Genomic DNA, 142,148 nt, shown 5'->3' with positions numbered 1-142,148 from the left:
GTTGGGCCTTGAGCTCTGTGCTGTTACAAGAGAGACCAGATGCCACAGTGAGACCAAGGGGAGTGACAGTAACTTGTTGGACTGGCAGTTGACTCAGTTGTCACCTTAGAGATGATGGTTTCAGGGTACACCACCTCCCCCCTCTGTTAATGCACCCATCGAGTGGTGTGAACCCCTCCCTGCTACATGCAGCCTATACTGCTCAGTCCACCACCTTTAGTATTTCACGTCCCTCCTAGAAATTGAGTGCTGGTCTCAATCATGGCAAAAAGCAGTGATCCTGTTGGGAAACCTATTGGGGCACTCCTCAGACAAGCTAACATTGGCCTGGCTGGATTGAGTAAATTCTTTAACTTGTGGCCAACGTATGAGAAGTTCTGTCACTTCCCAGACACGTTTAAGAAGCGAGTCAGCAAGAACACTTTCTTCGTGCTGGTGAGAGTGGTGGACGAGCTGTGGTGAGCGTCCCTCCTGCTTTGTTTGGGGGCCTGGGTGGGAGGTAATAAAAATGTAAACCATATCTGTGGGGGAGACCTGAAACTTCCTTCCCCAGATCAGAGAGACTGCTGCAGGGCTGGACGCTTGGGGTCTTGGCTGGGAAATGCAGGTTTTCAGGGTGCCTTCTCGGGGTCTTCCTTATGACTTCAAAAATAAACAATCTGAGGGGGGATCTTTGAAAGAGAGGAAAAGTTGGCCAGAGAGTGAACTGGAATGGCCTGGATTCAGTTATGCTTGTGGGAAAAGGAATTGGATTGTGTGCTGAGCTAACTCTCCTAGATCCGAGTCTGAGGCAGAACACTAAATGCATTGATTTCTAGGGACATCCCTAATGACAAGTCACTGCAGTTATCTCGGCTGCCTTAGTGTCTCAGCTGGGGCCTTGTTGTGCTTCCATGCAAGAGTCCCTGGTTTGAGAGTGACTCAGGACTTTGGTCCCTTAGGGAGGTGGGGGAGGCGGGAAAGATTACTGAGGTGACCCACAGTGTACTCCAGGGAGGAGTGCAGCATGAGATGCTATTGAGCAGTCCCCAGTAGCCAGCTGTAGGTGCTTCAGTCTCCCCAGAGAGGCTGGTTGTCATAGCAGCAGCTGCAGCCAAGTGAGTGTGTAGATGAGAAGGCTAGCCCATTATGCCAAGAGCTGTTGAGATAGCACATCAGGAATAGCTACCCAGAACTGCCAGATTGGGGAAGTTTAGGGTGCTGTGTTGAGAGGCCAGGCCATTCTAATTGAGGGATGATGTCCTTTTGTGGACACGGGGGTGAAGATAACCTTACACAGGTGCCTGGAAGTCAGAGCTGCAAAATAAATTTTTTCACTGCTCAGTTCCATGGGGGAAGCTCACCCTAATTTTGATTTCTGAATTTTGTCCTAATTTTTCATGATAAAAGAGGGGAAGTCCTTAATACAGGCTCTAGGTAAATGGGGAATGTCATCTTTAATGTCTCGTCTCTGACATGTGCTCTGGGTTTTCCGTTCATGTCTCAGCTTAGTGGAGTTGACGGATGAGATTCTAAAGCTGTTGATGGACCTGGTGTTCCGGCTAGTCTGCAATGGAGAGCTCAGCCTCGCTAGAGTGCTACGCAAAAATATTCTGGATAAAGTGGATCAGAAGAAAATGCTGAGATACGCCAACTCAATCAAACCTCTAGCAGCCCGAGGGGTGGCAGCCAGGTGAGGCAGCCTGCACCTAATCAAACTTTCGTCCTGTTTGTGGGACGTGCATCTGCCTGTTAATGCACGCTGAGCAGTGCAGTGTCAGAGAGTTTGCTTTGTGCTCTGGTTTTGCAGGGAAATGCTTTTCCTGACCCTTCTTTATTTATCTGTCCCTACCCATCACACGAGGGCTCTTCTCTGTCAAGTCTTGCTTTCTAAGGCACGTGTTTCATACAGCTCCACGAGTTACCCCTGTATGCTGCTGAGGCATATACACAGTGGCTATGCCCCATGGGCAAAGCAGTAACCTCTGCAGAGCTCCTCATCTCCAGGAGCCCTGTGAATGCTCCTGCACAGCGCTGACATACACTGAGACTTCAGCCAACGACATCCATCCCTTAGTTATGCAAAGGAAGAGACACAAGGGGAAGTCACTGGCAAACTCGTGGAATGAAGCATGAGAAACCGATTTTAAAAATCCTTGTAGCAAAGGCTATGAGGCAAAACATAGAATTTGGCTGTCTCAGGCATAGGACACTCCAAGCACCCATCCTGAGCCTGATGACACTCTGGTAAGCTTCTCAGGGCAGAGATCTGTCATTCTGACTTTGATCCCCTATCGTCTTGTATAAATGATCTCCCAGCACAAAATGCTGGAGAGCAGCACACGTCACTTCTAGATCAGGAGAGGAGAAAGTGGCATGTTGTTTAGACTGAGAGTTGGCGTGCAGAGCTCCCCCAATTGATATTTTTATCAAGATCATTACATATGCAAGATAAAGAAAAATCGAGAGGAAAAAGTCAAGCGGTTGACATGGGAGCCTGCTATCGAAATGGTGCTAATGCCACAAGTGATTTGAGCATGGAGTGTTTTCTTTTCCTCTGCCGGCAAAGTCTTATTTTAAAAAAATGCTGGTGCTGATTCTCCTCTCTATTATACTCGTTTGATGGTAGTGTGACTCCAGTCGAGTTATGGTGCAGCACAGCTGATGTAGAGGTGAAGAATTGGGCCTCTAGTTCTCTCTTCCATTGATATTCATGAGATAAAATGAGAGTACCTATTTTAATCCCTCATTCCTCTTCCCACAGTCAATGTTCTAAAGGAAAAAAAGTCAGTCATGGTTTCATTAGCCTTTTCCTTTCCCTCCTTGTCTCTCACAGGCCGGGGACCTTGCATGATTTCCATAGTCATGAAATAGCTGAGCAGCTGACCCTCTTAGATGCCGAGCTCTTCTATAAGATAGAGGTACAGACACAAGATCAGGGGCTGGGGCAGTGGGGGGGAGAGGTTTTAACAAATGCTCTGATGCTGTTCTCTAACAGCTCTCAGGCATACACCTATTGTCGTTGTAGAAGAAAGCCAGGTTTGTGTCGGGGGAGGGCTATAAATCATGGGGATGACAGGGAGTCCAAAGACAGATGTTTTATTTTAGCTCATGATTTGTTCTTCTCTTCCCCGCCAGATCCCAGAAGTTTTGCTTTGGGCAAAAGAGCAAAATGAGGAGAAGAGTCCCAACCTGACGCAGTTCACTGAGCACTTTAATAACATGTCCTACTGGTAAGGAGATTAGAGCAACAGCCACTGTACAGAACTTAACCTCTAATGTCCCTGGAGCCCAGGAAAGCTCTCCTTGAGCTGTGCTACCAGGCTGGGGCTGCTTGTTTCGATGGTTTTGTCTTGTGGCGTATTGCTGGGCAGTTTCACTTCCTCCTGGGACTAGACCCAGGGCATTCTGCAAAGAATCCCAAGTGACAGAAAAATGAAACCTTGTGGTCTTCTGGAGACAGCTGCATCTCCAGGCTTTATCGCAAATAACACCAAGACCCTTCAGACAACCACCTTGATACATCTGTGCACATGTGCATCTTCCCTGCCTCAAACCAAAGTCAGTACAGAGATGAGGGTGCCATTTCAAATAAACAATCTGATAAAGGATGAAAACTGCAGCTGAAAACCACCCTCTTGAGTAAATTGATCCCTTAGTTGTTCACATGTCCTGTGTAACAAACCAAAAGAGAATGGAGCCCCCTTTAAGTGCAGTTAAATCCATTAGGATTTTAAGCAGATCCACTTTGCATCCAGGAACGATGGAATTCTTCCACACCTGTCCATTTCAACAGCAACAGGAGAGATGCCAGCCCAATAACATTCACTATGGGAACTAACCTCTCTCTCTCTCTCTCTCTCTCTCTGCATGAGAGCTTCCTTCTAGTTTGGGTAACTTCAAACTCTGGCGTTTTTGTGAATTTAAGTACACCTCTACCCCGATATAACGCGATCCGATATAACACGAATTCGGATATAACGCGGTAAAGCAGCGCTCCGGCGGATCAAAGCAAGTTCGATATAATGCGGTTTCACCTATAACACAGTAAGATTTTTTGGCTCCCGAGGACAGCGTTATATCGGGGTAGAGGTGTATTTCCTTATGCTCTGTAGAGAAGAAACAGGACAGGAAAGCGTGAACTTTTCAGACTCATTGATCGGTCCCTGATAGATAGTAGCCACTCAAGTGAAGCAGCAGGTATTGCCAGATCAGAATCCAGCTCAAGGGTTCAGTCACTCTTCCTGTTTTTTTGTCCATCTTCACAGGGTCCGTTCGATAATTATGCTACAAGAGAAACCTCAAGACAGAGAGAGGCTGCTCCTTAAATTTATAAAGATTATGAAGGTAACAGCTCATTGCTTGCAATTCTCACACATGCTGTTCAGTGAGCTTACGTGTTGGAATGTGGGACATTCCATTAGGAGCAACACTGTTGGTTTCCAGAGTGTCTTCCACATCTCTAGAGTCACTGGTTTTCTCCCTCTTTACAGCACTTACGGAAGCTGAATAATTTTAACTCCTATCTGGCCATTCTTTCTGCACTGGATTCAGCACCCATCCGAAGGCTGGAGTGGCAGAAACAGACATCGGAGGTGAGGAAAGCAAGAGATTGAGCCCTAGCTCTGGTCTGTTATGGTCTGGTCTGTTTGGGGATGCGATTTCTTTTAAGTCCATGCACCCTATTACAGAGATGGCTTGTTTGCACCAGGAACTCCATGTCTGTGTTTGATGTCCCACTAGGGCCTGGCAGAGTACTGCACACTCATCGACAGCTCCTCGTCCTTCCGGGCTTACCGAGCAGCTCTGGCAGAGGTGGAGCCTCCCTGCATACCTTACCTGTGAGTAGCTGTCCTCTTGGGGGTCACTGGTTTGTCTCCTCTCGCTTGGGGGGTCTCTTCACGCAGATCCCCGGCAGCCTACACTCAGCTATGCATTCACTTTTCACCCTAGCGTGTGGGACAACCTGACATGAAGGGTGCAGGATACGACCCTTGTTGCAAGCCTTCCATGTTCTAAAACTTGAGGAGGAAAATGCTTCCCATTCCTAGGCGTCCAATAACTTGGGTTCAAGCCACACTGCTGGGAGCCAGAGTGATTATGTACCAGTTCCCTGTGACGTTCCCTGCTTTGCAGTCCCACAGCTTTCTCAAATGTGCGTCACTTTGTACCTGGGCACTTCAGGCTCTGGATTTCTGTTGGGACTGCAGTGCCAGTACTGGAGCAGTTCATCGCTTTGTTGGAAATGGCAAGGATGCCTTGTCCTAGTACAGTTTTCCCGCCGGCCCTGTGCCTGTGCACTCCCAATGTACCATGGCTTTGGATTTCCTTAGCCACTGTTATCTGAAGATCCCAAAGTACTTTACAAACGTTAATTAACAAAATCTCTCAACTCCCTGCGCTTTCGGCAAATGGGGAAAGTGAGGCACAAAGGCAAATCAGAGAAGGCAAGTGGAAATCAAGGAGTTTGAACTCTCAGAACAGACCACTAGACTAGACTTCCCTTCAAGGTTGTGTGTAGAAAAAGAGGAGTTTCTCCATGAGATGTTAGAAGTTCATGCAATTCCCATCTCATGAGGCTAAGCTGATTCAGAGCTGCCCATGTGCCAGACCTGTCACTGCATCCTGGAAGTGTTGGTAAATTAGAAATCCTCTTTAAACATGCATGTCTTTTTTTCAAAGGTGGGATTCAAGTTCTCACCTTTCACTGCAGGGATCCTGTAGTCTGGGTGCCAGATTCACCAGGGGTTTATATAGGCTTTACCAGCATAAGCTCAGCCTGCCTAGGTCCCCAGTGGTGAAAAGCTTGTTGGAGAAGAGAGTGCGGAGGCACAAAGTAGCCAATCTGTTCAGGACCGTTGGAGAATGAGACAGCCACAAAAGGTGGATGGAAAACGTGATTCAGTGCCTTCCCCTGGGTGGCTCTTGCCCGCAGGGCACCCAGCGAAATGGAAAGCTCTCATCCTTTGCAGAAAACTTGAGGGAGTCTGAAACCGCTACGCTCTGTCCCCTCTTCCAGGGATGATGCCAGCCAACGCTTCTTGTGCCAACTTTATCTAGTCTGCTCCCAGCTTTTAGATGCATTGAAGTAAATAATTTTTCTTGGGTGCAGAAACTGGTCCCCAGTACCACTGGTTTAAGCATTAATGCTTCATCTGTAGGATCCCACCTCTGCACCCATGATGCTAGGAGCTTTGAGCCCCAATGCACCTTTGAAAGGACTGACTTCCTCTGATTTCAAATGCAGGAGCTAACCATGGCAGCAGCACTGAGCATTTGGGTTGATTTTTACTTGCCTTTCAGCTGGCTCTGAAGTGCTTGTGACTAACCTGGAGCTCTGTGCTTGTCTTCCCTCCTCCCTGCATGCTCCACCCTTCTCTCTTCCAGAGGGCTGATTCTGCAGGACTTGACCTTTGTTCACCTGGGAAACCCCGATTACATTGATAGCAAAGTGAACTTTTCCAAACGTTGGCAACAGTTTAACATCCTGGACAGCATGAGGTGCTTCCAACAAATGTAAGTACAGCCATCTGCCTGGCCTACGGCCGTGAGCAGGGACTCGGAGCTGCCTTTAAGGTGTTCTGACACCACTTTGGGACTAGGCATAGGGGATGCAAACGGTGCGGTGCTGCTGCAGCAAGGAGGAAACCTGGCTAGGAGAATGTAGGTGTTCTAAAGGCAGGGGTTTATAGGACAGACTTTGAGGATCCTAGAGATGACAGAAGAACTGTTGGGTTGCTTTTAGTCTCTCATTCTTTTGAATTCAGCTATGATCCCTACAGTATGTTTGCCTAGTACATTATCCAGCCTTGTTTTAAACGTCCCATGCAGGGAGCCTTCCATCTCTTCTCTTGTCTGCTGTGATTTATTCTTTATTGGGTGGATGGTAATTGCCAGGATTGTTCTTTCCATTTGTAAAGATCAGTACCACATTTGCCTCTCTTCCACCAATACACTGGTATCTTCAAGCAGATGGTCCTGTTGTATAAATTTCAAGAATTGGAATGTTGAATGTATTTCAGACAGTGTAGTCTGGGATTGCCCTAATTTAAGGGGTGGTTCTCGGGGTAAACTAGCTGCAATGTTAATTGTAGTGTTCTCTCTGGTTTTATAGACATTACGACATCAAAAGAAATGACGATATAGTCTCATTCTTCAATGACTTCAGCGACCATTTGGCTGAGGAGGCCTTGTGGGAACTGTCTCTCAAAATCAAACCTCGAAACATAACGAGGCGAAAAACAGACAGGGAAGAGAAAACCTAGGAGGAGGGGGGTGTGAGCGAGGAGAATCGCTCTGCGGATGCACCGAGGGCAGCTATGAGACTGGAGTAAATACTTGTACCTGTTACTGGATGACGCACTCTTCCTGCCCAGTTGGCAGCAGTCGCTTGCTTCCTGGGTCTCTGAATATTGGATTCTCTCAGCAGAAGAACTGTGAATGTGTGTGTGTCATAAGACAGCAACAGCCAAGGAAAGAGATCAGCCAATGCTCATTCCACTCTTCTTCCTCCACCTCCCGTCTCTCCATGCCATGAACCAGCTTTAAACCTGGGAAGAGAGTGCAGTGGAAGGAGGATCCCCTGTAGGCGTGTTACTGGTTTGCCAATTGATGTTTTCCATGCATTCTGAAATACTCTTGCTTCTGTCTTCAAGCAGCAGGGGGCAGCAGCAATAGCTTAGCAGGCATGAGCTGCATGTCTGTGGATCGCAGGGCACCTATGCAGCAGACAAAAACCGTGGAAGCCCCGGATTGTTCCCTGTTACCTTCTTGCCTCCCGTGCAATGTGGTCATGAATCACTTTTTCCCCAAGGAAGACGGAGTGGCAGGCACTCTCTCTGCCAGAGAAGCTTTATTTTGGAAGCGTTTGTGTGTGTTTACAGGGTTATTGAATCTAATTGCCCCAGATCTCTCTGACCTTAATGGGAGGAAGGCAACCACCACAGATATGGAAGAGGCACTGAAAACATGGGCAAGGACTGTGGTCTCCAGTCATTGCATCCCCCTTCTCCCCCCAAATCTCATTATTTAAAAAGATAGTCAGTCTCCCAACTCTGGGAAGGTTGACTAGCCAAGGTACTGTGGCTCAAGTGTCCTGTGAGCCCGTATCCCTTAGTGATGGTACTAGCTACTGCACAGTAAATATTGTAGTATATAAGACTGTCTTTTTGTAAATACTAGTATTTAGATTCCACGGAGGGCGGGGACTGATGCATGTCAAAATGCCAGTGGCTTTAAAGGAAAACAAGTGCAAAACAATGTGTATAAATCCACAACTAGTGAAAATGTCTTTCCAAGTGCTGGAATAAAGGAGACTTGGGGCAGCCGTGTCTGGAGCGGAGTACAGAGGGGACGTTTGGAGCCAGGAGGAATATTTCCAGGATTTTAAATGCTAAGGTGCAAAGAAAAGGGCACGTGTTCAGTGCTAAGACTGGTCATCCTCTCTCCCTCACCCACTTCACCTGGGGTTTTTGCCAGGACTGTTTATGGAACCCCCTCTGCATAACCGTTGGTGCTGCGTTTTGTGATCTTAGCGTTGGAAAAGCCAGAAGGCAGATTTGGAACTGGCAAAGCTCTGTCCCCAGTATAGTCAAGTCAAGATTCAGGGGACACAGGCAGCCCGGCACGTCATAGGGAGTTAGCATGTCATGTACCATGTTAACCCTGATCTGGTCCGTGTGCCTTATTCAGTTTCTCTACCCCTTTCCCCTATGGTCGTGCCCTCAGATGAGCAGTCCTTTCCCCCAGCGCAGCTAGGACTGGCTGATTCACACCCACGACCTTTCTGTCCTTCATCAACTGTTTACAGTGCTGGTCATGTTTTCAGGAATATGTTGTAGATTTTAATCAGCCTTGCAAGGCCTATTTTGGAACTACTTCGTGTAGTTTGCCTGACAGTGAATCACTGTGTTTTATAGCAAACTCTAACAAAACGCTTGCAGCTTTTAGGGATGTAAGTCTTAGGGACTGTACATAGGAGCTTCTCCCAGCAGCACCCTTAACTTCCTCATCAAGAGCCGTTCAGTGTTTGCTAAGCCTACCTTGTTCTGAGTGAATCAGAGTTACAAAACCCTTCCTTCTTCACACTCATTGCAGAGGCTTTCCTCCTCCCTTTTGTTAAACAGCAGCTTTGACTGACAATCTGTGTGACACCAGTTGGAGTGACAACCTATATTGTTTGGTTTATAGTATTATTTAAAGCTATACATCTTTGTTAAAGGACACTGTAAGCAGAAGATAATGGGCTTGTCTCCACACAAACCTTGCACCTGTTTAACTGAAGGTATGTTTTTAAACCCGTTTGGGTAGACACTTCTATTTCAGTTTGAGTGGCTCATGTCAATTTAGCTTAAGTAAATTCTTTCCTGACTTAAGCTAACCTGAAATAAGAGTCTCTACACAAACTATTGCTCCAGTTTAACTAAATCCATTTTTAAAGTGGTGTAAACTTTCTCAGGTAGACAAGCCCACAGTCTCCCAGACGCAGGATTAATGTTCTGTGCATATGCAGCATTCTTGCTTGCCCCTGACATACCTCTACTTGTCTTTGCCATGTTACAGGCCAAACCATTCCGAACACGAATGGCTAGCTAGGGAGAATGCATGAAATGATTATTCTGTCAGGGCAGCTGTATTTCATATCAAGGGAGTATAGGGGGGGCCCAGAGGCCAACAGACTATTCCTGGCTGGATCCATGCAGCCCCTAGAAAGGGTAGTCCGAACAGTCCGAGAGGAGAAGCCTCTCAATACTGAAGACCCTGAATCTGTAAGAGAGGGAAATTTAACAAGTTTATAAAGCCAGATTTGTTGTTTATGTAGCTAATCTGTGTGTGTTATCGAGCTGGCTACTTTGCACAGTAAAGCCTTCGCGATCTGTGAAGCAGCAAATGCAATCCACCTCTTGTGCAGGATCCTCTGCTGTTTGGTTCTGAACATGTCACTTTATTACTTAAGGTGTGTGTTGTAGCACAGGTGATTTATAGCAGTATTGTGTGTGGTCGTGTTGCTAAAATTGTCCTTTCATTTCAGTGTGTTCCAGCTTGGTTCCTCGTGTGTGCGTGTGTGTGTTGTGCCTCTTGTGGGTTAAAGTCAGAGACTGGCACTGGCCACCTGTTGGGGAGGGGCAGGGGGGGTGAGAAACCTCAGCAGGCAGATGCACCTCAGTGGAAATGCACCTGGTCCTAAAAACTGCCCCACAGATGCTCACGTCTTTTCTGGCCTTTCCGTGTAACTGTTTCAAGTCCCTGCCTTGCAACTAAACTGCAGACAAGACCCCTCTGAAAGGAGCGCAGACGGAGATGAGACTGCCCATCCACACACAGCCAGCTCCTAGTGAAAGCAAGCCACTGGTGTGTTTGCTGCTGGCCACATGGCTCCTGTGAGATCATGGCTGAGTGCTGGCTGTGCAAATAACCACCTGGGAGAGGGCAGTTGATTGACAGCTGCTGCTGTGACCCAAATCCCATCAACACAATGCCCCGGGCAAAGACAACTCTGGAGAGGAAAAAACAGACTGGGCCACGGGATGGATCACTTGATAAATTGCCCTGTTCTGTTCATTCCCTCTGAAGCACCTGGCACTGGCCACTGTCGGAAAACAGGATACTGATCTAGATGGGCCATTGGTCTAACCCAGTAGGGGCATTCTGATGCTTCTTTGGGGACATCCCTGGGTGATTCGCAGAGTGCTGGCTTTCCTCTCAATTTTAGGTTGGTGCATGTAGTTTTGATGACTAGTGGGGCTGCCTTGGCAGAACTGGGGTGACTCACTTTATGGACAGGCACTGGAGCAGCAGAATGAGCAGTGCTGTTGGGGAGGGGCGCCAGAACGTTCTCCTCACAAGTACAAACGAGCTTCAGTAACATTATACCACGTATTGGTTCCCTGTCAGCGGCAGGCCTAGCAGCTCCATGGGTGTGAAAGGTTCACTCCTCTGCTCCAATGCTTCCCTGGGATCGGAAGCCGGACACTTCAGCTATCTGCAGGACTGCAAATGTAATGGTCAGTCATGCCTCTTGCAGATAGAGTCCGTAGACCATTTCCCCTCTGGGAGGAGTGGGGGATTTTAACGTATTGACTGAATATTCAGACGGAGGCCAAGTAAGAGAGGACGCCAGTTTGTACATTACCGCTGCGATGACAGCAGCTCTATCTGGAGTTGTGGAGGGGAGTAGAAGTGGAAGGAAGCCCTGAGTTACCTGAACTCTGCTGAGCCACCTGCCAGCCGTGCTGACCCCAAGTCTCTCCTGCCATCCCAGAATGTTACATTGTATTATCTATTTACCACTAAGCCAGTCCTGGTAGTGACATCTTCCTGCAAACATTTCAAACCTGTAACTTTTATATTAAAGCAAAATAAATACCGATAAAGAATCCAGCCTAACGATCATGTTTACAGTGCATGCAGCAGTCTGCGGATTAAAGTGACAATCGAATCCACTTCAACTGCTGGTGTGGCCTCATATTTTCTGTGTTTTTCCTGTCTGGGTCTCATTTTTCAGTTGGGCTTTCGTTTTCTCCTGGTAAAACACATACACATCTCAGAGCCAGAACATTTTTCTTCCCCCTCCCTCCCCAGCACAAGCTTATTCATTGGCACAGAATTTAGGGGTGCTTTCCAAGGAGCCCTTCATGAGGTGCCACTTACCCCCTGAACATCCATATTCACATAGCCAATAGGAGGAGGGGATCTAGGATATAACACGTGTGAAGAAGGATGTGTGTATGTTGCAGTGTATCTATGAAAGTGGCATTGTGACACTCCACACAAGCCTATAAATAACTGCTCCTGAGGCCTGGATTGCTGATAATGTGGCGCTCCTGGTCTATTTCAGTCCTGGATAAGTTTCAAAATTCCACTGGAAATAATCTGCATCTGCCAGATTGGAGTGTAGGATGCTCAGACACTGACCGAGTCGCATACCAAAAGCAACGCTAAAGACAGATGGTCTTACAGGGCGTGACACATGGTATGCCACATCAGAGCTGGCTGGAAAAAACCACTCCCTCTGGCAGTCAAGAGTTGCCGCTTTGGGGGAGGAGAGAGAGACCCTGCACACAAACTGTCTCTGTTTGCACCATAGTCAGTATAGTGTGTGTGTGTTCATTTTACCCTCACTGTAAGGCAAAGGAAGGATGGCCTAATGTTTTGAAGTACAGGCCTGGGAGTCAGCTCTCCTGGGTTCTATTTCCAGTTGTGTCGCTATTTCATTCTGACCTTCTGCAAGTCATTTCACATGGCTGTGTCTCATGGCCCCCATCTAAAATGTCTTCTCTAGAGGGAGGGTGTTCGGCTTAATTCGTGAATCATTTGGAGATCCTCTGATGGAAAGTGCTATAGGAGTGCCAAGCATTATCTGTCCTAATCCGAGTCACAGCACATTTCTAGACATGCCTCGTTTTTCTGTTTGGAAGTTGTGTGTTTTTCAGACAACATGTAATAATTTTTGCTTCTCAGAGTTCGCTTAGCCCATGTATTTCATGCCCAAATGGCTGTGTAACATGAGCTCAGCACTTTTAAGCAGTTGTCATGTTCCACTGCAGAAGTGGCCACGTTTCAGTGATGGGCAAAGGGGATCTCTGTCTTATCCCTTAACTGCATCACAGAAATATTGATACTCACACCTTCTTGTCAACTGTTAGGAATGGGCCACATCCACCCTAATTGAATTGGCCACGTTAGCACTGACCCTCCACTTGGTAAGGCAACTCCCATCTTTTCATGTGCTCTATATTTATACCTGCCTACTTTTTTTCACTCCATGCATCTGGTGAAGTGGGTTCTAGCCCACGAAAGCTTATGCCCAAATAAATGTGTTAGTCTCTAAGGTGCCACAAGGACTCCTCGTTGTTTTTGCTGATACAGACTCACACGGCTACCCCTGTTGAGAGCTCATTGACCTTTTAAGGGCTCAATCCTGCAAGGGGCCAAGTATTCTAATCCCTCACTGACACTTCATGGGAGCTGAGGGTAACACCTGGCAGCATTGAGAGGTGATGCGAAATCTTGTGATGAACCATGCTGTAGAAGTGCATAGCAGTAGTGCTTGCCTAGGGGCTGAAACGTGCTCTTATTTCTCTTTCAGGTGTTTCCCTCTTTGCTTTCAGTTGTTAGCAGTTAGGTTCACTCTGACATAAAGCTGCTGCCTGGACCAGGATCCCATTCTGCTAGGTGCTGTACAAACAGAGCAAAGCCAGTCCCCCCACCTCCCAAAGCGCTTAACATGTAAGTATGAGAGACAACAGGTAGATATAGACAGATGCGGCGTACAAAGAAACAATGAGATGATATTGGTTGGCCTAACAATTAGTGGTGTCAGCACAGCAGCAAACTCCATGGGTGGTGATGGCTGAGCGATTACCCAGTGCAGGCATGTCATTGTTGCCAGTTTCTCTGAGTCCTCCTACACCTTAATGCCCAAAGTGGAATTGAAAGGGGATACAGGTGGTACTAACAAACGACAAGGGCAGGACCTGCAAGGAATTGACTGGTCTCAATTTCTAGGTCTAGGGCCACATAACGACTGTGTCACCTTTTGAACTTTTTTTAGTCTCTGCTAAGGATCTCAAGGTGCTCGCCAGACAATTAAGCCTTACAGCACCTCTTCCACAGATGGGGAAACTGGACCTCTGAGAGTTGTAGTGAATTGCCCAGTGTCGCAGCAAGCACGGGACAGCTGGAAAGAGAACCCAGGAGTCCTGCCTGCCAACACAGGTGTGGGGCGGGATGATTATGGCAATGTGGGAGCTTTAAGGGATGTATTGAGACATTAGAATTGTGTGTGTGTTTTTTATTGTAATAATCTAGAGGCTCCCAGAGTTTGGGCGAGACACTTGTAATAAATGTAGTTCAAAATAAGAGCTGCAAAAAGCGGATGGGGCAGCCACAGCCACATCTGTCAGATAATGGAGTCGTTTGTGTTTCCCACCTGTGTTAAACTCAAGGAAATAACCTCCTTCCAAGCGCATCTCTGAAAACTGCTGCTTTAAACTCGCTGGGAGAGGAGAGGAGAGGAACACACACACCTAAGGGGACTGCTGTTTCCATGGTGATTAATAGCCTTTGTCTCCCACCTTCCTACACACAGGTGGTTTAAATAAGGAGCCTAGCCAGAGAGGAAAGGTGCTTTATTCCTGCTGGCAAAGAGAAGCCACTGGGGATGGTTCAGGGGGTAGCTCTGCTGCATACTGGCTGGGCCTCGGTGGTTTGCAGATTCTGAGTAATGAGAGGAAGTTCCTGTTCTGTTTCTATGTAAAGCCTGGACCGCAGGACTATGGGGTGGTGACTTGGGTGGCTGCCTAATATGCAGCTGTGCAAGGCCTGGGATGCAAAGACTCCTAGCAATGGCCTGGAGAGTTTTGCCTTCTGGACGGTACAGGTCAGCGGAGTTAGAATTACCTTGATTTACAGGGAAATGTTCGTTGCGAGTGATGCGGACAGTCCTGCTTTACCTGCATTAAGCTCTTTGGAGAAATTGCCGAAAAGATGCTTGCGACCTGCTGCCACTGAACACTGTCTTCCCCTTTTTTCCTGCAAGTGCTTTGTAACAGGCTAGCTCTGAAAAACAAAACTGCCCTCTGCTGGCCAGAAAACTGCATTTCAATTGCAAACCACTTGGTTTTGCAAGTGGACCCACCCTGGCCAGCTTGGCTAGGTCACTGCTACAGTAACCAGCAATGTCATTTGTTTGTCTACTTTCAAGGCTTCTCTGTATTATAAGGAAGGTGGCTTGCTATGATCACTGACTTCCAGATATAGTGACCCCATTGTACTCTCACTGAAATTCAAGTAAAAAGCAACAGAGAGTCCTGTGAGACCTTTGACTAACAGAGCATAAGCCCCTGGAAATTTCCATTACATGCATCCGACGAAGTGGGCATTCACCCACGAAAGCTTATGCTCCAATACATCTGTTAGTCTTAAAGGTGCCACAGGACTCTCTGTTGCTTTTTACAGATCCAGACTAACACGGCTACCCCTCTGATACTTGAAATTCAAGTGTGCTTCTTACTGGCGTGCTCCAGTTCCAACAAGCTAGCTGTGAGGGTATTCAGTGGGGGGCACGCCTATCTTGTGTGGAGGCCTGTACCCTAACTTGTCCAAGGTAATAAAAGTCCAGCTCAGCCGGTTACATAAAACTGCTTGCAATTTTACAAAAATGTTGGACTGGATTAGTCCGAACACCGAGGTCTGCTGAGACCACCCCAAGGACTGTGTTAAGACACGATTGGTAAACCAAGGACAATGGAATTGGAAATGAATGAACCAACACATTGATGTTGGGAATTCGGCTTAGCTGGTGAACAAAATAATGAGGGGTTGGGCGATGCTGCCCGTCACTCCCTTTTTGGGGCCCTTAAAGAGATTCAGAGGGGCATGTCAAAACATCAGGTGTAGATTGAAAGGAATAAGTGCCCCCCTGGGATTCACCATGACACTGTTGGGCCTTCACTGTCCTGATCCCAAGATGTCCTGCTCAGATGAGGCCAGAGAGGGGGTCCCAGATGACATTCCCACTCCACTGGCTTCAGCTAACTCCTGAACAGCACCTGGCATGAGACGTGGGTTCCTGCTATCACCCCTCCCTCATGTCCTTTTCCTTCCCCACTTTATTTCTTCTCTTTCCTGCCTCTCTTTGCCTCTGTCTAGCAAGTGTCTGGCTTAGCTGGCCAAGACAGCTCTGCCTCTTGCAAAACTGCCAGGAGCCCACGATCAGAAACAGCAGCTAAAAGAAATGCCTCGAACAACCTGAACAAATTGGCCTGGTTTTGAGTGAGGCTAAGGAGACCAGCAGCCTGCTCACAAGTGGAAGTCCGCATCAGAGACAGAAGCTGCATGTTCTCTCTCTGCTGTTTTTTTCTGTCCCCTTGTATGCGTTGGTTGTGTTTTGTATCAAAGCAAGGAGTTGACTGGACTTTATCAACCAGCGCTCCAGCCCATCTCAACTATTTTTCTTTTCCCCAAAAAAAGACAGTTACCATCTTTAATACCATCTAATAGACCATCAGACAGGGGTGTCCCTATGAAAACTCTTCGCCAGCTAAAAGGACAGGGTTTAAGACGAGGGTTCTCAAACTGGGAGTCGGGACCCCACAGCAGGTCATGAGATCATTACATGAGGGGTTGCGAGCTGTCAACGTCCACCCCAAACTCCGCTTGCTTCCAGCATTTATAATGGTGTTAAATATATTAAACAGTGTGTTTAATTTATTAAGGGGGGGTCGCACTCAGAGGCTTGAGATGTGAAAGGGGTAGCCAGTAAAAAAGTTTGAGACCCACTGGTTTAAGGCATACTTACAGCCTTACTTAATACTTCACATTTCAAATGCTTTAAATGTTTTTTTTCTTCTTGTTCTGCCTCTTTAATGAAAGGTTACAAATATTTTTAGTTGTGGTTGTTGCCATGGGGTTAAGCAGGGCAAGGTCTCTGTACTCAAACCCCCAAACCATATTTAACTGTTTAATGTCGTACAGTGTCAGGGTCATGTTAACACCGTTGACTCTCTGGACCCACTTATTCCATCAGAATTCACACCCCTGTCACGCTGTACAAGTGCAAATGTAGCAGCAGAAATCCTGAGACTACAGCGTTTGGGATGGGGCTCTGTGGATGGGGCCCGTCATGCTGCAGGAGGAAGGTTCTGTAGAAGTTTGCAGAAGGGCTAAGGCCTATAAAGTCCAATGAGTGGCTGATGCTGTTTCTTTTCATCATGCTCAGTCGTGGTCACCAAACCAGACAGCCCAACGTGCATCCCTCTGGTTCATTCCAGTCTCTTGACATCTGTGATGACACAGTGGCAAATCACTGGGAGGCACGTGTGGGGACAGACCTCACTGCCAGTCCATCTGCCTCTGCATGCGCACGCCGTGTGCAGATGCTTCAGTAAACAGCCGGGTGACCCTAGGGGAGGGAGCAAACTCGGCCCCTGCAATAGGGAGCTGAGCATGTGGTCATTTTAGAATAACAATCAGGCTTTTCCCCTTAAGGCTGGCAGGGCAGCAGGCGGCATGGGTGAGTCAGAGTTTAGGCCCTGGCTTACTGCCAGGTGTTTATCCCAAGCCTGCACTTGGGCCTACCCACACCCTAGGAGCCATCCGTCCTCCTACAAGTCACATGCAAGGAGTTTATTTAAATGATGTTTCATGTGAACACGGCGAGGGGATTGACAGCTCTGGGGACCGGCAGCATATCCCCAGCACTGGGAGGGCCCCCATCCATGTGTTCCCGCCTCAGCCTAAAGGGCCCCCTTCTCGGGCTGAAGAGTATAGGCTGGATCAGACCCGAGGTCCATCTAGTCAAGATCTTGTCTCTGACAGTGGCCAGAACCAGTCGCTTCAGGAGAAGACACAGGAAATGCCATAGTGAACGATTATGGAATGACCTGCCCATAAGAGAGTGGTTGATTTTAAAATGGGTTGGTGGGGGTCTATTATGTGGGTATAGTTACATATGGAAACGTGCAATTTTGACAAACCTGTTTTTTTTTATTGAAATCTAGAGGCAGCAATGGGGGATATATGGGTTTCTAAAAAAAAAAATGTGTTTTCATATTGAGCTTTCTTGGGCCACAGTCCCCAGAACGGGTTAAATTGCTCCTATGAAATCCTGAAATAACACAGCCTTTGCATTCCTTGCTGGCCGTTTCGAACACAGATTCAGGATGTTAAACACTTGCGATATTCAGGCCATCAGGAAGGTGTGTTTCCTCTTATTCAAGTCCCATGAATTGGAGTGATACCTCCAGATTTTGTGTGCCTAAAACACAATCACAAAATGTGTTGCCATCGGGGAACATCTGACAGCTCCTGCAGGTGTCTGGGTTGTTTTCTGCACTGATTGACGTGATTCTGCCTTTTCTAGATAGATCGTTGTTCAGCACAAGCCACAAAGGAATTCCAGCTAAACTGGGATATCCTAGCAGAGGGGAAAGGGTTCTTGTGCTGGCAGCTTCCTTGCCTTCAGCCAGCCAACATTGCAAGTTTTCTTCCCACCAAGATGCTGTTCTGGGAATGGAGGCCACAAGCTGTGAACGAGGCGGCGGATGTTGGTAAATCATGGGAGATGCCCTGGAACACGCAGTGTTTTGTGGAGCTGACGTTCAGCTCTTGGATTGCCCCAAGTTATTGAAGCAACGCGGCGGTCAGCCCTGTGGAGCTTGCTCACTTGTCTTGCAGTTCCCTGGGGCTGGATGAGGCAGGTGGGTTGCTTCCGTGCTGGCTTTGGGGCAGCATCTAAGTTGTTGCAGTGGTGCTGCTGGTTGGCTGGGCCTGGCACAATACCCCGCAATCACTGCACTTGAGGAAGAGAATGAAATATAATCCCAGGGGCTGGACAAGCATACACCTGTGCTGCACAGTATCTGATGGCAGAAAACATGGCAGCTCAGACACCCTCTGATTTCCATGCCATGTTGCGGCATCACGGCACTTCTCTTAGCCCACGACTAGGTGCTTGCCCTGCTGCCCCAGGTGCTGCTGACGGTGGTGGTGAGGTGTTAACGTGATGCAGCCTGTTATCTGTGGGGTGCTCTATCATAGATAAAGGACCACCACTACATAGATGACCCAGCTGATGCACACGAACACTCCAAAGAGCAGGCTGAAGAGAACCAGGGATCGGGCTTTTTTGGATGCTAACTTGGCTTGGATCAGGTCTCCTCTGTTCAGGGCTGCTCGTGTCTAGGGTTGGGGGAGAGAATGTGAACAATGAGAAGAGATATGCAAGTTCCTTGCACTTCAAAGACAGTTCTGAGGCCTCCCAAACAGAGGGCCCTGTTTCCCTGTACAGGGCTTTAAGCATATCTGATAAAAACCAAAGGCACTAACTGTGACTAATGAGGAAAAGGGATGAAATTTCAGACCATCTAAGGCTCTGACTATGGATCCATGCAGAAAACCAGCAAGCACGGTCAGCACCCTTCGCAAAAGAGCATTGGTCATCTATCCAGAAAGTGCAGCAATATGCACCAGCTGTCTTTCAACCACCAGCTTATTCACCCTGTCAGACACACAGGAGTACATTGTCTGGCCATAGTGCCCCATGTACAGATGTGTATGAACTAAGCAGCCATAGGATGACCAAGGTATTATCTTATTTCCAGAGCTCTGGGCTAAGTCCAGAGCTTTACTTCATAGACTGCAATCAGCATTGGGAATTCTGTGCCCCATGAGGTACTTGCAGAATCCATGTTACTAGGATTCAAGGAGGAAATAGACGATTAGTTGGGACTCCCAGTATAAATGGGAATTGGAAGTTTAACCATGGAGCTGGGTAGTCACATGCACCATGCTGAACTGATCACCAGATCTGGAGAGGAAGGGAATTCTTCCTGCCTTCCCTTATTCCAAGTACGTGGTGACAGGGGCCTCATTGACCCGTCCTTTAGGGCGTTAAGCAGAGCTTTCTTAGGATCATGTGAGCTTATCCTTACAGCTGAGAATGTCCCTTGTATAAAGTGGGGACATGGGGAAAGTATCCCACTGAAATGAACATGCAACTGGAGTGCTTCTATCAGTGCTGCCAGTTGTTCAGTGTAACCAACCATGTCCCTAACTAGGTGAATAAACTATATTAAGCACAGGGACCCCTCATCCCTCCTCCAACCAAGTTCAGAGAGCCCAGGCCACAGGAAGGAAAGGGCACGTCCTACCTCATGGGAGTAGACAAGGGCAATCACCCCTGTCAATAAGCAGCAGAAAATCGTCACCAGCACCGACTCCACCATATAATCTTTGGGCGGGCGCCTCCTGTCTGCCGCTCCTGGAAGCCTGCTGGCAGGAAGCCCGTTGTACTGCAACACAGAGCAAAGGGTTCTGGTAATTTTGGGACACCTGCAACATGGAGAGAGGGATCCCAGGACAAAGGGTCACTGCCTTGGGTAGCCCTCTGCCGTGGAATTGCTGGAGTTGCCGATAGGCGAGGACCCATGTAGGTCAACCCACCACCTCTGAGGGATTGCTCCTTATGCTATTTATTTCTCTGTCTACCAGTGCATTGTCCACTCTGGATTTCCAGGTCTCACGCCTTGGGGCTTCCACCATTTCCTTTGGGAGGCAATTCTGCACCGTCCTTTTCTAGGGCTCGCAGTGCAATGTACAGACCTGCCTGTTTACATACCCTTGCCATCTGCTGGCTTCCCCTTCTGACCCAGCTGCTGGAGGCTGAGCTGGGACTAGCCTTCAAGTTGCTGAGTCCATGCAGTCGCTTTGCACTGCATGTGCTCAAGGCCGGCCCAGCTGTCTGCCTTGGGCAGTATATGGAGTCTCTGCCTTCTCCTTCCCCCCAAAGTCCACACATTGGTGAAAGATTAGCCCCAGGCAGGAAGCTCATGCACGGGATGTGACAGCCTAGGTGACTAATCTGTAGTGTCGCTGGTAACCAGTGAGAGAGAATGGGGGGGACTGCAGGATAGGGACGAACATTACACTCAACAGTAATGAGATGTGCTACCGTGGTTACATACAATAGTGTATGCAAAGGAGCCAGTAGGAAAATTCTGCTGCGAAGGTCCTGGCTGGTACATGATGGGCACTTGTCCTGAGATGGTCTGGAAAGGTGGGTACATCAAGTGAGCAGTCTTTGGGTCTGGAGGAGAATAGGGTGGAGGATCCCCAACAAAGCTTGTGTTGGTGACTCCCGAAGTGCACTTGGGTTCTTGCCCATCGTGTGCAGGGAGATTGGGCTCAACCGCGGTGCTTGTGAGTCCAGGAGACGATGTACTTCCAGTGCAGCCCTGCTGCTCCAGGCCTGTAATCCCTCCTCCGCTGTGGTCTGGAGTAGCACCCCAGGCTGGCCCCATCGCTCCTTCCATGCTGGCATTGCCTCCCTCCGGGGGCTCGCAGCTCCTCAGTCCCTCGGTCGAGGTGCGGGAGAGGTCCCCTTCCATCTCTGGCCCTTTGAAGAAATTGCAGCAAAGGTTAAAGTGGGTGACAGGCACTTACTGATATTGTTCCTTTGAGGAAGTGAAGATTCCTCATTCCAAAGTGCTCAGACAAACTGGAAATGCCTCTGCAAACTAATGTGACCCACACGAAGAACGGCTCTACATGGAGCTGGGCAGCCAAAACAGCTCATCCTCACTTCCATGTTGTGGGCTTCCTGGATCCCTTCCACAGACAGGCTCAGCCAAAGAAGAGCCACCCTTGAAGTGACCCAGACTGTTAGTTTGCAGCGGGACAAAGGGCAGCCAGCTTTTTCCCCCAGTAGCTTTGTTTTTCTCCTGTGCCACAAGCAGCTCTGCTGAGATATTGTGGGGGCGCTGGGAGACCAGAAGCAGCAAGCCCCACAAATCTCATGACCTGTTCTCTGGAGGTTTCCAGCTCAATCCTGTTGGCCCAGGAGAGGGGCTTATTCAAATCTCAGAACCTCGAGAGACCTGGCTGGGCACAATGACTTCTGCTTTTACCCAGTACTCATGAATCAGCCCAAAGCATTAGAATTCCAGTCAACATGGTGTTTGTGTACCTGTCTCACAGGCCAAGTGAATAGCTAAGACAGAGGTGGCTGTTACAACGCTGTAAATCTCTATGTACTTTACTCCAGATCTGATTGACAAGAACAGAAGAATTTCAATGTAATTGCACTTCATTCGCTCCTTGAACTGAGCATCGGCCTGTTGTTTCCAAGGGCTCTGCCGATGTAGAGTTTATTTCATATCAGATCTGTTGTTTAATCACTGCTTGGTGGCCTTACTGCCTTTTTTCCTCTGCCCTGTTTTTTTGTTGAAGGCTTGCTAACGGCTGCCTGGCTCTGCATACCAGGGGATGTTTGCTTTTTAATAGGAAATAAACCCAAGCTCTTCTTGGAGAGGGGAGAAGAAGGGAGTTCACGAAACAAAAAAATTCTGTGTCTTTTTGGAAACTGTTATCATAGCATGTTGATATGTGAAATTAAAAGTGCTGCTGAAAACATGATGGGATTATTTACGTGTGTCTCAGCACAGAAACTTGCATGACTTCATGTATATGATCTACATACATGGGGACAACATGTTATGGTGGTTTGTAATAATACTGGGGGAGGGGGGGGAGAATCCAATTAACATATTGTACCAAAAAAGCCCATGTGTCCATACCATCCTGGACAACTCCATCAGCTGCCATTGTGCACCAAATCTCTGTTCATGGTGATTTTTCAAGCCGGCAGAAGCAGAGTGGTGCTCTGTAGCTATGCAACTGCCACGGCCACTTTCTCTGTGTAGTGCACCTTTTCGATTTGGAAGGACTCTGCCTACGTACAAAGACAGCTGCCCTTTGACTCTGAGAGGCTGCAGCTTGTTGCACATGAGACTCACACACTGTGCTCTCTCCTGCAGTGTTTGCCTTTGTACCTGTTGCTTTTCTTTAAATGGACATAAATTATTGCACTTCACATCTACATTAATTGCTAACGCTTACCATATATAAGCGCTTTTATAAATGGAATGCACTGCACAGTTAAATAATTCCCATAATGCCCCTATGCTGTGGGTAGATAAGTATTCTTTATCTTCATTTTATAGGTGGGGAAGCTGCTACAGCAAGGCGAGGTAGCTTATGCAAGGCCACGTGGTGAGTCAGTCACATATCCGGTAAGATCACTAATCTGTAAATCTCCTTTCCCCCATTCTAGCAGAAGGGTGTCTGCAATAATAATGCTCCTCCCCATAAGCAAATGCCTGAAAAAGGAAGACCTGACAGAGCAAAAACCTTCTCACTGGCTGCTCTGGAGTGCAATGGTCCAAGGTACAATGCGTTGGACTATTGAAATCTCGCTGTGGGCCCAGCTGCAGCTGGTGGTGTCTGAGAGCACAGCTGGGCATGTGACACTTTAAAATGAGGCTGTGTTGTTGAAGGGAATCTGGGACTCCTGGATTCTATTCCCTGCTCTGCGACTGACTTTGCTGCGACTCTGTGGGTTTCTAGTCTTCATGGCCTTTGGTATCTCAAGACAAGAATTAAGTTTGAGTTTCGCTGTGGGCGGGCTGAGTCTCAGGTGAGCGGGGTTGTATGCCACTGATCTTCCAGGGGTGTGGGAAGGGATCTAGAGAAGGAAGAAAACTTGCTGGCCAGTATGTCACTGCTGCTGTTAAGGGGAGGTCTATGCTAAGGGCATGTCTGGCATTGTGTTCTCAAAGAGAGAAGACATGAACTCATCCCGTGTGACACTGGGCAAGTTGCACCCTCTCCGTGCCTTGGTTTCTCCATTCTTAAAATGGGGGGAATGATCTCTTACTTGGCAGGGGGTCCAGGGAGGTGACGGGTTGGTGACACACTTTGAGATCTCTGGAAGAAGGGTGCTATGTGTGTACAAAATACCATCACTGTCTGAATGATCCCCTGCAGGAAATTCTCCATCAGCTGGAAGCCCCTAGAGTCCCATCTTGGATGCCTGGGATTCCAGACAACATAATGAGAATTAAACCAAACCAAGGCAGGCACATACCCTAAGGCTGCTGCCTGCCTGCCTCCCTCCCTCCCTAGTGGCTGCCAGCACAATACAGCAGCCTCTTGACAGGTTGTAATGCAGGGCGTCAATCTCAGCTATGGCAGAAGAACCCTGCTTCCACTCTTAGCAGGACATGCAGCCGCTGGAGCATGTCTAAGTGGGGCTCTCTCACCTGAAGCTGGGACCTGCCAAGGGGAGCGAAAGGCCCAGCACCTGTCCAAACTGGGCCACCTCCCCACTGTGAAATCCTAACTGGGCCTTGGCTCAGGTTCCAGGCTTTAGAGTTGGTTGCTGGTTTGTGCTGAGAGTGAGTGTCTGCTCCGGCTGCACTTCAGCAGGAGGGACCTGGGCAGAACCACCCACCCTCATTGCTTTGGGTCAAGACAGAAATGACCCTTCCTTCCCCAGGGGCCTGCGAGTGCAGTGAAATGTCTTGAATATGGCCCTGACCCTGTAAGAAATTCTACATTGAATATTAAAGCCCTAGAGGGCCTAGAACTGCCCTCCATAACACGCAGAATTTTTTTAGGCCTTGCCCAATTTCTGTGGCCTGGTCAAGCAGGATAAACCCTTGTCCCAGCTGACTGGACCTCCCCACGCACGCTCGGCTCTCCGTCGGGGTATTTCATGCTCGGTATCTCCCATAACATAAACCACAGCCGTCCTGCGGTTCAGCCACTGTAAACACCACGTGCTGGGCCGATAAGGGGAAATAAATAAAAGAGCTGAGGTAGGCTAACATCTGGCCTGACGGGGGAGGTTTGTCAGAGCCCCGTGGAGTAGCTGTTACTAGGCCAAAGTGTAGGCGCTCACCAGATTTGGTGTCGGTACCAGAGGCCAACAAACATCCATGGCTCCTCCTGAAGGGGGAAGTATCCCAAGGCTGGGTGTGTTCTGCAGAGTGACAGGTCAGCTGCCTGAGCACGGCAGAGTAGGGAGCACCCCTGGATGGCTGCGAGGCCCGTCCAGCTGTAGCTTCTATCTTAAATTCCTTTGCTAAGAGAGAACCTACTCCAGGGCTTTTGACTCTCCCCTCTGGAGGAGAAGAGCAACTGCAAAGAAATCCAAGTAACATCCAGCCCTTCGTTAGTGGTTTATATTGCTAGGTTTGTGTGTGAATATTCCCCCTCGTCCAGACCTCTGCGACCCAAGGTAGCAATGACTCTCCTTCCTACATGGAGATACCGAAACAAGGAGGCTACATGACTTGCCCAAGGTCAGTGCTTGAGTCAGTGTCAAAGTTAGGACTAGCCCTCAGGAGTCAAGACTATTAATTGAAAACAAACAATGCCAAAATGAGACGCAGGGATACACACACGCCTGCCTGCCAGCCACCCACCCCCGCTCTTCTCTGGAACTAGAACTGTGGGGAAAATGGATTTTTTGGTTCACAGGCAGTTTTGAAAAATCAGAGAAAAAAATCATTTTGGGTCAACCCAAAAGTGAAATTTTTCAGTTCAGCAAATCGAAAAGTAAATAAATACATTTAGCTCCGTTGGAGTCGAGCTAAATGTTTTGTTTCAATTTTGAGCTCCCCCTCCCCTTTTTAAATGAAAGAAATAATGGTGATTTTAAAAAGAAGGTGTTTCCAGTCAAAATATTTTGTTTCAAAATTGACAAAAAATGTTTTGACTTTTGCAGATTTTTTTTTTATCAGCTAAAATAATTTGCCAACATCAACATGAATTTGTGAAATGTGTCAATTGACTTGAATCTCCCCCTGCCTCCCAGAGGAAAAAAGTTATATTTGCTCAATCTGTATGTGTCCTCTGGTCTTTGAGTGAGCTCCTTGGGACCCTCCCTCAATGAGACCCAGCAGTAGAGCGCCCCCAGCACCCAGCTGGGCCAGGGAAGGAATCAGTCGCTTATGCTGACTTCTCCATTCAGGCCCTCTGTGGGAAGTGTGATGCTCTGGCAGCAAGACCACGTGCATCCCTCATGGCAAGTGGGCTGGTCCAAGCCGCAGAACAGCTGTATATAGGGCAATCCTCGGATGGTACTGCAGGGAGACACAGCATCCTTATCCTATCCACACCTTACAGCAGTCTGGCTACTGCAGAGGCTGCACCTGTGTACATGGCTGCTCTGTGATCCTGGCATTGGGATGTCCCTGGGCCTGCTCCTCGGCAGCTGGCCTTAATATTGATGTTCAGCGCCACACAGGGATGGATTCAATGAAATCCAGTGAAATTCAGGGGTTCCCCAGGAGAGCAGCTGGAACCCAGCTGTCTCAACTGAGTTTTGCTCTGAGGTTGTGACATTTGTTCAAACCTGGAACTCAAAGCAAAACTCGGGGGGGGAACTCCATATGCTCCAAACCAGCTAGACCTCTGCCTGATTCCCACTCGGCTTACCAGCTGCCTCATGGATACACCTGCTCACGTGTCCCCATGCCCACGACCCACCAGGTGGCTGAAGAGCCATCTACAAACAGCCTATGCTTGAAGCTGCAGTGCCTTGAGGCTCCATATAGGCGTGGGGGAGAAAGAACCTGTTTGAGTTGCTCTCCTATCTAGCATCAATTCTTGGGGCAGATTTTCCTCTTGGAAACTAGGCATTGGGTTTTGGCTGCAATTCCTGAAGGAGTGAATTGCCTGCATGCTGTTTGTGACCACCTTTGTCCAAGGACTGGTGTATGTAGTGTAAATACCCAGATTCCATGCCACTGGTTTCTCCTGTTAGGAAACTGACTGGCAACGCCCTGATATCTGCTGCAGCTTGACAGTGTGAGAATTCACTCCCCCTCTTTGGTGACTGGGAGTTCCCAGCCACATGGAAACTCTCCCAAACGCGCAGACCAACTTCCTCCTTCCCCCCAAAACACTGTGGATCAGTGAATCAGAAAAGAGCTCTGGCAGCTGGTACCAGGCTCTAATGTGCTAATCTCCAGAGGGGGTTTCTCTTTACATGAATTAATAATGGTAAGAGGTAACATGCTCTGAGCCCCGTCTGGGAACGTGGAATTCCTGAGTTTCAATCCTGGCTCTGATGCTGACTTGTTGTATGACCTTGAGTCAGTCACCAAACTCCTCCTGTGCCTCAGTTTCCTGATCTGTGGCAGGGAGATTATGGTATTTTCTTGGCTCATGGAGGGGATTGTATAACTCTTGGTAGACCCTGGTTTGCTACAAACTGCACAGACTACAGGGGTCTCCCACCTCGAGACACAACCAAATGCAGTTGAACGGGGCCTTACAGAGCTGAGCACTCGCCTTAGAGCCAACCCAGTGTACGAAGAGCAATGTCCAGACATCATTTACTCCGCCCAAAAGAAAGGAAAGTTCACGTTACCTGAATCAGTGGTCATGCCTCTCTCTTCTTAGTCGGTTTCACTCCAGACCATGCTGGTGAGCGACCCAAAGCAGAACAAAGATTCCCTTTCAGTGGGATCAGCTGTTCTTAGGAAACTCTATTGAGCTATCTACGCTCCTGATCTAGAGAGAGAGTCTTCTTCCTGCATTTCCCTGGGGAGTGACTGTCCCGAGAACTAAGCCGTGTGCCTCCTTCCCTGCTCGGATTCAGTTTCCTGGGGCTGAGCTGAGCTTTATTAATAATTGACGAGCTTGTTTGCAGATGACTGTGTACTCAAGGGCAGCGGCAGCTCCCGTGCTATGGTGTTCCCAGCCAGGCCAGGCTGTACCAGTATCTCCCTGCTCCTGAGGGCGGGGTGGAGGGGGGGGGATGAAGGCCAGATGCAGTGAGACCGGCCTTCCCTATCTACCCTGGCAGAGTGAGCATAAGCCTGTCAGAGCCTGCTCCAGATAAGGGGATACAATAGAGGGGGAGGGACACCCCCCAAACAGGCCACGAAGCCCTTTGAACTGTAAATACCTGTTGGAGCCAAATCATACTAAATAACTGTGACTGGGAGCCAGGGCTGGTGTTTCCTTGGCTTTTAGACCTGGAATGGGGTGGTGTCGCTGCCTTGAGGAAGGGAAGGGGGGCTTCTGCCTGAGGGCACTTCAAAGGAGGGACTATCTTTTAAAAAACCCAATCTCCCCCATTTGGACAAAAGAATCACCTTAAATCAGCCCCTTGCATTAGTGTGAAATGTGTCTGGGAAAGGGGGCTTTTTACACAATGCAGGTTGGTATGTTCCCTATTCAGTCAGGAAGCAGGCCACTCTCTTCGTCTTTACTAAGCAGTGAACTGGTGGTGAGAACATTGAGTAGTGTTGCTGTGAGCTGTTAAACTGCCACTATGTTCCACCCCAGAGATGGCTGTGTTTCCATGGTGTGTGAAGTGAGCCCTTTTATATACAGTTTATAAAATGCTCTTAGAACTGTCTGGGTGAAAGCCATTGGAGCAGTAGAGCCTGTTGTCATTAATTTTGTGTTTCCCATTAGCCGTTTAATGAAAAACAATAAATTGGAGAAATAGATGATAATTAAAAAAAATCAGCCATAAGAGAATATTAACAAATGAATAGATTCAGCAAGACAAGAGCCAAAGAAAAAAGACAGACCGAATATCTTGTATTGTAATCTCTCGCTGCTCTCGGGGGAGGGGACTATTGTCTGTCATGGGCTCGATCCTGCAAATCAGTAACTTTACTGACATAGTCAATCCCAGTGACTCCAATGGGACTTCATTTTATCAAAGTACAGTTACTCACGTGTGTGTTTGCAGGACTGTACTCTCTTTGGGACAGGAGCCTGTCCTTTACATTTGTAAAGTGCTCGCCTGGCGTGAAGCCCTGTATAACATCACGATACAGATCCCCACAACTAGTAAATATTTGGGGAGTGCACTGGGGAGAATCTGTTAGTTTCCAAGTGGCAGCTGCTGCCTCTCAGTCAATGAACAAACGTGAGATGAACTTGTCTTCTCTCTTCACTAAGCACCCTAGAGTACTTGGGGATCACGTGGCTTCTAGGAGCCACCATCTTTCATTTCCAGGCAGCCCTCACTGAACTGCAGCCACCTCTGGGGTGGAATACAGCTGCTATTTTTTTTTTAACAGAGCACAGCAATGCTACATGGATGGCAGTTGTGGCCGAGCTGGCATGGGTGGACACCGATTTGGGGCCTGTGTAGAGTTGGAGGAGCTCCTCTTCCAACCCCAGACAAGCAGCGATGCTTGAAATTTTTCAAATGACGTTCATTTAGTCAGAAATGGCTTTTTTGTTGCAAAAAAAAATTTTTTTTTGTGAAAAGTTGCCTGTTATTTTTTGTGGGGGGGAAAAAAATCATGCCTTCCCCGCAACATTTCATCCATTAAAACATTTTACCAAAACCTGGCGTTCGCTAAAGTGTCGGTGACGTCTTCAGTAAAAGTGCTGCAGAGAGCAAAACGTGGGAAATGGTAAAGGGGGAGGGAGACTCAAACTGGATCTGTTTCAAGCCCTTTGAAGTTAAAACAACTTTGTCACTTCTCGTGAAAATTTCTTGTCCAGCTCTAAGCAGTAGCGGTCATTATATTGCCTCCCTCAGGGGGACAGGAGGCTCGGGTCCTGGTCTCCACACAGCTTTTGTGTGATTTGTTATGGATATAGTTCTATTGGTACAGGCTCTGGTGTGGAAAGCAGTACCACTTGGGCGAGTAGCTGAGCTCTCGGGAATCTGAGGCTGTGTTTACACTAGGAGCACTAGGAATACTGGTTTTTACACCAGCAAAGCTCTTCTAGCTGGACACAGCAACGCCAGCATTTTGCACTAGTATAGTAACATGAGTGAGCAGTTTTGCCAGTGTAACTATGTCTACACTCCAGATTTCTGTCACCTCGGCTATGTCGGTCAGGAATCGCACCTCCTCGTGCCGCTGGCCAACATAGCTGTGCCAGCAGAAGTCTGTCCTTTCCCTCCCCCAGTCTGCTTTGTTGGGCAGTTATTTCTGCTGCTATAACTGGGCTGTGGCACAATTGCAGTGCTGGCTTCAGTCTGTACCCCTCTCTCCTGGGAATCATTAACTCCAAATGATGGTTGTTCATTAGCAATGGTCTCTTTAGAACTAGGACAGGCCAGGAGGATAGCCCAGGTACCTGTGTCAGGTGCATCAGGCCTGGTCTAAAATCAAATTCCTTTCCCTGTTCCTGATGCCTCTTACCCTCATGTACTTGCTGCTGGCTCTGTCTTTGGTGCAGCAGGGGCACCAATCAGCCTTAAATCCCTCCTCCTTGCCCCATTTGCCTTTCAAACACTTCCCCTTGCTTGTCTGTGCTGCCACCCTGCTAACTCCTGGGTCAAGATGAAGATGTGTTTACAGAGAGACCTAGGACTGGATTTGCAAGAGGTGCTGAAGTAGGGGCAGGACCAAGATATCAGGAAGTGCTGAAGATCAGGAACAAGACATGAGGATGTGGGGGTGCGAGACAGGACTGGGATGGCCAAAGATGTAGTAGCCACTGGCAGCTCCACAACTTCCACGGAAAGTTGAATGTATGTTTGTTTTTCCAGTAGCAGTCTCAGTGCAGCTGATTCACTTGCTCTGATGATTATTTCCTAATCTGCTCTTTAGGAATTGAGTTCTGTGGATTATTAATTTTCACTTTAAAGTCAGGGCTGAGTCAGAGTCACTGGTACTTCCACGTAAGGGTCAGTTATGTCTGGGACAGGCCAGCAGCCACTCTGTGGTTTTGCTTTGAGTTTGGATTGTGTTTTACTTTCTCATCTGGGTTCTCTTTAAAATGTTCTCCGAGGTTTGTCGTATTGTGGCTGTTTTTTACAGACACCCTTGTCTTGCTGACAGCTAACCTGGATGATCGTGGGCTATTGGGCAGCCGCTAGATGGTAGTGTGCTGTGACATAGGGGCATGTCCAGTGACAGAGCCACCATGTTACATGAACACGTCCCTTCCTGTGTCATGTGAGTGGGTCAAGCTGAAGGTGATGTGCAGTGCAGTATTAAACCTCCCTCTCTTTCCTCTGAAAAATAGAGACCTCATGTAATCCCGAAGCAGAGACCCAGGAATTAGAATCCCAGATGTGGAGGCATGGCTTGGTTAAAATACCTTAGCATGATAAAAAGGCCTTTATTAGACTAGAATATATACATGAAAGGGGATTTCCATGGCAGTTTCTATAAACACTTGTGGCTGTTTCTTTATTTCTGTGGCTGCAAAGGGTGCCGCTGTCTGATTCAAAGGGGGGGTGGCCTTTTTTCCTGAGATTTCATCAGACTGCAAAGAATTAATGGGGACCCAGGAAATGCAGCTCCCTTTTGTGATGGCCAAACAATCCAAGAGCTCCACAGTTATCAGTTAAATGGTCTGTGTTAATTTAAGAGCAATTAAAACAGTTTCCCAGCTAAGCAAAATCTTCAGCAGAATTTACCTTGTGTCGGATTTGAAAATCTCTGATTTCCTATTCATTCCAATGGCGACTGTGTTTCCCATATCACCCCGTTACTGGAGTGTTAACTTTTTTCTCTGGGTGTAACTAGTTTAATGATTACATCTGACACATTTTTAAGTTTGACTGATTTATTTCTCTTTGTAGTGATTAGCGTATGTGCCCTGCCTTCAGTTCCTGTGAGAGAGGTTTTAGAGAGTAATATAGACCTTGATTCCAACTTTCCTACTGGGTCTATGGTTGACCATTAACACTAGTCCCACCGAGGGGCAGAACTGTGTTATTACACTGCAATTCCATTGACATTTCTCATGGTTTCTAATCCACTTCTTGCCTCGTCCACCCCAATTTGTTCATATAATTGGTGATTTTTGCTACGCTGTCCCTTGGTTGCACTTCTCATATATAAATGTGGCCCATACTTGAACCTGGTCTTTCTGGGTCTCTGTGATGCATTTGTTCTATTACATAGTTAATAAAATCTTTGGGTTTTGAGTCTGTCTTTAGAGGCAGGTTCCTGTGAAATTGCCTGGATGATGTTCTGAGGGGAATGGGGCACTGACCCAGCTGCCTTCCAAGATATTCCCTTCCAGTTTTTTTGCTTTGAGACAAATCCGTACCACTTCAGGGAAATGGCCAGCATGGAAAGTAGTATTTGCCTAGCCTAAAAAAGTCCTTTGGAGTTTTCAGGACTTTGATTTTACATGGCAAACAGACTATTCTTTCTCCTTATCCTTATAGTGAACGCCAACTCCCCGCCTTTCTCTGTCACACGTGATCTTGTCTAAAAATTCCTCCCACGACTGCTCTGTTCCTGTTTGCCATCTATTTTCTAGTTCTCTGATAGTGTTTATCTTCTGATACTGGTTTCCTTACAATCTGTTGTCTGTTTCTACTATGTAGATAACACTTGTGCATTGTAGATTGATAGTCAGATTCCAGAGGGGACCATTAGGACCATCTAGTATGACCTCCTGCATAACACAGGCCAGAGAATTTCACCATCAAGACTGCAACTTCTGGTTGAGCTGCAGCATCGTGATGTAAAGACTTCAAGTAACAAAGAATCCACCACAACCCATGGTTGTTCCAGTGCTTAATGACCCTCACTGTTAAAAACTTATACCTTATTTCTAGTCTGAGTTTTTCTTGCTTCCAGCCATTGAATCTTGCTATGCCTTTGTCTGCTAAATTACTGAGGTCTCTACTATCAGAAATTATTATAAAGCTTACTCAAGAGTTTAACAATCCTCTTATGTCTACGTGAGTTGGGGGAGGGGAGAGACCCTCTAACAGATGTCTGGCCAGTGAGTTTTGAAGGGTCTCGGCCTTGTTTCTGGTAGGCAGGTATAAAAAAAATAGCAATACTTACCATTGGCATGTTGACCCCTTTGTTGGGAGCCTCAGCAGAGAGGACAGCGACTGAAAGCACTATAGAGAGTGATTGTCCCTCTAGATTCCACCCATGCTACACCTGCTCTAGGGGAAAGAGGCCTTTACTCTCCAGTAGTGTCAAGCTGGCATGTTTTAGCAGCTCTGTTCTCACGTAGGGCCTGAGCCAAAGCCCACTGAAATCAACGGGAGCCTGTCAGTTGACTTCAGTGGGCTTTGGGTAAGGCCTTAGAGAAAAACAATTTAAAAGGGAGAAAATTGAACAGCAAGCTCCCAAAGCTAAAAGCCAGAGCAGCTGCTGCTAAGAACCATTACAAGCAGCAGTGAGCTGGTAACTTTAATTTTCAAATCACTGCGGGGTGCGTAAAACATGAGGCGAGAGGCTGGAAACCTTCACAAAGAAAATTACCTTGGTTAAGAAATTAGAAAGCCTGCTTCCCCTGCGACAGGCTGCCCTGAACCTGCCCCTGAGGTGTGTCTTCTAGAGCCCCACTCTGCCACCACTTACTCAGGGAATTTGTTTTTTAAAAAACAAAACAAAAGAAAATGTGAATTAACATTAATTCTTCCTAGTTTCACTTTTTGGAGACAAACAGGAGACTCTGGAAACTCTGTTTGGCCTTTGCTAAGTGCTTCTGAAAGGTGCAACCAGACAGATTGGAAAAGGAATCTGCCAGCTTCTTTCAGAAGTGAAATTGTCAACATAAAGGAGAGGCCGTGCAGACTTTTTTAGGCTGAAAGTAAAACTGAACTGCCAGGGCCGGCGCTTCCACTAGGCGACCCTAGGCGGTCGCCTAGGGTTGCAGGATTTGGGGGGGTGGCATTTTGCCATCCTCAGCGGCAATTCGGCGGCGGGGGTCCTTCCGCTCCGCGTCTTCGGGGCGCTTCAGCGGCGGGTCCCGGAGCGAGTGCCGGGACCCGCCGCTGAAGCGCCCCGAAGACGCGGAGCGGAAGGACCCCCGCCGCCGAATGCTCAGAGGAGGAGCGCTGCCGCCAAGGGCGGCAAAAACCCTGGCGCCGCTCCTGTGAACTGCTGCCTGGGAAATTGCTGTGGGCTTCTGACTTTTGTAACCTCCTTCCCCCAAAAGCAGAAAGAAAATAAAGGCTCTTGTCTACATATGGAGAATTGCTGAAAATGTTTACCGGTGTAACTACAGCCCTCTTTATATTAATGTAATTCACAATAGCGTAACTGCATTGATGCTCCCCCTTTGTCTGTATCCATCTGTTGTCTCTTGTCTTAATAAAAAAATGTATATATATGGAGATATACCTCTCTCTCAGAACTGGAAAGGACCCCAAAAGGTCATCGAGTCCAGCCCCCTGCCTTCACTAGCAGGACCAAGTACTGATTTTTGCCCAAGATCCCTAGGTGGCCCCCTCAAGGATTGAACTCACAACGCTGGGTTTAGCAGGCCAATGCTCAAACCACTGAGCTATCCCTCCCCTTAGATGGTAAGCTCTCTGAGGCAGGGGGGTCCTGGTCCATAACGGGGGTTTCTAGGCCCTATAGTAAATTGGTAAATTTAATATAGACCTGCTGCATTTGTATAAAATGGGGCTCACACCAGTTATTTACTGGAAAATTTGTGGAGTTAAACCCTGCTTTGCATCAATGCAGCCTGTGTGTCTTCCTCCAGACTTTGTATCAGTGTACTACCTGGATTACCCAGCTGATACAGCCCCTTAAAGTACATCACTGTATTTTATTGCTGCCAAATTTTCTAATGTTGACCAGCCCACGGAAGGGAAAGTCAGCCAAAGAAAGAGGGTCAGGAAAAATTTCTACATTAGCATTTCTTTGTTAAAGTCAAAGTATCGTGCATTTTTTGGATGACAGATCCAAGGTGGCTGCCTTTTTTACACCACGTTGCATTTGTTCTGCAATCTTTCATCCAAAGTGCAAAGCATTACATGTGCTGAATAGCATTTTGGATGAAATATGCAAAACACCTCTACCCCAATATAACGCGAATTCGGATATAACGCGGTAAAGCAGTGCTCCAGGGGGGGCGGGGCTGCGCATTCCGGCGGATCAAAGCAAGTTCTATATAACGCGGTTTCACCTATAACGCAGTAAGATTTTTGGGCTCCCGAGGACAGCGTTATATCGGGGTAGAGGTGTATATAAAAGCAGCTTGTTGTAATAAAAGAAAACAGTGCTGCTGTGCACTTAACACTTTTTGCTCTTATACATTGCCTCTTTCCAAGAGTTGACTTTAGTTATACTTTGCCCATTGGTGAAATGTAAGCTATGCAAGTAGGACGTGTATAACAGTAGTGCAATTGCACTTTTGTTATAGTGCACTGTGCTTGGATCTCATTGTACTTTTGCTGAAAGTGCAGTAGGATGTTGTCATAATTCGTTGTGAGGAGGGCGAGAGGCAGTGTTACAGTCGTTTGCATAGGGAGTGAGCGGCATGATCTATATGTGCAACCCTTCAAGACCACCCCTGAGGGAGCTCCCAGCTGCTTCCACCTTTTAATATAATATACATGATGGAATCCCTTTCCCTGGTAAATCCAGTGGGGATCCCTTGGTCTTTAAATGCTGGTGTACTGATTAGAGCTTCCCGTGAAACATGTCATCTTTTTGAAAATGTTTTCTCTTGAATTGGGGTGAAAAGTCAAAAATGCAACATTTTTTTGCAGGAAGAAATATCTCGAAAAAATCCTTTTCAGGAAGATCGAAATGGAATTTTCCAGCTTTCTCGCTGCCCCTGCCCCCTCTCAGTGAGCCTATGTTCCCTGGGCTTTGCCTGTCTGGCTGCTGGAGCTGAGGGAGTAGGGTGACCAGGTGTCCCAATATTAGGGGCGTTGTCTTATAGAAGAGCCTGTTACCCCCCCCCCCCCCCGATTGTTCACACTTGCTATCTGGTCACCCTAGGGCGGGAGGGGAGGCTGAGCACTGGGGAGTTGTCATTGTGATTTTCCTGACAGAAAATTAGGGGTTGGGTTTGGGGGGGGGGGGGTGTTGGCAAAATTGCAGGTTTCCCAAGGAAAACGGTGTTCCGAAAGGGGTGGTTTCCATCTGAACACCCATTGCCAGGGCCTGCTCCCAGCCAGCGGCAGTGATGATCCATCCACCCCCGGTTTGTAACGCTCCCCCTGTTAAAATGTCCCCCCCCCCCCCCCACACACGCTCCCTAAGTCTCTCACTCCTTTCACACCCCTGTCCAGCTGGTCTCTTATCACAGGGGCCGCAGAGCCGACTGCGCAGGCGCTAAACGCTGCAGAGGCAGGGACTACAGCTCCCAGGCTGCCTCACGGCTGCCCGGCGGCTCTCCTAGCGGGCAGCGCGGCGCAGTGGCTGCTGGGAGTTGTAGTCCCCCTGCGGCAGTGGCGACTGGCGAGTCATGGCTTCGGCGGGCAGCAGCCTCGGCGGGGGGGAGGTCGAGCGACCGCACCCCAGGCCCTTCCTGATCGGGGTGAGCGGAGGCACCGCCAGCGGCAAGGTAGGAGCCGCCCCCGGGGCTGCGCCGGGCCGGGGGGGGCCCATGGGTGAGATGAGTCTGGCCGGTCTCAGCTCAGCCCCGGTCCATACAGCGCTGCAGGGGGGCTCAGCCTCCAGCCCACAGAGCTCCTTGTGCACCCTCCCGTCCACCCCAGGGACCGCCGGGGGGCGCCTTAGGGGTGCTGCCGCCCCCACCCCCCGGGGCGCACTGTCTAGGTGCTGGGGACACCTGTGGAGGGGGAGGGTCCAGCGCCAGGTGTTTTTGGCTGTGTCTATAGGGAGCCCCACATCAGTTTTGCAGCCCGGTGGGTCCCTGTCTACGGAGAGGGCACCCCGCTGATGATTTTGTGGGGGAGGGTTTGGGTGCCTTTCGTGTGTCTCATTCCGGTTCCCAGACTCCCAAGTGAAAGGAGTTTGTTCGGTCTCGTCTCTGGTTGCGGCAGCAGGGAACCAGGCCTCCTGGGGTCTATCCCCAGCACCCTCATGTCACCAACGTGTGTGACTTTGGGCAAGTCACTTCACCCATCTCTGTTTCCCAGTCTGCCAGGTTAGCAGGATACTGACCTACCTCGCTTGGGGGACTGACCTGATATTTGTAAAGTACATTTGCTCCAAAGTATCATCAGTATTATTATTATTAGGGACCAGAACATCACACCTACTTCCCTTCACCATGTGAGCGATCCTGGCTAGCACAAACCGCTCAAGCTCCTGGGGCTCAAACACATGTGGCAAAACGTGGGACAAAGACCCAAAATGAGACATGAGAAAAGGCAGGCTTCCATATGTCAGCAGCAGTTTTCTTCTCTCTTGCCGCAGTTGCATGAGGCAACATTTCTGATGTCAGTGATTTACCATGATAAAAGTGAGCACACACCAAACCTGGAGGTAAACGGGGCTCTAAAATGAAGTGCCGTTCTCATAGCAAGACCAGCAAACTCCCAAGGGGGTTGGAACCAGAAGCCTTAGAGAATGGGCCTCCCACACACCCACCAATCTCTCACTCTGATTGCTTGGCCATGCGTAATCTTTATTTTGCAGTAACCTTGTCCTGGGAGAAGAGATGTTTGTTGGGGAGCCTGGGGGGAGGACGGTTTGTGTAAAAGGTAGAGGTTTGCCTAACAGGAGATGCGGAAGGAACCTGCACTTTGCTCTCAATACAAATATTGACCCAGCCCAACTCCAGAGCTGACCCCACTTTGATCTAGGGAAATGGATGGAGCTGAGGAAAAGCCAGTGGCTTTGTTTGGCCTCTGTGGGTATGTCTACACTGCAGCTGGGAGCAACCTCCCAGCCCGGCTGGACAGATGCATGGTGGCTCAGGCTGGCCGCCCGAGTCCAAGCCCCACCAATCAGACCCCCAACAAGGGGGTCTGAGCTCAGGTCACTAGCTTGAGCTGCCATGTCCACACCGCTCTTGTTAGCGACTAGCGTGAGCAGACGTAGCATGAGTCTGTCGCCCCAGGCTGGGAAGCTTGCTCCCAGCTGCAGTTCAGCCCTACTCAGGGTGGGGTGCCCACTCTCTGAGAAATGGTGTTTTAGTTAAGGCAAGATCCAGTGATAAATGTTATGTCTGGGAACCCTTTTCTCAGCTCTTTTCAATGTACACAACCTATTCGAGGCTCTTTTTTGTTGGGCTGTCAGCAGAGAAACTAAGTTGCCAAGGAGGGAATGTCAACTTTAATGGAGAGGAAGAATGATCTAGTGGTTGGAGTAAGGGCCTTGGAAGCTAGAAACAACCACCTCGCGGATAGTTCTCTGAAAACATTGACTCAATGTGCAGCGGCAGTCAAAAAAGCTAACAGAATGTTAGGAACCATGAGGAAAGGGCTAGATAATAAGATGGAAAATTGCCACTGTATAAATCCATGGTACGCCCACACCTTGAATACTGTGTGCAGTTCTGGCTGCCGCATCTCAAAAAAGATATATTAGAATTGGAAAAAGCACAGAGAAGGGCAACAAAAATGATTAAGGGTGTGGCACAGCTGTCATACCAGGAGAGATTAAAAAACTCGGCCTGTTCAGCTTGGAAAAGAGACGGTTAAGAGGGGATATGAGGTCTAATAAATCATGAATGGTGGAGAGAAAGTGAATAGGGAAGTGTTATTTACCACGTCACATAACAGAGGAACCAGGGGTTATCCAATTAAACTAATAGGTAGCAGGTTTAAAACAAATGTAAGGAAGTACTTTACACAGTGCACAGTCAATCTGTGGAACTCGTTGCCAGAGGATGTTGTACAAGCCAAAAGTATAACTGGGTTCAAAAAAGTAAAAGTTCATGGCAGGTAGATTCATCAACGGCTATTAGCCCAAATGGTGAGGGACACACCCTCATGCTTTGGGTGTCCATAAACCTCTGACTGCTAGAAGCTGGGATTGATCACTGCTCTGTCCACACTTCTATATAATTTATATAGGGAGATATACCTATCTCATAGAGCTGGAAGGGACCCCAAAAGGTCATTGAGTCCAGCCCCCTGCCTTCACTAGCAGGACCAAGTACTGATTTTGCCCCAGACCCCCTAAGTGGCCCCCTCAAGGATTGAACTTACAACCCTAGGTTTAGCAGGCCAATGCTCAAACCACTGAGCTATCCCTCCCCCATCTAGCCCTTCTGAAACACCTGGCACTGGCCACTGTCAGAAGATGGGCTACTGGGCTAGATGGACCATTGGTCTGTGGCCATTCCTATGTTCTTAAACTGAACCTTGGTTCTAATCCATGTTCTGTTGCTGGTTTACTTGGCTGGTTACTTAATCTCTCTGTGCCTCAGGTTTGCTGTTTGTAAAATGGGACTATCTCACAAACCTTCCCCCAGCCCTCAGGTAGGCAGATGTGATGAACAAATGTTTGTATAGCATTTCTGGAGCGAAGGCGCTCTAGCATTACAAAGTAGCCTTGTGTATCACATACCTAGAGAACCTGGAATACTAGTGATAGGAGACTTAGGCCAGGTCTACACTACCGCGGTAGTTCGACGGCTGGCAATCGAACTTCCGGGTTCGATTTATCGCGTCTGGTCTGGACACGATAAGTCGAACCAGGAAGTGCTCGCCGTCGACTGCGGTACTCCACCTCAGCGAGAGGAGTACCGCGGAGTCGACGGGGGAGCCTGCCTGCCGCGTGTGGACCGCGTCTGAACCGCGGTAAATTCGAACTAAGGTATGTCGACTTCAGCTACGTTATTCACGTAGCTGAAGTTGCGTACCTTAGATCGAATTGGGGTGTTAGTGTAGACCAGGCCTTAGCCTCTAAGTCTGAACTTCTCTATCGCAAAACCTAAATTGAGCCTTCCCAACACAGTGAGTGACAGGGTTGGAATTAGATTTGTGAACAGAACCTGCCTTGAGATGGCTGCCATGGCTCTGCTCACCTAAAACGGTATCTTAGGTCAGTTCCACTCGATAATCTCTGTGCCCCCATGAACCCATTCTTCTGCCCCATGTCCCCGACTGCTTCTTGCAGCAGGCTGTATCCACATCTCCCCTCTTTAAAGCTCACTACAGCCTGGTGGATGGGTTTTGAATTAGGCAGGAGAGGAGGTATAATGAAGTGCTTAAAGCACAGGAGTGGGTTCTGTCCCTGGCTCTGACATGTGTTGGGGGGCCACTTAACCTCTGCCTTGTTTTGTCCACTATAAAATAAGGATGGTTCTTACCCACCACCGCCCAAGACTGCTGTGAAGTTGAATGTTGGTGAAGCCCTGATGGACGGTGCTGCAGAGGGTGGTGGTTTGTGACTGGCTGCTTGTTGTTCCTCAGTCCACAGTATGTGAGAAAATCATGGAGCTCCTGGGACAAAATGAGGTGGATCATCACCAACGAAAGCTCATCATTCTGAGCCAGGATAGGTTCTACAAGGTCCTCACTGCGGACCAGAAAGCCAAGGCATTGAAGGGACAGTACAACTTTGATCACCCAGGTAAAGTTTTAAAGATCTCCCCGCCCCACTTCATGTTTGCCTTTGGGGAAGGAGGAAGTGTGTATGGGGAAGGACATTGATGGGAGACTGTCATGGAAGGGCAAAATAGCTACTGCTCTTAGCTACAGTAAATACCTCAAAGCTACTCACTGTGAGCACCATAGGGGGTATGCATGGTGCTATCTATGCAAATAAAAAGACCGGTCCCTGCCTCTGCACGCTTACAGTGCCATTAACCATCGCCTGCTGTTCTGCCACAGCTCTACTATGTGTGCTGATGTCAGAGTGCTGTTTGGTCTTTCCAGTGTGGTAGTGCCAGGAATCAGAGCTTCCCGCAACCTATTGCGAGACATTTGCTGTGCTGGGAGGGAGCCAATTCTAAAGGAATACAAGGAAAGTGTTTCCTCTGGGCACGTTAGTTATAAGAGCCAGCAGAAACTGATGCTTCAGTTAAGCATAACGAGAAGACCCCTCCCACCTATTCCCGTGGGAAATCTCAGCGTTCCTAGGGGGTGGCCTTCCTGAGAGGGTTCAGTGCATAGAGCACAGCGCTAGGACTCAAAAGATCCAGGGCCTGTTCCTAGCTCTACCACTGCCTTTCTGGGTGACTTTGGGCAAGTTACTACTCTCTTCTTATTACTGTAGCACCTCTCAGCCCGTCATGGACCAGGACTCTATTGTGCTAGGTGCTGTACAAACGTAGAATGGGCCGTCCCTGTCCCGAAGAGTTTACGTGCTTCCGTCATCTGAAAAGGGGCATAAGCCTGACTTGGTGCACGGTTTAATTATTGTTTGTAAAGGGCTTTGAACAGGCAGAATGGAAAGTATTGAACACCCCCAAATCTGGGTATTTGGGTTCCTGTACCTCAACCCCGCCCAAGTGAAAGGCAGGGAGAACTGCAGTGGCAGTTAATAGGGAAGAAAGAACAAAATTAATTAATTTCTAACTGAGTTCTTAGAAAAACTGTACAGTATCCTCATGTTGTGATCGGTGCCTGTGTTGTTGCTGGAGCTAAATGCCATCGTACTCTTGCTTTGCAGTGGGAGTTAGTCTAATGCTGTAGGTCTGCGGAACGTTAACGCTCACATGATGCTCGATCACCTCCTGGTTTCCGGCTGCAAAAATGCATTAAAAGAAACTAAAAATACATCAGATACTTTCCTAATATACTTCTTTTCTATGTAAGCAACAGCTGTCCTTGCCCCAGGGATGTTACATGATTGCAAATGGGAGCCATTCCCTGCAGTCCATCCTGGACAAAAGTGGAAGAACACCTGCTGTAGGTTAAGCAGCACTGCTCACTCTTTTCAAAGGCAGGACAAATGTATACGGCTTTCCACACTGTAATTCTGTTTTGGTTTATGTTAACTTAACATTTTTTGAATTAGCTAGAAATAAAATGCCAAAAAATGTAAGATTTGGCTTTTCTTGGTCCTTTCCCTTGCTGAACTGTGGTTGCCATGTCCATCTGTAAGCTACCAGGCCGTCTAGATGGCAGCTTTCATGTCTGTTTGGATTAGTCTTCATTTCTGTGTCAAAGACACTTTGTACCTGGATGCAGTGATTACATTATCTTTGGGGTTATGCTACAGTTTTCCTTTAACATGACTTAGGGGTTGGATTGCTTTAGCTAGAAAAGAATAAGCCAGGAATACCCCCCCGCCGGGGTCTGGTAATGTCAGACAGAGGAATGTTAGTAGACTTAAATCCTTCAGTACCAGGAAAGACTGGCAATATTTTGATCATAACAGCACCTGGGCCTTGTCTCTTTATTCCTTCATTTTGCAGGTGCTTTTGATAATGATTTGATGCACACAACCCTGAAAAATATTGTGGAGGGAAAAACTGTAGAGGTGCCGACCTATGATTTTGTAACCCATTCCAGGTAAGTCTCAGTTCTTAACATCTTCCACACAGTGCTGGGCAGAGTCAGTGTGAGCTGCCCTGTCTCCCTGGCCCACCCTAGCTGAATGTGTGTGGTCTTGTTGCAGAGGGCTGGAGGGAGCAAGACGAGGTGGGACTGGGTTAGCCGTGTTTAATGGAATGGAACTGCATGTTAGCATTCAGTATTGAAAGCCACTTTGTTTGAGACTTTGTCCATATACCCTTGGCAGGTTGGCAGAGACAACGGTGGTCTATCCTGCAGACGTGGTTCTTTTTGAGGGGATCCTGGTATTCTATAACCAAGACATTCGGGACATGTTCCATCTCCGACTCTTTGTTGACACAGACTCTGATGTCCGGCTGTCCCGCAGAGGTAATACCCTGGGCTTCTGCTCCATTATCGGCCACCTGCTTGCCTTGTGAAAATCGTCTCTATGCATACGCTAAAACTCACTGCCCCTTGTTTTTCCCCCTGCCCCAGTTCTTCGAGATATGAAGCGCGGGAGGGACCTAGAGCAGATCCTGACTCAGTACACAACCTTCGTCAAACCTGCCTTTGAGGAGTTCTGCTTGCCGGTACCAAGCTTTTCACTTGTTTAAAATCAGACACGTTTTAAGGGACTGGAGAGGCAGTGGAGGCTGAGTGATGGTTAGCTGAAGAAGTGGGACTAGGGCCCTTTGATTGGTATAAACCACCCAAATCAAAGTAACGTTTAGTGAAGATCCTATTGTTCAGATTTAATCTTTGCATTGAATAAAAGTCCCAGTAGTTTAACCCCTGGCAGTTAGCCACTGTTAGTCCTAGATATTAAAGAAACTATTGAGCCATCCAGCCGGTCTCCCTTTCATTGCAGACAACACAACAATTCGGTGTAGCTGAGTTTGGCTCAGATGTGAGGTCCTACCCAGCATGCCATGAATTGGAGTGTTGGAACCTTCCCAAAGTGTGGCCACTGTTGTGCTATTTATACATCTTTGTAACACAGGGGCTATGCTGAGTAACTCCATGGGAATGGTTTAGGACAGGCCTGCACAACACGCGGCCCGCGGGCCGCATGCGGCCCGCGTGGGCCCACTGTGCGGCCCGCGGGCAAGCGGTGGGGGGCGGTTTCCGGGTTCACCCCCTGCCCGGGGGGCCCGACCTCACAGCCCCGCGCGCCGCGCTCTGACTGCCCTGACCGTCAGAAGTGCGGCTGCCAGGTTCGCCCCCTGCCCAGGGGTGGGGGAGGTCGGGCCGCGCTTCTGACTGTCAGGGCAGTCAGAGCGCGGCGCGCGGGGCTGAGGTCGCCCCCCCCCCCCCCCCGGGGCGGGCACCCGCCCGCCCCCCCCCCGCCTGTCAGAGCGCGGCGCGCGGGGCTGTGAGGTCGGGCCCCCCGGGCAGGGGGTGAACCCGGAAACCGCCCCCCACCGCGGGCTGTGAGGTCGGCCCCCCCGCACACGCGTCGCCATCTCCCGCGTCTCCTGCCTGGCGTCCAGCGTTACGGGGCTGCTGAGGCGGGAAGCGCTGGCTGGGCACGAGGCAGACCTGGTAAGTCCCAGCGAGGGGGGAGGCATCCAGCCTGGGCTCTAGCCGCAGCTCACGGGGGCTGGCGGTCAGGGGGGTGTCCAGCTCAGAGGGGCTGGGCTCTGAGCTGGGGGTCAGGGCTGCTGGGGGATGGGGTCTGGGGGTGCTTAGCTCAGAGGGGCTGGGCTCGGAGCTAGGGGTCAGGGCTGGGGGGGCTGGGGTCAGGGGGTGTCAGGCTCAGAGGGGCTGGCGGTCAGGGGGGTGTCCGGCTCAGAGGGGCTGGACTCAGAGCTGGGGGTCAGGGCTGCTGGGGGATGGGGTCGGGGGCTGCTCAGCTCAGCTCACAGGGGCTGGGCTCAGAGCTAGGGGTCAGGGCTGCGGGGGGATGGGGTCGGGGGGGTGTCTGGCTCAGAGGGGCTGTGCTCGGAGCTGGGGGTCAGGGCTGGGGGGGGATGCCCAGCTCAGAGAGCCTTACCATGCTGCTAACCCCCGCCTCCCCCGTCTCCCAGATCCTCAGCGCGCCGCATCCAGGAGCGGCCCTGGACAGTGCTGCAGCGGACTGGCTCCAGCGGGACGTGAGCTCCCGCTGCTCGGCTGCAGCTCGCAGCCCCGCCCTCTTACCACACGGCTCTGAGCAGGAGGAGCTCAGGCCTTGCTGGAGCAGCGCCGCTGCAGCGCTGTCCAGGGCTGCTCCTGGACGCGGCGCTAGGATGACCAGACGTCCCGATTTTATTGGGACTGTCCTGATATTTGCTTGTTTGTCCCGCGTCCCGAACGATGTTCGGTCGGGACACTGGACAAACAAACAATTTTGCCCTCTGCTCCGGCGCACAGGCGGAGCCCGGAGGGGCTCTCACCCCCCCCGCCGCCTCCTCCTTCCCCCATTGGATCCCTCCCCAAATCCCTGCCCCCAGCCCCGCCCCCTCACTGCCCCATTGGATCCCGAGCCAGGCCTGGGGAGGAGATGCCCCTGTGCAGCAGCCTGGGCACACGGGCCATGGCCGGCCGGGACTGGGAGCGCTGCAGTGCAGTGCGGCGGCTGCTCCAGCCCTGCAGCCCACGGGGCAGCACGGTGGGTCCGGGGGCAGCGCGGAGTGGGCAGGGCCCGGGTGGACGGCATGGCCCGGGGGTGTGGGCCGCCCATCAGAGACACGCGGCGGAGAGGGGCTGCCGGGGCGAGACTTGTCCCAGGCGGGGCGGCCGGCGTACAGGTGCGAGGAGCCAGTCAGGGTCCCCCAAACCGATAAACTTCCCCGCCGCTGCCGGGGAGCCCCGCACCTCTCCCGCTCGGCTGCGCTCCAGTGGGCCGGGGGGCCAGAGGCTCCGCGGGGAAGGCAGCTAATGCCCCCGGACCCTGCGAAACTGCCTTTTTTTTTTTTCCCTCCACCTCCATTTTTTTTTGCCCCCCCTCCCCCCGCGCGTCCCGATATTTCATCCCTGTGATCTCGTCACCCTACACGGCGCACTGAGGCACCGGGGGATGGGGGAAGGCGAAGGCAGAGGCGGGGTGGAGCCTCCAACATTCTCATGGGGGATCCTGCGGGGCCTGGGGCAAATTGCCCCACTTGCCCCCCCCCGGGCGGCCCTGGGTGTGTGTGTGTGTGTGTGTTGCACCTGCCCTGCCTGACTGCTGCCCCCTTCCCTGGTCCAGGGACCTTACCCCTCCCTGGACCCTATCACATTGCTCCCCACCCCCCCCCGGGCTCCCTGCGGCCCCTGTGTTTGTGTGCTGGACAGTCACATCCAATCCCTTCATACTGCCCCCCTTTCCTCTCCCTGGCTTAGTTCATAGCCCCAGAAAATCCCTTCAAACTGTGCCCATTTTCCCCTCCCCTTATTTCATGGGGGGATGACGAACTGAGAGGGTGGGTGGGCAGGTAGTGGCGGCGAGGCTTTATACTTGGGGGGAGGTGAGGAGGCGAGCGGCGAGTCGGTGGCTGGAAGGACGCATCCATTTTCAGTATTTTAATTTTTGGTACTGCTGTGTGCAGTAATATAGTGACCCCTGGGGATTAAAGAGGGGTGTAATGGTGGGGCTGAGCAGGGAGGGGGCGGGTCCTATTCTACTGCTGTGATCTGGTTACCCTATGCGCGCCGTTTCTTTCCCCCTCTACAGGCTTCCACACACTGTCAGTGCCTTGCTAGTGTGCCACGCGCCGTGAGAGATCTCTTCTCTTTGTGTGTGACTGAGTGTTTTCCTTGTGTGTGAATTTATTCAACAAAATCTTGAGCTTCATAATGGCTACCATGAGTGAAAAGAAAAAGAGAAAAATAGAATCAGAGCACAGAGTTTTCAACACTGAATGGACAAATAAATACTTATGTACTGTTTCCAAAGACAAAATACTGTGCCTTGTGTGTCGCGAAACGTTAGCCGTTCCGAAAGAATACAACCTTCGGCGGCACTTTGAAACTAAACATCCCAATCTCGCCAAATTGAACCCAAATGAAAAAATAATTAAAGCAGCCAGTTTAGTGAAAAACCTTAGTGGAGAACAGCAAATTTTCAAGAAAGTGAGCACTGAGAATGATACAGTTACTAAAGTAAGCTTTCAAATTTCTAAGGAAATTGCTGCTGCTAGGAAATGCTTCCCAGAAGGCGAGTTTTTAAAAAAGTGTATGTTGATTGCTGTATCTGAGTTATGTCCAGAAAAGAGGGGAATATTTGAGAATGTCAGTCTATCACGCATGACTGTACAGAGAAGAATAGCTGACATTTCTACTAATCTAAGTGATCAGTTAAAGCAGAGAGTCAGTGAATTCTGCTTTTACTCCCTAGCTATGGATGAAAGCACCGATTTAAAAGACACCGCCCAACTTCTTATTTTTATTAGAGGTATTGATAAAAACTTTGAAATTACTGAAGAACTTGTTGGCATGTGCTCCATGATGGGTCGCACAACTGGAAAAGATATCTCCAGTGAAGTGATAAAGTGCATGAATGATAAGTTGGGGGTAGATTTCACAAACTTGGTGGCCATTTGTACTGATGGTGCTCCAGCTATGTGTGGAAAAAATGTTGGAGCAGTTACTCTTCTTGAAGAATTTATTGGGAGACAAATAACCAAACATCACTGCATTATACATCAGCAGGTTTTGTGTAGCAAAGTCTTAAAATTTGAGCATGTAATGTCAGTGGTAGTTTCCATTGTAAACCTCATCCGTTCTAGAGGACTAAAACATAGGATATTTCGAGCCTTTCTTGAAGGGGAAGACGCCGAGTGCAGCGACTTAATCTACCATACGGAAGTGAGGTGGTTGAGTCGAGGAAGAGTGCTCCAGCGTTTCGTTGCTTTGAAAGAGGAGATAGCAAAATTCCTAGAAAATGGGCCAATAAAATTCCCGGAGCTTGAAAATGAGTCCTGGAATCAAGATCTCTTTTTCTTTTGTGACATTACAGCACACCTGAATGATCTCAACATTCAACTTCAGGGAAAAAATCAACTTATATTTCAAATGTGTGCAGCAGTGAAAGCTTTCAAAATGAAATTGAAACTTTTCAGAAGTCAGCTGTCAAAAGGTGAAATGTGTCACTTTCCCACTTGTGCACAGAATATCCCTCAGAACAAACACGCTGAGTTAGGAGAAAAATACGCAAAGCACATCAATCTTTTGATTGAAGAATTTGACAGAAGATTTACTTTGTCTAAAGATGATGACATCCAGTTGAAGCTGATTGAAGATCCCTTTTCTGTGGATCCAGAGGAAGTGACACAAGATTTGCAGTTGGAGGTTATTGAACTTCAATGTTCGGCAGTTTACCGAAATAAGCACAGAGAAAGCAGCCTGTGGGACTTCTACAAAAGTCTGGACGATGAAAAATACAAGAATCTTATTGAAGTTGCACTGAAAACGTTCAGCATTTTTGGAAGCACTTACATATGTGAACAAACATTTTCCATCATGAACATGAATAAAAACAAGCAACGTTCTTCTCTGACTGACGACCATTTGGAAGACATTATGAAAATATCCACTTCAAATATGACCCCCGAATATGACAAGCTTGTTGCCGAAAAGAGATGTAATATCTCTCATTAAATTTGCAAGATAATTATGAAAAGTACAAATGTTTTCTTTCAACGGAACAGGTGTTTTTCATTTTTCCATGATTCATAAAAAAAATTAAAATAATTTAAAAAATTGTTTGCTTTAATTGAAAAATTCTTAATAAAGTATCACACCCTCCCCCCCCCCCCAAAAAAACCCTTCCTTTTCGGCCCACAGCTGTTTCGGCGGGGCGGCACTGGGGAAGGAGGGTTTGTTTCCGCGGTGCGGGCAGCGCTGGGGTGGGGGATGTGTTTCGGGGGGTGTAGCAGGGTGGTTACCCCGCTCCTGCCCTGAAGGGCTTAAAACAGCCTTGGGGGAGGGCTGTGGCAGGGGAAAAGCTGAGCTGATTGGGGAAGCCGCTTCAGCTGGGCCATGCCACAATCAGGCCCCAGCTGGCCTGTATAAAAAGGCTGTGAGCCAGAGGCCCAGAGGAAGTCTCTCTCTGCTTGTAGAGAGAGAAGGGTCTGGCTGCTAGGGAGTTGAGCAGGGTACTGGGAGTGGAGCAGGGCTGGGGAAGGCTAGAGGAGCTGGGAAACTCCAGCCTGGAAAATCCCCAAGCTGCGGACCTAGCTAAGGGCCTAAGACCAGTACCAGGGCTGCAGAGGGGCAGCCCAGCTATAGAGGGAGGCAGCAGGTCCAAACCCAACCTGGCCTGTGATGAGTGGCTGATATACCCCAGGGCGCGGGGGCTAGTTAGTGACTGGCAGTAGCCTTATACTGAGGTGAGGTGGGGATTAGAGGATTGGGGGTTCCCCAGCGAGAGGAGACCAAGAGTCAGAGTGTGGGGGTATTGCCAGGGGGCAGCACCCCAGATCAAAGAGCACCAGGGTCCAGGAAGGACACAGAGCCAGCGGCAGTGGGACACCGGCCTGCAGAGGTCGCTCCAACGGCTGGATGAGCTAATTCCCGAGAAGACCAGCAGGAGGCGCCGCTGGGGTGAGTCCTGCTTGCTTACACGGGGGCTGGGCGGCGCTGGGGGGGCGATGGGGTTCGGCGGGGCTGGGTGGCGCTGGGGGGGGGGCGTGTTTCAGTACGGCCGGGGGGTTTCGGCCCTCGGCTATTTTCTTTGGAGTAATATGGCCCTCGCCGCTTTACGAGTTGTGCAGGCCTGGTTTAGGAGATTAAAAACATGTCTGTTGCACCTGGGATGTCCTCTTTGGCTGTGTGCCATTTCTCCTCCCTGCTTCTCACTGGAGCTGCCATGTCATGGTTGTTTTCCAGGCGGCTTTACAAGCAGTGGGTATTTACAGTGCTATATGACTGGTTTCTTTTCTCACTGATTATTACATACATGAAAGGCTGGGCATGTCAGCAGAGTGTCAGTTGACTTGGAACACTGCAGTATGACCATGGGGCAATGCTCCCCTTCCCTCCTGCATGTAATTGTACAGGAGAGGAAGTGGCTGCCCGTTTGGTGACCATATAAATAAATTAACTTGTTTGTGCTTGAAGAATGCAAAACAACAATTTTTACTTCGCTCTAGCAGGAGGTCGGTGCGGGTCTTTAACTTATAGGATTTAAGTGCAGTAGCAAGATCAGCATCCCTACTAGGAACTGCCTTTTTATAAAAAGCAGAGACAGGCAGCAATTCAGCACACAAACAGATTTACAAGCAGCTTGTGGTGTTCTGATTGGAACCAATTCTAACTGGATTGACCGGCTCTTGTTGCAGTGAGTCAGGCTATGCTGAACATCAGCTTCAGGTCACTGTAGTAGTATGAGAGGAGAGGAATATCTTGAGCGCTTTTAGTATAGAGGCAACTGTCCCCCACCCTTTAAGCTGTCCCAGTCACAGCTACAGAATTCAGGAGATAGTAACATTCAGATGACCACACAGACTTTTAGATACTACTACAATCGAAGTGGCCCACTTTTTCAGATCTGGGGCTGGTGGTAATCATCACTGTGAAAAGCCAAGCCCTACTATTGTTTCTGATTTGCAGACAAAGAAGTATGCTGATGTGATTATTCCTCGTGGAGTCGACAATATGGGTAAGGGATGCTTACTGCTGTAATTGAACTCTGCACATGAAGTCAGATCCCCAAATTCTCCTACTGAACACTGTTGTAAAGTGGAGGGGGCAGTGCTTAGAAACTGACTTTGTTTGAATCAGGACTATAGGTTTTAGCATTATGTTGTTGGGATCTGACCCCATTACACTGGCTCCAAATGCAAGCAGCACCATTGCAATAAAGAGTAGCTGGTTCACACGTTGACTCAGACTGGGCTGTTTGAGCAGGTGTCTGTGACAAAGAGCTCGGCCAACCACGTGCATGTGTCAGATACTTACTCTTCTTTTCGCAGTTGCTATAAACCTCATTGTGCAGCACATCCAGGACATTTTGAATGGCGACATCTGCAAGTGGCAGAGAGGGGCGATGAATGGGCATGGTCGGACATACAAGCGATCGTTTCCTGAGCAAGCAGAGGGCAACAGCTTGCTGGCAGCTGGCAAACGATCTCATCTGGAGTCCAGCAGCCGTCCCCACTAACCAGGTGGGGGTCTGAAGAAGTTGCCTCTGTTCCAGACCAACCTTTTTAACAAACTGGTTTGTGACGTGCCCATAGTAACTTAGGGGCAGATTCAAGAGGGTTGTGTGTGTATCTTCTCATGGAAGGAGCTGGATTATTGACCCAGGACCTGGTGTTAGATGGCATGGTGTGCTGAAATCCCCCTAGGAATTAAACCCAGTGGGATACAAGATTAATAATCTCCCCTCATGGTGCTTTTCCTTAGCAGCAAGGTTAGCTGCCAGGAAAACAGTTCTTTGCTCCAAGTGAGACGCAGCAAAGAGCCTTGTTTTTAAACAAGCAGGTACAGGTCCCCAGCTGCCCCCTGAGATTTCCCTTCTCCAGAGATCTGGCATTGCCATGGACAGAAGGGCCACAGTTCACCCTTCTGTGTGGGGAAAAGGACTGACCTCTGCAGTTGTGCCAATAATGAGAAGTCTATTTTACTCAGAGCTGAGGAAAATTAGGCTTCTCTTGGGCAACAGGCAACTTACAGTCAGACAAAGGAGCAGTGGGGCTCCGCCTTCTAGTTGAGGTGTTTTGTCACTAGTTGCTGAGCCTAACTACACTCTATGTAGCGTAGGCTTCAGTTTTTGTGCCCCATGTCAGGAAGGCTGACCTTGGAGAACACTTCAGTACTAACTGGGTGCAGAGTCTGCTGGGCCGAATTCATTTGCAGACATGGTTTATAGTTCTCATTCCTTCCCCAAAGCAGCGTTAAAGCTCGGAGTGCTGTGGCACATCCTCAAATGAGCAGAAGAAAAGCTGCAAACTTAATGTGAAATCCCAGGCTCTAGCTTAGTGCTCCCTCTCTCAGTCCACTAGTGACATTTTAAAACAAACACCAATTGGTACCTCCTGTCTCTCATGTATAGTCTGTAAATGCAGGCTTAAGCCTAGCAGGAAAAATTGGTTATTGTTGAAGATGAACTTTTTTCATCTCTTATAAAAGCAAAGCCTGGCTCGAGTAGTTGTGCTGCTTTGACTAATAAACCAATGAAGAAACAACAGCCACATAGATGTAACCATTTTATATAAAAGTATTTTCACACCCCTCCCCCCACCAGCACAGACATACCCAAAGGGGTGTCTAAAGAGCAAAGGGAGCAGGAATGAACAAACAAATCCCTGTGTAGTGCTTTCAATCTCCTCTCAGCCATCTGGCCTTGGGCACTAGTGAGCTCTACTGTGTTGAGGTTAAGTTAGTTAAAGCTTCAGTGAAGTGTCACTAGGGTCTCCTCTGAATGCATCTAGTCAAGTATGAGTCTCCTCCCTCCAAAAGGTGGCAGCCTTGAACAAGAGGCTGGTGATTAGACCATGAGGAAGCACTACAGTAAACACTCTAGGCATCTGTTCTACACTAAATATCAAGGGTAGTTTGAGACATAATACTGTAGATTTGCAATGAGACTAACTCAGGCTATAGAGCAGAACAGAAACTGAGTCTTCCCATTACATCATCTGCCCCATAGGGATGCATCCCTAACCAATGTAAATTACAAGGCTTTTTACCCTGAGCCCCTATTAAGAAATGAGAGCAGAGTTACTTGTAAGCATGATCAGTTCTATCTTGACTGGCTCCACTAGTGTTTGCGGATCAAGATGTCCCAGCTGTCCTTCCAGCGCAGGGCCCTGAGCTCAGCTGCTGAGAGGGTAGGCTCCCCATATGTCAGTGGGCTGAATGTGCGATAGACCAGGTAAATGGAGGAGAACCAGGCTACCATCAAGGCACTGAACGCGTTCTTAGGGAGTTGGGATCTGGAGAGAAAGAAATGAAGTTAAAGCAAAGCTACCTCCATAGTCTAATAGCAAGAGTCTAATGTAGCAATTTGGAACTCTGCTACCTGTTAGACATGGAGACCCCAGGAAACAGGTTGTGTCTTCTCGCCTCCAAAGAAATGAACTGCTAAACAGGGCTGCAATTTACCTTGCCTGGCGCTGTACAAGCATTAACTGAGTAATTCTCTCCATGCCCCTCTGGGAGGCAGGGCAGCGTTACTACAGATGGGACATAATGCAACGTGCCCGAAGTCAGTGCTGCAGCTGGGACTATGAACCCCATCATTTCACTACCTTCATCCCCACTAATTAGAACTGCAGAACACCCTGTAGGCTTTCCTGGGTACCTGCAGAGGTGATCGGTCAGATGCTGCAGTACAACAGGAATCAGTAGAATTTGGAAAGTGAGAGCAGGCAGGTAGTGGTACAGGAAAAGTGTCTTCTCCATCATGAAAAAGGGGAGGTAATTCACAGCCCAGCCTCCCACGCAGAGTCCTCCAGCTGATACCCAGAGCCTCCATGCATCTACAAGACAGAAAGGGCAACACACTAATCAGAACTCCTGAGAGGGTCTGCTACCAAACACCCTGGAAACTAGCAACTGCAAGAACAGGCAATTTTTCAAAAGTTCTTAATGTTGCACACGTGGGAATGGCTAGATAACATTTCCCTAGCCACTTTGGCCAAAGGTTATGCTGTGTAAAACTGGGAATAGGATCTTTAGTGGTCATGCAAAGCAGACAGGACCTGTATGTATAAGGGCACCTCTAAAATACTCAGGGCAGGTGAGCGCTGATGGATTCCAAATCTGATCCTTTGAGCATTAAAGCATCCAGGAAATGCATCGATACTATATTCAATGTAATCTCCCAAAGAAAGGATGGTGCCCTGCAATAAAAATTTCTATCAGGAGAGCGCCCAGCTCGTCAAGCTAACCAGGGGAGATCTGTAGTTCTTTGACCATAGACAAGAATATCTGAACCCCAATTAGAATTCTCACAGCTTCTGTGCAGCAAGGTGTCAAACTGCTCTGTACAAGGCTACTTCTGTGGCTAAGGGATCAGACCTTCAGGGATGTCACAAATCTTCCTCCGTCGTCGAAGCAAATACCACAGGAACAGACACACGTATACAAGGGTTGCAACATTAGCTGAAGCCCAGGTGAGAACGTTCCCAATGAGGTGGATCTGAGCCTGTAGGATAAGAGGTGGAAAACAGCAGTGATTTTTTACTACAGAGAGAAGCCAAAAATTAAGTATTACATAGCTGTATACACCCCAATCCAAAAACTCAGCATTTACCTGACAAGCTGTGGCAATCCCCTATCCATCTGGCTATTGACAGTGGGGTGGCTGTATTATTTCGTCATTCATTTTTATATATGGCATTTGAAAGAAGCTGTCAGTGGTGGACTGATGTTCTACACTGGATCAAGTGAATATTAAGTAAACAACTCTCTTCTGCTAACACTTTAAGGGAAAATTGCAATTTAAGGAACAAAGCTGTCAAAAATTGTATCGAGTGCCTGCAGAACTCTCCAGTTTACTTTTCTACTGTTGGGCAGCGGGTTATACCAACTGTCCTATCTGGCATTGTAAGGAACATTTCAAGAGAATGTGGGAGGGGGAAAGGAAAGCTTCTATTAAATTAAAATGTGAAGTGTTTGTTTTACCAGAGGAGAAAATTATTTGCTTTGAAACTCACAACAGGTTCCTACCCACCCCTCTCTGTAAGAGACATCCTAGAAAGACACCAGGAGAATTGAGCCTGATCTCTTTCAAACATTCTCACCCCTTTCATATCTTCCATTTCAGACTTCACATAATCCAAATGAGCAAACCAGACTTAATACATGACACACATACTTACACCAGAGAGAGGGTGGAACCAGTAAGCGATGTTTGTATCCATAGTGATCCAGTCTAGGGGGGAAGAGCTATACTTATGTTCTGTATCTTCATTTTTCAATGTTAGTATCTTCCACTAGAACAAAGCAATCAGAGGACTTTCAGATTTGGAACTACAATGAAGACACCTGGCATGGATGAGCAATCCCACACTATACTGGCCAGGCAAGTTTCTGAGCCAGAGCGGGTTGTCATAATCATTTTAAATGAATACTGGTTCCTTATTGAATTTTTGAAGATTAGTAAGGGACATCAAGTGCAGTGATAACACCCATTAAAAATCCATGTTAAGGCTGAGTCTTGGAGTGCCCTATTACTGAACAGTTGAGTTATACAGCTGGCGGTACTTTAAGCACATGCCATAGATCAGCATGCTGGATAAACTAAAAACAACATTTTGCAACATATGTTTTCAGAACTTCACAATGTTTCACGGCAACACATGTCCTACCTCCAGAAACGGCCCATAGAAAACACTGCAGTGGCCCCTACAGCTGTTTCAACAGGTAGTTTTGTTCACATGTGTCTTTTTTGATGGGGAAGGTGAGAAAACAACTCTCCCCCTAATGACGAAGCAATGGCTGTTATCAATCCGAGGCACCCTTCACAGAAATGCTGCACAGAACCGCTGCCTAGCATGCAGTGAGGAATCACATCCCACCCCCCTCCCTGTTCCCTTGGCCCAGTCACCTGCAGTTCTGTGAATCTGGCCACGAAACTGAGGTTTTTGCTGATGTCAGCCTGCGTGGGTGAGTGCAGCTCCACTTCCCGCTCCTTCTGCTCTTGGCCTGAAAGTGCATCACATGGCTCAGAAACATCCAACATTCCATAACCCTCCTTCTCCTTTGCTCAGAGGGGCCCTTCTGCAATGAAACTGGTGTGATTCCATGTGCAAGGAAGGAGGGACACAGACTGCTCAAAGGGGATGTGTTCCTAATGTTCATAGAAACAGTCCCAGTCACTTGGGGACAAATCCCTCATCTCCATGTCCAGCCCAAGTAACTCAACCCTCGGGGCTGTGGGAGTGATGGCAGAACTGTCCTACAGCTGTTACTCCAACCTACAGGCTGGCGTAGGTTCTATGGCCCTAGCACCACCAATAAATGCCTTTCTGTACTATATCTAGCCCCTTTCCCCTGAAGAGGAAGCCCACACATTATAATCTATAGAACTCTACTGAGACCTACTTTTCCCGTATCTGTGCTCCTCCACATTCCACAGAATGCTCTGGTGATACCCTTTGGACAACTTCTCCCCGATGATTTCCAGCTGCCGGTAGCCCCACTCAGGTAGAGATGCACCACTGAGCTGAAAAATAAAAATGAAGGCTTAAAGAAAAGGCACAATCCTGCCAAGCTGTTCCTGAATTTCAGACCTATTGCTAGAGCTAAACAGACCCCACCCTTAATAGGATGGCAGTGGAGTGAGTGCTCAGTAGTGACAGTGACGAACGTGGTAAAAGAGCTTAGATCAACTAGTAAAGTGGATACTGTCTCAGACACCTCCCTTAATGTTACCTGTGAAGAGGAATTCTTAAGCAGGCCTGTCCACCACCCGCTGTTAATGATGTAGCCTCTACTTCTGACCCACAGGCTGATCCTCAAATGAGCTGAGCACTTGCAACATCCAATGGAATTATGCAGTGTTCAGTCTGTAACAGATCATGCCATTACAGTGCTTCATTGCCATCAGAAACACAGTCCTTTCACCAGACTGATGTCAGACCAAGCTGATAAAAATACAGGGCTTTTTCACTTTAAGGAGGATTAGTTTTGGACACAGATTGCATGGACCCTCAGGATGATTACAAGGGAAGAGGAGAAGCCTGATGTACATAAACCCACTTACCTTCAGCACTGCTGAGGTATTCACATGGACAAACCTTACTTCAGATAAAATGGTCTTCCACACGTCTGTGTCCGATTCCCGATTTACAATTTCCTGCAAGAGAGGGATGGTCTTGTGATCTTTACTTTGTCTTAGACGTTTCCCAATAGGAGAAAAACCTTCCTGCCCCTCACCCAAGTTTCCACTCACCACTCTCCAGAGGTTCTGTGCTGGCATGGAGATGTTATAATCAATGTAACAGGAGATTTCCTGGGAGTGTGGGCTCAGAGGTGCAGCAACATCATGTCTGCAAGATCCATAAAGTAAGTGTTCTGGGCTAAATTCTCTGTTCATTTCACAGGGTTATTTAATAATCAAACCCCACAAAGCTACTCAGGGGGGTACAGAAATTCAGCAAGCAAAAAGCCAAACAACCTATTGGCACAAATCAAGTGGCATATTTGGGGGGGGGGGGGGCAAAGAAAGGGAGGGGGCTCCGTGTTATAAAGGGCCATAAAACAGCATTGGAGGAAGCTGATTTTGCCAGCTAACATCCTTGGTAAAGCACAAACACCTCAACTGGGGCAAACAGAAGGGTAGCTGGAATAGTAATGGTCTTCAGTGGGGTTTCTGAGAATGGACCAACTGGCATTCCTGACCCGCTTGGGCCTGGAATGAGCACAAAGAGAACCAACATTCAGGGTTCAAATGCCCCGCCTCCTAATCTAGGTGACTGAAGTCCATGTGGACTCTTAAGAGACCATTTTTATAATAATGCAGCATTACAAAACTGTCACAAACACACAACAGCCAGGCACATGGGTGCACTTTTCAAGTGCCTACATGATTGGGAGCACCAAGTCAGCTGAAAGCCACATGCCAGGAAATTCAATGGGTCGTGCTGCTAAGTCAATTAGGCGCTTCTGAAAATCCCACCCAAAGTCTACTCACCCACCCTTACCATAATGGTGTGGGTGGTGCTGATGCAAAAACTAAAAAGACCTGCCTGTTAGGGGGAAAAAATTACCCAGACGAGTGAGCATGTAGAAATGTGCAATGCTGTCACAATGTATATTGGACTAGCTGGGACCTAAGAGGTCTCTAACACTTCTAAATACCCCATAAATGGTCTGTCATTTGCCTTTTGCAGTTGGTCTGGCAGTAGAAGAGCAATTTGTGATACTAACCAGAAACCATTTAATGACTGGACCAGTTGTATCCAGGCCTATGGCTGAGTATACTGTGAGAGCCTAGAAGTGTCTTAGGGAGAGCACCAGCACTCACCAGTGTCCCCCCCATCCCTACACAGACACTAAAGAGAAGCAACAAAACTGAATGAGCCAGCAGGCTGGGAGAAGCACATACGTGTTTAGGTAACGAGTTGTGATGCCGTGGACCAGTTGCACAATATGCCCATGTCGGACGGGACGTGGTGGGTTACTCACCACCAGCTGCTGCCTGCCAGGGTGACAAACCAAAAGAAATGTTTCAATTCCCCATCACAGCTAGTGCCAACTAGTGACCATTAGCTTGAAAAGCCTGGAGACCAGGACAAAAGGAAGGAGGAGAAACATTTGGACAGTCAGATGAGAAATCTGAGCTCCTTATGGGTTACAGCTGGATGCAGAGAAAGTTATTGGACACTAAGCAGAGAGAGGGACAGGCTGACTCAGGGAATCAGTAATGGGAAACAGAGCTTTTAGCCTCTTGGTGGCTGATCTGAATCCAGGTCAGCCACTGGTCACCAAAATGTATTTCCATCTAACAGCTGACTGATGGCTTATATGAAATGAGTCAGGTCTGACACGTATCCTTATCACAACGGACGCCGTCATTGGGCAGTCTCCGAAGCCTGTGTGGGTCATGGAGACACAACCCCCTTCTCACCCTAGACAGGTACAATGCACACTGGCAGGGGTGGGGCACTGAAGCTTCCCCAGCCTTCCCTGTACTTAGCTGCTCTGTGGATAAAGAGAAAACTTCACCCCCCAGGGCTGTCGATCCAGCAGTTTTCTGTTCAGGTCTATACTTCAGCGCCATTCCAGCACAGCGATATTGGCAAACACTCCTAGTTTGGATGCAGTTTATACCAGCAAAACATCCTTTAGTTGGTACAGCTTATATCAGTTCCCCCAACAAAATAAACTATACCAACAAAAGCAATTTTTTGCCAGTTTACCTGTCTACACTAGGGCTTTGGCTGGCATAACCCCTAATTGACAAAACTTAAGAGCAGACCAGGCTCCTGACTCTCAGGATACACACACACGGGATTCTCTCTAATTTGGGAGGATCTATATCTCATTCCTAACTTCAAACACAAACAGATACTTTCCCTCAAAGTGAATTCTATTATTTCCTGAGGCCTACTCAAGTACAGCCAGGGTCAGCCCTACTCACTGAGACCTGCACACAGACTTTAGAAGCAGTATTTTGTTTTTTTTCACATGCGAAATGGAATTCGAAGACTTTCCCATCAGTTTCATTTCTCTTTACAATTCCCTTTGTACCCCCAGGTCCCATGCCTCTGGCAGGAGCAGCTCTTTTTTTGGAGCACCTCAGTGCTGCTCCTAAGTCAGCCAGCAGGGTGATCGGGACAGCCAGCATCTCCCTACAGCTGAGTGCCCCCTCCTGCCTGTGCAAAAGATTTAACTGAAGCCCAGTTCTAGTCACTATCTGGTGGTAGGAGATTTTTTTCTGGAATTAAACTTATGGTGACGTTTCTATTTCTCTCTTGCTGTATACAAATTATTCACCCTTGTATAATACTTTCCATCCCAGAATCTCAAAGCATTTGCAAATATTAATTAAATCCTTCCAGCACCCAGAAGATCCAATAACACTATCATTTCCATTCGACAGATGGGGGAATGGAGATGAAGTAGTGCAGTGACTTACCCCAGGACATGCAGTGAGTCAGTGGAGTGTGGGGAACACAACTTGAGACTGGGAGTCCTGACTCCCAGACCCATGCTCAATCCACTAGACCACAGTTACTTCTCTAAGCCTATGGAACCCAGTATTCCCAGCTGGTGTCCAGTCCCTGTACTAATCAGGCCTAGCCCTGCTTAGCTTTTGGGATCCGTTTTCATCAGCAGAGCTCATGGTATGGCATTTAAGCATGTTTCCTGTATACTCACCTCCCAGGATCCTTAACGATCCACCAGTTATTGACATCCTTGAAGGGGTAACAAGTCACCTGCTGTTGGTGGGAGCTGCCTCGGCCATTCTCGTACCTATAAGGGTAGGTAAGAGGACAGAACTCTGAGGGAATGGTACAGCGCTGTTCCCTGTGACTGTGTGGAACAGAGAGCAGCCTCAGATTAAACTAGCAAGTCTCACTCAGTGACCTGAATCGGCACTACACCACTGGCTTTGTTCTTTTGAAGACAGCTGAAGAGACACAATATACAGAGCAAAGCTCAGGAGTCACAGCACATCAGATGTAATGTAATACATGTGCTGAGGCCAAGGCTTCCGAGGAGCAGAGTGCACCCAGCACTCACCGTGTTTTCTTGTTTTCCATTTCAAGGGGTGCCTGACAAGCCAATGCTCAGACCCTCTCTTCCATGCAGTGAACTGTACTGTAATATCCATGAAGGGATGGAGTGGGTTGGGCTATCAATGGCTTTGGCCAGTGCTTGGGTAAATGAAGGTGGAAAGATTAGAGCACGAGACTTGAATAGGGAAAAGACCTACTAGCTTCTCTTTTCCAGCCCTCCAGGCTAATGGAGGATGCGTCCCTGCTGTATATTCCCCAGAAGTTTACCCTGTCTAATCTGAAACGCCAGAAACAACGGCGCTTCCACTGTTTCCCTTGAGACCACTATCCAACAATGCAGGAAATCAATGGAGGTAATTTTTCTTAATTTTCTTTACATATACCCCATCATGCACCATAAACCATTCCCCTCCTTCCTTGGTGTTTCGATGGTTCTCTCATCCCCACAGTCATTGTTTAGGGCAAGTCTACACTACAAACCTGCATTGGCGTACCTGCACCACTTCTGATGAAGACGCTCTCCTGTCGGCTTAGTAACTCCAGCTCCGTGAGAGGGAGTAGCTATGTCAGTGGGAGACACAGCACTGTCTGCACCGGAGGTTAGGTCGACGTAACTACAACACTCAGGGGTGTGCATTTTTCACACCCCTGAGTGATGGTTATACCAAAGTAAGTGCGCAGTGTAGGCCTGGCCTTAGTCAATCTAGACTCATTTCGCTCTGATCTTAGAATCCTCTCAAGTTTGCCAGCATCAGTTTGGTATTGTGATGCCCAGTATCATATGCAGTATTCTAGCTACCATGCCAAAGGAGCTGTATGAAAAAGGGACTGTCATCTCCTTACTCTGGGGAAACGTAACAGTCTCTGTATAGGTAGCCAAAACATTGCATTGGTCTACTGGCTGCAGCAGCTGATGGGAAACTCATTCATTCAGTTTTCTCTCCACTACCAACCAAGATTTCTTTTGTAAATTACAGCTTTCTAGATGCCATTCCCCCGTCCCGTGAGCTGAATATCTGCATTTCAGATATATGCCATATATATTAGCTTCCATTTGACCAAGTCAACGTGATTTTGTCTCCCTGCCCAGCTTTTAAACTCTGTTTTTTTCTCTGTACTCGTTTGGCATTTCCAACATGTCCCAATTGCTAAGGAATATGGTAGTATCACTGATCTCAGTTGCATCCCACTGGATGCCTTTTGCATCTCAATACAGTGCCGGTTTTCCTGATCCTTTTAACCAATTTCCAGGCCATGTAACAGTGCTCAAATTCCTACCAATTTACATTTCCAAGGACAATTAGAATCATAGGGTTAGAAGGGACCACAAGGGTCACCTAGTCGAGTGGTTCTCAACTAGGGGTTATTCAGAGGTCTTCCAGGGGTACATCAGCTCATCTAGATATTTGCCTAGTTTTACAACAGGCTACATAAAAAACACTAGGTGACGTCAGTACAAACTAAAATTTCATACAGACAATGACTTGTTTATACTGCTCTATATACTGACATGTAAATACAATATTTGTATTCCAATTGATTTATTTTATACTTATATGGTAAAAATGAGAAAGTCAGCAATTTTTCAGTAATAGTGTGGCTGTGACACTTTTGTATTTTTATGTCTGATTTTGTAAGCAAGTAGTTTTTAAGTGAGGTGAAACAAGACAAATCAGAGTCCTGAAAGGAGTACAGTAGTCTGGAAAGGTTGAGAGCCACTGATCTCGTCAAACCTACCGGCAAGATGCAGGATTTGTTGTGTCTAAACCATCCAAGACAGATGGCTCCAGCCTCCTTCTGAAAACCTCCAGTGAAGGAGCTTCCCCAACCTCCCTAGGGAGTCTGTTCCATTGTCCTACTGTTCTTACAGGAATGAAGTTTTTCCTGAGATTTAATCTAAAATTTAATTTAATCACATCAGATAACACTGAATACACTACTGAAATCTAGAGCCCTTGCATCATTACCACATTCCATTCATCCTCTCATTTTGGAATTGGATTGTGAAAAGCAAGCCCTTTTCTTGCTCTGATCTGTTCTTTTTAAGCCCATGCTGTTTGGTGTTCTGTTACCCTGTAGGTACTTACAAATTCTCTCTTTCATAATCTGGTCTAATATTGTACTAGGGACTGAAGTGAGACTGAATCTAAGGTAAATACTAGGATTTTCCCTTCTCCCCCTACATTTTATTTCCCCTGCAAATCTCTGGTACCTTCCCTCTTCTCAATGACGTTGAAATTAATTGCCAGTGGTTTGGCAAGCTGATTACAAAATTCTTTTAAGGATGAATCACACATTATCCTAATCGGTATTATAACTACGAACTGCTCAATGGAAGTTTACCCCCCGACGCTTCAATAGGAATATTAATGGGCTCCAAAGCCCTTCGTGGAGTAATAACAAGGTTTTGTATGACATGCAGTAGATAACATACCCTGAAAGCTTGATGTAAAGAGAGGCTATGATGCTGCACAGACACAGACAGTGAGATCTGAACTGTCAGCTCAAGAACAGGAGCACAGTTAACCCCCGCCCCTTACACTCTAGTGTTACAGAACAAAACAGATTCCTCACCTGATGGGATAAGTGCTCTTGTGAGAATGGAGCCAGCATGGCATGGGTTTGCCTAAAACATTCCGCAGGGTAATCTGGGAGCCATAGGCTACCTCAAGGGGCTGGCCCTGTGTGATCCGAGCTAGCCCGCCCTAAAAAGCATAATAAGATAATAAACCAGAGGAAAAAAACTCAGAAGCTGTTTGACTCTGAAGAGAGTCACTCACAGCTTTAACGTGTAATATAACATGTTAGTATAATGCTTGCGGTCCTCGTTATAGCTATAAAATTCCGATCCTGCAACATTATGTTCAGAGGTAATCTGGTTACAGAATGAAGCCTGCAGAATTTCAGGGTCTCAGGGAACATCCCCAAAGCAATCCTGCACCAACAATAAACTAAGCGACTATTCTATATGGGCCCTGTTCTAGTCTATGTAGGTCCTTACACTGCTCTCAGTACCGCCGTCTGAGGATTAAGCAATGTGACTAACATCTGTCTCTACTGAATCTGTAGGTAGAGCCCCGTAAAATAAATTTTTATAATTTTGGGGGGTTTGGAGGGGAATTTCTTGTTATTTCATTTTATCAATTCTCTCATCCACAGTGGGGCTGGTCCTGCCCCCCACAGGTATTGGAGGATGGTTGAGTCATGCAGGGGGAGTGGGAGGCACCGGGGGAGGGCTGGGTCCTGCCTGAGGAGGGAGGGAAGCCTGGGGGAGATGGGTATTACTGAGCAAGCCTGCCCCACACTCACGCAGCAGCTCCTGTCCCTTGGGGGTGGGCCTGGCTCCCCGCTCTGGGCACTGCAAACTGACGCATGGGGTCGCAGTTCCACTCATGTTTGACCCATCCATCCTGCCATCATGATGACAGGGGCCAAATCTGAGTGAGTGGCGGGACAGGAGCTGCCACTAGAGGGCGAGTTTTTCATTTTATTTCATGTTGGTTTGCATTTGCAAATAAAACAGGGCTCTATCTATAGGTGACCCGCTGTGTTAGGGACATGTTACTGATCTTCTAGCCCTGACTAGATAGTTTCCCTCCAATTCTGGGTTTTGGTATTTTTAAAACCCCCTTGTGATTTCATTATATCATTTACTTGTGAGACTAATTCCACTGACTTCAGTAGTGTTCCACTGGCATAACCAACTCGAGAATTTAGCTCTAACTGTGCTCTTATGTAGAAGAGTGGGCATATTTTGTGTGGGACAGCAAACATTGCTTTGGTACAAAGGAAAGCCCCAGGATAGAGATGGGGACAGAGCTTTCACTTACTATTAGGACTCAGCACTTCCTCACTATTTCAGCTTAAAGCCATTTTATAGCACAATAGCAGCAAGATGAGGACAAAGGAGCAAGTATTTCATGGTGCTAATTTAGTCCATTTCCACAACAGAGGGTATGTGCACGACCCACTTCCAACATCTCCTTTCCTTCACTCCCGCTTTCCTTACCTCCAAGCTGGCCTGGAAAGCACTGGTCATAATCTGGTCATGAGGTCCTGAGCGGTAGAGCAAAGTCAAGTGAACGTAGAAGAAAGACAGGTACATTGCTACTGGGACGACTACTAGAGCTAGTCCCCTCGCCAGCAAATGGCACAACACAGAAACCTGGCAGAATACAAAGAACTCACTGTTACATCCTTTCAGGTAAGTCCCAGCTTTGTGCAGCTCTCCCCCACTGATAGGTAATACGGCTAATACAGCTCAGGATCTCAAAGCACTTTACAGTGTTATTTAATCATGCTTCACAACATTTATGTGAAATATGGAAGGGTATTCCCATTTTACAGATGGGGAAACTGAGGCACAGACAGATGAAGCAACTTGCCCAAGGTCATGCAGCAGAACTGGGAAAAAGTAAGCAGATCTGTTTATTCCCCTGCTCCCCCACCCCTTTCCCAGCTATTGAGGATAACCAGGTACTTGGTTATTTTTAAAAAGGAAAAGGAAAAAAAAAATCCCCAACTTCCCTGTGGACTTACCACAGCGGACACTTTAATCACTTCTCGTGCAAGGTCAGACTGGGGTGCACAGGATACACTGAAATTGGATAGGTTTTAACCTGCAGACCCTGTCAAACCATATTAAAGATGGGTAGCAGCAGGGGCAGGAGGGCAAGCCACTTCCCGTTCAGAAATACAGTTCGGCACCAGAAAAGCTACACACGTACACTTTCTCTCAAACTTGACCCTGCTTTTTTCCTATAACATAGCAGGGCCATAGCTCTGCAAGAAGAGGGCTTCCAGACCATAACAGTAGGCTTAATTGCAACACATGCCTAGGATTTCTTCAAGTGTTGAATTATTAGCTGATGGTTTAGAAGGCTTTTAGCTTGCGCCTCCTTCTCTGGATGCATGCTGTGAATGTAATTACATGCTATTTATCGAGTACATTAGGCTACCTACATTTGACAAGGTCTGGTCTCCTATCAAGTGCCAGGAGTGGACTCCAGCGATGGCCAAGAGCAGCATGTAGGTGAAAAGCCCCATGTATTTTACCCTGAGAAGACGGCACACAAAGATCAAATTGGGTTAAACATACCCAGACTATAGACAAGATTTAATGCAAGGTGTACGTATTCAAACTCTCTCTTGAGCAAGGAGTTCCCAAGCCCAGCAACATTGGTGCTCCAGTTCTGTACGCTGACTGAATAAGATGCTTTGTGGCTTGGTCTCTGAAGTGGCTATTTGCTTGCTAATGACAAAGGCGGAGAGGCTGTTGATAACAAGGCAGCCTATCACAAGGTAGAGTATGGAGGGTCCCTGAACTCAGACAAACACAAAGTTGGGAGTAGGAGTTGAAATCCAGGTCTCAGTTTTTAGAAGGCCCATCTCTGATGGAGGCTTGTACCAATATATGTACACCTCTACCCCGATAGAACGCTGTCCTCCGGAGCCAAAAAATCTTACCGCATTATAGGTGAAACCGCGTTATATCGAACTTGCTTTGATCCGCTGGAGTGCGCAGCCCCGCCCCCCCGGAGCACTGCTTTACCATGTTATATCCGAATTCGTGTTATATAGGGTCGCGTTATATCGGGGTAGATGTGTATTTCATTCTTTTCAGTACAACCCCCATCAGTTTGTCTTTCACTGCTTTATGTGGATTGATGTCATCGGCTCATTGATTATTTCAGGGGTATTCAATGAAGAATAAAACCTGGAGAAGTTTGCTACAGACAGATGTGCCACAACTAGCTGCAGCATCAAGAGCGAGTCTTGGAAAGCTGAGCTCTTGATAACACAGCAAAGCAAAGGCTGAGATGGTGAACACTAAAGCAATCTGGGAGTTTAGTAAAACAACATGACAGGAGAAGTCAGTACTTACCCAACTGCACAGGAACAAGCAACTCCAGTCAATAAAAGCCAAAACCACCAGCCTGCAGTGAAGGGGCTTAGAAAAAAGGACAAAAGGAGAGAAAACACAGTAAGATACAGGCACCCAACTAGAATTCTTTTATGCTAATAGTAGTTTATATCAGGCCTCCCAGGACAGCGATTGTTATCCTTGGTCTAGGTGTGGATGTTAAACACTTCTCCTGACCCTGAAAAGTCATTCCAAGCACTGAGAGTCTGCACAGCTTCCAATATCGCAATAAAGCAATGGGCTAGGCCACAGGCTGGGCTAAGTTTAAAGGCTATTATTTTAAATGGGGCTCTGCAAGAATCAGAGACCACACAAAGCCATGTGAGAAGAGACAAAGATTTCTAAGTTGACTCTGCGCCCATGAGCAATAACAAATGACTAACAGGGATATTTGTCACCCTCTTTATTTCTATGCACAGGGAAATTTTCCAGACCAGGAATTGGCAATGAGGGAGAAACAGCCAAGGGATTTTTTTTTTAAATTATAAGGAAGCCAAGACAACCCCACTATCATTTAAACACTTTAGAACAGTGGTCCCCAACCTTTTCCGTGGGGCGGGCGCCGGACGACTAGCCGCCGAGGACCGTGGCCACCGGAATGCCACCGTGAAGCGGCAACATCAAGAGGCATCGCCGCAGAAATTCGTGAAGCGGCAACGGCAAGAGGCATCGCCACCGAAATGCCGCCGCGCTTCTTGACGTTGCCGCTTCTCGGCGGCATTTCAGTGGCTGCTTTTCCAGCGGCCAGTAGGCGGGTGTACATGGATGCCCCGGCGGGCACCAGGGCGCCCACAGGCACCACGTTGGGGACCCCTGCTTTAGAACATAAGAACGGCCATACTGGGTCAGACCAAAGGTCCATCTAGCCCAGTATCCTGTCTTCCGACAGTGGCCAATGACAAGGTGCCCCAGAGGGAATGAACAGAATAGGTAATCAAGTGATCCATCCCGTCGCTCATTCCCAGCTTCTGGCAAACAGAGGCTAGGGACACCATCCCTGCCCATCCTGGCTAATAGCCACTGATGGACCTATCCTCCATTAATTTATCTAGTTCTTTTTTGAACCCGGTTATAGTCTTGGCCTTCACAACATCATTCTCTGGCAAAGAGTTCCACAGATTGACTGTGCGTTGTGTGAAGAAATATTTCCTTTTGTTTGTTTTAAACTTGCTACCTATTAATTTCATTTGGTGACGCCCTAGTTCTTGTGTTATGAGGAGTAAATAACACTTCCGTATTTACTTTCTCCTTACCAGTCATGATTTTATAAACCTCAATCATATCCCCGTTAGTCATCTCTTTTCCAAGCTGAAAAGTCCCAGTCTTATTAATCTCTCCTCATACGGAAGCCGTTCCATAGCCCTAATAATTTTTGTTGCCCTTTTCTGAACCTTTTCCAATTCCAATATAAATTTAAACTTTCAAACTGCTTGGAAGATAAAATCCTTCCAACATCACTATGAGTGGTCAAGTATCATTATCCCCATTTTACAGAGGGGATTCTGAGGCTCAGAGAAATGAAGTGACTTGCCCAAGGCACAGCTACAATTAGATAAGGATTCTTGCTTCCCCAGCCTGAATTTGGACCACTAGCCCACACCCCAAATAAGGTTTGCAGTATACCACACACAAGATTATTATAATTGGTGCCAGACCGCCTTTGATGTATTTATTTATATGGCAATTAAAAAAAACCCAAGAGGCACAAATGTTTTATACTTAAAATGATGACTAGCTTATTACAACTAACTAGAAGGTTATCCAATGCCCAGGAATGAAAACCAGTTGTACCTGCACTTCTGTAAATTGTAGAACTTCAGATAGGACAAAATTGCAAGCAGGATAAAAAAGATTAGTACTGATTCCAAGAGCATCAGCCTGGATTGAGTGATCAGAGAGTTCTCTGTTAGAAACAGAAGGAGAAGATATATACACACCAAATTAGGCATAAATTATTGGTAGGAAAACTGTCAAGCAATACTCATGGCAGCAACAATACCATCAACCATAAGGACTTCTAAAGACCTGATCAACTGAGAATCAAAGAAACATTTCCAAAGAAAGCAAAACAAAAGTCTTTTCACAGTATTATAATAAGCCTGAGAGGAGAGACAGAGCCATGCTCTGTGTTTGAGAAACCTTTCAAGCATGGGAAATGGCAGATGGGTGAGGGGAAGAAGAAAAGACTTGCTGAAATCTAAAGCTGAGGTATGGCCCTTCTGTCCTGCACACCCATCCCCAGTATATTACAGAAATCTGAGGAAGAGCCTGAAGAGGCTCCTCAAAGGCAAAGAAATAAAGCTGCCCGCATGGCTGTGAGGTTCCGTGTCGAACCTTCCTCTTTGTTCAATAATAGAGAGACCTAGTCGTGTCTAGTTAGGAGCAGGACTGGAACCGCAGGCTGTGCTGCAGGTCAGAACTGAAGTGCATGGGAAGAGCTGTGTGTGGGCCTCAGGACTGAATAGCAGGATATGCTGATCAGGACTGGTGCACCGCAGCACCCACCTCCCTAACTCTCAGCACTGCTCTTACTAACTGCCACATGCACTAAAAATTCAACGTGGAAGAATTCAAAGGGGAAAGTGGATCATTCCCCCTCTGTATGGAGAGTAAGGCTGAAGGCACAATCCTTACCGAAGAGAATCAGGAGGGCAGCTCCAAGCGCAGCACAATGGGAGAAGTGCAGCTCTACCAAAATCTGGTACGCTAAAGGCACACACAGGGCACCAGTTAGTGCTGGCAGCAATCGCAAGGACCAAATGGGCACGTTCATATTGTACTCTAGAACAGACAACAGTGTGAGGACAAGAGCATTAGAAGCCGTTGCTTATTCTATCGGTGTTTGCAAGAAGAATAGGATTTGGTTTCATACAGCTCTTCTCAGACTCAAGGTATCTCCCCATGTTGTTTATAAACAAAGAGCTAAGATATCAGCAATGCGGGGCTGTAGCCCGATCCTGCAATTTCTTTTACTCACAGTTAGGGGACATTAGAATATAATTATCTGAAGTAACATAGGCTAATAATAATAATCCTTCACATTTATACAGTGCTTTCATCTGTAGACTTCAAAGGGCTTCAGAAAATGGGCAAGTATCATTGTTCCCCTTTTTCAAGATGGGTAAAGTGAAGTATGACGTTCAGAAAAACGGAGTATCCACAACTCGAAATGAAATCACTGGGAGCTGTGGATACTCGGCACCTCTGAAAACCAAGCAAATGGGACTTGCACAAGGTGTCACAGCAAGTCAATCTGAGAGCTGGGAGGTGTCTTGATTCTCAGTCCCATTAACCTATCTTCTGGACTATGCTGCCTTTTATAATTACTCTCTACTCTCTTCTGAGCTATGGGATCTTTAGCATCTTCTGAAACATCCACTGCAGTCATACAGAAGACTTTGATTTAACATCTCTTCTAAAGAAACATCACCAAGATCAAGTAAACAAACTAAACAAAAACCCCTCTGCTTCTATTAGTGACTAAAAAATCATTAGTCAGCTCTGAAATGCAGCTCTATTCTGTTGGAAGAATGAGACACTGTTAAAATCAGCTCTTACCAGCCCCAATTCTGTTCCACAAGAAGTTTCCATCAAAGCCTCCTAAGTAACCTGAAAAAGAACAGCAGCAGATGTGGCTGGAGTGAGTGGCACATGGAAATGGGTGATAAAATTGTGAAGGTTAATTACTCTCCATAGAGATTTGTTTTTTAATCAGAGTTAGCCTCCCACTACATCCCCATGAGTATCTCCTCAGTATTTTATACTCAGACCACTTTTTGAAGAGAGAGTCTTATGGACCATCTCTCCCAGACGCACATCTCCCTTGTAACAGTGCTTTATTACATGAAAAAGTTACCTTAGGATAGTATGCAGGAGACAATATGAAAATAAACCACACACTGACATGAAAGGGGCAACTGCTTAATTAATCCCCCCCATTTTATATTGTCCCTTTCCTCTCCCTTGACTTCACACTTTTGGGGCCTGTATCTTCTCTTGTTGCCTTCTATTCCCAATGCTCTAACCTCTCCAGGTCATTGTACAGTTTGGTTCGGTCCTCCTGTTTGTCTGGGAGTAAGATAAAAGCGTGGGGGAAACCTCCATTGTAATAGGGAAATGGGTAGGGGTCATGGCAAATGGTAAACTTGCAGAGTTACACCACTTTCCCCCCTCCTGCACTCCAAGCCACTAGCCCAGGGGTGGGCAAACTTTTTGGCCTGGGGGCCACATCAGGATTCTAAAACTGTATGGAGGGCTGGTGTAGTGTATTAAATTGGTCCCCTTAGGAATCTGCTACTTAAGGCTGCCAGTCCTGGTGCTCTGAGTGGCATGGTAAGGGGGTGGGGAGGGGCAAAGGGTTTCGGGGAGCAGTCAGGGAGCAGTTGGATAGGTGTGGGAGTCCCAGGGGGCCTGTCAGGGCGGGGGTGTGGATGGGGTCAGGGCAGTCAGGGGACAGGGAGCGGTGGGGATTGGATAGGGGGCGGGGTCCCGGGGGGGCGGTTAGTGGCGGGGGATCCCGGGAGGGGACAGTCGGGGGACAAAGAGCAGGGGGGTTGGATGGGTCAGAGGTTCTGAGGGGGGCAGTCAGGGGACAGGAAGTGGGAGGGGGCAGGCTGTTTGGGGAGGAACAGCCTCCCCTACCCAGGTGTAGTGTATTAAATTGCTCCCCGTAGGAATGTGCTACTTACAGAGCACTAGCACTGGCAGACGTAAGTAGCACACCATAAGTAGTAACAATCCTACGGGGAGCAATTTAATACACTACACCCCGGGGCTCTCGCCGCCTCACTGCCTGGCAGGAGCTTGCAGCCCTGCCACCCAGAGCGCTGGCGGCAAGGCAAGCTGAGGCTGCGGGGGAAGGGCCGGGGGCTAGTCCCCACGGCCGGGAGCTCAAGGGCTGGGCAGGACAGTCCCACCACGGGCCAGTTTACCCACCTCTGCACTAGCCCAAAGCCCATGTGGTCATTCTAAAGCAAATGAAATCAGCAAGGTCTCCGTGGAAGAAATTCTGCCCTATCCCTTCTCCACAAGGATAGAATTTGAGAACTGAAAGCATATCTGCAACCTGTTCCTCATTCCCCAAAGCAAAGAGCAATAAATGCTTCCTAAATTAAAGTTCAATGGAGCCCCTACCTCCAAAAGCTAGCAGCATGTGGCCAAATGGCGGGCCACTGTCATCCACAAAAAAGATCCGCTTCATGTACAGAGACACAAACTGGCCATAGTAAACTTCATCAAAACTGAAACACCACAGAGAAAGAAAAGTGTCAAGTCTAACTGGAAACATCTCACAACGCGCCCATACCTTAATGATGGGGACGTTAACTGACTCCTCCTTTGGCAATCTCAGCAGAGGGACTGAATGGAGCATAGAGATTTAGCATCCCTTTCAGTCCTCTAGGTCAGGGTTGAGGCATGCTGGTGAGGATGCTTGCATTGCCACTGCGTGCGCTGAATCCACACCAGGATGTAAGTATCCTGAGCCAGCAATCCAGAACCTTTCATCACCATTACATTCTCACTCGCAAACTTAAAAAAAAATAAAAAATCCCAGGTATTTTAAATGGGAAGTGAAGCGCTGTGCTTACACCACTGCCCGTGGGTAGGAGAGTGCCCAGAGCCGGTTTACTAATCCCATCACAGTCAGAGCCACCAGATTCACATTGATCTCTGCAGTGACCACAACAGGCTGCTTCAGGAATCCCAACATCCTGCCGAATGGTTTGGTCAAGCCTCTGAAAGCAAAGTGGGAGAAGAAAACATCTGCAGTTACCGTTCAGATCAGAAATGAGTCACGTATCTAAGGCACTGCCAGCAGTTTAGGACAACAGCATTTCTAGTATTCTCTTTTCCAGTCTGCAAGTGAAATATTTTCTATATGCAACCTGTGCAACAATAACCCTAAAATGCTGCTCTACTCTAATAAGGGTCTACCTAAAAATGGCAGATACTGTTTCAATCAGCTTCCACACATATAGTCCTTATGAGTTTCAAACATTTTCCCTAGTTTTAAATTGTTAGCCCTGCAGAGCCAACACAACTCAGCTCAAGGAGAGACTTCTGGATACTTATCCTGTTTCATGCATCATCAGCAACATAATTGTAAAGTTAAATTTCATATTCAGATGCTTTCTTGCTGATGAAGTGTGAGCCAGCCTCTCAGACCCCAGGCTGCGTGGGCAGTGCTGGCAATTAGAATCATAGATTATCAGGGTTGGAAGGGACCTCGGGAGGTCATCTAGTCCAACCCGCTGCTCAAAGCAGGACCAATCCCCAGACAGATTGTTTCCCCAGATCCCTAAGAATTGAACTCACAACCCTGGGTTTAGCAGGCCAATGCTCAAACCACTGAGCTATCCCTCCCCCTGACAGTGTGGACGCTTGCAAATGTAGCTTTGCCCTGGAGCTAGAGACGCAATAAACTGTGACCCTTATGGTGCCAATCTTAGCGAGTCAGAGACATTGATGAAGGGGCTTTATTGCAGCCGCGAGAGGCAAACCCCTAGTGCTTGTGCAGAGCCCCCACGACACGATGCCGCAGCCCCGGAGGCCCGGGAATTGCTACGCGCCGGGGGGCGCGCCTGGAAAAAGAGAGACAAGGCGGGTAGCGTCTCACCTCAGTACACTGAGATCCTTGCGCGTCCCTTCAGTCTGGGGCAATGAACTAGGCCCGAGAACCGTTAGCCCCCCAGGCCGCGCCGCGCCGCCGGTCCGGTTTCCCTAGCCTGTGTCTGGAAGAGCCGAGGCCCATGCTAACGCCGGGCCGGGATGCTCCGAGACTCGCGGTGATACCCCCCAGGCGGGAATCTGGGTCACGGGGCTGCCCCCCCCACCCGTCCCGCCCGCGCGCGCGCGCGCGCTGCGCTGAGGAGAGTCCCCCACGCTAAGACCCCGGCTCGGCTCGGAGCGCGCACCCACGTCACCCGCCACAGCGCAGCGCAGCGCCCCGCCCACCGGCCTCGGGTCCGCCTCATCCCACGCTGCCGACCAATCACAGCGTCAGGCTCCCCGAACGGCTGGCGCCGCCTCCCCGCCCCAGTGCTGCTGCGGCCGGGACGCAGCGGGCGGGGCTCGGGGCCAAGAGAGGGCGGGGCCTCCCGCCGTCAGTGGTCACGTGATCCGGAAACTGCCGTGCGTAACTCCCGGCCTCACATCAGACGCACAGGGGAAACGCTCTGTTGCCATAGCAGCAACCTCCTGGCTGCTTGGGCCTGAGGAGGGGCGTGGCCTCACGGGGATAGGAAAGCCGGAGTCGCCCATGCAAACTTGGCCAGCTAAGCCATGGCTGGGAGGTTCCTTCGAACACGTATTAAAGCCGCACCCTGGGAAGCAGGACTGTAGTCGGTTTTACAAAGGGAGAAACTGAGGCACAGAGGTGAAGCTACTTCCTGGAGTGAGATGGCTACTTAGTGATAGGAAATTTTATCAGCATTTTCCCCCCCAGCATGGCTCTTACTGCTGGAGGGATGGGGTGTTTACCTTACATCTTCCACTGATGGAGCTGCACTCTGCAGAAAAACAGCCGAAGTAGTTCTGCAACAGGGCTTACACTTGACTGGCAGAACTCCCACTCTTCTAGTCAGTCTATAAACGCTAACAAGCGCTCTATTCCTTGGTACTAGCCTATACAACACCTAGCACAAGGGGGGCCCTAGGTATCACAATGATATAAATAAGCTATTATAAACAATAGGAATTGTGTGTATTGTAAGCCATTAGGAAAGGCAAAAACATCTGTTTAGTTATGGCAGAGAATGCTAAGTGTAGCATTAAGTGTTCAGAGAGCATGGTAATAGGCACAATATAAAAACCTAACTACATAAATCTCTTCCTAAAAATATAAACCAAACAAAATCACACAGGGAATTTGAGAAAAGCATAATCTGCTTTATTTATTTTTTTAACTTTTTTATTTAAATAAGGAGAATTCTTTCATATGGAAAGAGCTAATACAATCACATATTTGAAAGGAGAAACAATAGGTACGGAAAATAAGGAAAAAGGGCAATAAAGAGTGTGCCACCACTGGCCTGGTGATTTCATGATTTGAGTTCTGGTCCAAGTTAAAGTTTCCAAAAAATATAAACAGGTTGCACATTACACATTTATCCATCGTCTGCCCTTTCAAATATCTGGTCTACATGAAAAGACAAAGAGGAAAGGCCAAAAAAAACTTTACTATACAGGTCATGAGGTTATAAGCTTTATGGAGTACAATATCCCCTTTAGAAACAATGAATGCAATTTATACAGAACCAGAGAAAGGATTCCAACTAAGGACAATGCCTTGACATGCTAAAGAGTGAGTGCCTCCATTGCTGCTGCTGTGATTCCCAGGGCTACCGGGTTAGCTATTGACTGCAGACATCTTGAGGTGCTAGGGACAAATCATTAAATCCAAGAGGTTGTCTATGCCACTTGGTGGCCTTTGCATTTTAAAAACCAAAAAAGCCAAAAATACATAGTTGGACTGGTTCTGCCTCTTCACACAGCCAGTAGTTCCATTGCTTTAGTAATTGTTCATCTCTTATTGATGGGCCACAACTACATTACAAGGATTCTGCTTGTTATTGTAAATGTAATTCTTACTCATAAGAGAAATCTTTCATACAAGGAAACTGGGGGCTGTCTGCCAAAAATAGTTGACATTCCAAGAAATTAATCTATGCTTCACCAGTCAGGAGCAAAACAGAAGAAGGATAACATAATGCAACAGAAGAGATCTTAGCATGGAGTGGTGCTCGTTTAAAAGTGAATATAGTAGCCTGCCAAAAAGTGAGACATAGCAGAAATGCTAAGCTCCATTTTTATATACCTATATAAATATACATGAACCACAGGGCAGCTTGTAGCTTTGCAGCATTCTCGCAAGGAAATCTGTTAAATGGCGCGCCTCTCTGCATGTACACAAACACATATGAGATTCAATGGGCTGAGAACACATTCAGAGTTACTGAATGCTGTACAGCTGTCAAATGGGAAAGCCAATAGTGAGTTATGAAAGATCAACACCACCACTTGCTTCACTGGTGACTGTGCTGATTTAACCTTTTATTTAAAATATACAGGGCATCTTTTTCAAAACTCACGTTAATTTTTTTTAATTGAGAGCTAAAAGCAGACTGAACACAGAGGAAAGCAGGCAGCACTGAATGCAGCTGACAGGCCAGCAGTCACTGTGCATAATAGAATAGTATTTACACACACACATGCTTCAGGCCTTCCACTAAACAGTCTGGTTAAAATGCAGAACACAGTTAGCCTCTGAATACTTCTGCTTAACCCACTGTTGTGATAGCATGGATTCCACCTCTCCCTCCCACTGCATACTGTATCTGTTTGGCAGCCAGTTTGCAGATAAAGCAAATTTCAGTAGCAAAGAAGTCATTACGGAGCCCCACCTTTCAGCAGTGGAGTGGAGATGGCAAGTAGAAGTAACCACCTATAAATCCATCAACATTCCATGCATCTTCAACCTCTCCCTCCCAAAAATGAATTGATATAGGGCCCAGAGACCTTTACATTTCTGCACCTTGAGGACTGGAGACAGTTCCATTTATTTGACTCTCAAGAGCATCACAGGCTGCACTAACCTTGTACTAGCGCTAACAAACAACATGGCAGAGAAGTTAAAACTTTGGGCTCTAAAACTGCTTTCCATCAGACAAAAATCCATTAAGTGAAAGAGTCTTGTAAACCACAGCTGACAGTCACGCAAAGGTGATGAATGGAATGAAGCTCTCATGCATTTCTTGGCCTTTCCTGCACAGAATAATTCAGACATAATATATAAATAGAGCAGTGAAACATTTACTTTTTCACCTAGACCTACAACATCAAATACATATAAATAAATTTTAGTGTTTTATTCTGTTTGGGGATGAAGGGGGTAAAGGAGAAAGAGGGATGACCTTTTTCAACAGGAAGAACTATAGTTCTGATGGCATTTACACCAGAGGGACTGAAACATCTCATATCTAGCAATAACCTGATTTCTCCAACACACAGGACCATTCAAGAGTCGTATATGATGAAGGAAAAAGATCTTTGTCTTTGAAAAGACTAAATAGTGTGTCTAGGGGTGGAAGGAAAGAGAAGAGAGGCTTGGATAAGTCTTTAGCCATTAGACTCCGGTCTGATACGATCTTGGGCCAGCTGGGCAAAGAAGGGGGGGGGCAAGAGGGCGCACAATGTAATAAAGAAATTTTAGCCAATTCAATTGATCACAATATTTCAAGGTGAAGATGGGGAGGGAGACAGGGATAGAAGGGGGCTGGGTGACTCACTGGTGGAGTCGTCTTCGGAAAATGTTGGGAGCAGGAATGACAACTAGCAGATGAGAAAACAAGTTTGGGAGATTTCTGAAGGCTCTGTGTGTCGTTAATTCTCAAGGTCTGTACTTTGTAGAGTGCTAGAGACATGCTGACACACTGCTGTAAAATTAAAAATCCACAAAATTAAAAAGAAAGTTCTGTTTTTGTTTTTTTTAAAAGTACCAACCTATCCCAATCCCTTCAGGGTTCTTTACCATGATCTGAGGGGACATTACTATGTCTAAGTTAGTTCAGGTGTCTAAGATCTTTCTAATGTTATTGTATAAACCTGATTTATACCTAGCTTAAAACTTCAAATGCATCTCTAGAAAATCCTGGAGAACCTGCTCTTCTAAAAAAACACTTTCAGACCACTTCCCAATTACATTCTTTGTTCAAAATGTCTTCTTTGGAACCACCAGCAATTTACCTGCTGCCATCTAGCATAGGTAGATGGTACAGTCAGTAGGCTATCATCTACCAGAGAAGTGACATTCTCCTTCCCTAATTTCAGAGTAACAGAGTCCATTCTTTGTTTTTTAAGAGCTAAATAGTACAAACAAGTTAGCTGGAGGTGGTTCAGTTTACTTAAGACCAATATCAGCTTTAGGACCCAAGCACCTTCAGGAACTGGCAAGTCATTCCTGCAAGATAGATAGATAGATACACACACACACAAACACCCAATCAAAAAAAAAAAAAAACACCCTTTCCGTTGGGACCTTTTTTAATATGCCTCCAAATTCTTTTGAGGAAGTGCATACCCACTGTACACAACTGCACCAAAAGGAGAGAACTACTTGTTAGTCTGGGGAAGGAGGAAACACAGGGATGAATCCAAACTGCCGCTATGTAACCATATGCTTGTGATGCAAAAAAAAAAAAAAAAAAGAATTGAATTTGTGTACTATGACTGGTATGCAGAGGGGGGAGGGGGAGTTCCCACTGGTTTGTGTCCATGGGAGTTGTGCAAAAAGCTATGAAGACGAGAAAGAAGCAGAGAGCAAGACCTGGAAAAGAAGGGAGAGTGAAGCTCAGAGAGCAGCCCCTGGGGAAACAGAGCAGCCCCATGAGGCAAGGAGGCATAAAGAATTAGAGCGGCCAAGGGTGGAGCATAGCGAGAGCATCACAGCTACAAAAAGTCGTCCAAATAGACCTGTTGGCTCTAGCCAACTCTTCTGACCCATGCAAGGTGTGGAGATTCATTAACAGATTTTACATGTTGTAAATCCATGATTTACCTTTCGCTGTGCATTTGGCAGTCTCCAAAACAAAACCCAACCCACAAAAACAACTAGATCCAGATGAGCTTGCAACAGAATTTCAGTGCCTTTCCTTAAAACAAAAACGCCACATTTTGTTGTGCACAGGGCACCCCAAAGCTACAGTTAAGTGGTGCGAGTTTCAAGATTAATGCATTGATTTACTATATACCTTTGTTACACATTTACTTCTAAAGCAAGCACTGCTTCTAGCTTAAAACCAAAATACTGAAAAATTACTGAATGCCTTAACTGTCCTGTATTTCTCTTAATCAAATAATGTGGAAGGTTAAACCTCCTGGGGGGAGAACACCCAAGCAATTCAATTTAAGAGAGTCACAACTGTCAATGTAGCACAGAACTGTATATAAAATTAAGCAGGTTCTATCTCAGAACATGATATTGGTTTGAGGAGTTATCTTCTGGGAGGAATGAGGGGGCAGAGAGAAGGGGGAATGAGAGAACATATAAAAGTTTTGCAATAAACAAAGATATAGCTTTTTTTTTTTTTTTTTTTTTTTTGTAAAAACCTCAGCTGCCTTTAAAATGAAAAACCTCCAACTAACCCTCTCCCCCCGTTGCCATTCTGCTGACAGAAGTAGGGAAGGAGAAGGATGGGCTTTGCCAAATGAGCTATCCTGGCTACCTGTGGGTGGGGTATGAAAATAAAAATGGCTTGAGCCACTCAACAGTCACATGGGAGCAGGTGGTTGGTTTGGTTTTTGAGCAAGCAGGTCAATGTCATATCCATTGTTTCAAACTGCTTTGTTGGAGAGGGGCTCGGATTATGTTGCTTTAGTCAGTGTTGGGTTGGGGGTGGATCTGGCCAGATTTTCAGAACTTCCAGTGGGGTACAGGCTGAGCTGCAATGCCTCTCTCAGCCAGTAGAGACAGCGGGTGATCACGGGCTCTCCTAGGCCTTGCTTTCCTCCACTTTTACTGCTTGAGGTTTGATCGCTCCCGTGCGCACCGGCTTCATCTGGTTTGCAGAGGATGGTTCTTGCAATTTCACAGCTCCCAGGTTGGTTTTATTTTCATCCACTCGCTGCTTTGCCTTTTGACATAGAGAAACAAAGAATTAGTTAGCAAGGGGACCTAGGAATGAACAAAGACAAAGGTGTATAGCATAACTGTCCGTGCAGCTCCAATGTAAAGGCTTCTTACTGGTAAGTATTTGGCACACTACTAGTCAGTTCCCTCCCAAAGTATACCCAAAGCAATAAAAGCAGGCAGCAATTTTAACACCAGCTTCCCTAAAGTGAGGTCTAGCAACCTGCAGAAGGTTACTTGGGCTACTGCTTTGCCAGAGATTGCTCAATTACTTTTCCCTCTCGTTTCTGATTACCCCTTCATGGATATACAGTGATACTTGTGTGGCCCATCACCATAGGTTCCAAGCACCTCACACCCAGCAATAGAGCTAAAATCTGTCAAGCATGTGAATTTGTTGGCTGTGCATTGAAGCTGGTATCTCCCCCTACAAGACTAAGATAGTCACTCAAATTTGCTCCAAAATTCTAGTACTCCCCATTTTTGAGGCACTGCCCTTCTAAAGCACTTCACATGTAAGTATCCCAAAATGCTTTGCAATCATGAGCTATTTTAGCTTCAACATCATCTCCCCACCCCAATCTTTACAGACAGGGAAAACAAAAAGACACTGACTTCCCCAAGGTCACACAGCAAGTCTGTGGTGGGCCTGGGAACAGTATCCACATCTCCCCGTTATGTGCCATCCTCGACTTTTAGTGAGAAACCTCCCGGCTAAACCAAGGTAACTTCTCATCTGCTTTCCCTGAGGAGTTTTCAGTCATTTGGTCTCATGTGTGGGTAGATAAAGACCAAGAAATAGATGGGGAGATATATTTGGTTTCTGATACGTCCTTATCTTCCACTAGAGTGCTCAATAATAATACAATAAATGTATAATAAATAAAACCAAGTCAGGAGGACGGTAACAATTAAGGAGCCAACATTACTATAACAGTACACACTTATGAGAAAACTGAAACATAGATAAGAAGTGGGGACAGGCTGGAGTGGGGCAGATTACTTAGAACTGCAACGTCACCTAGCAAATGGGGTCCTGGTCAATGACTTAGGGTTCTTAGGTGCTATGGTTATTCAAATCAAAATACCAAACAGCATAAACACAGGGAAAGTCCTTTAATAGAATCAAGTTAAGGAAAAAGGTCAGTGTTGCTAATGGGCTCACCACAGATATCTATCTATATCTATATCACACACACACACACACACACACACACACCCTCCCCCAAGGGGAAGCAAAGTCCACATCCTAGCACTGCCAACAGCACAGGCATGGTTGCCTGTCAGCTCAAAACACGATAGGATCTCTATGAATCTGGCAGCATGCAAGAGCAGATACCCTCAGGACAAGACTCAAAAGATATTAACATACTCTACCTGTTGTACATAGTGTCCCTGCACGGAACCCATATTGACTGCTGGTCCAGATGGCTTCCCACTGGGGCTGGCAGAGCTAGGCCTAGAATTCAAAGGGATGAGAGCATACATGGAGCATTACCAATGGAACAGGAACATCGTCAGTGTGAAAGCAAGGTCCCTTCAGAGTACGCAAGTAGCAGGGCCAGTTGTGCATTAGAACATCCTTATATGGCCAGTTGAGCTCTTAAAAATGCCAACCCAAGTGAAAGCACATTCACTAGACGGGGGAGAAAATGCAACTAAGAATCAAGGAGGCTCAGAGTCTGAGGTTTTAGAGTTTCTGGACATTAGTCCCTCAGCTACTTGGGCTAGTGAGGACAAAACTAGAATTCTGACATTTATTCCACATCCCAGCATTTCCACTTCGGCAAGGAACACCAATTTAATTCCCTTAGAATCTCATGGCTCTGATGCAACCCAGGAACTTTCTGCATTTCGCCGAAGTGCCACGGAGCTAATTAGGGTGGTTTGTGGGCATTTTTTCCCCCAAACAACAAAGCTGTCCCAATGACACTTTTACATCAGTATCTGGACTAACGTAGATTCTACGTTTGAAGACATCAGTAGATCCTGCAGAAGAAAGCATGATACAAACACCATTTCTCTGCAAGTGCTAAGTACTATACCCTTTCCCATTCAACACTTTTCAACCAAGACCTCATTCGAGAGCTATGGGGCTAAGCTCCGGATCCTTTACCTGTAAGTATGTGGTGATGGTACAGATCCTCCGGAGGACATGTTCTGTTTACCATCTGTGAAGTGAAACCCTTTCATTTCCATTTGGGAGGACTAAGAAGGGAAATGAGTTAGAAAATATCTTCTGTATATCCAAAGATCTCAAAGCACTTCACAAACACTTCAATCAATCTTTAGCCTCGCCCCCACCCCCTATGAAGCAGGTATCATTATTCCCATTTTACAGATGGGGAAATTGAGGCACTCGGGCAAGATGACTTGCCCCATTTGAGGCACAATCAGGAAGAGAACACAAAGGCCTGACTTCTAGCCACCCATGTGCTCTCCACGAGAAAACACTCCTTATAAGAATACATCTAACCAGACACAACATTGACACGTCCACTCAGATGGAGACATTTTACAACTGTGTTGCACTTTATGAGCAGTGCTCCAGGTGTGCCTGTGGTTAACCACCCATCTGATCTCTAAGAAAACTTGGAATTTACATTTAATTTAAATGGAAATTCCACACTGGATCCAGAGACTGTTCTGATTCCTGGAAGTGGAATCATGAACAGCAGAAGAACTGGAGAGACTGTGGCTTGGGCTTTGGAGACAGGAGGAATGGCGCCCCTTTGCTTCCACTCCTATCACTGGTTTGGAAGATAAGGCCCCAGTAAGCAAGCATGACTCCCCATTAATGACGAACTGTACCCCACAAGAGGCTTCCCCCTGCCTCTTTTTTTTTTTTAAATTACGGAGGGACCAAACCCAAATGCAAGACTCCTTAAAGAATGCCAAGGTGTTCATGCAGTACGTAGCCCTTACCTCCCTGCTGGTAGTGAGGACAGAAGGCTGAGATCCAGGTGGAAGAATCCTGCGGGGAGCTCCTACAGGCAGATTCTGCCCCTGAGGAAGCTGGATGGACTGTGGTAAAATCAGTTGCTGCTGGCCAGAACCATACCGGGGGAGAGGAAGCTGGGACCCAGGCATAGGCATTGTTAGCTGCATGATAATTTACATGTGATTACTTAATGGAAATAACAATGGTCCGTCTCAACATGTTCCCTACTAACACCTTAAAAGCACAGCATTTTATGCTTAAAAGCATACCTAAAAGAAGCATCTCAAACCTGACACACTGCTATAGAACAAATGCAGATGTGAACATTAAAGAGGGACTTTCATACTGAAAATCATTTTAAGATAGAGTTGCCAGACCCTGTAACCACACCATCTGTTCTTTTAATAAAGTGCTGTTCTAGCAAGACTGTGCTCAGACACAGGGCTTTCCTGATCGCCTGGAGCCTTCATTGGTTCTTCTTCAGTCTTCCTCGTGGTCACTGCATGGCAAGCCCTCTGAGTGGTGATGGCAGCCACAATGGCGTCAGACAGCTCACCTTTTGTTTTCAGCTCGATGTCCACATCTAAAAATCTGCTATACTCCTCTGCTGGTGTGATTTCAGGGACTGGAACATCAGGAAGGTTCACACTGGCCTCAGCTTTACGTTCCATGACAGGCTTCAATCCCTTCTTGAAACAATTGATGATGGTGGTGGTTAAAAGTGATTAAAAAAATTAACTCAGGACTCAATGGCTATTAAAAAAGACCAAATTTTCAAAAGGGCTCGTAAAACATGGAGGGAGGACAAGAGGCAAGAAGAGGCTACCATTTACAAACTCAGGCACAGTTCATATACACTGCCATGATCCTTAGCAAGCCGTGCTGCCCTTCTTTTTTTTTTTTAAATGAAGTGGATGCCCATACTTATCACGCTGTCCAAGAAACCTATTCACTTTGCATGTGGCTTTTCCTTCTGTTCCTTGCCACTTTTGCTAGTTATCAGAGATCTTTAAAACAAGAGTTCTCTCCCTCGCAGCCTCTCATTCCCTCTTACTCGATCTGGTAGTTCGCATAATTGCTGGATTTGGGACTTCCCATGACACCACATTGTAATGACAGAGGATTAAGGCTTCATTACATGATCCAGGAAGGAAAGACCAGGTTACAAGGGATAAAGCACTTCTTCAAATACTTAGTTGGCCAGTAACCTCTTCATTTTCCCCAGCTAAGTTACTTTCTGTAATTAACAATCCTTGTTCTTGAGTCTCCCTCAGCATGAAAGTCCCTCTTTAAGATAAAAAGATTAGGAATATTCTGGTTTTTATTGTATTTTTTAAACATTTACTGTATTGCGCAATATAAGCAAAGTTTACAGCCAACTACAATACTTCTCCACGGAAGCAACTCAATAGTTGTGCTCAGTATCCATATAAACACAGCTGCCCTGACAGTAGGATTTATTGTGCCTTTCTGAACTATGTTTAATAAAGAAAAAAGCAAGAGGATGACATGAAAACACAGTGAAACTTCTACTAAGATACCACCCAACAGACTAGCAGAAATTGTTAATTAGGCCAAAACACTCAACGAGTTGAAATAAAAAGAGATGGGTCTTTAATTAAAGGTCAAACAAAATTACCCTGAAAACACTGATGATTTTTAAACGGTTACTACTAAAGATATGGGGAGGTGTTGGCCTATTGAAGCTGGGGCTCTTAGGGCAGCAATCACTGCAATGTCATGGCCTCAGATCCCAAAAGCACAGTAAGAGCTTTAAGAAAATGCAAAGTAGCAGTTACATCAGTAGTGGACGCACAAATCACAGGCCTTTGCCATCAGCAGAAAGAGGATACTTAATTTCACTAAGTTAACCATTGTGTGTTTTAAACAGAGGTACACGTAACAAGTAAAGCACCTCAAAGTCTGGTGTGCTGTACTTCTAACATCACTACTGTCTCGTTATGAAGGCCTTATTGATGAAAGTATATGGTGCACCACAAACAGCAACTAAGACCCAGTCTCAGAAACTGCACTTCTTTGAACACATGCAAAAAACAGGGGGTCATGCTAGTTTTGTTCCTAACCTGTGTAAGTTGGGAGTCCATCATCTGTGAGGCTCCCAAACTGGCTGCTTGGTTTATCTGGCCTTCATAAACCAGTGTCTGGCTTCCACTCATTGGCTGATAAGGGGACCCAGATTGTGTTTTTACCATCTCCAAGGGCTGCATGCCTGGGAAGGCAGAATATGGGGGCTTCAGAGCAGCACCTCCCGTCAGGACCATGGTACTGGGCTGGGACAGACTGGGGTGCATGTACACTGGAGACCTAAAGAAGAGAAACAGGTTAATGCACAGTGATAAAGCCTATTAGAGACTGCATACAACTTCCTAAACTGCATTTGGCTGGTGGGCTGCAAACAGCATTCTAAAAAGTAATCTCTACTACAAAGATCAACTAGGGAATAAAAACCTGTAGTTTCACTTTTTTTTTTTTTTTCAGCTCTAGAATTTAATTTTGGACAGCTCCTTTCACACTAATCCTAAAGCTTTTAGGGCTAAGTCCCCATCTCACTGAAGTCAATAGGAGTTTTGTCACTGACTTCAATGGAATCAATATTTCTCTCTTTATGAAGTTCAGTCATATAGTGGCAGTGAAGTGACTGTATTGGTAAGTAGCTCAAACCACCTTGGATGGTAAAACTGTTTCACCGAATGTTTCCTAGGGCACTTGATTGATCTCCGTCAGCAGGAGAGAACCAAGGCTTCTACCTTTCAGCAGATCAGTTTCTTTTATCTAAAGGTCAGGCCAAGGGCACCACATGAAGACCAGTATGCAGCCACCATCCCTCTGCCAAATGCACCTTCTTGTAACATGCCTGTTTTCCCAACCCTGGGACTTTTTTAGCATAGGTTGGCAATCAAATGCACTGTGCAAGTGTTCTGTGGGATATGGACAAACATCCATGGGAACTGCAGGAATCCTGCATTGTCTCAGTCACCCACACTGGGAAGTTCCTTCAAAATTATGAGCCAGCACCATGGTGCTTGTCCCTCACCAGGAGGGGTGTGAAATCAACTAGAATTGACCAATTCTAGTTAATTTATCCACAGATGACGGACGTCTTGGAAAGGCCACTGTGCTCCAGTGCGGCAGAAAGTAAAGAGAGAGCTACTCGTCACATGACTAGTAGACAGAAAACCCCTGAAAGTTCTGAAGTCTTCATCCCCACATTTGTACGAGTATTTTGGGGGGAAGAGGTGTGCGATTTCCCACCCAAACAGTGTAAATCAAAGCACTGTGTTAGGGGCCCAGAACTGTAGAAATGCTTGTGGAAAGGGAGGATCCAGGTCACCAGGGATACATCTACACTGCATTTTAAAACCCATGGCAGTGAGCCTCGGAGCCTGGGTCTACAGACTCAGGCTCACACTCCGGTGCTAAAAACAGCTGAGTAGATATTCAGGCTCGGGCCAGAGCTCGGGATCTGAAACCCAACCCAACCCCCTCTTCAGGCTTCAGAGCCTGAGCCCAAATGTCTACACATCTGTTTATAACACTGTAGTGCGAGCTCCAGTCTGTAGACTCGGGCTCTGAGACTGGCTGCCAGGGGTTTTAAAACACCGTGTGGACATACCGCACAAGTCCACAGTAGTTTGGCAAGAGTGAAAGTGATTCACACAGGATTTGACTGGCTTTAACATTACCACAGAAAGCCCCTTATATCAAGATGAATACATCTTGAGGCTGAAAGGGACCATTACAATCATCTAGTCTCCTGCAAAATGCAGCCCACATAATGTCACATAGTAATTCCTGTGAGCCCAATAGCTTGTGGCTGAACTAGAGCATATCTTTCAGAAAGACCCAGTCCTGACTTAAAAACACACCAAATGATGGTGACTTTACCACAGCCCTAGGTAACGGGTTCCAGTGGTTAGTTACTCATGCTTTTAAATTTGCATCTTATTTCCAGTTTGAATTTTTCTCACTTCAGCTTCTAACCACCAAGTTTTGTTCTGTCTTCTAGATTAAAGAGCCCTCTTATCAGAGATCGACTCCCTGTGTAGGTACTGATGGGCTGTGATCAAGCTGCCTCAATCTTCTCAGTGAGCCAAATAAATCGAGCTCTTTTAGTCTCTCATGCGAAGGTGTATTTTCCAGCCCATGAATCATTCTTGTAGCTCTTTTTTGAACCCTTTCCAGTATTTCAATACCCCTTCTGAAGTGTGGACATCATAACTGGACAAAGCAGTCCAACAACGGTCTCACCAATGTCATATATGGAAATAATATCACCTCCCTGCTTTCCTACTTGGCATTCTCCTATTTACACAAGAACCCCTCTCTCCTCTACATCTGTTAAGAGGGGAAGGGAGAGTACTGTGCAAACACTTGTGGGTGTGGGCAGGAAAGGGGATGGAAAGTTGCAAAGGAAGGACATTAGCAAGAATGGAAAAGGAGGGGGAAAGAACACCCCTGCAGATGTGTTCTGCAGATCAAAACATGAAAGCTCTGGCCACGGGGAAACCAACCCAGGAACTGTTACCTGAAGGGTTGTATGGAGCTGTAGATCTCTTGGGACTGGGAGACAGGCAGGCCTCCCCTCAGCCCAAGCTGAGCTTGGGCCTGTAAAGATGTGTGAAGGGAAATCGGAATCTGCTGAGCAGCAGCCGCCTGCAGAGGAAATTAAGGTGATTGAACGACACCAAGTCAGTCAGAAACCCTCCTTTGGTGTTAAAAGACCATCTGTTTCTTCATCTAGTCACTCCACCACAAAAGTTATCCAAGCTGCAACTCCACCCAAATGCCCCCAGTGTCATTTCTCAGGCCAGCACATGACTGAATAGGAAGTGAATGATGGCTCAGAGAGAGAGAGAGAGAATAGGAATTTAATGCTCAAAAAAGGATCCGACTGACTCTCTTAGGGGACTGAAGCTCTCTGTATATAGAACAGGCCCATCACGTCAGTGACTATGCTAGTTCTCATGGGGCTCTGTCACTGTGCCTCAACTCTTATCTGGAGGGATTCTCCACAGCTCAGCCAACACCCCGTTTGCTGAAACTGTCCAAGCTCCCAGTTAGTACTGACTAGTTGGTGGTTTTTGGGCCAGACACTCGTCCACAGGGAACTGGTCTGAGGTTCAAACTGGTTTTCATGTTCTGCTAAGAATAGTGCTGGGAAATTTACTAAGAGACACTCTGTCACTCAAAGGCAAGTTTTACAGAGCCCACCCCACTTAAACCCAGTCAAAAAATACTGGTGCAAAAACTGGTATTTCCCCTCTTCAATCAGCCTGTTCCCCTGTAGTATCCACTGGGGAGCAGCTTTCACAGACTCTGAATGGAGCCACAATCTAGCTCCCCTTGGCTGGAAGTAGGTTGGCCCACTACAAGAGGAAAGAATAAATGGGAAATTTTGAGGACCTCCTCATCCAGAAAAGAATTAACTGCCTTGATCCTTTACCTGCTGGTAGCTCTGCTGCTGAGGTATCGTCTGAGGGACCAAGCGTGGCTGACTCGCAAACACATGGCCATCCAGATACAGGGGTGGGATGTGGTTACCTAGAATTTGAAATAAAAGGGAAGGAAGAATGTGACACGCTAACCTTGTTCACGCCAGCAAAAGCAGATCTCAGGGATACAGAGGGGTACAGGCACAGTACAATAGATAGAAATCTACAGACCTACCAAGCTAATTCATCAGTATCTTAGCAAGCAATTGGCTCAGCAGTGCTACACAGATTTATTATGCCAGCATTGCAAAATAGGAAAGTTACCAGACTATACACAAAATCTACTTGCCTGTCCTTCACCTTAGTGACAAGGTTTTACTCATCAGCCACTTACTCTAGGTGAGTATTACTTTTCCAAGGTAGGTATTATGGGCTGTTAAATGATCACCCATCCTTTTGCAGTATATGTTAATACCACCTGCAGAAAGGTTGGCAGTTCAGGAATAGGTGAGCTAAGCTACAAACTATTGTTAAGTGCCAAGGCAGTTATCTTAACTTGCCCTGCTGCCATCAGATCTTTGGAGCTAGAACAAGAACATAAGAACGGCCAGACTGGGTCAGATCAAAGGTCCATCTAAGCCAGGGGTTCTCAAACTGGGGGTCGGGACCCCTCAGGGGGTCACAAGGTTATTACATGGGGGGTCACGAGCTGTCAGCCTCCACCCCAAACCCCGCTTTTCCTCCAGCATTTATAATTGTGTTAAATATATAAAAAGGTGTTTTTAATATATATATGGGGGGGGTCGCCCTCAGAGGCTTGCTTTATGAAAGGGGTCACCAGTACAAAAGTCTGAGAACCCCTGATCTAAGCTCAGTATCCGGTTTCCCAACACTGGCCCAGAGGGAATGAACAGAACAGGTAATCATCAAGTGATCCATCCCCAGTCGCCCATTCCCAGCTTCTGGCAAACAGAGGCAGGTACCTGGAATAGATGCAGAAGGTGCTACGGACGCCACAGGCATAGGAGGCATAGAAACACCGCCAAAAGAGCTGTAGCTGACACCACTGGAAGCGCCGACACTGGAAGGAGGCTGGATGCCTGAGCCAGCACCTCCTGGAGAGTTCTGTTCTGGTAAACTAGGGGAATTCTCCCAAGCCTTGCGTGCAGACTCCATCTATAGAAGTGAGGAGAGAAAGAAATTACTACAGTCAATTTCAACGGAAGCAAACGATAATGGGATAGGGAGCCACTTACCTGTAGATTATTGGTTCAAATCCAGCCCAGGCTGGTAGTCACTAAAAACTATTATCACCTAATGGCTGTTGGATAAGTGCCCAATCACAAAAAACCCATTGCAGTTGGCACTAGTTGACCCCTTTGCTGGCAGGCAAAGCAGACTGCCCAGGATCAAACAGGCCAGGAATACTGAATTGTTCTCTTGCACTGGGTAGGGTTGAGGTGGATAAGCTTGCTCTACTCATTCTATGGCTGGAGAAGATGTCAGTATCAAGGGCCTCAAAATGGCATCCTCTCCCCTCTGCTGAATTCACGTATATATACACACATTGTTTTTAAAGGGGCCAATTACAGACTTTGCAGCTGACCAGTGAAACATCTGGACTGTTGTGAAGATTCTCTCCCCCTTTACTACTGTGGCCAAAGAGGGTTGTACTTCCAAAGCGAACACAGGCAGAGCTAATGCCTTAATTACCTTAAGAGTGAGGTCTGCAGTGGGGAAAGACATTGGGTTCAGACCGATGCACCGCTGGAGATGGTGATCTCTTCGCAGAATGGGAATGGACTGCGTTAACCCTGCCTGAAAGGAGATTTATAAAATGCCGAACACTAAGAATGTCTGTAACAACACAGGAATTTAGGAAGGCAACAAGTCAAATGGAACCTCAGCAAGAAGATCTAAGTAACAGCAGCACAAACTGTTTTGTCGTTTCTCAGCTTGTTAAATGGACTATGGAGTTGCCTCAACATTGTAAAAATGTACAGCTGGCTTAACAGTAAACACAACAGATATGCTGGAGCAAATGCAGCCTGGGTGTAAGCAGGCAATAACTCCCCTGATCTCCATGGAGCTGCACTTGTATTTACACCAGAACTGAATTTGGTACACAGTAGCTCCAGCTGTAAAGAGTGTTTTTCCTTCCACAGTGGGTGAACCTATGTAAATGGCAGAATAACTCTGTTTATATAAAACACTTGTAAGGAAAAAAAATGACAAAACCTCCAAGAAATACAAGGGGCTACAAAATTAATATGTTTCAGAGGAAGTTTTTGTTTAAATCACTGAACACAACTGAACCACAAGCAGATACTGGGCTCTGAATCCATTTTCTTTTAACAGTCTGTTCTCCAGTCATTTACACATTTTTTTATGAGCTCTAAAAGTGCATGGGACCTACTTGGCTGATAGTGAACAGAAGCCAGTGGCAAAGACAACGCCCTGAGCACTCTGGCAGCCAGTGGCTAGAACTCCACTTTCCAGGTCCAGCAACAGGACTCTCTAAGCTCCTTTGCCTGTCTTCCTCTCCCCCGTGGGTGCCCCAAAGAAGGGAATTTGGTGACCTCTGACATATGCAAGCCTTCCTACTTTACATAGGCTGATGAATGGTGTTTGAGTCACTGTTTAAAGGCTTGGGTGTGTCTGAGCTAACCAGGCACTGATTTTATCAAAAATGTTATCAACATTTTTTGAGAGACACCACCTGTATTTTCATTGCTGTTTTTAAACCACGTAAGTGGGTACTACAGCATTAAACATCAAATCAATTGCAAATACATATGTTTTTTTCCATTTCAATAATTAAGATTTACTTACATTACTGGCCAAGGCATCCTGCAGTTTGGTGACAGGGCTAGCTGCAGTACCAGAAGCAGAGCCAGGTGGCAGACTGAAGTCAGAGTCCTGAAAAAAGGCAACAAGCACCATTCAAATCCAGGCCCAACAGCCCCCTGTAAGTTGCTCATGATTAGTGAACATTTACCTGGATCATGATGATAGAAACTAAAGATTTTCTTTCAGCAAAATTTACTGACAGACAAGAACGAAATAGCTCTCCATACTCAGCGACAGGCATCCCTGATGGCATACACAGGATGACAGGCCTTAAATTCTCCCTTACTGTCCCCACCCCATTCAGGATAATAAATATCTACCAAGACAGCTTGAGAACCTGGTTTGTGTCAGTAATGAAATCTATAAGGCAAATCTACAGTGCACGTGCTGGAAGCTTGCCCTAGATAATGCTTCTGGCTAAACCACCTTTTGCATCTCTACAAGCTCACAAGAGGGATTTCAAACCACCAAGAAGATAAAATTAAATTCAATCCTCACTTTAGGATTTACTCCAAATTCAATGGGTGGCACAGGAAGAACTGAGTCCACGTGAATTTCCACCCCATTAACAGGGGGGATATTCCCTTCCAGCCGTTCCGTTCCCTCCGAACCCTTTCTGTTTTTCAGGGAGCGTTCATTGCCGATTGGTCCGGGCTTGTGTTCCTTGTTCTGTCCTGAGCCTTGATCTGAATCCTTGATGGGAAAGCAGAGAGGCTGAGACACACAGACTGAATAACCCGATCTCTACCTTAAAAATGCTACGAAAAAACAAAAACCCAATTTCACAAGGTCTCTGGTACCAGTCACGACGTGCTCTGGCTTGGCTGCAAATCCAGATTACCTTTTTATCAGATTGCTTCTGAACTTGCTCCTTCTGGCAGTCAGGCTTTGGGTCCACCAGGCCAGCCCCATTCATCTCCTCTGGTTTGAGGGTGCCATATGGAGAACTGCGCTGAGAGGAGGTAGCGGAAGATTCCCGAGACTCCGCACTCAAGTCAATGCCACTATCCCCCTGGCTGCCTTTAAAACCCTGCTATGCAAAGCACGAAATGTGTTAAAGCCCCAGATTCAAACCCAACTCCACAGGGAGAAAAACAACAGCGAGAACATGTTCCCCTTTACCAAGCACAACTATCAAGGAGCAAGTCCTGACCTGCAGTGCCCCTTGCTATTCCAGCTCTAGGCTACCCTGAAGCAGAAACCATCCAGGTCACCAATCCCACTGCAGCTTTAGAACAATGAAAAATGCCCCACATGGCTACTACGCTGAGACTGCCAAACTCATTTCACTTATGACCCAAACCAGATTTGAACTCCGGTCTCTGCAGGTGAAAGGTCACTGCAGCATTCAGTGACATCCACTCTACATTACAGCTACGCACTTCTCACAGGTGTGAGGCACACAAAGATGATTCCACATACTGGGCCATGCTCTGCTCCCAGTTCGGAGTGCAATTCTGAGATAGTTTTACAATGCAGTTACTCTGGATTTACACCGATGTGTAACAGAGCAGAATTTGTCCCACCATTTTAGAACAGCACCATGCTTAATCAGAATTGTGGATAGTCAATTTAAAACTGCACAAGGAGAGCTGACAGACCTGCTAAACGCAATAGCAGCAATGAGAAGCATGAGCCACCTAACATGAATATTTTATATATATATAAATACACACACACACACACACACACACACACACACACACACACACACACACACACACACACACACACACACAACACCTGAACAGTAGATTAGGTGCCCCTTACCTCAGTGGAGCTGGATTCGGTGCCATTAAAGGCATTTACAGGCCTACTCCAGGAATCGCTGCCAGGTGACTGAACGGAGAGGGCTGGAAAAGCAGACAAGATTCAGATGCGTGAAATGGAGCATCAAGCACATCATTTATATAGTGCTGTAAATTCACATTCTGCTTACAAAAATAGGGCAAGACATATTCACTTCCCCAAAATGTTTACACTCCAGGACAGACAGGCTGAGCCTTGGCACTCCAATGCAGGTAAGAGAGTATGAAGGGAGACAGGAGGTGGAAAGATTTTCTGGGAGAAGTGAAAGTTGGAAGGATGAAAGGGGGAGGCTTCGCAGAGACGCACAGTGGGAGAAGGGTACAAAGAAAACAGTTTGGATGAAGGTTCAGGGCCACAGGGAGCAAGAGGATAAGAAGATGGAAGAAATCAGAACCAGGCTGTAGATCAGCTAGAATTGTGCAGAGCCTAGAAGATAAGGTGAAGGAGCTAGAACTTGATATGGTACAAGAAGAAACCAGGGAAAGGATCTGAATCGGAGGGTGACACGGCCAGAGCTGTGGGAGGATGATGATCTTAACAGCAATGTTTTGTACACATGAGCCCAGAAGATCTGCTACCTCCCTTTCCCCTTTGGATTCAGGGTGGAATGTAGATGAAGCCCCTCTTCTTCAGGCATGTATGCACACACCCACCCTCCTCCCTCAACATAAAAGGATTCCCAGTTCCATAACTGTCCCAGTGCTGGCAAATAATGGAGACCCTCTCTTACCTGGACTATTGCTCTCCCAAATCTCTGTGCCCAGGCTGCTTCCGGACACAGTTACATCGCCTTGCTCCAGGCACATACTGTTCTGCTTCTTAGCAAATCGAGGCGGGATACGAGACTGAAGGACACGTCCTTTGGTTGGTCCCTGAGAGAGAGAGGTTCAGGCTATTGATTCGGGTTAACCTGCTGCTGGCAGGCTTCTTTTCCCGGCTTTTAGTTGGCTCTTGAAGCAGATGTGCCCCCGGAGTTATCCAAGCTTGGGACTGCCTTTACCAAGACTATCCCAGCAAGGGCCACCATAAGAGGAGACCGCCACAGTGTTTGTTTCCTGTATCCAGCTGCTGCTGGGAGGCTGTAACAGCCCGCAGCGGTGGCACAGCAGGAATGCTGAAGAAGAGCTCTTCAGTATTTATTAAGAACGGCTGGCTCCAGCAGCAGGGAGAGGGACAGGCAAAAAAAAGATTAAAACTCCAACTCAGATTTTTCCTTAATCCTTCCCCAGTCCTGTTGACACAGCAGGATCAATTCACTAGTTCACAGTAAAAAAGAGACTAATAATTCACTGACTCAGACACCAGAGAGGGAACCAGCTGTTAGTTTACCTAGCACATCTCCTTGCCACTGCAGGACTGTTCCCTATTGCACAATCACTCAGGGCACGTCTTCACTACCCGCCGGATCGACGGGTAGCAATCGATCTATTGGGGATCGACTTATCGCGTCTTCAATCGATCCCCGATGGCTCTGCCGTCGACTCCGGAAATCCACCGCGGCAAGAGGCGGAAGCGGAGTCGACGGCGGCGCGGCAGCGGTCGACTCGCTGCCGCCCTCACAGCCAGGTAAGTCTACCTAAAATACGCAACTTCAACTACGCTATTCACGTAGCTGAAGTTGCGTATCTTAGGTTGACCCCACTCCCCCGTAGTGTAAACCTAGCCTCAGACTCTTTCTAGCCTAATTTTAAATGCGCCAAGGAACTAGGCTTCTATCACATCTCTTGATAACCCACCACACAATAGATCTGACTGTCACAAAGCATTTCCCAATAACATTTTATTGCTGAATGTAATCCTTCCCCATTTATGCTAAAATAAATTCTCCCCCTCGGCAGAATTTACAGTCTTCAAATACTTGTAGATTCATGTCTCCATCACACCTTTAGTCATCACTTAGCCAAGCTATACAACATTTACTCCTAAATCTTTCCTCATAAATCAATTCCTCTAGCCACCTAAAAAACCAACAAGTTGTTAGAACTCTCTTCAGTTTGTTAATATCTTTCTGGTCAATATGGTGCCCAGAACTGCACACAATATTCCAGGTACAGCTGCACCCCAGGGAAGCTATTACCTCTCCATCCTAGGACATGGTACTTAGGCATACAGAGCCCATAACCGCACTTGTCTTTTCTGCTGCCATATCCCATTGCAGAACTCCAGGATTGGGTTGTTCACTTTTAGCATTATTGCTTCCCAGGATTCTTCCTTCTACTGAATAGTTGTGGTTCGGATTAGTCCCCTCTCCCATCAAATGTATTAGCCTGCTGTTTTCCAAGCTGAATTTCATTTTGGTGCTTAATACCCATTTTTCTACTCCTTTTAAGGGATTGGAGAATAGTATTCAAAGGTGGTAAAATATTGCAATACAAGCAAGTCACAGGACACAATGTTGGCCCGAGTTGGTAGTCCAGTATAGACCAGAGCAAATTGTGTTCAGCATAGCATCACCCTGGAGTTTAATCACAATTAGCTAACACAATAACGAACCCAATTTATCCTGGTCCACATGGACCACTGAGTTGTGGTTAGCATCATGTCATTATTCTTCACAATCATGGTCACACACAATAACGTTTTATAACATAGACAAACTCCAGGCCCCTTTGTATTTCTGTCCTCACTAGTGTTTGCAACTCCTCCTAATTTAGAGTCACCAAGGAGTTTCATATGGTGCTTGTTTTCTGTTCTAGATGTACTAATACTAACACTCCACAATGGGAGCCTGGTGATGGGAGCAATCGGAGCCCTTCTTCAGCGTATCAGTTTAGATTTGTCTCCTCATATTCCACTCCTCGAGAACAGAGTAGTAGAAGGGTCAGAAGGATCCATTGGAACATCATTTACACTGACAGAAGACCCTGACTAACAATTCAGCCACAGCAATCCAGTCTCAGAACACTGCTTAAGGGTCAATGAGCAGCTAGGAAAGGGACATTTAAGTCCCTAAAAATGGTCTGGCTACAAATTATTATTTTAATCCTGGAACCACCCTTCTGTATGTGTGTATCTGCTGCCTCCTAGCCAGATAAAACCTTACTGTTCAGGAGAGAAGTACTCTCCCTTAATCTGGGAAAGTGAACTTTTGTTAATTGATGCCTGCTGAGAAGCTCTGATCTGGACTTAAGAACTCTACCTTTAATGAAAGACTGTTCAACTGGCAGCCTAAGATGAAAACTGGCCTACTCCCACAATTCCCTTGTAAGCATTTCCAAATGGCAGAAGAAATGCTCAATTTACCCACCCAGACGTAAGAACAGCCACACTGAATCAGACCAATGGTCCATCTAGCCCCATATCCTGTCTTCTGACAGTGGCCAATGCCAAGAGCTTTAGAGGGAATGAATGGAACAGGCAATCATTGAATGATCCATCCCTTGTGGTCCACTCCTAGTTTCTGGCAATCAGAGGCTGGGATTGCATACCTGACCATCTTAGCTAACTGCCCATCGATACACCTATCTCCTCCATGAACTTAACTAATTCTTTTTTAAATGCTGCTATAGTTTTGGCCTTCACAACATCTCCTGGCAATGAGTTCCACAGGTTGACTGTGCATTGTGTGAAGTTTTACAAAATCCCTTCTTTGGGTCTGCTCACTCATTTGCATGCCAAGCTGTGCATCAGTAACAAAAGAAACAGCCAGCAAAAGCTTTGGGAGCCAAAGTAAACATAGCAACAGTCAGAAAGCTACAGGATGTTGCTTACAGACTAACTTCCCCTGCCCAGCTACAAATCACATTTTCTATGCCTAATACTGCGAGGGTTAGTCTAACCACACATGCTGCCGCTTTCTCAAAAATTTGCTGTGTGTGTGTTTGTGCGCCTCTCCTTCTCAGACCACTGCAGGCTTTACGTGGGATCAGGCTGTGCTCCATACTCCCAACTCCCACTCCTCACCTGGGCAGCTTGTTCTTTCTTCCTACGTTCCTCTTCCAGCAAGCGGCGTTGCTTCTTAGTGAGGACCTCAATGAAGCCTTCTCCTGCCATAGAGCCCACTTCATTCTCCTCTGCTGTGCTTGAAACCCGATTGTCAATGATGGCATCTGAACAAGATTTACGGTTTAAAAAGGTTGTTCAAAAATGTATTCCAAAAGGGACCCAAGCTAAGGAGTGAAACCGCTTAGCCAACAGCAACTTAAATTTACTTTGGAAACTAGGCAACAGCAGCCTGTTGATATCTACCAGCAGGGTTACTCTGAAGTGCCTTGCATCACTACTCTCCAACAGAATCTGAGCACACTATCCCTGGCCTCGAGAATCACAGCGTGGGACTGGCAGCCGAAATCTGGGCTTTCCATATGACACCAAGGGCATTAACTCTAGAGAATAACCCAGAAACTCCTCCTAATGCTGAATTACATAGCACTGGGTAACATTTTCAAAAGAACCCAAGAGTTAGGAGCCTAAGTTCCATTTTCAAAAGTGACTTAAGTGCTTTTGAAAATTTAACCCACAGTCTTTAAAGTGCTGTACAAGGATTAACTGATTAACCCTTACAACCCACCTCTGAAGGATTATTAACCCTGAGGTGAAGTGACTTGCCTAAGGCCACAGAGAGCCAGTATCAGAACCAGGGTTGGAACTCAGTTGACTTTCAGTCCTGAGCTCAGATCACACTCCTCTGCTTTAGATGGCTATGGTTTCTCAACTTCTCTCCAACCAACCAGACTATTTTTTACTCTTGACTTGAGATAGACCGTAACGCTGTGTAGAGAGAGACATTTCTATAAGCACTCCCCTAACTCTTCCCACAGAAGAAATGTTAAAGGCACACCAACATCGAGTTTGGCTCAAAACTGGGTCTTAACGAAAAAATTAAAAGCTTTTGCAAATATTTAAGACGAATAGAAATGTTTCCATGATATTTTCTGGTCAATTCCACCGGAAATTTGTTGTTATATATAAATGGAGAAAAAAGAATAAACCTGACATTTAAAATGACTTCAGTTTGAATCATGCTGGGTGTTACCAGTAACAGAAAGGAAGACATTCTAATGTGATGTTTAACTGGATAGCGTCCCTTTAAGGAGACAAACTAAATTAGACACTTACTTCCATAATTCAACTCGAACTGTGACATGGTCTCCCCCTTTTCACTTGGTCTCTGGGCTGTGGATTTAGGCTCTTTTTCCTGCTTTTTACCTGGCCCCTCACCACTGTCTGAGCTGGTGCGCGATGCTCTCTCTAGGCTGTAAACAGAGTGGCTGCTCCCACTTTTGGCGTTACCCAGACCCCCACCTTCTTCTGGAGATCTGAGAGAAAAAGAGAGAAGGGGGTTAGGTTCAATAAGGACAAGGAGGGTGGGGAGAAACACAAATGGGTTAGCTTCTCCTAGCCACGTTTTTAAACCAAGCTGGGCAACCTGCACTTTTCCCTTCCCCACGCCCCCCACTCTCAATTGATGTAGATGTTGCTTCAGAGCAAAAGCCTGATTATGAGGATATTGTTGTGGGAAATGGGATGGAAACACAACAACAGCATTTGCAGTGATGAACTGCACATGGTTTGTACTCTTGGCTTGTCTCACAGGGAGATTTACAGGCCTCTCTCTGTGCTGGTGCTACCAATGTCTACTACCCTTGTACAAAAGCTTTAAAGTTGCCTTGAATCCTCTTTACAATAAATGCGTATTTTCCAGCAGGGTCAGCTCGGGGGCTGAGAGGGGAAGGGAGGAAAGAAAGAGACAAACACTGAGCCAAAAAATGCCTCTTCCAGATTATTTTTCTTGGCAATTCTTCGCACCTCTGACCATCAGCTACATGTCATTCCCTACAGCTTAACTGACAAGGAGCACTGGGAAGCTGAAGAGAAGAGGTGCAGAGGATTAGCAGCACGATAGGGAAAAAAAAATCTGGTTTAAAAAGAAGCAATATTTAGCAGCACATCTGTCTCCCCCTCCCCCTTTCCCTCACTTCTCTTTTCACCTGAGTACAGTTCCCACCACACACCCAGTTACTGGTATCTCAGCATACACCATTATTCTGTTATTATGGAGCAACTTGCTAATAATTAGCCGGGGGAGAAAACAATCAAGTAGTGTCATCAAAGCAAGAATTATCTACTTCAGGGGTTCTCAAACTGGGTTGCAACCTCATTTTAATGGTGTCGCCAGGGCTAGACTTGGTGGGGCCCAGGGCCGAAGCTGAAGCCCAAGGGCTAAAGCCCTGGGTGGCAGGGCTCAGGTTTCAGCTTTGGCCCTTTCGCCCGGGGTGGCCGGGCTCGGGTGGGCTCAAGCTTCCGTCCCCCCCTCCTAGGGTCATGTAGTAACTTTAGTTGTCAGAAGGGGGTTGCGGTGCAATGAAGTTCGAGAACCGCTGGTCTACTTCAAAGCTCCAATACAATACATCTGTTCAATCTGCAGGAGGCCTGTATCTCCAACAGCTATTGCTAAGAATAAGGGATCACATAGGAGTTGCCAGTCTGGAGGTCTACCTTGTCCAGTATCCGATCTCCAACAATGGCCACCACCAGATGTTTCAGAGGAAGGTGCAAGGAACCTCCTAATCCCCAGTAGAGTTTGGTTTAAACCCAAGGAAGTATTCACAGGAGTATTCTTACCAGCAGGTCCATAACATGCAGCACGTTTCTATGAAAGGAGTGCTGCCTTCCATTCATCGCCAAGCAGCAATGGTTTTGAAAAAGTCTATTCAAGCATGGCTAGACCCGGGAACTCCCCACACTGTGCACAAGCCACAGCTACTGCTGTGGATCTAGAAAAGCTTTGAAGTAGAGAAATCTACTTAAATAAATGACATTTCACCTCTGCATTCCCATCAGGTCATTACCGAGGAAACAAGCCTTCCAAACTTTCCACAACTGCCAGGGCCATACCCCAGCTGGGATTCACTGGAGGAGGGTTGGAGAGTTTGGAGTCGGTGACCAAGAGGTCTCTGTTAACTCTCTAGCACTTGAATTGATGGGATGCACAAGCGTGATCTGCCGTTGCATTATAGGATTTAAAGAGGTTAAAGAAGGGTGGCAGCTCAGGCAGCACCAGCCATTACCAACCACTCTTCTGAAACAAAGACAAGCTGGAACTCCCACCACAAGTAGTGTTCCAGCAAAAGCATCAGAGGTACAGCAGGCTCAAATGAATATACATGTTTGTGAAGCCAATGAACAACACACAGATGGATAATTGGTGCTAAAAGTCATCTGTGTGTGATAAAAGGAAGCACAGCCAACATCTCTGCATGAGTCAACCCCTTCTTGCCTGCAAGTCCAGTTTGCCACAGGGATATTTACACATGTGGTGACGCATGCACAGAGCACGTGTTGTACGTCAGACTTTGAGTTTACCTTTTGCTTTTCATTGGCATCCCATTCTGCTGGCTCTCGAACCGGGAAGCAGCTCCTCCACCGGCCCTTACCAATTGCTCCCCAAACCCTGCTGGTTCAGCCTTACGGCTCTGTCTGTCCACTAGGGGCCTCTGGCTTGAGAAACTCCTCTTTGCCAACTCTCTCTTCTCTCCCAAGCTGCCACCGGCAAGGCCACCATCCAGCTGCGCTTCACTCTCCAAAACACCATCGCGTCTCTCCCGTCTCTCACTGAAGTCGCTGCTTTCAGACGCTGTCTCCCACTCCTCATTGGCATGATCTGACGAGTTCTGATAGGACAGCTCAGGAGACCTCCTGCCAGAGACACCATTCTTCTCCACCGTGGTCAGCTTGGGTCTCCCGGGCCATTGGCTGGGCAACAGGCTGGTTCCACCTTCCTCGGGGTTCCACTGGCCGACAGATTCTCTCTCTTGTCTCAGGCGCCTGAATCGGGGGGGCTTGTCTTGACGAGGGGGACGCCGCCTCCTGAATGGCCTGTTTTCTATGTTCTCTTGATCTGCAGTGTAATCCTCCTGGAACAAGGGCCTTCTGTTGTCAATGTGATTCTCCTCAAAACTCCTGCCAGTGAAGGAGTCCGCGTGCTTGTAAGAATCTTGGATATAGTCCCTGTCAGACTGTCGCCTAATCCCAAAAGTGTCTGATGGAGGGCAGTGGCTGTACTCCTGCCATGTGGTTCCCCCGCTTCTGCCCTGCCACTGGGAAGGCTCCTTCGCCATGAAGCCTCTTCGCCCGTACCCAGAGTTGCTCAGTCGTGGGGGCAGAGACCTCCCAAAAGCTCTCGGGGCCCTCACCTTGGCATCAAGGCTGCTGTGATCGTCAGAGTAGACTTTATTGGACCTCCAAGAATCTTTGAAGTCTCCCTTCTTCAGGTCGCTCTCCTCCCTCTCTAGGAGGGAGCTTTCATTGCTGTTTTCAGAACCCCTCTGCCGGCGCCGCTTGGGGAGCTCCTCGTACTCAGACCCTTCACTATGTGTCTCGCTAGCAATCCTGCGCCTGGGCTTGCCCCTCGGGAAGTCTTCCGGCTGATTGAACTCCCGTAGACCCCGCCCTCTGCTGCTTCTTTGGTTGTTATAGACACCCCTGCCACTAACAGCAGTGCCACGGCCTCTGAAAGTGAACTCTCTAAAGCCTCTGCCTCTCCCTCGGCCTTGGCCTCTCCCACCAAAGGCTTGTTCCTCATCAATAAAGATCCAGTTGTTTCTTTTTGTGGGAGGGAGGTCATTAGACTCTCTGGAAAGCTTATTCTCCCATGCCCTTTCAGTCTTCTCCTCCTCTTCCTCCTCTTCCTCTTCCTCCTGAGATTTCTCAGCATCTTGGGTGAAACTGGCTTGGGAAGAACCCTTTTCGTCCAGCAGGTAATGAGTGGAGTTTAGCAAGGTTGATGAATCTTCTGAATCATTCTCCACCTTATAGACAGGTGCTTTCTCTTTTGCTGGGTGAGAGACCTCTTCTCCTTCTAGTTTAATCTTCTCCTGCTCTTTCTCCTTCTCCTCAACCTTGAGGGCTTTCAGGACTGGTTTTTTAATTGGGCCAGACCTCCGGGTCCTCCCCATCTGCTCCTGGTGCTGACTGTTAGTGTTTCTGTTCTCAGGAGCCCAATCCGTCTCTTCAGCAGGTTGCTTGCTGGCAGCACCTTCTTTCTTCCATGGGTCAGCACTAAATGACTGCTCATCCCTGGGCACTTCTTCATCTGCCTCTGCTGCAGCTTCCGAGGATTTCTGATGGTGGTTGATGTCCCAACCATTATACTCAGGTTTTTTATCAACTTGTATAAAGTCAGACTCCAGGGGAGAACACCGTAAGCTTGCATGGCGGGCGCCAGAAACGCATGCATCTTGCACGGTCTCCTGGTGCTGAAACAAAAGATCCTGGCCTATTCTTTGAGAAGATATACTGCTGTCAAAGTCAGCTTGGGCCTTCTTGTCAAAAGTGTTTAAGTACTCATCCCCTCTCTCCTCAAAGAGATCTCGCTGGGCATTTATGCCCTCTGATCTTCCAGATGAGGCAGAGTAAGAGCTGTCACTCCTGAAAAGGAACCAGAACAAAGTCAGTCAGTCAGTCAGTCAGTCAATGTGATTGAAGCACAGCTCCAGGTCTCCAGGCTGAACACAGTACAAATAAAGAAATAAATGCAGTTTAGTTATCTACTTTAAATCATGACAGACCAAGCTATAAAATACTTGACTGCTGGATTTATTGATCTGCCATGGCCCCAGTCAACCAGGTCAGGCAGAGCTGATGAACAAAAGTCAGTGGTTTCTGCACAGAAAATAAAAACAAGGGAGGTATACTCAGGAACTGAATGTGGAGTCAGCCTCCAATCTTTGTAGTGATTTCAAAATTAGCAGCTTGATTCAGAGTCATCAGAGTGGTAAGGACCACTGATTAAAAAAATGAAATAAAATAAAAGTAAGAGACACCCATGGAGTTAGCCAGAATTTTTGACAGCTGTCTACATAAGCAAAAACTGCCTCTCCCCACTGAGGGAGCTCCTGCAAAGCCCCAGGGCAGAAAGGTAAGGTCCAATGAGAATCAGTTAGAGTCTCTCTAGTTTTTAAAGTTATAAAGCTTTGATTACACATACTGGATTTAATCTTCTTATACGCAAGAACTCAATGGTGTTTTAGCCTATCACTACACAGCACTCAAGGGAACACAGGTGACCAAAAATACCTTCTCCTGCTCTTTGAAGAAGTCTTATGGGTAGACCCCAAACCCACTCTTCAAGGGAAGAGGCGCTCCCAGTACAGAATGGTACGGTTTTGCCCTCACCTGGTATGCAGTCCCTCCATGCTCATGTTCTCCGTCTGTTTTTGATGTGGTAATGGGTATCCTTTGTTCTGCAGGGATGTGTAGCTTTCCTGGCCCCACACTGGGGCAGGGTCCATGGAGGCAGCTTTCCTTTCCTGCTGCAACGATGGCTGACAGTTCTGCTCTTCAGACCTGCAGCCGCTCCCATTGATGGAGTCCTGCTGAATCATGGGCTTCATAATTCCTGAACAGAAGAAAGAATTCAAGCTGTAACACTAGAGGCGCATAGCCAAGCAGCATTTTACAGCCTTAGGGCAGGTCATCTCCCTCTCCCTCCTGGGTGGTAGATGAATGGACCCATGGAAACCTTTTAAAAAGGAAAACTGAGATCAAGAGACATATAAAGAGGAAAGCAACTGACTCAGAATGAAAGGGAAGCAAGGATCCTTAGGGCCGCTATTTAGAGCAACTTTCATAGCCAAGCCTAAGCATAGCAATACAGAACTTCACTGGCCTGGGAGCAAGGAGCGGAGGGAGTGGGTAAGAAATACAAAATAACCACGAACATAAGGCACTGGTTTAATCATCCTACTGTTTACATGCCCATCTCTGGCAAATTAAATACAGGATTAATAAGTGCTAGGAGCATATAACCTGAGGCAGGACTTTTTGGCTTGTCCTACCTTTCCTTAGGGGATCTAATAAGGTTTTGTGAGTAAAACCATCTCCAGCCCTCTCCTTTCTTTCCTTCTCTACCACACCAGACCCCTTCCCTCCATTCCTGCGGGGGGTCTCTCCCTGCTATGAAATGAGAGCCCCCAGGCAGCACATGACTAGGTGTGGGGGTACTCTTAGGCATTCCCTATGCCACCCCAAACTCCAAGTACACATCCTAGTGCTGCCTATTCATCAGCCCTCACCTCCCTTTTGACTCTTCCCAATCCCTGGAGAGGGTCGACAACAGAAAGCAAGGATGAGACGTCTGGGCCAAGGTAAGCTTGGTACGACAGAAGACAGGATTTCAGGAAGGCAAAGCCGATTGGGATAGCTCCTCCCTCGAAGGGTCCTAACCTGCATCTCAACAGCCAAAAACCCACCCTCTTGTCTGGCACAGCACTCCTCGTGGCCTGAAGCCTTAGGAAAGTGATCAGTCCTCAAGGCATTATACACCTGGGGACTAGTCAGAACCCAAAAGAATGTAGCTTGCTCTTTGCAATTAATTCTTTACAGGTTACTGAATGTAAAAGTCCCATCAACTCTCAGTCTCATGAATCTAAGTTCTAGGGAAAAGGCCACAGATATGGTCCAGAAACTGAGTCAGGATAGCATCGGAGAGTAAGAAAGGCCAGAAAAAAAAAAAATTTACCTGAAGGATGAAGGGCCGAAGGGTAAAAATCCACAGGGGTACGGCCCTGAGCCATACGAGGGTCCATGTAAGACGGCATCATCATCCAGCGAGGATCAAAGCCGAGCATCTGAGGGTGTGGTGGGTAGAACGTACGCTGAGGATGGGAATGGGATGGTGGAGGATAGACCTGCTGTTGCTGCCAATGCTGCATCTTATACAGCTGCTCCTGGGTAGGCAGAACAATGAGACAGGTTAGCACAGACCTCAATCATCTGTATATAGCAGGACATGAGTCATGAGTGCATTTTCTTTGGTGTAGGCCAGCTTGCACACAAGCTTGCATTATAAACTCAAAAGAACCAAAGAATGTAGCATCTTTCTGCCTTGGGTAGGAATGACAACAGATGTGGGCAGTTCACTACCAGGTTTGATAGGGAGCAGCCTGTGCTTCTTTAGATGCATACGTCAGCTCACGCTGAATTGCTGTCTTCTTCTCACAAGTATTCCTGGTGCTGCTAGATCACAGCATTACATTTCACAGCAACACATCAGAGACACAGGAGATTTTTAACAGCATTTTCCTGTCAAACACAATTTACTAATCTGGTTCAAATAATGTAGATGCTGCTTCTCACTGGAGGGAATTTGATCACTTGATATTTAGTGCATATAGATACTACTACTAAAACTTATTAACCAGAGAGATTACATATAAAGGAAATAAGTTCAGTTAAGAGAACATTAAAATCTTATAGTATTTCCTATGTATTATTCTGAAAGATGAAGCAACCATGAGGTCATCCCATTCCATTACCCTGACAGGGCAGGATACAATCCCCTGATAAAGGAATAGAACAGATATTTATCTGATTTGACATATGATCTTAGCCAAAAGTCCAGGTAGAAACTACACACAGAAGGAATTTTATATTCTGGGGAAAACCTTCAAAATGTAACAAAACCAATTAGAACAAGTTATATTTATTGGTCAAACCTGATTCAATTTTTTAAATACTATGTTTACAAAGTTACCAGACGCTGAAAATGTTTATTAAAGGGTCAACTCCCTTCTCGTCCACTGAACCCCTCACTGAAATAATCATGGAGTATTTGTCACAGTATAAGAGCTTCCACTACAGCTCAATATCCCAGAGCAAGATTACAACTTCCCTGCAGGATCCAGCATTAGGAGAAGAGAAGCTGGGAGGGACAATAACAAAAGCAACATGTATCTAAAAAGACAAATCACTTTAATAATAAGCATCAGGAACATGGATACTAGCTAAGTAAGTTGTTTTTTCTATAATGTGCTCTCAATTCCAGGTATGCTTAGGTGTGAAAGGCCTTTAAAAGATACCAAACACGACAATCTTGGGAATCTTTGCTTCTTGCTACTCAAATCATCAACAAGGATAACATCAAAGGGAGTCTAACATTTCACTTAAACAGACTCCCTGATAACAAAGGCACTGAAGACTTCAGTTCATTCGTTCTAAACTAAATGAGCAGTACCAGGCAACTCTTGAGTCAGGATAATAGATTGAAGTAACCCATCCAACAGCTGCAATAAAATCAGGCTGCATCAAACAGTTACGTTTGAAAACAGAGAATCTATTTCCCCTAAAAGCTAAGCCACTCCACCAACCTTACATGTAGGCCATTTCAGCAGCAGCATTTAGCCATTCTGTGGGATTCACACTGTATGTTACTAGCCACAACTAATACCATATGTGCTATGCATATGACTGAATTATCCACTAGAAAGACAAAAGGACTTCGGAAATTTTGCCTATATGACACAGATGCAACCTTCCAGGCTAGCCAGAGCATTTTACTTCCTCCATGGAGACAACCAGATGAGAAAGGAATAAGTCACAAAGCCCTAAAGTTCTGACCCGGACACAACACCATGGCAATAAGGCAGGGGTCGGCAACCTTTCACAAGTGGTGTGCCGAGGCTTCATTTATTCACTCTAATTTAAGGTTTCACGTGCCAGTAATACATTTTAACTTTTTAGAAGGCCTCTTTCTATAAATCTATAATATATAACTAAACTATTGTTGTATGTAAAGTAAATAAGGTTTTTAAAATGTTTAAGAAGCTTCATTTAAAATTAAATTAAAATGCAGAGCCCCCCGAACCGGTGGCCAGGACCCAGGCAGTGTGAGTGAAACTGAAAATCAGCTCATGTGATGCCTTTGGCACGCGTGCCATAGGTTGCCTACCCCTGCAATAGGGAATCCCTTGCCCACCATTCAAATCTGTCACACTGCAAGAGAGAGATAAGGTGGGTGAGGTAATATCTTTCATCGGACCAACCTCTGTTAGTGAAAGAGAGAAGATTTTGAGTTACACAGAGCTCGTCTTCAGATCTGGGAAAGGTACTTAGTGTCACTGCAATGGAGTCAGCTTCTAGTTATGAGGTAAATCACAGTTCCAGCTCACAGCATGAGCTGTGTATTGGGAGACTGCAGAAGGAATGAATCCTCTTCTACCAGCCCATGAAGCAAAGCAGGACTGCAGTAACCGCTGTGACTTCCATATAGCTAGGGAATGGAATGGTCTGGGAACCTACGTAGTCATGGCCCTGCTTTTAACATGACTGCGCCTAAATACCCTTTGAACTCTGGTCTCATTCTTCATATTGTTTTTATAATTCAAAAAGGAGGGCAGACAAATAGTTTACGCCCAGGAGTTAGGCCCTGATTAAGGTTGTACCGAACCAAATACAAACAGAAGAGAGAGGATATTTTAAACAACAACATAAAATAGGTGTTGGCATTTTAACAGCTATATATAAGTAAATTTGAGCAGTTATTGTGCTGATTTTCCATATGAATATTACCCCCCTAAGGGCTTGATCTTGAAAATATTTCCATCCATCTTTGGTCTTGTCTTCACTAACATGTTAGCTTCAAGTGTTGCTCCTAATCTGACTCCCATCCACAAACAAGAATCTCTAGCTAGAGTTAAGTGATGCTTTACACTCGAGCGAGCTAGCTTGCCTGTCAGGAGGTACAGATGGAAGCTTGAGTGCTCGAGCTAGGAACACAGAAGGGATGTGGCTATTCTTTGCTGCAGATCTGATCACTCTGTGTTGCTGTTTTGCAGTGTGGTTACGCTCACTTGAGTTAGGCTAGCCCAAGTGTAGATAACCTGAGCCAAATCTGCAGTGAAGACAAGCTTGTAGGGCTTTATATTGCTGTCCATCACCACTGTACTGTATCCATCTGTTGTCTCTTGTCTTATATTTAGTCTGTAAGCCCCAGGGGGCAGGGACCGTCTTTGTGTTCTGTGGTTTGTACAGAACCTAGTACAATGTGGTCCAGTAATACAAATAATAAATAGTAGTAGTATTTGAGCACCTTCCATGTAAGATCAATAGCAACAGTGAAGTGCCCAGTGAACTTCAAGGAACCACTGGCACTTCTCCCTTTTCACAGAATAAAAATCCCTTCTTGGGGTAGGAATTTTAAGATTTGTTATTGCTGTTGGTAGGGGTTAGGGGTTGAAAAGTGTGTCACTGCTGTGAATGATTCCTACCAGGAATAACGCTGATATCTGACTTCTATGGGGACCACCTACTGGAGGTAAGCAACGTACTACACCCAGCATGAAGCTTTTGCAGGAGAAGCCAGGTGAGATTTAAAAGCTGCTTTCTCCCCGCCATAGTGCAGAAGTAACCAAACAGGAAAGATGACTCTATTCTTAGCTTTACATTTATCTACTGCACTGGAATCTTGGGGGAGAAAAAATTAACAAAATAAAGTTTATGACAGCAGGTTGTATTATCATTTTTGACTGCAACATCCCTAATGGAATAGCAAGCAGTACAAGGAGATGAGAACCACAAGTGAAACTAACCTATCTGTACTAGCCACACAAAAGATGAAAAATAAAACAAGACTTTTTTAAAAATATTCTTCCTGTGGTAATAATTCAAGATGATGTTAGTATGACAGGGAGGACATTTAGAAATATTGGATTTTGAGCTTGACAGCCTTCATTTTATATAAAGTAACTGTAGCAACCGTTAGTGCTGTATCTTTGAGTCACCAAAATACTTATCAACCACAATAATAATTATGGAGTAACATGACACTGAAGAGTAATTATTAAAACCCCAAGCTAAACATCAGGGCTATATTAATTTAGCGATATAATTAGGCTTGGCAGAATTCAATTTTTATTTTGTAATAATTTTGATGGGAAAACATCCATGTTTATATTAAGCATTTTTTCAATTTTTAATCAAATTAAATTTGCATAGTTGCAGGAAATTATGAGGGCATCAGACAATTATTGAATGACAGCAGACAATGAGATTCAAAAAGTTAAAAAGCTTTATAACTGTTAAAACACAAACTGTCAACATCACATGTTAAAATATCCTTAAGCTGGTTCTCAGTCATTTTTCTTACCTTTCCTATCTGTAAATTTCACGTATTGTATATTTTCTTGCCAGTTTTTGTGTGCGTGCGTGTGCGCGCGCGCGCACACGGTGAAATCAATTTTTACCATTTATCAATAAAAAAATCTAATCCTTCCAAGCCTAGATATAATTACCCTTTTTGTAACCATAGATGCTCCCCGTGAGACTGATGCACAAATGGCTACTCTGTGAAAGATTACAATGAACATCTAATCATTCCAAGCCTGGATGCACTCTCGTAGTGCTGCTCACACAGAAGTGGCTAGTGGCAGCTATAAAGGAGAGGTGAGGAAATCATAGTTATAGAGCAATCCAGGCTGGGCATGGCACTGAAGAACATTCTGTAATGAAATAAAAACTTAAAACCAACTACACACTTAAAATTCAAACCAATAAGCTGAACTGAAGGAGCCAATACAGGACAAAAGGGATGGGGGGGCAGAGTAATAGAAGGCAAGTAGCAGGCAAACTGCAAACACCATCTTTACACAGAACAGGGAGGAGGTGGACTGCGACACATTCCAGTTCCACACCCCGGAGACCCATTTGAGGCAGGGCATAATCACCTGCCAACCGAAGATGCAACAGTGGGCTCTTCTAATAGGCAGACAGCTGACCACATTCCAAAACATGGGTACAGAGCGAGGAACTCTCAGTAGATGTATTTCATATTAGAGTCCAAGTCTACTAAGAAAATAGACCTATTGCACAAGGGTTTGACCGCCCCCTGCAGCCTCCTTTATTTCCCCTTCCATGCATGCCTGGGCCTGTTAGCACCCACCCACTCCCTGGGGAGCGGAGAGATCTCTGACATACATCTTGGTCAGTGGGAGTTAGGGGACATGTTCACAAGGGGCCTGATCCAGCAAAGTGCTAAGCACGCTTTGCTCCCACTGAAGGCCATGTGAGCCAAGGGTGCAAAGCACCATGTTGGATCAGGCCCACAGTGGCAGCGCTGCATTGGTAGGAGAAGACCCCACTGCTGCACCTTTAATTTTGGCCATGGGAAGAGGAACCCACCCCTCTGTGTGTATTTGATTCCGATGATCCTGGCAACAACCTTACAACCCAGAGCTCTGTTTTAAAAACTACATAACCCTAAAATGATACTGCCAGGAGGCAACAAGACAAGTTTAGCATACAAGCCAACACTTCACACATCGTCTAGTACAGTGGCTCCCAAACTTGGTTTGCGGCTTGTTCAGGGTAAGCCCCTGATAGGCCATGACACACTTTGTTTACCTGATCGTCCGCAGGTATGGCCGCTCGCCGTTCCCGGCCAATGGGAGCTGCGAACCGCAGCCACTGGGAGCTGCGAGCGGCCATACCTGCGGACACTCAGGTAAACAAAGCGTCTCACGGCCTGCCAGGGGCTTACCCTGAACAAGCCGCAAACCAAGTTTGGGAACCACTGGTCTAGTGCTATTCTTTAAAGTGAATGGCAGAGACAAAGGGGCAAATCCTGCTCTCCCACCCATTGCTTCCCCAACCACAGAAGCCTCTAGATGTAGGACTGGAAAACACATCTTACAATGAAAGGCTCAAGGAGCTCATTTTATTTAATTTAACAAAGAGGTGGTTACGGGGTGATTTGATCACAGACTGTAGGTACCTACACAAGGAGAAGAAATTTGATAATAATGGGCTCTTCAATCTAACAAACAAAGGTCTAAAAAAATCCAATGGCTGGAAGTTGAAGCTAGATTCATTCAACTAGCAATAAGGCTCCATTTATTTCTTTTTAAACAGTGAGGGTAATTAACAACAGGAACAATTTTCCAAGGGTTATGATGGACTCTCCATCACTGGAAATTTTACATCAAGACTGATCAGGAAAAGTCCCATGGACTACAGGATGTCAGACTAGAACTAGATAATCACAATGGTCTCTTCCAGCCTCATAATCTCAGAAGCGATGAACAAGGGCTTGTAAGATGTGTGCAGCCTACACAGAAAATCTATATCCCCAAGTACAGCTCCGTAGGGGATTCTTGTGTCCAAGCATGCTGAAGAGCAGAGCTAGGAGGAAGATTCCTGTTTCCCACCCCCTGGACCTCCCTAGCACAAAGCCTGGTTACTTGGTGCTGAGCATAAGATTTGGCCCCAAATAAACAACAACGTTTGATGAGGGTGTGCAGTGGAGAGAGAGAGAGAGTGTGTGAGTGTGAGTGTGTGAGTGTGTTGGTGGGGGGAAGGCGGAGCTGTCAGACCTCTTACCTGCTGCTGTTGCTGCCTCTGGAATCTTGGAGGAAGTGATTTCTGGTATTTGTTGAACTCTTGTGCTGGGGATGTGGCTTCTCTAATCTCCTCCTCGGTGCTGTTTTGGGCAGCTACTGCTGTGGCTGTGGTTTCCTCTTCTAGATAACCAACAGAGACATCCTGGGCATGAAATTCAGAAGTAGCTGGGGGGGATGAAAACAAGATTGGATTAAGTTCTGCTGCCCACAAGAATAGCCCACATTATAAAGCTGCTAGCTTAGGCTACCTGTGAGAACACTGCACATATGAGCTGTGAGCACATTGTGATTGTATTACACAGGTGAACTCGCCATTCCACTCTATTATACTCTACCATATGTACAGTATTTCAGCTGCTATCTTCCCTCGACTGCCCTAAAGATCATTCCATTTTCCTTGCTCTGCTCACACAACCCTCCTACCGAGACCTTCCAATGCTACACCATCCTTCTGACCAAGGAAAAATGAAAAATAATCCAATGCCACTCTTTACATTGACCACAAGGGTCATTTTAATGACAAGGTGCTTGCCCCTGCCCTTATGATTCAAACACACTTTTTAGAACTTTTTAACCCTTGGTGGAGCAAGAGGCAGAGTTCTAGAGCACAGATCTCCTGCAGGACACACAGAACACGGCCACTAATCAGCCAGTTGGCCTTTCCACATTAACTAAATGAGGAGTCAATGCTGATGCTGGTCGGGGAGCGCCCTCTGTCGGCCTTCTTTCTTTTATGAGGCACTGGGGAGCGAGACCCGTGCCTGACCGATGCCTTGGACCTGTGCGTGGAGCCGTGGGGGTGCCGAGGGTCCTTAGAGGAGTCCTTCCTCGGCACCGGCTCATGCGTCGATGGTGCCGGAGCGCTGCACACCGAGGAGGCGGCGCTTGGGGCTGGGTCTGCCGCACCAGGGTCTGACTGAGGCCGAAATGCTGCCTCCATAAGCAAAACTCAGAGGTGCTGTTCTCTGTCCTTGAGGGTCCTGGGGCAAAACCCTCTACAGATTTTACAACGGTCCCTAAGGTGACCGTCCCCAAGACACTTCAAGCACAAGTGTGTGGGTCACTTCTCAGCATAAACCTGCCGCAGTCTGAGCATGGCTTAAAGCTCGAGGCATACCTGGAGCCGGGGAAAATGTGTGTTGGGGGGGGGAGACCCCCAAAGGAAACTTATGAGAGAAAACTATCTATACTAACTAAACTACTACTGAATCGAACTATATACATGATACTGCGAAGCACACGCTTACATTCGTGCTGCCTTGTAGAGTGAGGGGCTACATTAATAACGAGTTAACTCTTGAGGGCTCAGCCAATTGCTAGTCATCATTTAGCAGAAGGCATTCCCTGGGAAATATCCCACCCTCTGACTTCACTACCTCAACCAAGCTTCACAATCATCATTGCTGTGTACCAGTATTAAATTGTTTGTTTAAAACTTACAGTGTGTGTGTGTGGGGGGGGGGGGGGGGTGTTTTTTTTGGGGGAAAAAATTTCCCTGGAACCTAACCCCCCGCCCCCATTTACATTAATTCTTATGGGGAAATTGGATTCGCTTAACATCATTTCGCTTAAAGTCGCATTTTTCAGGAATATAACTACAATGTTAAGTGAGGAGTTACTGTACATACACACCATTCCTTTGTTGAGAGCCAACTGCTGCTCTTCATGTGTATTTAAGGACCTACTTAAGTGTCACTGGTTGCATCAAATCTCATCTTAAATTAGTTTGTTTCAAATTAAGCTCTGAAAAAGCCTACCATCCAAATTGAAAGTTTTTCTAAACATTTTCTACAGTATTTGCACCCTAAATATTGCAGTGTTGTATTAAAGCATGAAAACCTGAAAGTGAAATTGACTATATAAACAACAATGGAATTTGAGGCTTTGTTCTCATCTAAATTGAGAGACAAGTAAAGAGAGAGTATAATAAGTAAATCAGACTGTAAAAATTCTGTCTAATCAGGTAAGGTGTTGTTTGTAACTTGGATAAGGAAATTGGGGTGGTAGGATTTTTTTTTTCTTTTTAATACAGTTTTTAATCAATTGTGTCCCTTTAAAGGAGGCCCTACGTTATTGACCCAAAATAAATGTTCTTTAGAAAACTAGAAAAAATGGATCCCTTGTGATGTGACTCAAAGCAGCCTGCGACCGCTCTCTTTGCCCCCGCAGTGCGCGGTTACATCCTTGCTCAGCTAAAAGGCGATAATATAAACGCAAGGTGAGTCACATCTCCCTACCTCTACGGAACGTATGACCATTCTCCTGAGCCACCTTCTTTTCCACACTTGGGGGTTTCAGATCTTCATTCTCCACATGTTTCTGTGTCTCTCCTGTTTTCTGAGCCAGTTTGCATTTCTGATCTAGCTGCTTGAGTTTGGCAGCACAGGCAGCCAGGCGTTCCTCTCTGGCTCGTCGCTCTTCCTCCTCACGTCGCCTCCTGGCTCGCTCAACAGCTTCCGAGATCTCAGAGTGGACAAACTTCTGTCTCAGGGGCACCTTTTCTTCTTTATCCTCCAAGGACTGCTGTCTGAGGATACATCCCAGTGGGGGCTTCTGCCAAAGGAAGGAATACCCCACTGAGCATCATCTGAAAAAACTAGCCTCATGCAGCTTAACCTTTTTAATCCTACACAAGGTACGACCCCTCCCCTCCACCTACAGAGAGCTTCTTAGCTGAGACTATGTCCACGACCCCATTTGGTTCAGTCTTCAATTGCTAAACGCTTAAAAAGTTTTTGAAAATACACAAAAACCTGACCCCTGCTTTCTGATGGAAACTGATTGCCACCGTGCACAAATTCCAAAGACAGCATTACTAAATTGACACACACAAAACAAGTCTTGGGGCAACCCAAGCATTCTGGCCCAGCTTAAATTCCCACTCTCCTGGGGGTGTTGCACGGGAAAATCTCTACAGCTGGGAGTAAAGGAAGTGCTTTGTATCATTCAGCAGTGCACCCACCCTCCAAATGATTAGGAGCAGAGTTGGTAGGCTCAAAAGAATATCTTCTCCCAGTCTTCCTGCCTGTTATGATGTGTTGTGATTAGCTGCTCATTAAACTACTCACGCTTTACTCAGATTTCATTTTGTCACAATGGGTGCTTCGCGCTAGACCGCCGTTTGTATAATTCAACATGGATTCTGAAGCAGAGTAATTTGTTATATTAAGCGTCCTGTCAGCACAAGCCAATTTATGCAACTTCAACATACCTGATATTCTGATGCAGGGGTCCAGCCATTCAGCTTCCTTGAAGGCTGCTGGGGGCCTTGCACCTTGACGACTGACCGAGACAAACCAACTGGGTCACCCCAGTTCTTTCCTTCCTCCAGGGTGTGTTTAGTATCTGCACTGTCTGCAGAGCTCAGGGACAGCTGTCGCTGCCTTCTGGGGTCCCAGCTGTTCCTGTTGTACAAATGCCATTGATATTACCATTTCCAAATCACCTCAAAACACATTTTCAACTCATTCATCAAGTCATAAGAAGGCTTGTTATACAAGCTACAATACAATGGAAAGAGAGACTAGAGAATCCAACAAACAAAAATACTTGACACGTATATTGGGCTTTTCATCCATAGATCTCAAAAAGCTTTGTAAAGATGTGTAAGTATTAACGCCACCATTTTTACAGATGGAAGAAATGAGGTACACAAAGATGAAGTAACTTGCCCAAGGTCACAAGGCTAGTCAGTGGCATAACAAGGAACAGAACATAGGTCTCCTGGCGCCCAGTCACGTATCCTATCTATGCCACAAAGCTGTCTCAACGTAGATTTTGAAAAGTGGAATCCATGAGGTTATACCATAAAGTTGAGGGGGGGTTAAGCCTTTCCTCTTGATGATTAGAACAAATTTTAAATAGCCTATGATAATTTTTACACTTGTTGAAAGAGAAACCAGGAGGTATGAACGCAGCATCAATGGAATCTCAGACAGACACCTCTTACCATTTCTGTCTTCCGTCTTTAAGAGCTTCTTCCTCTTCCTCATCTTCGCTAAACTTCAGTTTCTCGGAGTAATCCACTTCGTCATGTATGCCTATGGTGGTGGGAGTGAAGAAAGGATACATCACAGGAAAGAAAGAGGGCCGTATAACAAACTGAAAAGTATCTTGATCTGCACCACTCTATAGGCATAAACCAGACACAACTTAGAAACACTGAGTGACCAAGCACAGCAGCATTGTTAGGACTATTGAAAACAAGCAGCGTAGGTCTTGACCACACATCTCAATCGCAGGCAGATTTCAGAAGACTGGTAGCGTGCATTACAGACAGGGAGGACGAAAACTGAGATGAAGCACCCTGTGCCCGAGATCATACATAGCTAGAGACTTCAGCTGCATGCACTGAGACGATGGGACTCTCAGGATTTGCGGCTAACTTTGACTCAATCTCTTCCCAGAAGGGAAGATCAGCTCCAGCGGTTCCCTTTCTGCCACATGGTGTTATCAAGCTTGTGAATCCTCAGATCCAGTTCCTTGAGTACAGCATGATGGGAGGACCCGAACCATCTATTGTACCATCATTTACACCACCAGCAGCTGCCACGTTGCATGGAACACCCTCCTCTTTTGTGTGGAGGGCAGGGGAGCATGGGAATGAATAGTGTCTTTCTTTGGGATGGCGGGGTTAGCAATTCATTCTCTTCACTCCCTGGGTAGTTACCGCTTGCTTGAAGCAAGAAGATAATGGCACTTTACCTGCCCAACCATCATCTGCATCAGTGTCGAGTTCATCCAGCTCCTTCAAGTTTTCTGCGTTGATAATGGTGGGCCGGGGAGCCCGCTCTCCTTGCTGCCGAACTGGACGAGTTGGGCGAGATACCCCAGGTCTATTCTCTTTTCTATATGGTGAGACAAAAAGATATTGCTGCAAACACCAGTTAAGAGAGAAGGATGGAAAGGGCAGGGAAGCTATATGCCTGCAGTTTATAACAATGCACCAGTTTAAGCTACATTGTGTCTCTCATGCTTACGCAGCAAACCTACAAACAACTGTCATTGCCCTTTAAATCCTCCCTCCTCTCCCCTCATTGTTTATTATAGAGCCTCCAATAGCCCCTCCTGGATGCCTATAGGTCACAGACACCATCCTTATGACCTAGGATTGGACAGGATTTCTTTTGAGGTTCTTCTGCTCCTTGAACAATGTGCAGGACTCGCTCAGCTTCTGGAAGCTCAGCTTCCTGCCTCGGTAACACTCCCTGACCCTGCTGCAGAGGAAGCAAAACACCGAGGCTTTAAATGAAGCCAGGCACACAGCTTTATCCACCAGGCTGGCTCGTTTCATAAGATTCTTGCATAAGATAAGGAACTTATCCTATATTAATTTTCCTCTGCAAGTGAGTCAGTTCTGGAGGCCTTACCCATCTTGGTCATTCATCTGGTATTGTCTGAAAGGGACACGGGGCTCAAGCCGAAGCTGAGGAAGGGGGAAAGACCCACGGTCCAGCGATCCAGGGACCTCAGATGACTGCTGTGGACACATCTGAAACAGAACAATGATAAACATAGTGGTTTTTCTTTGCCAAAAAGATAAATATTTATTAATATTACAAGGTCATTTTAGTGCTGGGGTTCAGAAGGGAGGGAGAACATTTCAGATTTATCTGATTGGCAGGCCTGGTGTCATCTTGGACACCATCCTTTACCGTGCCAGTTGAGAGGCAATGAGGCTTTTCAGCGGGCGCAGGCATTTCTTTCTGAATGGAGGGGATCAGTGTTGTACTTACGTTGGCTATTGAGGACAAACGTCAGAGAAATCTACACGATGGGAATGGCAAGACAAATAAGGGAAGAGATCTCAGCCGGCCCAGAGCAATACCTGGGAGGGGAGAATCTGGAAATTTGGTGCCTCTGGTAGCAGAATCAGACATTTTTCCCCCTCACACACTATTAATTCCTTTGGGTGGGAACAGTGACACTCTACAATCAGGGAGAAACGGACACGCGCACACAGCTCGTGGGAGAAGAGGGACTTACAAAAGCAGGTAGCATGTCATGGTACGTAGGCGGATGGTACGCATTTCCCATGAACTGCGAAGCCCCTTTACGGATAGGCTGAGCCGGGCGGAGAGAGGGCTCCTTAGGATCGCTGGCACTCGCTGAGGAGGGGGCTCCATCTCCTGTGCTAGAGTTCTTGCTGCCCGGCTCAGGAGGGGAGGCGGTCAGAGATGTGGCAGAGGTAATGTTCCTCCCACCGCCCTCCCTCCAACTGGTGACATCTGAAAATGAAATAATACATGTGTGAGTGTCGGGGAGGCACATGTCGAAGGTCATCAAGCGAAGAGTTTCCAGCTCAGAATTACCTGGTGGCTTCGTAATTGAAGTCAAAGGAGAGAAAGAACAAATCAAGGAACAATGGAAAATTTACAGACATTTCATAGAAGAGACTGATAGCATCAACTGTTACTAAGGAATTGCTGCAGCAGTGACTGTGCAAGCTTACGCATGCAACTAGCTGTCAGTGAGCCCAAATACTGACCTACACCATCTCTGCTATCCCAATAGTGGGTATTTCCTATCAAAAGTATTGCTACAGTTAAGTGATAGTTTGCGCTACGGACAAATGTTCATTAGGGAACAGAACTGATACAATATTTCATTTGCGTCCCACTGCCCAACATAACCTTCTTCCCTCACACAAAGGGCAATTATTAGGCAGATGACAGTAAATATTTAGCTGCCTGTCCTGCAGAACTCAAGTGCCCAATTTCAGCCCTAAGATTTTGTTGTTATTTGCTGAGCCAAGCAGACCATGGAGGCTTGTAGGAGTGACAGACAACATGGGAGAGGAAGCATTCGAAACTACTGCAAACTGGCCTGATGGCCATTTCTCCACTTTTTTTAAAAATGATCTAAAGGGTTGTGGCTGGCTGGCTGGCAGGAAAGCAATATGCTGCCATTTACTTACTCTGGGGGCGGAGGCTTGGTCCTGGCCCATACGACAGATCTAAGGCGCCCTTTTCTTTGCCAACCTTGTCCTGCTCGCCAGCTGCTTTCAGCGTCGGAAATTCCTCGGGAGAGAAGGATAACAGTCGGCTTGAGGCCCTTGAACCTATTGAAGAAATAAGAGCACAACTCAGATAAGACAAGGCTGCTCCGTCCTGCAACAGCCCTGCCTTGTTTGTGATCATCCAGGAACCATAGCACAAAAATTTTTCTCGAGAAAAATCTCAGTTTCTAGCATGAACACAAATTATTGCCTGCCTCAGCATTTGCTAACTAGTTAGTGACATGCCTGGCTGTGGCTAACATGACAACACACGTCCATACTGAAGTACCTAGCCACTACTAATGCATGGGTTTCATTTAAATTCCTGTGTTCAACCAAACTAATTAAAGTTCTGCAGCTCCCTGATTATTTTTGTACAATAGTTCATTCACACTGAACTGGAAATGAAAATTCAGGAAGCTCACTTCAGAAATGCTATGAAGCACTAAACATTTATATTCAGATTCCTCCAACTTTTATTTGTCCACTGCAGAATTATGTTGTTATGCTCCCTGCAATGTTCTCTGTGAGAAGTTATAAATAAGCATCAAGTGTTACACTGTGGTACATAAACTGCCTTCCTTTATAGCATTAAGATACAGATCACTGACCAAATCTGTCCAGGTTCAGTTATTCTTACTGGAGAGTTACCCTGCTGAGTTTCTAGCTATCATAAAATGCAACTCTAAGGTGGCTTTTTGTTTGTTATAAAGATCCAATGGTGAGTAGAAAGCAGTGAACCGCAATTCATCCTAAACCCATTCACAAGATTACACTGAGTAGAAGAAAACTGCCAGCATTACAACCGTACACAATATTAAAGAACACTTCATCAGAAAGTCATTTTGTAACTAATGCACAGAAATTCTGAGCCTGTTGAGTAGTGTGTGCTTTGTTTTGATAACAGTTTCCTTGCACTAAGGGGGCATTGTCCAAATAAAAAGTCCATTTCAAAATTGTATGTTACACACCCCACCTGTGTTTATTAAACACACTGGAAGATCTTTGCCATTTCTGCTCTGAAGAGTGAAGCAGAATTGGCCTATTTAGTCAGTTTCACTTTCTGGAACTCATACATTAAGTCAGTGCTGTTGTGTTCAGGTTTCCAATAAGGGAGAGGATTAGTCAATTAAAAAACCCCCCCAAAAACAAAACAAAACAAAAAAAAACACAACCAATAAAAAAAGCCAAAACAAAATCTACCCTACCATTTTCTTTACAATTTCTTTAAAAATTAGTTTAAATGAAAATATTTCTATCACTTTTGGTAAAAGCATAAAAAATATTTACAGACTAGCAAAATTTAGAGCATAACCTATTTTAACAGTGTCCCTTTAAATTCTGGAGAGACGGTTTTAAAAAATGTTACTTTGTAACATGTTCATAGATGCTGTTTCACAGCATAGGATCTTGCATGGTCAAAATCGTGGTTCTTCATCCCATAGTTGAAAATTGTTTCCAGTTAAAAAAGTTAGTACTATTCGTAGCATTTCCAAACAAACATTTGGCAAAAGTTATCAGTCTTAAAATGTAAGAACTCCTTGCCTGAGGAGGTTGTAAAGGCTAGGACTATAACAGGGTTTAAAAAAAGAGAACTAGATAAATTCATGGAGGTTAAGTCCATTAATGGCTATTAGCCAGGATGGGTAAGGAATGGTGTTCCTAGACTCTGTCAGAGGGTGGAGATGGATGGCAGGAGAGAGATCACTTGATCATTACCTGTTAGGTTCACTCCCTCTGGGGCACCTGGCATTGGCCACTGTCGGCAGACAGGATACTGGGCTGGATGGACCTTTGGCCTGACCCAGTATGGCCGTTCTTATGTTCTTAAAATGTATGAGATGGGTCACATCTCAAACATTTATAGTACCAAAGTTCCTAACTGTACTGCATTATTGCACTGATCTGTCTGAATAGTGAGAATTCTAATAGCATGAACAGCTAAGGTTAACTAGCATCTTTCAGGACAGATTTACATTATGACTCGGCAAAAGGGGACGGGGGGGGGGAGAGCAAGCTTTTCCCAAACAGATAATGCTGCACAACAGAAGGATTATTTGTGTGCCGGTATCAACAGCATGGAGCCTAATTCCCCAGCATGCACTGCACTGGGGTAAGTGCAATGCAGTGTAAACATCCTTCCCTGAAGAGTCCTTTGGACAGGAAATACATACAGTTTCAGCATTCACACCCTAATTCATAATTCAAATACCGTATTACAGTACAGCAGATTTACAAAATTCTCCCCTTCCCCCAACGCTTCAACAAAAATGACATCTTTAAGGAAGACACAATAACTAAAATAAATGAGCAAATGGGCAAAGATCTCAATCCTTGTTGTTAATACTGGAAACTGTTGCTTTAACTAGACTGTAAATGCAATTGCTCAAAGCAGTTGCAGAACAGGTGCAGAGGACAAGATGACCTAATAAGTCTTTGCAGCCTGATTTCTGTGATTCTATGATTCAATTATCCTCTAATTAAGCTCTTCTTAGCCCTGCCTGTAGCTCTTTCCTCAGGTTTAAGTACTGTATCTTAACAATGGCCTGATCTATACTGAGTTCTCAAAGCACATTAGCACTTTCTTAGAGGGCAATGTTTGACCACAGTTCTCTAGGAGATGCTAATTTGGCCCACAGATTTAAAACCTACCCTAGATGGGGTCCATATGGCAACAATCTCAGAGAAAGCGGCAATTTAAAAAAAAAAAAAAGATACAAAGGTTAAATATGTATTTGTGCTGGTAGTCACCTCAGGCAAGTGTAAGCGTCTGCTTTGATGATTGAGCTTTGAGACAGCTTTCATAAGCTTGTTACATCTATTTTTGCATTCTAAACCTATTTAATTCTTTAGACACTCTGCAATTTTATTTGAAGAGCTAGTGGCTCCTGGTCTGTTAAAAGCTCAGTGCCACGGGCCTACTGCTATTCTTTCTGAGCCTTAAATACCAATATTCATGGCAACTAGAACCTACATCTTGTATAAAAACAGCCATATTCCCAATCAGACAGATCCCAATTTAAGGAGTTAATTTTTCTGCTCAAAGTGTTACCTTGGTTTCAGGATCCTCAGTCAAGCAGAAGCCATTAACAGCATAGACAGTAATGACCTCATTGTAGTTATACTAGTGCAAGTTTACCTATGTCTAGACAAGCCTTTAGACTGGGAATGCATCATGGAAGAGACCTCATCATGTGTATTTATAAAGCAGTGTGCAAGTACATTGCTCCATTATTCATAATCATACTCACCACCTTCTTGTCCTGCTGGCTTTCCATTCAGCTGTGCCCATGACTTTGGCCCACCTTGCACTGAATTTGTACTCTGCAAAAAGAAAAAGACCCTCGTGAAATTTCCTCACCTTCTGGGTGAAAGTAAAACAAGACAATGCCATCGTGGTCAGATCACTGTATAATCCAGATGTTACTAGATCCTGCTAGTGCCCCAACCCTCCAACTGAGACCGCCACCTCCTCTCTCTGCAACTCCCCCATTCCAATCTATCCAAAATGCTGCAGTTAAAATCCTCTTCCTCGCTCGGACCCTGACTTCTCCTGCTTTGGATACTTTCACTGGCTTCCCTGTCTATTTCCTCTGCCTGTTCTCAGTCTGTTCCTCTGCCAAAGTCTCCCTTCTCTGCCACTTTTCCCACACGTTCTTCCACTCAATTTTCAGCCTTCTTCTATGCCACATCTTATGCTTGGAAGACTTTCACTCTCTGTCATACACCCAACAACCTCTCTTCTTCTGCCCTGACTTTCCAAAAATCTCACAGGTTTGGAATTTTCAGCTACAGTAAAAGCTTAAATTCTGCAGCTTATAGAGGGGTTAGGTCTGAACGTTCACTGGCGGGGGAAACGTCTCACTTGTTCGGGGAATTTTCAGGCCCTGACACTCGCTGTTTGTCATGCGCAACCAAATCACTTCTTATCAAGTGAAACCTTTGGCTAGAAGTAGCAACTGGATCTGTTGTCACCTAACTACCTTTAAATGAGAACCAAAATAAAGTGCCTTAACAAATGCAAATCAAATTCCTTATATTTCAGCCATTTTCCCTAGGTTTCAGCTGAACTCTTCCTATAGATTGGATAATGTAACAGCAGCAGAACATTGCAGAGGTCAATGATGGTCAATCTTTAGGCTGCATGGGCCCGGGGAAAACTGAGTAGCAGTCGTCAGCGCCACTTGCACCTACCTCTTGACTGATTGACTGTGTCGGCTTCTGTAAATTGGAGACAGATTTCTGCAAACCCTGCTGCGGCAGCGACTCCTGCGGCTGTGCAGCCGTCGCACTGGAACTGGGAAAGGACAACAGAACAACTGAGATTAGGTGGGGTAAAGGAGACAATCAACTCTAGCAATACAGTGACCCCTCATATGAAGCTTGTGCACTGGCTCCGTACTGATTCAGAGTGCTTTCTGCTGAGAGGAATGAAAAGAGAGGTTGGATCTTTAGAGTCATTTTGATGAGCAGACTATGTTTGCGGATCGCAGATCGGATTCAGATACAAATTTTGTATACACGCAGGGTTCTATGGATCTAGTAATCCAACAGTATTCTTAAATCTACATGGTAACCAATCCCACCTGGGGAGAAGTCACTAGTTAAGCCCAAAGAGAATGCTCAGCATGACGCAGTATAATTTCTGTTTCTTGTTTGAGAAGGTTTACATAAGAATTGCTCCACTTGCCTCTTTTGGTCTGGCTGATCCTGCTTGTTTGCCCATCCTGTACCGTCCTTGGGTACTATAATGATGTTGGGGTCGTTTCCTTTGTTCTCAGACTTCAAGCTTGGCAAGTTTGCAGGAGGTGGCATGCGCCGGGCAGCAGCAACTTTCCCAAGACTCTGTAAGCCATGTCTAGGAATAACTGGTGACAGAGACAGCAGGTCACTAAGGGCTAGATTCTCCCACCCTCATTTACCTCAATTATATGCCTTACCGCTCAAATAGTCCCATTTGTTTCAATGGGACAAATAGGAGTAAGGTACTACTTAATGAGAGTAAGGGTGGCAAAATCTGACCCTAACCTGCAAAATCACACCGCAACAGCAATACTAATATGCACTTCTATAACATTAGTACTTCATATTTATACAGACTCTCTCCTCCAAAAGAACCACTGCAATGCTGTCACCTCTGTGGTGGACTGACAATCAGCTGGCACATAACCCAAACACAACAGTGACAAGACAGGAGATATTGGCCAAGGACAGAGGCAAAAACCTTCCTCTTATGGAAAGTGTCCTGGGATTGTTAGAACAACAAGGAGTCTGGTGGCACCTTAAAGACTAACAGATTTATTTGGGCATAAGCTTTCGTGGGTAAAAACCTCACTTCTTCAGATTTCAGTGAGGTTTTAACCCACGAAAGCTTATGCCCAAATAAATCTGTTAGTCTTTAAGGTGCCACCAGACTCCTTGTTGTTTTTGTAGATACAGACTAACACGGCTACCCCCGATACTGGGATTGTTAGTAACTATGCAGATCAGACAAGGCCGTGGGTTTTTATTTAAAGCTCTAGCCCAAAGCCTCATCTAGAAAACCACATAAAACATCAAGTTTATCTTCTCCAGCAGGAAGAAGGGCTCAGTTAACTTTGCTGGGACTGAACCTGTCTCTCTGTTGGATCTCACAGTGCTTTCCAAACAGTGCATTATGTCTCATCACCTATAATCGCGTAGGTAAATGGAATTATCATCTCCATTTCAGAGCTAGGTAAAGGCACAGAGGAGTTCAGTGGCTTGTCCAAGGCCACACATCTGTAGCCCTAGAAATAGAATCCAGCAGTCCTGGATCCAAGTCCCCTCTGCTCTAACCACTAGACCTAGTTTACTAAATTGAGATAAAATCTTCCTTCTGTCCACTCTTCCATCCCACACTGATTCAGAATAAACCCAGCCTATTAGTTTCAGTTTTCTGACCTCAGTATCCCCACTTCTGGTATATTTTCACTGCAGAGTTCACCTGGGCTCCTAACCCAGCTCCAATCCACACACAAAAACCTCTGGCCAGAGTTTAGTTTGCTTTACATCCTGGCTAGCTGCCCTGGGGCGTAGACTAAAACCTGAGTGAGGCTTTTAATCGAACTGGTAACCAGTTCACTTTGCAGTGAGGACACAGGTTAAACCGCTTGAGTGCTGATAGTCCTCCAATGCCTTCCCACAATTCCCCCATGTGCCCAAAGAACCGACAAGTTCTCCCACAACTAACTGGGAAAGAACCATAAAAATATAGGACTGGATGAGACCCTGAGAGGTCATCTAGTCCAGTCCCCTGTGCTCAGGCAGGATTAAGAATACCCAGACCATCCTTGACAGGTGTTTGTCTAACCTGTTCTTAAAAACCTCCTATGACAGGGATTCCACAACTTCCCTTGGTAAACTATTCCAGTATTTAATCATCCTTAGATATTAGGAAAAGCTTTCAAACTCCTAATTTAAATCTCCCTTGCTGCATATTAAATCAATTATTTCTTGTCCTACCTTCAGGGGACATGAAGAGCAATTTATCACCATTCTCTTTATAACAGCCCTTAACATATGTGAAGATCATCATCAGGTCCCCCTTCAGTCTTCTTTACTCAAGACTCAACAGGCCCAGATTTTTTTTTAAAGCTTTCCTCACAGGTCAGGTTTTCTATATCTTTTATCATTTTTGTTGCTCTCCTCTGGACTCTCCCTCTTTGTTCACATCTTTTTTAAAGTGTGGACAAAACTGGACAAAATACACCACCTGAGGCCTGACCAGCGCTGAGTAGAGCGGGACAATTGCCTCCTGTATCTTACATGCAACCATCAGAGTGCAGCTTACTCAGAAGTCCTAGCGACATACACAGGTGAGTGTAGCGCCAGCGGGGACATATTAACTCAAGTTTGGTTTTGTAGTGTGGCTGCTCACACGCAGGTGCCAATCAACTGAGTTAACACTGCAGTAAAGACATACCCCGCAAGAGAAACCTTAACTAGCTTGTCTCTGGCATTGCTTACCTGTAGTTCTGATAGCTTCTATTGACTTTCCTTTATACTTATCAAACAGGCTGAGAGTCGAGTACTTGCTTTTCCCATCCTTTCCCTTGGTTATTTGCCCCAAACGATCGGACATTGCGATGAAATGTCATCTAGTAAGGAAATTTCTGTGCGCCGCTTCTGATCTGCCTTTTAATGAGAGAGAGTCGGGGAAATAGCATCAAACCAATTATTTATCCTTTGGTAAGTGAAAGTACAAAATATCCTACATGACAGTAGCTAGGACTCAGTGGGGAAACAAGATAAACTATGACACTTTAACCTCTCACTTTACAGTTACTCCTGGGGGAATTCTGCGCCAGCGCACAATGCAGAATTTTGAAGAAATGAACGTTGTAAGCGCAGAATTTCCTTTTCCCCACAGAAATGGGCTGCTGGGGGGAGGGAGAGGGAGCTAGAGGGTTCCTAGCAGCTGCAGTTCCCAGCATGCCCTGAGGGAAGGAGAGGGCGGCGCACAGGAAACTCTGTGCAAGCCTAGGACTGGGCATCAGGCTGTTTCTCTTTCTGGATTCCTGGGCGGGGGGAGGAGGGTTTGTCTCGGGAAGGGTGGGCCCAGTGGTTGGGCTCTGGGGAGGAGGGGGTTCGGGTGTATTGGCGGGGGGGGCCCCCCCCCCGGGGGGGGGGGGGGGGGGGGGGGGGGAGAAGGTGGCAGAGAAACAGGAACTGGGTTGTCATAGGGGGTTCTTTAACTCTCTGCTCCTGGGGGAATTTGTGTGTGTGTCTGTATTGTTACAGACATACTTGCGGACAGGTATTTTGAACTAAATTAGCAAAATAATTGAAACTGGCATGATTATGTAGTGTTATTTTGACAACTAAAATTTGCAGAATTTTAAAATATTGTGCACAGCATTTTAAATTTTTTGGCGCAGAATGCCCCCAGGAGTATACAGTGCAAGCTTTTGGGATTCAAGAGCTTTTATTACAAAAAGATACCAGTTGAACATCACTGAAAGGACATGAGGAATAAGCAACATAACTGGAAGTTCAAATAATTGACAGCCTTTATGGAAGATTTAAAAAACTCTATAAGCAACACTAAATACATTCAAGTTCATGAAATTTTTTTGAAATAGGTGATTTTTACATCAAAATAAACACACTAGTAATCATTAAGATAAAGATACACAACTCCAGGAACACGCTTTTCCTACAATGCACACGTGACCAATGACCACACCTTGACAATGTACCTTCATTTATTTAAACAGTCACATTCTGAAAGAGATTAACTATGATTGGTAGGAGAACATGGGAGGACACAATCAGGAGTGAAGCCCTCCCTTAAAAACGAAATCTACTACTTCAAAAGTGTCCCATGTATCAGAACTAGTAAAGAAAACCAACGAAAAAGTAAGACAAGGTGGGTGAGGTAATATCTTTTATTGGACCAACTTCTATTGGTGACAGAGAGGAGCTTTCAACAGAAGTTGGTCCAATAAAAGATATTTCTCTCTGCATTTGAAATATCGTTTCAGCTGAGTCAGAATCAAAATGTGAGAGAGGGAAAAGGTTCATTAAATCAAGTCTATCGTTTGCCAGGGAAAGATGTCGTACCCAGAAAGCCAGCCTAATGGATGTTAGTGATGTTGTCAGACTAATTTTAGGCCGCAAATTGAGGTTTTGCAAAAAGAAACAGATTTTGAAAAGTTAGGCTAGACACTTAGGTTTAATAAAATGTAAGATCAGTGAAGTAATCTTTAAACCCGACACTAAAACTAAGTCAAATATCTAGTGAAAACAGGCTTGGTTTCTTTTCTGTTGGATTTAAATGTTCCTCTACAGTGTTTGGAACCTTAATGTTGCAGCTTTGTTATAGTGCATGAGAGACAAAAAGTGAAAATTATTAGAGACTGCTGATTTGACAGAAATATATTAGGTTACATTGTCCAGGCTGAGTTCAGAGTGCAAATTAAACAAATAGCATCAATTATGGAAAGTAAATATATAATTTTAATATTTTGTTCTAATAATCTAAAGTGTCAACAGAGAAAATGCAATTTTTATAATGTGCTTTCAGAGCTGACAGAATAATTGATAAGCTGTCATTTTATATGCATTTTAAAGAGTCAAAACCCATTTCTATTGAGCCATTTTTATATCAGTCCCTGATGTCTGAGTATCCTCCTTCCTTGCCAGCAGATGGAGACGGGAATTTGAAGAGGTGCCAATCTATGGTAATCTTAAATTGATTCTTCCAAAGCAATAATTGCCACTAAAACCAGTTAATTACAATTTGGAACCAAAACACAAAACATAACAAATCTGGCAAACAACAACTCAGGTGGAAGACTGGGCTAGTATGGAAAAGCTGATGATAAGCACAGTTATTGGATAAAAATGTTAACTTTCTCATTATTGTAGCCGTGTTGGTCCCAGGATATTAGAGAGACAAGGCGGGTGAAATAATCTCTAGTTCTGAAAGAGACTAGCCTCTGACCACAAGCAACAACTTCCACTAGTAATCCCTTATCAAACATGATTTCCAGGTAAGAGGATAAATTCACCACATATTATATACAAAATAAGCATAGGCCACACATGTTGGACACAACCAGTTTGATACTGTGCTGCCATCTGCATCTAATAGCAGCAGCCAGGAAGAAAATTTGTGACCAATAAAACTGGCATTTGGGTCTGAATGACAGTGCTGCCAGGTTTAAATCCTGGGCTGGAGCTTTAGATTCAGCATGCTTAGTCTCAAGAAGGTGGGAAGAATTTGGTACCACTCAAAACAACAACTTCCACTGGCTGATCAAGGAATAATGACATGCTCTGAAAGGAGTCCCATGCAGTCCTCACAGACAGACTGATGGGGCTGCAATGTGGGGCCTTGCAGAGACAATGCGGCTTAAAGACAATCTTGGGATACATTCTCCTTTGGCATAGCAGGCATATCTTTGGCACCTTCTCTGTCTCAATATTTTCTCAGACGTTCATCTTTTGCCAAAGAAAACAATGGTCCCTCCCTTATTTGCACAGTATTTTATTAGTAGGACGGGCATGAAAGAGGAAAGGAGAATTACGTCCTGATTACTGTGGAGGGCAATATGGTGCTGGACTGAGGACAATTTTTCTGTTTGTCTGGCAGAGCTGTAGGGAGCCCTACGACTAGAGTAGAATAAGAGGTGACGCTGTAAATCAGGACTGTGATGCACTGGCAATCCTTTGTGGGACCCCGGGACTGTTTTAGCAGGTGTGTTGGAGATCAGGATTGAGGTATATTAAATCAGAACCCTCTGAGGTGGAAGTCTGCTAAACACCTGTCCACTCTGCTGTTTGGTATCAATCCTTCACTTTAACAAGAGTAATAACTTTTCTCAAATCCATTTAGAATTTTAAAATAGTGGTGGTGGGGGGGGAATGTTAGCTGGTTTGGGAGTTGGCTGCTTAACAGAAAAACCCTGCGTTCCTGAAAGTCAGCATGCAAACAGATATCAGGGTAGAGCTGCCAAAGAGAAACCCTAGCAACAAGTTATGTAACTGAGTCTTAGCTGCCTCTTGATCACATCTCGTATCATTAAAAAGGATGGAGGAGGAATAAACAACCACTTCAAAGCAGAGAACTTAGGGGCACGCTAGGAAAAGCCTGTTGTCAAGCCTTATGGAGCAACCACAGTCAGAATCTGGACAAGTGACATTTACAGAATACTTTGTACTTACTGTAATGACTTTCAGCTGAGATCTCAAACCAACCTTTGCAAAGTGCTAAGTATCATTAACCCTGTTTTCCAGAAGAGAAAATAGGGGCCCAGAGAGGTGAAGGGACTTAACCAAGATAACACAGTGCGCTAATAGCAGAACTGGAAACAGAATCCCATTCTCCTGACATCCAGACCTTTGCTGTAACCACTGACCACACTGCCTCCCCTCTTACTGTAATTGACCCTGCTACAGGACAGCTGCTGATCTGAACAAAACTGACGGGCATTCCATCTAAGACTGAAGATAAAACACCGACCCTCAGACCTCAAAGTCTGTGCAAAGGCCATCGAAAGTCAGTATTTTCCCACCTACCCTGCTAAAGTCTTCTCCTGGTTCTGCTCAGCCAGCTGGGTCCTCTGCTGTACTTTGGAAAGAGTGCACCTGCCTGTAACTCCAAAAGCTACCTTGAGACAACTGTATTTTCCCGTCAGACAGCCAGACTTGGGATCCAGACGGGCATCTTAAAAGATTTCCCAGCCTGGTGGACTGAAGCTCTCCCATATAAAATCCAAACACATGAAGAAATGAATTACCCTCCTGTATGGTTATTAAAACACATACTGCAGCCAGCTGGCACCTGCTGATTGCAACACCTGAAAGCTGGCTAGCCCTTTTCTTTGGCCTCTGCTTGGGGCCATTAACGCAGGATACAGCAATTACAATGAACTCAAGATCTCAAAACACCCAAAGTTCCCTACTCTAATATTTAATCTTGGGGGGGGGGGGGAAGCCATTTTATTGGATGGTCTTGCTCAAAAAGACTATGGAAGCCAATTAAATAACTATATCTGTGTTATATCCCTTTCCTTTATCCTAGCCTGTCTGTTCTATTTAAATCACAAGATCTTTGGGGCAGGGGCTGTCTATTAGTGTATTTGTACAATGGCTAGCACAGTGGGACCCTGTTTTTGCTTGGATCCTATGCACTTCTGTAATACAAATAAGAAGTGATAATAATAGACTACAAAATCCCAGTATCACAGCAAAAACAGAATACTCTGCTAGATGTCTGTCTAAATCAGGTTTCAGAGAGGTAGCCGTGTTAGTCTGTATGAGCAAAAAAAACGAGGAGTCCTTGTGGCACTTTAGAGACAAACAAATTTATTTGGGCATACGCTTCCATGGGCTAGAACCCACTTCATCAGATGCATGGAGTGGAAAATACAGGAGCAGGTATAAATACATGAAAAGATGTGAGTTGCCTTACTAAGCGCGAGGTCAGTCTAACGCAGGGATCTCAAACTCAAATGGCCACAAGGGCCACATCACTGACACACACACCTCGCTGACCCCGGCCCCGCCCCCACTCCATCCCTTCCATGAGGCCCCACCCCATCCCTTCCATGAGGCCCCACCCCTGTCCTCTCTCTTCCAACCCCTTCCCCAAAGTCCCCACACCAACTCCGCCCCTATTCCAACCCCTACCCCAAATCCCCGGCCCTACCCCGCCTCTTCTCCACCTCCTCCCCTGAGTACGCAGCTCCCTGCTCCTCCCTCCTGGAAAGCGCCACCAAACAGCTGTTTGCAGCGGGAAGTGCCTGGAGGTAGGCAGAGGAGCAGGAACGCGGCGCACTGGGGGGGGCGCGGGGAGGGAAATGGGGGGGCGGCAGGTATGGGGAGCTTGGCGGCCACAGGAAATAACTCGGGGGGGAGGGCGGGGAGCTTGGCAGGCCGCAGCAAATAACTCTGCGGGCTGCGTATTTAAGACCCTGGGTCGAACAAGACAATTCAATTGACAGCAGGATACCAAGGGAGGAAAAATAACTTTTGAAGCGGCAATGAGAGAGGCCCATTTCATACAGTTGACAAGAAGGTGTGAATAACAGTAGGCGGAAATTAGTATTGGGGAAATTAGGTTTAGGTTTTGTAATGACCCAACCACTCCCAGTTTTTATTCAGGCCTAATCTGATGGTATCCAGTTTGCAAATTAATTCCAGTTCTGCAGTTTCATGTTGGAGTCTATTTTTGAAGGTTTTTTTTCTGAAGAATTGCCACTTTTAGGTCTGTTATTGAGTGACCCAGGAGACTGAAGTGTTCTCTTACTGGTTTTTGAATGTTATGATTCCTGATGTCAGATTTGTGTTCATTTATTCTTTTGCGTAGAGACTGTCCGGGTTGGCCAATGTACATGGCAGAGGGGCGTTGCTGGCACATGATGGCATAGATCACGTTGGTAGATGTGCACATTTGGAGCCACAAATGCCAGAGGAGCAGGCAGCTGGTGTGAGTTCCCCACCTTCCAAGGGGTGGTGGGGCTCAAGCTTCCGGCATCAGCCCTGGAGTGGTGGGCGTCAGGCTCCGGGCCGGGAATCAGGCTTCAGGCTCCAGTCCTGGGGTCTTCCCACCCACCCCATCACCCCTGACCCCCACTGCCTCCCTACCCATCTCTCCATGCACAGCTTAATTTGTCCCCTGGCTTCCCCAGGCTGCGTAAGTCTGCTGTGAAAAGTGATATTTGTATGTTTGTTAATATCACTTTTCACTGCCTCCCAGCTAACTAGTAAGTCTGCTATGAAAAGCGATACATACAAATATCAGTTTTCACAGCAGCAGCCTTACTAGCTAGCAAGTCTAAAAAAAGGGGGGGGGGGCAAAAAACGCAAAAGAAACAACAAAAAGACAAGAATGTGCAAAGCCCCTTATTTTGTTTCCATTGTTTAGGTCCAGTAAAGAATAGAGACAACTGTACATTATTTTTATTATTGTGTCTGCAAAAAGCCCTACATAAATAAATTACAATGATTTGGATGTGCATATTTATTTGTTTTTCCTGAAGTTAAATAAATATTTTAGGACAAATTGTCAGAGTGGGCACCAGCAAGAGTTGGTGGTCGCACTCTGAGGCCACCAAAAAATTTCTTGTGGGAACCCCTGTTCTAAACTATGTATAATCACACAGGAAAAGGACCTGGACATCAGGACACTTCAACGAAGACCTCTGGTTGGTTTACAGCACTGGTCATAAAACCTAACAAAATGTTAGGATGCATAAGGAATGGGATAGAGAATAATACTGGAAACATTACAATGCCATTATATATCTCAACTGTACGACCTAACTTGGAATAGTGCCTGCAATACTGGTCACCATAGCTCAAAAAGGATATTGCAGAAATTGAGGCGGTTTAAAAATGACCAGTAAAAATGACTAAGGCCTGGTCTACACTTGGGGGGGTTGGGGAGGAAGAAGAGAGAGAGAAATCAATCTAAGTTTACGTCGACTTCAGCTACGTGAATAACGTAGCTGAAGTCGACGTACTTAGATCGACTTACCATGGTGTCTTCACCGTGGTGAGTCGACTGCTGTCACTCCCCCATCAACTGTGCCTGCGCCTCTCATGGTGGTGGAGTACAGGAGTCGACAGGAGAATGCTCAGGGGTCAATTTATAATGTCTAGACTAGACATGATAAATCGATCCCCGCTGGATCGATCGCTGCCCACCGATCCAGCTGGTAGTGTAGACATACCCTTAGAGGCATGGAGGGAATTCTGTATGATGAGTGATTGAAAAGACTGGGACTGTTCAATTCAGAGAGGAGATAGGATAGAGGTATACAAAATAACAAACAGTACAGAAAAGGTAAATAAGGTGCTCCTAATTACCCTCTCTCATAACATCAGCGCCTTGGGACAGCCAACGAAACTCAAAAGCAACTAACTGAAAACCGATAAAAGGAAATACCTTTATACACAGTGCATACTTAACTTTGGAATTCACTGCCATGAAATAATAAAGCTAATATATTAGTGGGATTAAAAAAGGATAGACACTGATATTGTTAATGAGGACATTCATAACAACAACTGTTTTGTTTGGGGTTTTTTTGTTTGTATAAAGCAGTATGTAAATCCTCATGTTTCATGACAACTGAGGGCATCAGGAACAAAACTCCTTATGAGCAAATGACTCCATAGTTGGTCACCATGGGATTTCTTGCACCTTCCTCTGAAGCATCCATGACTGGCCAACGTCTCAAACTTGTGACTGAGAAGAGAAGTCTGGGTGCATGGATTCACAGCCCACCTTCCACCTGAGTAATAAAGGGTCACTTGTGCAGACTGAAGAGTCTGGCAGTGGAGCATGCCTGTATCTATGCAAAAAAGCACAGCAGGTCCATTAGTAACCTCTGAGTATCTAGTCCTTGTGGAGAAGCAGGATCAACAGTGTTATACATGGGAAGGCCCTGGCCTCCAGTAATTGAGGGCTAAGATGAAGAAGAAAAGCTAGGTAAATCCAGCCTGTGAATTGGTGTGCAGCTCATGCAGAGAAAGAGGTCCATACAAGATCCTGGGTTCATACAGCTGAGAGAGATATTTCAAGGTCCATCCTTCCTTCCCTGAGAGCAATCAATCAGTCAGGAACTCAGGTTATGGTACACTACTGAGCATATGCCAGCATAGTGCTGTAGTGTAGATGCAGCGTACACCAAGAGAAGGAGTTCTCCAGGTATAAGAACATCACTTCCCCAAACAATGTTAGCTACACCAACAGAAGTCCTCTTAGGCACTGGGAGCTTTGTCTACATAGCTAGGTTTCTAAGGAGTGTGTTTTCCCCCCACACACACACCCTGACCAACAAAGCTATGCCGGTACAAAAGTGCAGACCTGGACCAGCCTTCAGTTTTGTGGGGAAAAAGAACTAGTCTCCTGCACTAAGAATTTCATGCTTTAAGGAATGAACTAGTTATCCGAGTGTCAGGAAAGGGGGGCTCCTGCCCTCTAATTTCAGTTAGGCAGATGCATTACAGGGGTTTCACGTTACTCTGAAGCATCAGGAATTGCCTACTGCTGGAGGCGGGATGTCTGATAAGATGGACCAATTTAGCAGCATCTGCAAATGTCAGTAACCTCTGACAAATCTTATTCACATAACAAACATTACTAGGCTAGAAGCTGTGACTTCCTGAAACCACTTGATCAGTGCAAGTTAGCCAGGCCCAAATGGAAACAAATGCAACAAGCACACATTTCACATTTCATACTTCAGAAGCCAAACCTCAAAAGGTCAGAGCAGCTCAGTCAAGTGAGAACCACCTGTGACTTCCACAAGTCAAACCTATCACCTCTCTTTCTTTTGTACCTGGGGAAGTGACCTAGGGTTTTGCAAGCTGTCTTTAAAGCACAAAGAAGAGGAGTGTTATTTAAGTGCAAATGTTTACACTTAAAATTGTATATATGCTCTGAGCTCTCCCAAAGCGAACACCTGGAGGATTCAGCACATGTACTACTATATTTTCTAAAAGTCATTTGCCTTCCACCTTGCCCTGCTGAAATTCCTGTGAGAGCTGAACACCCAGGGAAGAGCTCATGGAGATGCAACATCCTCACTCCCTCAGCACCAAAAGAACAGGACTTCTCATGATCAAACAAATTAAAACCAAACTGAGCACCTCCTGTATTTATATGCTTCTCCCACACAACCTATTAGGATGGACTCACCATACTTTAACCCCAGATTTCACATGGGCTATAGAATATTTTTAATTAAGTATTTAGGTATTTGAACATTTCAATAACAAACAATATTTAGCTCTTATTGGGATCTCAAGTGATGTACAGAGGAGGGTTAGTATCATTATCCCTATTTTACAGCTAGGGAAACTCAAGGCACAGAGGGAAGTGTTGTGTGATCTTGGGCAAGTCACTTCAGTGGCAGAAGGAAGAGTTCAGGTCTCCTGATTCTCACTCCAGGGCCCCTTTCAAAGGACCTTAAACACTTATAGTTTTATAAATAATAACACACTAACTGTTCACTACTGAAGCCTCAGAAGCATGGGGACTATTGGGTAGGAAAGAAAAGTAGAAAAATCCATGAAGGAGCAATGGTTGTAAAGAAAAACTGAAGAGGAGAGAAAAACTGACATGGTAGTTCTGTTGTGTATCTGACAATAATGTCCTTCAGAAGAGAATTACACTGTATGAAAATCTAAAATAGAGACAATGGGCCAAAGCCTGCTCCTCTTCCCCATGCAAGTAGCTCACTGAAGGCAGCAGGAGTGCTCCCATAACTACAAGTGAGCATGAACTGATCTCAAGTTATAACAGGTGCACAACTGCTCAGGTTGTTACACCTAACAGCAACTCAGAGTCACAGTGATTTCCACGACTGACCAGTCAACTTTAAGAAATTCTTCCAGTGTGTCACATGGAGCCCACGTATTTCCTTCTACTTGAAAATCATTATAGAGAGAGTCTATCCAGCCAAGTAACCCAGGTGCTTTATGATAAAACTGATCTATTTAAGTAACTGAATACACAAAACAACATCTCCAGCATCAAAACACAAATAAATACCATGTACTAGCTAAAGCCCTATGGAGGCCTTGAATGTAGCATCCATGATATTCATTTGTATGTGCACTGTGTCACCTTGGTGATCTTGATACACGCTGAAGACCAGAGGTACGAGGTATAGTCTGTAAGTACTGAAATATATTGAGGTGGATGGGAAAAGAGGAAGCATTCATTTAACCTAGGGAAGGGCATGTTTTGAAGACAGACAAGCCACACTCCGATAATTGCACTTACAGCATAAAGAGAGAAATAAAACCGATATAATGAGATTCCAGAACTGTCACTCTAAGGCCTAGAATGTCTTAAGTCAATGTGAAGGGATGGAAACAGCTACAAGCATGGTTGACAGCTCTTTTTGTTCAGAATAGTTTAAGTCCAAATTTTAAGTTCTCAGCTCCCCCCACCCAATTTTATGAATTACTACACCCATGGGACAGTGTAACTTTTAGCTAGTAGTAAGCTAATAAAACACAACTCTTGATGAGTCTTTCAGTAGATGACAAGCCTGGAAATTTATTGCGTATGACACCAGCACACATAGGGGTTAGGACAAATGGGAAAGGGATCATTAGAGGCCGCACAAAATCAATTTGTTTCCTCTGCACACAACTGAGGTAGGATTTTGAAAGTCCATGTCAAGAATATGAGCCACCACACCTATAGACAAAAGAGCTCAGCTTCACAAGATTTGGATATTAGGTAGCCTATACCTCTCCACCCCCCCAGGATATTCTCCTGACTACACTGAATTAGCTTACACTCTGGTTATCTTCACAACCATAATGACTAAAGACAAAAAAATAGTTTCAAATCCACAGAGATTAAAGGCCAAGTCCTCACCACAATATATACAAGGGAAAGTTTCTTACTTGCCATTGCTGAGTGGATTTGTCAAGCCCTGTTGATTTGAATATAAAATCTTCTCCACAGGAAATGGTGAGAGTCCCATTGCCTGCCACCTTTAGAACTAGACAGGACAAAGTACTAGTACGTGTACTGTAAGGAACAATACTGCACTGGCAAGGAGATGAATAAATCATTCTCTATTTCAACTTTTTCTGGTTTCCCACATTCATCAAATCTGTTGAAACAGTTGGGTCAAACTACAAATAAAATTCACAGCAATTCAGGCAAGTCTGTAGTTCAAATACTACAGCATCTGAGATGTAAGTTCCTAAAAAAGTATTTCCAATCCTTTCCCTTTAAAAAAAAATACCATTATAATACCGCATTTCACCCCACCGTTGGTTTACATGTAGCCAGTTATTCAAAACACTTGGTTGCACTGGATATGCACATTGAGGTCCATGGGAAATTAGAGCAGGGCAGATTGATTTAAATTAGCGAGATTTAAATCATCAAGTAAGAAACCTCAATTTCAATCACTGGTTTTGTGTTTTGAATTTGTACTTTTCAGTTATTTTCCTGAAGAAAGGTGGATTCTCATTGGCTGGTAACCATTAAAACATATTGATTTGCAATTATAGCCTTCATGCTAAATTTGGTGCTGCTTTTTGCTAACCAACAGGACATGTTATATGTATATACATTTATGTAAGCAACCATATAGCTTAACTTACATTTATTCAGATTCTTAATTTTTATATATTTTATATAGTTAGAAAATGGTGAATGATGCATTTCTTATTTACTAAATGATGATTAACAACATATATTTTAAAAGCATTTATTTATTTGTTTTTATTAACTAAAAGTACATTAAATGGGATGGATATATAACAAAAAATAGTTTATCAAAAGTTTACCAAAATATATTTTGTATTTAAAACTAATTTATTAAACAAAGGAAGTATTATTGGTAATTAGCGAACTAAACTGATTATCTCTGGTCGCCATGTCACCAGGGGTCACCCAATGAAATTAATAGCAGGTTTAAAACACACAAAAGGAAGTACACAATGCACAGTCAACCTGTGGAACTTGTTGTCAGGGGATGTTGTGAAGGCCAAAACTGTAATGGGGTTCGAAAAGAATTATGTAAGTTCATGGAGGACAGGTCCATCAATTGCTAATGGCCAAATTGGTCAAGGATGCAACCCCATGCTCTGGGTGTCCCCAGGCTTTGACTGTCTGAAGTTTGGAGTGGATGACAGGAGATGGATCACTCAATGATCGCCTGTTATATTCATTCCCTCTGAAGCACCTCGCACTGGCCATTGTTGGAAGACAGGACACTGGGCTAGATGGACCATTGGTCTGACCCAGTATGGCCATTTTTATGTTCATGTCCTTCAAGATTTTAGAATTAGTAGATCTCATCCTTTCATGCCTAGTTTTTATTCGTAGTTGGAAGAGAAAAACTTACTTTCTTTTTCAGCTCCCAGTTTCTCAACTTTGAATGAATTAGCCATTGAGCTGAACTAGTTACATAAACTGAAATGAATCAATTATTCTCTCTGCACCTCCGGAAGAGGCTACTGCTGTCAAAGGCTGGTTTAGCACTTCAACAAACTCTCTGTTCCGGGTACTTAACCAGTGACTTCTTCCAACAGTTCAGTGGTTTGACTTTCTTTAAAATTTGGCAGCAAACATGTACTACTTAATACTTTTGTTTAATTTAAATTATGTTAGTAGATTATAATAAAATAAAGCCTTAACAAAAGTTGTCCATTTCAAATTTAATTTTAAATTTCAACTTTATTTTTTAAACTTGAAAAATATATTTAAAATAAACTAATTTAAATTTTAAAAAAAGAACAAATTAAAAATTAATCACTGATTATTTTTTTTTTTTTATCAACCATGAATTAGAGAAAGTGCTTAATAGGGAAAGGGCAACAGATACAAGGAAGTGAGGTTTTTACCCACGAAAGTTGATGCCCAAATAAATCTGGTAGTCTTTAAGGTGCCACCAGACTCCTTGTTGTTTTCATATTATAGTGTGAGTAGCACTTTTAACATGCTTGGAATAATGAAAAGCTCTGCTTAGGTCTTCTGAAAAGCAGCTGTGTTCTTTATGCAGGACATTTGGACTGAGCACTGCGGGATAGGAAGTGAGAAACATTTCACCCATATATTCATACTTCTCATTTACATAGGCTTTTCACGTGTGGATTTACAAAACACTTTACAAAGACAGGTAAGCATACTATCAACTTTACAGATAGGGAAAACAGAGGATCTAAGTGACTTGCTGACTATGGATTAGTGGCAAAGCCAGGAACAAAACCCATGTCTCTTGACTCCTGGTGTACCTCTCTCTACTGGCTTACATTGCCCTCCTGCATGTTGTAGGACGCCCTGCACATGATTCAATTATAGTCTACAGCAAGTATCCTGGTCTGCAGAATACTGAAAACATTCTAGATGGCTCACCCTGTACACTGCCCTAAGTATTTGGTATAATCTTGTGGCATGATAAAATGCTATATTCCTCTTGATTGCAGAACAATGACACAATTAGCACAACATCAAGGGTGCACTCATCAATGACCGGCAAGAAACTGCCCCTGGTTAACTGGGGGCTTGATATTCAGTTTTTCCAAAAATTAAGCTTCTCGCCCTTATGGCTATGAAGAAAACTCTCCAGGATGTGACTTGATGGGGCATTGCTTTTCTGTAAATTCAGAAAAACATAACGAACCAGAGACATATGCCTAAGTCCAAATGCTGGCACAGCAGGAAAGAAATTCTTTATCCCTGCCCTTCAGCCCACTCCAGGACTGCTACTCCAGCCTCAAGACTAGAGTAGCCTATTGCACATTTGCACCTGCCCTTGCACCACATGTAGGTGGAGATACCTGACAAAGCTACATAGCAGCAGCCCTGACACAAAATCCCCATTGTAGAAAGGCACGCAGGACGCTCATGAACTGTATGTGACACACACATATCCAATGCAGGCTTCCTAAACCCTGTCCCCAACTACTCCTTGCAGTAGATCTATCCCAGCTCCACTGCAAGAAAGTCCTGTGCAGCTACCGGTACATAGGAGGAGAATTCCCTCAAATCCCTCCACCACTGTTTCAATGGGGTGTTAATTCTGCAGTCCGTTAGCTTTACTGCTATATATCTGAAACTCCCGGGAGGCTTCAAACATTCCATTCCAGCCAACCACAAGCCCTGTGCTCATGTCAAGCATCAGTATACAATAGAGTAAGTCTTCCTGCTAGTGACAATGGATGATTTGTCAAGAGCTGCCAGCTCATCTCACTATCAGAAAGATTTCCTAGATTCCCCCACCTTAATTTCATCCCATAACTGCAAGTTATTTTCTTATGTACCACCCAAAATAACTCCTTTTTCTCTTTGATTTTTACATCCTTCTGATAACTCTAATCACCTTTTCTCACACTCAGTCAAGGTGTGGCCCTTTTAATCTTTCCTCCTAAATCAATGCCTGCTGCCTTCTAGGAATTTTTGTTGCTCCCTTTAATTGATCAACACTTTCCTGGTAATACAGGTGCTCAAAACTGGACAATATATTCTAGATGCAGCTGCACCAGAGTCACAGGGGATGATGATCACCTCCATATGCCTCTGCATTTGCAGCTCCAAAATTGCACTAGTTTCCTTGCTGTCTTGTACTTACAGATCTTTTAGCACAGCAACTCAAGAGATGCCAATCCCCTCCAGTTCCACAGTCAAATACAAAAGCGCTGTTGCTAGTGGAAAAGGCTCAGGCCTACTATAGATGTGGTCTTACGGCTTCCTGATAAATTCAAGTTTTACACATACAAACCTTCTAACAATTTTGCTCCAAAATATACAGCTCCCTCATCTCTGCACCAACATGACAAAAACCTATTTCCTACTCTAAACCTACATGTATACACACCCACACACAGAGCTCTTGAATGCTACATAAGAAGTTTCTGACAATCTCTCATAATGAAACCAAGTCATGTTTCAGTGAGTTATAACATTATATTATAGCCCTCTGCTTTATCCACATTTATTCTTCTCTGGGAAAAGTTTTTATCCAAACAAACTTGTGTTGCAGTCACAAATCTGCACACATCTTCCCCTGGAAGAAACTTTTGGGAGTGGAATATGTTTGTTTTAGTAATGAAAAGTCAGTTTATTTCAATAGCTATCCAAAAAGTTGTGCTTAGGAAGAAGAGATTTACAGTTCACCAGCTTTTTTACCTGTTCAGAATGTTTCTATGGGGCCATGTGACAAATATCTGAAAGACCCACATTTATGTGTTTTCTGTTCCCAATGACAAGCTAGTCAAACTAGGGAGCTGTGAGATTACTAGCCTATTCATCCTTCCCCTATTTCAAATTAACATTTACTATCCTAGAAGTTCTCCCCACACACACTTCAATTTGGGCAGTCACAAAAGGAAGTCTTGCTACAGTGAGATCTCTTTGTACCGCGAAAAAATAAATAATAAGGTTGTCATGATTTAAGTACTACTGCAACATGAATCCTAACCCTACTGGTCCTAAAGTACATTAAATTACCTGGATAAGTACAATGGAAATCTTGGGCAACTGATAAATGTGAACCCCAAACAGCTGATTATTTGTGAAAGGAACAATAGAATACACATTGTATTTCAAAGGTTAGGTGCACAAGAGGTCCTACTGCGACACCCAAAACTATGGCCCTGATCTGGCAAGCTGTACTTCATCTGGGACAACTTGCAGGATCAGGACCTAATATGCTGTTGGTGGCTATGCAAAAATACCAGCACTCTATAGAGATCTTAGAGATTTTTATATTACATGAGCACTCAAATACTCCAACCAGAGATCAGGCCCCATGGTAGCAGGCACAGTGCAAACGTGGATTCTAATACTATCCCAGTCTGATAAGTCATAATGTTTTGATAAGTATTATTTATTTTAGCACACTGTTCAATGGAAGTTAGTTCCTAAATTTACGTGCTGGAAAAAGCTTTAATAAAAACTAATACTAAAAGGATGGTAAAAAGTCTTTTTTTTTTTTTTTTTTTTTTTTTAAATTCCTTACCTGAATTACTCAGGTTAAAAACTAAGATTTTTTTAAAACCTCCATTTACTTTTCCCTGGTTTTGCAGGTTTTTTTTGTTTGTTTATTTGTGCTTCAACCAGCTTGGACAAAATAATTTCACTTTCTGGGTTTCAGGCACTAGCAAAAAGGTATGATGTTTCATTTGCAAATGTTGCAAGGCTGGATTTAACACCAAACAAAATATTCAGTGAATTAAGAAAAATTTAATGTAGCCATTTCTACTCAAAATAGATTCTGTGAAACGGTAAATAAATAAAACCACAAGTTACAGACTAAACTCCTGACTGGAGTTATAAAATGAACTCTGCATCCAGCTGCATCTCAGGACAATGCTTTAAGTGAAAACAAAATTATGTAATCATATTTTTATATATTTCAACAGTTTTGTTTCCATTTAAAATTTGCCCTGAAACCTGTGCAGCATCCACTGGACTAGGGTAAAGAACCAAACAGTGAAAGTGACTAAAAAGTGAAACAGACCAGCTTATCTTCAATGTCCAAGCCAAATTAAGTCCAAAAAGAAAAATTCAGAAGCAATGGTGAAAGATACATTTGGTTTTAATTCCTCAAATTTTCCCAATCCTCTATGGATTTTTTAATGTAATTTTTAACCTGACGTCTTCATTTGCCTTAAAGAAAAAGCACATTTCAGATTGGTCATCATGAAAATAGAGATTAACACTGAAGATCGGTTATTAATCCTTCACACTTCAAAAATATAAAAACAAATGGGAAAAAATATCAGTCCTGTGAGGAGCAACATGACCGTTCCACCCACCCAGAACACCCACCACTGACTTCAATGGGGCTCTGCATAGGCCCAAGGTTTGATCCACTTGTAGTTCCTTACAGAATCAGGGCCAATTCATCTATAGCAAAACTGCAGTTAAAAGTTTTAGCTACTCAGGGACTTGGCCTAACAGAGCACAATGAGAGCAGCACCACCCACCACTTTCAACCTCTCTGCCCCAGGGCATTTTGACTCTAAATTTATATTTGGCAAATCCACCTGTCAGATGCCAACACTCCAATGCAAGCTCTTTGGGGACAGGGACTGTCATTTTCTATGTTTGTACAGTGCCTAGCACAATGGGGCCTGATCTAGTTGAGGAATCTAGTCACCACTGCAATGAAAGTTTTAAACTAACTTACAAATCCTTAATCAGGACTCAATTCTGCAAGATGAGGGGCATCCTCTGCTAGTACTGAAAAGGGAGTATCGAAGCTTTCAGTATCAATGCCCATCCCACCCCCCAATCTCTAGAAACAGACACAGGGCCTTGAATATTTACATAGCCTGTTTATATTATGCCAAACACTAGTACCCATTAAAATAAAAATGCTTCATTATATGAAAGTATTAATCCATCAAATACAATCACTGCCTCCAAAATTTCTGCTCTTCTACCACCTTTTCTACATACAGAGCCTTTTCTACACAAAGCTATGCAGAAAAAAATTCATAACAAAACCCAAAACTCAGGATCAAAGAATGTTTGCAACCACTCAAACCAAAGCCCAAACAGTTCTGCTAATCAAAACATCCACAAACTCTAATAAGATGCATGGAAAAAACATTACATGTCGAGCAAAGACCTGTTTCAGGACTTTCATCTCCTCCAGCGCACACACTCCCAAAAGCCCAGAAACCAGAAAAAGAAAAGTAAATTCTTTGCTAACAATAAAAATATATATTTTTTAAAACCACATCTTCCAAGATCCAGCATCAAAACACAAGAAACATCCCCACTACATTTCACAGCCTTAGAAGCTGCCTTGTAAACACTCCTCCACAAGCTCCATTTCAGCTCTTAGTCTGGTCTTTTCACAGCTACAATAAATACAACAATAAAACAATCGGGGCTGCAAAACTGAGAGGTCTTGTTGAAATGTCGTGTTGAAACAGACATTGCAACAAGGATCTCTTCACTGTAAAATCAAGATAGTTATTTCTATTTTCAACCGCCTTTGCCGAAAAGAAAACAAAAATCGACTAGTTAATAACAAACACACACTGTTAAATTAAACTATTTCATACACCATCGTCTGTGCCGTAGCAGAGCAACGGGGGTGGGGGGGCAGGATGCTGGGTAGCGTGTATAGTTTTATAATCCCAGATGGGGGAGGGTTTAGCAGTTTTAATAGCAGCAGCAGCAGCAAAACACACACACACACACACACACACACACACTAGGCCTCCCATGACCGGAGCGCAGAACCAAAACAATGGGGCTAAACACGGGTTTTTAACCCCCCCCCCAAAAATCCAAGCGGGCAAAGCCCCCCACGTTGATGAGAGATCTGACATTTGAACCCGACCCCCACACCTCTACGCCCCTCTCCCCCTAGCTAGGCGTGGGGGTGGCCTAACAGGCCCCACATCTGCTATTCACGGAGGGAGGCTCCATCCCCGACTGGTTTTCGCAGACGCCGAACCACCGTCACAGGGGCTAGATCCAGCATTCAACAGCCCCCTCGGCCGGGGCAGACGAGAGGCGAATCGCCCTGCCCTCCAAACCCGGCGCCCACCCCCCTGACATGCAGCCCAGCCCCAGGGGGGTCAGCCCCCATTCTTTGTTCCGGGGCGTGCGGGGAGCGGGCACTGACTGCCCCGGCCAAGCGGCAGTTGGGGTGCGGGGCTCGGGGCAGGGGGTGCCCCGCTGCGGGCTGGGGGGAGACGGAACAGTGTTCATGAGCCGGGGGGGGGGGGGAAAGGGGGGCAAAGCGGGAGAGGGGGGGGCTGGGGCTGGTTCCCTCAGGGCTCCAGGCAGCCTCTGGCTCAGGCTCCATTTTAGGGCAGCCTGGTCCCATCCCCCCGCCGCACCAACCTCCCCCCAATAAACCCCCTCAGCCCCGCCAGCCGGCCCCAATACCCACCTGTTGTGGTTGTCGGGAGCCGGGTCTGCCTGGGGAGCCGAGTCAGGAGGGGAGATGGAGGCTCAGGGAGCAGGATGGCTGCGGATTGAAAAGGCAGAGGCGGCGCTGGCTGGATTGCGGGTTCTCTCGCGCTGGCTGCCTCTCTGTGTCTGTCTGCCCCTCCTCCTCCAGTCCTGCCCGCCCGGCCTGTCAATCCCCGGCCTGGAGTGAGCAACTCAGCCCGCAGCCAGAGGCCTACAAACCGGACAGCGACACCTGCAGGGACCCCGGGGGAAAGCCAGGCGCTCCGCTGCCCAGAGGGGTTAATGCCAGAGGGAGAAAGCAAAAGGAGAGGGGAGAAAGAGGGAAAGAAAGGAGGGAACGTGCCAGGGAGGAGAAGAAAGAAGGAGATTGAGAAAGAAAGAGAGAATTAAAGAGTCAAAGACAAGAAAAAAGGGGAAAGAATAATTAAGAGGAGAGATGGGGAGGGGCCCATACAACTGTCTAACCCCAGGCTCTGCTCTGGGGAGCTCTCTATAGTTGGATTCCAAAACCTCAGGGATTTTGGGGAGGACAGAACAGTCCGTGCCACCATGGTTACAGGCCATGAAACGGGACATGAAACTGATTGCAGGAGGAAAGAGTGAGCTTGGTCCTGCCAAGACAGGCTCCAGCAGCAACCGCTCTGGGATCTTTGAGCCTTGGCATTGTCAGGATTACTTTATGGTCAGGCAGCAATTATTCTCCTGCTTTAAATAAAAAAAAAAAAAAAAACCAAGCTGATTAGATGTACATGCAAACGGGAGAGAGAGAAACCTGAGCTGAACAGGAGGAGGTTTGGTCAAGGAGCAGTCAAAAGGGAAATATCAGACTTTCCCATTTCTCATTTCAGGCAGGTATGGGATGAAAGTTGAGGAGGAGTCTTCCCATTGCCTTCAAGGGCTTTAGATCAGGCCCAGAGTGTGCAAAGGATGCAGCAGTTTCTCAGTAAGGTGAGAAGCCAGGGAATTTCTCTTTCACCCCTCTCTCTAAACATTAAATCAGTTCCCAATCTAGCAATGATACAACCCCCCCTAAATGCCTCATCTATGTGTCTGTGGGAGTCATATCCTTGTCTGTTTCAAGGTGCCACAAGTACTCCTGTTATCCTTGT

The 142,148-nt window shown here is 46.1% G+C and overlaps 5 protein-coding genes across 15 annotated transcripts in view; 2 read left to right on the top strand and 3 right to left on the bottom strand.

Annotated features, from left to right (window-relative positions):
• RAPGEF1 (Rap guanine nucleotide exchange factor 1) overlaps positions 1–11,426 on the top strand; it is a 127,637-nt gene extending 116,211 nt beyond the window's left edge. For all 5 annotated transcript variants that reach the window (XM_024193079.2, XM_024193078.2, XM_024193076.2 and 2 more), the window contains 9 exons: positions 366–458; positions 1,487–1,672; positions 2,816–2,900; positions 3,118–3,212; positions 4,248–4,326; positions 4,473–4,574; positions 4,723–4,820; positions 6,367–6,495; positions 7,094–11,426. In XM_024193079.2, the coding sequence (XP_024048847.1) occupies positions 366–458; positions 1,487–1,672; positions 2,816–2,900; positions 3,118–3,212; positions 4,248–4,326; positions 4,473–4,574; positions 4,723–4,820; positions 6,367–6,495; positions 7,094–7,244 (1,018 nt within the window). In that variant the 3' untranslated portion in view covers positions 7,245–11,426. The remainder of the gene's footprint in view (positions 1–365; positions 459–1,486; positions 1,673–2,815; positions 2,901–3,117; positions 3,213–4,247; positions 4,327–4,472; positions 4,575–4,722; positions 4,821–6,366; positions 6,496–7,093) is intronic.
• Positions 11,427–16,339: 4,913 nt separating this feature from the next.
• Positions 16,340–26,929, bottom strand: PRRT1B (proline rich transmembrane protein 1B). The gene is made up of 4 exons (XM_024193072.3): positions 26,699–26,929; positions 20,445–20,875; positions 19,632–19,772; positions 16,340–18,660 (listed from the first exon to the last, which is right to left on the bottom strand). Exons 1-4 carry the CDS (start codon positions 26,712–26,714, stop codon positions 18,514–18,516), a joined length of 735 nt encoding a protein of 244 aa, XP_024048840.1. The 5' UTR covers positions 26,715–26,929; the 3' UTR covers positions 16,340–18,513.
• Positions 26,930–35,434: 8,505 nt separating this feature from the next.
• On the top strand, positions 35,435–49,418 carry UCK1 (uridine-cytidine kinase 1). Its single transcript, XM_024193071.2, has 7 exons — positions 35,435–35,544; positions 39,311–39,470; positions 41,260–41,356; positions 41,586–41,728; positions 41,837–41,931; positions 48,854–48,902; positions 49,216–49,418. The coding sequence occupies exons 1-7, from the start codon at positions 35,446–35,448 to the stop codon at positions 49,401–49,403; spliced, it is 831 nt and encodes a 276-aa protein (XP_024048839.1). The 5' UTR covers positions 35,435–35,445; the 3' UTR covers positions 49,404–49,418.
• A 6-nt stretch (positions 49,419–49,424) lies between these two features.
• POMT1 (protein O-mannosyltransferase 1) lies at positions 49,425–71,164 on the bottom strand. Of its 4 annotated transcripts, XM_024193067.2 has the most exons (20): positions 70,977–71,162; positions 69,949–70,095; positions 69,494–69,600; positions 67,919–67,969; positions 66,995–67,141; positions 66,152–66,263; positions 64,322–64,387; positions 63,400–63,493; positions 62,447–62,602; positions 61,012–61,142; positions 58,076–58,171; positions 56,301–56,393; positions 55,146–55,242; positions 54,957–55,049; positions 54,296–54,416; positions 53,799–53,896; positions 53,071–53,184; positions 52,268–52,394; positions 51,549–51,726; positions 49,425–51,180 (listed from the first exon to the last, which is right to left on the bottom strand). In XM_024193067.2, exons 2-20 carry the CDS (start codon positions 70,068–70,070, stop codon positions 51,006–51,008), a joined length of 2,178 nt encoding a protein of 725 aa, XP_024048835.1. In that variant the 5' UTR covers positions 70,071–70,095; positions 70,977–71,162; the 3' UTR covers positions 49,425–51,005. The 4 variants fall into 4 exon arrangements, with proteins under 4 accessions (XP_024048835.1, XP_024048833.1, XP_024048834.1 ...); XM_024193065.2 differs by having other exon boundaries at positions 51,089–51,726; positions 70,977–71,164; XM_024193066.2 differs by lacking the exon at positions 63,400–63,493 and adding an exon at positions 62,977–63,034 and having other exon boundaries at positions 51,089–51,726; positions 70,977–71,164.
• A 1,062-nt stretch (positions 71,165–72,226) lies between these two features.
• On the bottom strand, positions 72,227–141,171 carry PRRC2B (proline rich coiled-coil 2B). 4 transcript variants are annotated; one of them, XM_024193061.2, is made up of 32 exons: positions 141,017–141,171; positions 122,136–122,303; positions 119,839–120,016; positions 119,343–119,445; positions 118,400–118,472; positions 115,068–115,211; positions 114,137–114,378; positions 113,521–113,642; positions 112,856–112,998; positions 112,101–112,191; positions 111,363–111,555; positions 110,389–110,704; positions 108,132–108,316; positions 101,500–101,707; positions 100,155–100,377; positions 97,344–99,407; positions 95,097–95,296; positions 93,942–94,087; positions 90,769–90,910; positions 90,000–90,082; positions 89,071–89,262; positions 88,728–88,922; positions 88,212–88,298; positions 87,093–87,197; positions 86,363–86,555; positions 85,391–85,488; positions 84,473–84,600; positions 82,011–82,251; positions 79,911–80,087; positions 79,102–79,193; positions 78,363–78,444; positions 72,227–76,989 (listed from the first exon to the last, which is right to left on the bottom strand). In XM_024193061.2, exons 2-32 carry the CDS (start codon positions 122,248–122,250, stop codon positions 76,849–76,851), a joined length of 6,702 nt encoding a protein of 2,233 aa, XP_024048829.1. In that variant the 5' UTR covers positions 122,251–122,303; positions 141,017–141,171; the 3' UTR covers positions 72,227–76,848. The 4 variants fall into 4 exon arrangements, with proteins under 4 accessions (XP_024048829.1, XP_024048830.1, XP_024048832.1 ...); XM_024193062.2 differs by having other exon boundaries at positions 89,071–89,259; XM_024193063.2 differs by lacking the exon at positions 72,227–76,989 and adding an exon at positions 80,483–80,612.
• Positions 141,172–142,148: the final 977 nt, after the last annotated feature.

This window comes from Terrapene carolina, unplaced genomic scaffold, assembly GCF_002925995.2.
Source record: "Terrapene carolina triunguis isolate 2854851 unplaced genomic scaffold, T_m_triunguis-2.0 Scaffold238, whole genome shotgun sequence".
Taxonomy (NCBI): domain Eukaryota; kingdom Metazoa; phylum Chordata; order Testudines; family Emydidae; genus Terrapene; species Terrapene triunguis.
This window is presented reverse-complemented; position numbering and strand designations above follow the sequence as displayed.

Coding starts and splice junctions, on each gene's coding strand:
- PRRT1B (XM_024193072.3), bottom strand. Junction 19,773..20,444: donor GCTCCTTTGCATACACTATT/GTATGTAACCAC, acceptor TCTGTGTTGCAG/TACAACGGGCTTCCTGCCAG. Junction 18,661..19,631: donor CCCTTGTCTACTCCCATGAG/GTAGGACGTGCC, acceptor CCCCAACCCTAG/ACACGAGCAGCCCTGAACAG.
- UCK1 (XM_024193071.2), top strand. CDS start 35,446: ATGGCTTCGGCGGGCAGCAGCCTCGGCGGGGGGGAGGTCGAGCGACCG. Junction 41,357..41,585: donor GATTTTGTAACCCATTCCAG/GTAAGTCTCAGT, acceptor TACCCTTGGCAG/GTTGGCAGAGACAACGGTGG. Junction 48,903..49,215: donor TCGTGGAGTCGACAATATGG/GTAAGGGATGCT, acceptor TTCTTTTCGCAG/TTGCTATAAACCTCATTGTG.
- POMT1 (XM_024193065.2), bottom strand. CDS start 70,070: ATGTTGGGATTCCTGAAGCAGCCTGTTGTGGTCACTGCAGAGATCAAT. Junction 55,243..56,300: donor ACAACTCGTTACCTAAACAC/GTATGTGCTTCT, acceptor TGGATCTTGCAG/ACATGATGTTGCTGCACCTC. Junction 51,727..52,267: donor GATTTGTGACATCCCTGAAG/GTCTGATCCCTT, acceptor TCTGTCTTGTAG/ATGCATGGAGGCTCTGGGTA.
- PRRC2B (XM_024193061.2), bottom strand. CDS start 122,250: ATGTCCGATCGTTTGGGGCAAATAACCAAGGGAAAGGATGGGAAAAGC. Junction 111,556..112,100: donor AAAGACGGAAGACAGAAATG/GTAAGAGGTGTC, acceptor TTTGTACAACAG/GAACAGCTGGGACCCCAGAA. Junction 84,601..85,390: donor AGCAGCAGAGCTACCAGCAG/GTAAAGGATCAA, acceptor TTTCCTCTGCAG/GCGGCTGCTGCTCAGCAGAT.